General features: G+C 40.7%; 4 protein-coding genes, 4 long non-coding RNA genes and 9 other non-coding genes across 18 annotated transcripts; 2 read left to right on the top strand and 15 right to left on the bottom strand.

The window, feature by feature from the left end:
• Positions 1-32,388: 32,388 nt before the first annotated feature.
• LOC142388745 (uncharacterized) lies at positions 32,389-40,072 on the bottom strand. 2 transcript variants are annotated; one of them, XR_012770323.1, is made up of 4 exons: positions 40,018-40,072; positions 38,484-38,576; positions 35,584-35,644; positions 32,389-32,864 (listed from the first exon to the last, which is right to left on the bottom strand). It is a non-coding gene; the product is annotated as an uncharacterized LOC142388745 (long non-coding RNA). The 2 variants fall into 2 exon arrangements; XR_012770322.1 differs by having other exon boundaries at positions 39,977-40,051.
• LOC142389069 (U1 spliceosomal RNA) lies at positions 33,948-34,112 on the bottom strand. Its single transcript, XR_012770377.1, has one exon. It is a non-coding gene; the product is annotated as a U1 spliceosomal RNA (small nuclear RNA).
• LOC142389067 (U1 spliceosomal RNA) lies at positions 37,284-37,448 on the bottom strand. The gene has a single exon (XR_012770375.1). It is a non-coding gene; the product is annotated as a U1 spliceosomal RNA (small nuclear RNA).
• On the bottom strand, positions 38,854-39,044 carry LOC142389083 (U2 spliceosomal RNA). Its single transcript, XR_012770390.1, has one exon. It is a non-coding gene; the product is annotated as a U2 spliceosomal RNA (small nuclear RNA).
• Positions 40,073-40,985: 913 nt separating the features above from the next.
• Positions 40,986-44,773, bottom strand: LOC142388746 (uncharacterized). Its single transcript, XM_075474297.1, has 7 exons — positions 44,655-44,773; positions 44,129-44,205; positions 43,855-44,041; positions 43,615-43,736; positions 42,781-43,009; positions 42,445-42,591; positions 40,986-41,554 (listed from the first exon to the last, which is right to left on the bottom strand). The coding sequence occupies exons 1-7, from the start codon at positions 44,728-44,730 to the stop codon at positions 41,373-41,375; spliced, it is 1,020 nt and encodes a 339-aa protein (XP_075330412.1). The 5' UTR covers positions 44,731-44,773; the 3' UTR covers positions 40,986-41,372.
• An 885-nt stretch (positions 44,774-45,658) lies between these two features.
• LOC142388747 (uncharacterized) lies at positions 45,659-53,047 on the bottom strand. Its single transcript, XR_012770324.1, has 3 exons — positions 52,974-53,047; positions 50,755-50,847; positions 45,659-45,741 (listed from the first exon to the last, which is right to left on the bottom strand). It is a non-coding gene; the product is annotated as an uncharacterized LOC142388747 (long non-coding RNA).
• Positions 49,545-49,709, bottom strand: LOC142389065 (U1 spliceosomal RNA). Its single transcript, XR_012770373.1, has one exon. It is a non-coding gene; the product is annotated as a U1 spliceosomal RNA (small nuclear RNA).
• Positions 51,116-51,306, bottom strand: LOC142389073 (U2 spliceosomal RNA). The gene has a single exon (XR_012770381.1). It is a non-coding gene; the product is annotated as a U2 spliceosomal RNA (small nuclear RNA).
• Positions 53,048-58,245: 5,198 nt separating the features above from the next.
• LOC142388748 (uncharacterized) lies at positions 58,246-62,530 on the bottom strand. The gene is made up of 9 exons (XM_075474298.1): positions 62,465-62,530; positions 62,294-62,362; positions 61,592-62,195; positions 61,066-61,142; positions 60,792-60,978; positions 60,552-60,673; positions 59,751-59,979; positions 59,415-59,561; positions 58,246-58,520 (listed from the first exon to the last, which is right to left on the bottom strand). Exons 1-9 carry the CDS (start codon positions 62,501-62,503, stop codon positions 58,339-58,341), a joined length of 1,656 nt encoding a protein of 551 aa, XP_075330413.1. The 5' UTR covers positions 62,504-62,530; the 3' UTR covers positions 58,246-58,338.
• Positions 62,531-68,095: 5,565 nt separating this feature from the next.
• LOC142389066 (U1 spliceosomal RNA) lies at positions 68,096-68,260 on the bottom strand. The gene has a single exon (XR_012770374.1). It is a non-coding gene; the product is annotated as a U1 spliceosomal RNA (small nuclear RNA).
• Positions 68,261-69,661: 1,401 nt separating this feature from the next.
• Positions 69,662-69,852, bottom strand: LOC142389075 (U2 spliceosomal RNA). The gene has a single exon (XR_012770382.1). It is a non-coding gene; the product is annotated as a U2 spliceosomal RNA (small nuclear RNA).
• A 2,095-nt stretch (positions 69,853-71,947) lies between these two features.
• LOC142388749 (GTPase IMAP family member 4-like) lies at positions 71,948-74,929 on the bottom strand. Its single transcript, XM_075474299.1, has 4 exons — positions 74,869-74,929; positions 74,050-74,091; positions 73,657-73,761; positions 71,948-73,362 (listed from the first exon to the last, which is right to left on the bottom strand). The coding sequence occupies exons 1-4, from the start codon at positions 74,888-74,890 to the stop codon at positions 72,593-72,595; spliced, it is 939 nt and encodes a 312-aa protein (XP_075330414.1). The 5' UTR covers positions 74,891-74,929; the 3' UTR covers positions 71,948-72,592.
• Positions 74,930-75,213: 284 nt separating this feature from the next.
• LOC142388751 (uncharacterized) lies at positions 75,214-83,142 on the top strand. The gene is made up of 3 exons (XR_012770325.1): positions 75,214-75,272; positions 80,280-80,882; positions 83,127-83,142. It is a non-coding gene; the product is annotated as an uncharacterized LOC142388751 (long non-coding RNA).
• A 1-nt stretch (position 83,143) lies between these two features.
• LOC142388750 (GTPase IMAP family member 7-like) lies at positions 83,144-84,209 on the top strand. Its single transcript, XM_075474300.1, has one exon. It carries the CDS (start codon positions 83,144-83,146, stop codon positions 83,843-83,845), a length of 702 nt encoding a protein of 233 aa, XP_075330415.1. The 3' UTR covers positions 83,846-84,209.
• Positions 84,210-100,326: 16,117 nt separating this feature from the next.
• On the bottom strand, positions 100,327-101,260 carry LOC142388752 (uncharacterized). The gene is made up of 3 exons (XR_012770326.1): positions 101,056-101,260; positions 100,885-100,953; positions 100,327-100,786 (listed from the first exon to the last, which is right to left on the bottom strand). It is a non-coding gene; the product is annotated as an uncharacterized LOC142388752 (long non-coding RNA).
• A 3,886-nt stretch (positions 101,261-105,146) lies between these two features.
• Positions 105,147-105,311, bottom strand: LOC142389070 (U1 spliceosomal RNA). Its single transcript, XR_012770378.1, has one exon. It is a non-coding gene; the product is annotated as a U1 spliceosomal RNA (small nuclear RNA).
• Positions 105,312-106,648: 1,337 nt separating this feature from the next.
• LOC142389076 (U2 spliceosomal RNA) lies at positions 106,649-106,839 on the bottom strand. The gene has a single exon (XR_012770383.1). It is a non-coding gene; the product is annotated as a U2 spliceosomal RNA (small nuclear RNA).
• Between the last annotated feature and the right edge of the window lie 37,340 nt (positions 106,840-144,179).

Raw genomic sequence — 144,179 nt, forward strand, 5'->3', positions numbered from 1 at the left:
CTGTGTTTGACGAGACAGAACATTCCACAATGAGAAATGACATTAAACTGAGAGTATCAGGAATTCAGCAGATACTGCGCATCTTACAGAATTTTTTTTTTTTTCAAGGGTTCATGTGCTGGTTAGTTGAACAAGATTAGAAATGTAGCATTCTGCTTGTGTGGTGAGAAACAATAGTTAAATATATATGAATATATACATACACACACACACACATACATAATATGGCAGGCCGTTCAGGAAATTAATCTTTGAATATATTGAATGAATCCTGAATTTATTGAATGAACCTTTAATATATTGTATGAACCTTGAATTTGAGCAACTGAAATTTAACGTTTTAACGCACAATAATACGTAAATGTACTTTATTTCTACAGCCCTTTACAGACAATCCTTACGATGTACCAAAGTGATTTACAGCAGGTAATAAATAAAGAGAAGAAGAAGTAAAAACAAATAAAAACAATAAAAGAATAGTGAAAGAAATAAAATACAACAAAATTGTATAAGTTCAAATAAGATAAAAGTGTCATCATACTACTGGGAATTAAAAGCAATCCTAAATAAGCATGACATGCTGTCATGTCAATATGGAGCAAAATCTCTGAGGAATGTTTCCAACACCTTGTTGAAAGTATGAAGAATTAAGGCAGCTCTGAAGGCCAAAGGGGGTCCAACCTTTAAAAAAAAATAATAATTAAATGTGGCTATTAGAAATCAGAAATATGTGGCTGGAGGATCCTCCAGAAGCTATCTAACCAGCTCAGATAGAGAACAAAACTGATTTACTTTACTTTTAAAACTGTTTCCGTTGCCATAAAGTATGTTTGAGTTGTATTGACTTAAGGTTAATAACCAAAGGCCATGCTGCTTACATTTATATTAAGATATATTTAATACAGAATTGCCATTTTCTTGGCTGATATATTTTAATTCTGATGCTGAGAGGGAAATTCTCTCATATAAGCTGATAGAAACCCCAGAAAAAGTAACAAAATCTCTGTCTAATTTAGACTTGAAGAGCACAAAACATCAAAATCGCACGTTCAAAATGAGCTCTTTTCGATGTGGAAAGAAAGGCTGAGAGGAAGTTTTTAACACCACACAGATGTAAAAATGCCCCTCTGGGATTTGCATTTCATTCTGCCGGATTTGCTCAGCTTAATTTGTGTGAAAACAAGTTTATTTTGGGCAAAACTCACTGTGAGCTTTTACTAAAAAAAGCAACTCTGATACCAGAGTCCTGGAAGCGACACATCCTGGTAGGATGACGGGTTTGAGGTGTTTGTTTCAGAACCAACTACTGCCTTCCACAGCATGAGGATACTGATAACAGTAGTGAGGCCATTAAATTTACATTTAGGGGGCAGAAACTTTAACTGGAAACTGCCACATTGCCTTCGTGTGCGAATACGGAGATCCAGCATCAAAACACTGAGCTGCCTGATAACATTGAACATTAAATTAATTTCTGTTGTAAGGACAAAACACTATGTCAGAGATATTTTCCTCTTACTTGTTCATATAAAACATGTTAAAAAGAAAGAAAAAAATAGGAGACTAAGGCTGTGTTCGAAACCGCATACTTCTCCTACTTCTCCTACTAACTTTTTGAGTTAGTATGCGAGTTTGAGTATGCGAGAACGAATTCGTGGGAACAAAATTGTAAACAGCCGGTATTTTGTCAGGTTTTCAACACGTTGGGGATCTAAACGACTACTTTCTCGCCAGAAAATGTTTCAAATGTTGCTAAAGTTTACAAAGTTTAGAGATTAGGTGAAATCAGCTTCAGGCCGGCTGATTTCGGCTCGGGCAGGAGTGAAATGCATTGTGGGTAAACGCTCTGCATACTGTCTGATCGATGAGTATGTAGTATGTAATATGTAGTATGTAGTTTCGAACACAGCCTAACTTTAAAATTCCTGAGCGTGATCATCAATAAGGAGGGTTGGGTCGTATTGGTCTCATGTGTCACTCGTGAAATGACTGTAGTTCATTAGCCGGCTTTTCTTACTGATTTCACCAGAAGCCCAATTCATTTTAACCCGTCATTCTAAATCTGTGGAAGCCCAGAGCGGACGTGTTACATATAAACTTTTTTCTGATGGTTATCTCGAGATAACGAGTTAATTTACCGATGGTTTTCGAGGCCACGAGATGGCTCTCTTTTCTTGAATGCTCATGATCAGTTTCTCGTGTTCTTAAAGCCTTTCAAAGGACTCAAGCTGAAAATGTCAGATTTTGGAGAACTCGACAGATCAACGCATCAGATTTTTACTTCTGTCGAGGTCTAACAGCTGAAACGGCAGTTTGTTTGTCTTGTAGAGATAACTTTCATATCGGCCCGCATCCTTTAAGGAGATAGTTTGTCTCTTTTGACATGAAGCCCTTACTAGCAACATCAGAGTGTGTTTGACCTTCTGGAGGAGCTGTGGACTTCTTGATTCATACAGAATTCGTAAGCTACATTTATCTTGTGTACCATTTTGCTTTTTGCTAGATTTTTGCTAGAGCTTTGCTAGATTTTTGCTGTCTAGGTACCTGACTGATCGCACTTACTCTAGCACTAGTTCTGCTCTTAGCTGTTTGGTTTTGGAAGGAAATGCACTTATGATTTCTTGTGACCTGAAGTTCTTTTGCCTACCGATGTTGAGCGCACTTATTGTAAGTCGCTTTGGTTAAAAGCGTCTGCAGAATGACCGTAATGTTATGTAACGTACTAGCAACATCATTTATGAACATCTTCTTACCCCCTGCTGCGTTCTGTGAGCAGAGTTCCAGCCTCGTTTTGGTGTTGATGAAGGTAGTCCGGCTAGTTGGCTGGGGCTTAAAAAATAAAGCGTTTTGCTTCTCAAAACAATATGCGTTCAAAAGAGTGATACATTTGCATCACAAAATCATTCAACAGAAGAAGTAAGACCTCACAATCGCTTGGCGCTAGTCAAATTTAATAAATGATATTGCTAATATGGGATGTCATACAGCTTCATGTCAAAATAGGCGAACTGTCCCTTTAAGGAGACGGCCGGCTCGACTGCAGCTCAGCAGGCGTTTACACCTCAGGGATCCTGCTGATACAGTCGACTTCATCAGTGACCGGCTGAGGGGACCAGGCCGTCTCCATGGTTACCGAATGATGCACGAGAGAGATAACGAGATAAATAACTCGTTATCTCGAGAAAACGATAACGGCATGATTGGTGAGTGTTAAACCTGATTCCATTCTTCAGATGCTCGTCACACCAGCGGGATTTGCAGAATTGTTACACAAACATTCCATGTTTGATTCATAGGCTACTTCATTAGTTTTCAATGAAAGGGTAAAAACCTTTGCCAGAAATACATATAAATACATATAAACACATATAAACAGGGGCGGACTGGGGAGAAAAAGTGGCCTTGAAAACCATCGGTAAACTAACTCGTTATCTCGAGTACGGAAGCCCAGAGCGGACGTGGTACGTATAAACTTTTTTCTGATGGTTTTCTCGAGATAACGAGTTATTTATCTCGTTATCTCTCTCGTGCATCATTTGGTAACCATGGAGACGGCCTGGTCCCCTCAGCTGGTCGCTGATGAAGTCGACTGTATCAGCAGGATCCCTGAGGTGTAAACGCCTGCTGAGCTGCAGTCGAGCCGGCCGTCTGCTTAAAGGACGCGGGTCGATATGAAAGTTATCTCTACAAGACAAACAAACTGCAGTTTCAGTAAAAATCTGATGCGTTGATCTGTCGAGTTCTCCAAAATCTGACATTTTCATCTCGAGTCCGTTCTTGGAAAGGCTTTAAGAACGCCGAGAAACTGATCATGAGCATTCAAGAATAGAGAGTCATCTCGAAAACCATCAGAAAAAAGTTTATACGTACCACGTCCGCTCTGGGCTTCCGTAAGATTCTGTTCAGGGCTATAGTTAGCTTTTATACTTTATATACTTTCACCAAATGGAGACATTTTTAAATCCAGGTTAAAGACATTTCTGTTCTCATGTGTCTATGCATGAAATATCTTTGAACTTATCTAGACTGTTGCTTGTTTTTAAATTCATTTAAATGATTTTATTTGTTTCTCTTTATATTCTTTTATGTATTTTAATGCTTCTTCCACTCCCTGCTGCAATGCTTTTATTTTATGTAAAGCACTTTGAACTGTTTGTACATGAAATGTGCTATATAAATAAATTTGATTTGATTTGATTTATAGCTCGACGGACTGCTGAGCCAAATCTGTGAGAGTGCAAGATAAACATATTTCAGAAGTTTCAGTACACTGGAAAAAAGTCTTACCAAGTATATTTGTCTAATTTCTTGTCAAAATATCTCATTGCACTTAATATAAGACACAACTGCCTAACAAGTGCTATTTCAGACAGATATAGGGACTTGTTTGAAGACGATACATCTGGAATATCTTGTTAAATGAAAAAGTCTTGAAAACAAATTGTTTTGAGTCGGATTTCATATGAAACAAGCTTCTTTTGACATTTGAAGAGGTTTTTAAACTAATTTCAAGATCACTTTTATCTCAAAAGTCCTAAATATCACATCTTATTTCAAGAAATCTGGACAAGCCGATTTTCACTAGTTCCATTGGCAGATTTTTTGCTTATTTCAAGCAAAAACGTCTTGTATTTGTTGTTTTTTCACTTATTTTTGGAGGGGCATTTTTTCCAGTGTGCACAAACAGGCAGATCTGTGAAACGAGCACCTTGTTTAGAAGATGAGCAGGTAAGTGGAAACATCGGATTAAGAACACGGAGCAGGTGAGATGAGTAACAAGCTGCGGAACCTGCTTTGCTGTTTTCTGCCTGAAACAGTAAGACCATTACAGCGGAGCAGAAGTTAAAGGAGGTTACGAAGTGGTTTGTTTGTTCAGCAACATGCAGCAGAAATAAAGAGCCGACTCACTCACTTTAAGCCGTCCAGCTGGAGGATGAGCAGCAGCTAAATGTAATGAGATTTACATCCTGACCCCGAAAGGGAAAGTGATTAAAACTATAATTGGGTTAGACTGTTGTTTTTGTGCCTGAAGAGTGTGTGTGTTGCATGTGGAAGATGCCTTCCAGCACGCTGACGTGCAAATGTTGGACAGAGATGTGCCACGTGACAACGTTTCTGCCAGCTTTCTCTGGCATCAGTCTGTGTTTAACACACACTGAAGAGATGTGCAGTCTGGTTTCCTCTCAGTCTGCACACATCCAGTTGTTCATTTCATAAAAACAAGACATGCAGAGTACGATCTTTACTGTTGGCAGTCTTCCAGATGTTATAAACACAGCTCAAATCAACGAGGTTTATTTAAAACTTGGTTTGATCCATAACAGGATATAAAAAGGCAGCCGCACGCCGTCTCACACACGAGTGATGGGAAGTTCGGCTCTTTATTTAGGATCTTTTGTAGCCTATATTTTACCTTCACTTTGCAAAAAAAATCATGGAGGAGCTTTTTGTTTGTGTGAAGACGGGAGGTTTTGGTAAAATTATTTTTTGGCCACTTTTTGAGCTTGTAAAATCAGATTAAGCTAGCTTTCGTTTTTCATCTAAGTTGTAAGAGATTTTTAGTGATTGTTTTGTTCATATTTTTTGTTGGAAATAAACTACATATATTTTTTAAACAATCAAGTCGGAAGTGCGTGCAAGAATCAAACCACCTGTTGCCACCCACAGCCTTTCTTAGAAAATGTAGTTTGGAAACTTCGAAGGCCGGTTATCGATTCCCGTCCCTGGGGGGCCGTGATTGGTGAATGCAGCTGAGGATGAATGAACACGTGTGAAGGTAATGGAGCTGATGGCTGGACTGGAGAGAGACTGAGAGAGGGAGTGAGGAAAAGACACAACCTAAACAAGAAACAGAATGAAAACAAGCTTAAAATAGGGCTGGGCGGATAGATTTAAAATATCGATAGTATTGATACCAACGTTGGTATTGGGTATTGATCGATACTTGTGTGATGAGATGGATTTTTAAGTTTCAGTTTCTCTGACCGACTGGGCGTGCAACACCGCTCTTCTCTCACTTCTCTCTTGCTCAATTAAAAAAATCTTGAGTTTGTTAATTGCAAATGCAGATTAGCACCCCAAAAGGGAAATTTAAGTTTTAAGTTTTCTATAAACATTTCTGAGTTCCTTGATAAAAGTATTTTTATTTGCCTTAAAACTTTTTTTAATATCGTCATAAACATGATTAATTAAAGGAAAACTTACAAAATAATTAAATAATCATGAAAATTCAAGTTTTCATTCAAATTTGCATATTGATGATGCATTCACTTAATAAATTATGATACATTGCTCTCCCCTACACAAAAGTAGTAAAAAGTATCGCAATCTGCAAAACTGGCCGTACTGTATTTACTTGGTATTGGATCGATACCAAATTTTGCAGTATCGCACAGCCCTAGCATAAAAAACACATCAAAACAACACGGATCATAACAGACACAATATATGTAAAAGAGCCTGAGCCCATTTACTTTATCATGTTAACAGTGTGTGCCTCTTCTAATTACGTTCAACTGTAAAACTGAACGCTCCCTCACAAACAACTCCTGAAGTGATTTGACTTGCATAATGACTGTAAATGAGAAATGAATCAAAGACAAGAAGACCATTTCTAATCTGACAGGCCGATCCGCCCTTAATCCCCTCACACTGTTTATCAAGTGAACGCTTCATTCTTGCTGACACTTTGAGAAACAAAGTGCATTCATCATGTGACGGTTAATGAACTCCTTGAAAACACTTTTTATTTTAAATGTGCTGCCATATGAATGAAAGTGCCATAACATTTGTTGTGCAAACACACTTTTAACATCAGCATCTTTCTGTAGTTTCTATGTAGAAGCCTCGCTCCACTGTCTGTTTCCTTGAATGACTTGCTGCTATCAGTTGTGTGTTTTGCCTTTAAGTGATATTTTAGACTGGAACTACTACGCTGAGAAGACAATTCAACTTGGCAGTGTTTACAGATGACTTTGGTTCTGTCGACTCCGCCGTCTGGAAGAACTTTAACATGAAAATGGCCGAGTAAAAGTTCCGTACCCTTCTCCATGTTTGGTGGATCCGCCGATTACTTTCTTTTCCTGTTCCACAGCAGACAGCAACAGACTTTTACAAAATAAAATCCTGTGAGCAGCAGACTTTTACAATAATAAAATAAATAATAAAACATGCGTTAATGCGCGATAAAATATTTATCTACGTTAAAAATTAACGCGAGTTAATAACGAGTTAACTCGCCCGGCCCTCGTTCTTATTTATTGTCACACTTGCATTACCTTAGGCATCACCCCCTCTGTACTCTGTAAATAAATGAGGTTTTCTACTGTTTCATTTTGTTGTGTTTTGTTCCTTTTAATTAAAGTTTATGTAATTATTTCACACGCTTGCCTCTGGAGTTTTAGTCTCTTCTGGTCTGTTTGTACATGCCCATACTCTTTTTTTCTCATAATTACCTGATTAAGGTTTCAGGAAATAAATCACTGCCATGTTAACAACATTTGGATTATGTGAGCCCCAGAAAAAGGGTTATATTCAGAGGAAGCAATAATCCAGTTAAGAAAAGAGAAGTGTGCTGATCTTAACTGCAACAGGTGTGTACACAGCAGAGGTGGGTAGAGCAGCCAAAAATTTTACTCAAGTAAAAGTACTGTTACTTCAGAATAATATGACTCCATTAAAAGTAAAAAGTAGTCATCCAAATAATTCCTTGAGTAAGAGTAAAAAAGTGCTCGGTGAAAAAACTACTCAAGTACTGAGTAACTGTTGAGTAACGTCTGATTTATTTGTTAACACAAGCATTCAATCAGACAGACAAAAATACTAAATAATCATCTTTAGGCAAATTACAGTTCATCCAATTGATGAAATAAATTAAAATTAATTAATTAATTACAAAATAGCTTAAATTAAAATAATCCAGGTAAATTCAAGAACTTCAATAGAAAATAAAAGAGACTTAGGAAATGTTTAAAACATATGTAACCCATATGTAACCTAAAAAACAAACATTCACCTATCCATGGGGGAAAACGAGTTTAGGAAACTTAGCGCTACATGTTTCCTCAAGTTAGATGTTGAGTTTCTGCTGAAATGTGCGTTTGTTTTGGTTGACACAGAAGACACATAATGTAGCTGCTGTTTCTCACTCTTTGTAAGGTAAACATGCTTTCAGTATGAGGCCTCGTCTGCGTCTTCATTTCCCACCGTTGGTTCTGACATTTTTCATCTGTTTCTTTGTTTGTTTGCTACGACTGCTAAAGCTAAAGCTAAAGCTACTTACTCAAGTAAATGTAACTCGTTACTACCCACCTCTGGTACACAGGTGTGTTTCATTCCATCTGGACACAAACTGCTGCTGTACGGCTTTGGCACTTATTATAATCTTTTTTTTTAAGACCTGGATCAGATTGCTTGTTTCTTTGAAAATCTGGCAAAACAAGCTCCAGCAGCAGAGTCGTTTGGCAAAGAGCAGGATGTGGAACAGCATGCAAGGAGAAGACACTTTAGGAAGAAACCCAAGTAATGATTTATGTTCTGAGAGCTGTGGATAAAATGAAGGCTTTGGATAAGCCTAAACATTGCAGAGGCATAAGGGAGGTAACGTGGGCATGAATTATTAATCAGACAATGCTCGGTAAAACAGGAACATGAGTGAAATATATTATCTGCAACTCATGTAAATGTTTGATTTAGAGTACGATGAATGGTCCAAATATTGCTGTGCATGTACAGATTGAGAGAGAACAATGTTTGTTTCTTATCACAGGAATATAAAAGTGAACTCTTGCATGTTTTCACTTTGAAATAAAAAAGACCAACGCTAGCATTAAAACACACTGGGAATAAATTTGATTCCTCGGTGTAGTCGATACATACAAAGGAGTTTATTCTGGTTTATTAAAAAGTTCCACCATTTCTGTCCACAGATTTTTTATTTTAATTTCTTCAAACATCTTCGATCGAATTGAAAAGTTACAACTAAAGGATGACAACTTGTTACAGCTCTGATTTTTAAACAAATACGGCAAATAACGAGTTTTTCATGTCCGTAGGGTTTTCCCCATGTCGACCCTAACCCATGTTTAGTTAGGTTTTGCCATGTTTTAGTTTTGCCATGTTTTTCCCTCAGTCCCCATGTTCTGGTCATTAGTTTCATTCACTTCACCTGTCCATCGTTTCTCAGCTGCACTCACTTACCGATCACCCTGTTCAGGATTTAGTTTCCAGGTTTCCCCTTTCAGTTGTGAATGCCAACCCTGATTTCTCTGTTTTCACACGCCACGCCACGCCACGCCACGCCACGCCACGCCACGCCACGCCACGTTCAACCAAATTAAATCAAATCAAATCAAATCTATTTGTAGCACATTTCATGTATAAAACAGTTCAAAGTGCTTCACATAAAATAAAAGCATTGCAGCAGGGAGTGGAAGAAGCATTAAAAATACCTAAAAGAATATAAAGAGAAACAAATAAAATCATTTAAATGAATTTAAAAACAAGCAACAGTCCAGATCAATTAAAAGATATCGTGCAGATTTCATGCATAGACACATGAGAAAAGAAATGTTTTTAACCTGGATTTAAAAATGTCTCCATTTGGTGAAAGTTTAATCTCCACTGGCAGTTTGTTCCACTTGTTTGCAGCATAACAGCTAAATGCTGCTTCTCCATGTTTAGTCTGGACTCTGGACTGGACCAGCTGACCTGAGTCCTTGGATCTCAGAGCTCTGCTGGCTTTATATTCTCTGAACAGATCACAGATGCATTCTGGGCCCTAAACCGTATTAAGTATTTTCTTGTCATGCCAAGTCTTTTTGTTTTTTGTCTCAACCTTAATCATGTTTTATTTTTCCACAGTCTAGTTCTGTTATGCGCTTTTTTGTTGACTTTTGATTTGATAAATAAATCTGTTTGCTTTTTGAAAAGTCCGCATCCGTGTCCTGCCAACACCCCCTCACTGACAGTTGGCCTTCACCACATCAACTGATTCAATCTGTCAGCATCTAAAAAAGAAATCAAACAGGAATCAGACTGTCAGTCTGGAAAAAATCAAAGTCTTACCAAGTATATTTGTCTCATTTCTAGTCCAAATATCTCATTACACTTAATATAAGACACAACTGCCTAACAAGTACCATTTCAGCCAGATATAGGGACTTGTTGGAAGACAATACATCTGGAATATCTTGTTAAGTGAAAAAGTCTTGAAAACAAATTGTTTTGAGTCGGATTTCATATGAAACAAGCTTTTTTGACATTTAAACTAATTTCAAGATCACTTTTATCTCAAAAGTCCCAAATATCACATCTTATTTCAAGAAATCTTGTCAAGCCGATTTTCACTAGTTCCATTGGCAGATTTTTTTGCTTATTTCAAGCAAAAACGTCTCGTATTTGTATTTTTTTTTTACTTATTTTTTGGGGGGGGGGGGGGGGGGTTTCCAGTGAGATTAGCTGAATTTATAGTCCTGTTGGGGGAATAAACATGGAATATGTAAAGCAGGTGAAAAGTTAAAAAATAAACCAAATCACAAGGCACCTTAAAATCTTTTGTGAAACCTGAAGTGAGGAAACCGCTGGAGAAGTCTAATCGTCCACACTTCCACTCTCCCCCTGACGCTTCCTAACTGTGGCCTGATGTGTGCTGCCACACAATCCTCAATATTTAATGCATGTTGCTTCATGAAAAATGCAGGATTCTGCTCTTCTGCCGTTTTTACTTGTGTGTACCAAACCGTGATGAGACTTAATGTGAATACTTCGCCAACAGCACATAACACCTCAAACTGATTAAAACATTTATGCCATTTTATTGTGTAGATGCTTTTGTTCACTTCCGTGAGGTCGGTTTGAATTATAATTTACAGTATAGTTAAAACTCCTTTCCGTAATATGGTTTTTCACCACCTCTTGTCAAATGTGAAACTTTCTTTTATTCCTCTGTGCAGTTATTTAGCGTATTTTGTTATTTCACAGGACAACATGGTAGACACACTGGAAAAAATGCCCCTCGAAAAATAAGTAAGAAAAACAACAAATAAAAGACATTTTTGCTTGAAATAAGCAAAAAAATCTGCCAATGGAACTAGTGAAAATCGGCTTGTCAAGATTTCTTGAAATAAGATGTGATATTTAGGACTTTTGAGTTAAAAGTGATCTTGAAATTAGCTTAAAAACCTCTTCAAATAAAAAAAAAAAGCTTGTTTCATATGAAATCCGACTCAAAACAATTTGTTTTCAAGACTTTTTCACTTAACAAGATATTCCAGATTGTATTAAAACAAGTCCCTGTATCTGGCTGAAATGGTACTTGTTAGGCAGTTGTGTCTCATATCAAGTGTAATGAGATACTCAATGAGAAAAATATACTTGGTAAGATTTAGATTTTTTCCAGTGGATGTGTTACATTTATGAGCCAGTTTCAGGTTTTGCTCCAGCCTCCGATCTGACAAAGAAACATTAATTCTATCATGATTTTAAATGTGTTATTTGACTATGAAACATTTATAAAAACTTGCTACTTAACAATGCAAAACATGGGTAAATTCCTGGGTTAAACTGACAGTATAGATTACATAATGCCTTACAAACGGTCCCTGAAGAGCCACAGAAACTGAGGAGTGAAAATTCTTACAGCAGATGACATTAGCAGTGATTCCACAAAGCCACAGTGGAACCGAAAGGCTTTCCCTTTGCCAACGAGCTGCAGGGCTACTATGCTTTAACCAAACCATCTGTCACACTACAACCTCTGTGGCTAACTAGCTAGCTAACTGTTTAAAGCCATATGGAGCCTTGGCTCTCTGCTGGTAGCTGCAAGACGTTTATTAACAAACCATATGTGCTGTAAATGGCTCCATTAACTCGGAGAGCAGATTATTTTTCCGTTGCTGATGGCAGCTTTGGCTGCTGGTCAGTTTCCATTATTTTGTCTCCGAATGGACTCTCATTTCTGAGATATGTCTCACATATACAAATCAAAGTTTAACAGTTAGAAAAACAATGAATGCACCTGGATAAATGCGTTTTTAATATATAAAAATTAGAGGCTGGTCATTTAAAACCTGTATTTATGTGCATTATCTGTGGATGCCACCTCTGTTTGGTTATTATGTCATTTAAATCACTACTATTTAAAATGCTACCCTCGCAGCATCCCACTGGAGCATAATCGATCAAAGCACAACAACTTGGCCTTGGGTTAACTTTATTTGGTCTCAGTAAAATGAAGTTCATTCATCATCGAAACAACTAAGAGCTGGTGGCAATGTCAAGGTGTCAAACTGTTGAACTACCGAGAAGGTATCAGATAAAGTCGCCAGGAAAGCACTGACTCGTTGCTTCACAACACACGTAAGAATCAGGGCTGGGCAAGTTAACTCATCAAATATTTAACGCAGATAAATATTTCATCACGCATTAGCGCAGGTTTTATTATTTATTTTATTATTGTAAAAGTCTGTTGCTCACAGGCTTTTATTTTGTAAAAGTATGTTGCTCACAGGCTTTTATTTTGTAAAAGTATGTTGCTCACAGGCTTTTATTTTGTAAAAGTCTGCTGCTGTCTGCTGCGGAACAGGAAAAGAAAGTAATCGGCGGATCCACCAAACATGGAGAAGGGTACGGAACTTTTACTCGGCCATTTTCATTTTAAAGTTCTTCCAGACGGCGGAGTCGACAGAACCAAAGTCATCTGTAAACTCTGCCAAGTTGAATTGTCTTCTCAGCGTAGTAGTTCCAGTCTAAAATATCACTTAAAGGCAAAACACACAACTGATAGCAGCAAGTCATTCAAGGAAACAGACAGTGGAGCGAGGCTTCTACATAAAAACTACAGAAAGATGCTGATGTTAAAAGTGTGTTTGCACAACAAATGTTATGGCACTTTCATTCATATGGCAGCACATTTAAAATAAAGCGAAATGCTAAAAGCTATACAGTACTTGGAATTCATTTTTGGATTTTGCGTACAAATGCGATTAATCGCGATTAATCAGGGAAATCATGTGATTAATTAGATTAAACATTTTAATCGTTGCCCAGCGCTAATTTCCTCACATCATCAGAGATGCCTTTGTAACCCAGGACTTTCCCAATTCCCATTTCCTTAAATACTTAATCAAGCTAAAGTAATATTTGTATTGCCATTCTGAATTCTAATTACACTTCTCTCTGGGGTTGCAAATGTCTTAAATTTGCAGTCATGGGTTTAACATTTTTTTGTACCTTTTAAAAACCAGCAATGCAACAAATCCTGCCAAGTTTATAATTGAGTATGGGGGGGGGGGGGGGGGGGGTTTGTATAATAGATCACAGTGCAACGATCAGGGAAGCGTAATGACACAGAAGAACGTCACAACAGAATTAGCCTCTGATTTCAGACATAGTGGGATGCTGCTATCATTCATAGGGCATCAAATACTGTAGCTAACAATACTAACAATATTAAATATAGAGAGCAAACAACACAAATGTTCTTCTGAAGTGTTAACTGATGAATAAGTTATAAGGTCCTCATAAAGTGGAAGACCACTCATTAGACTTGAGTTTTTTCCACCCCTTTATTTTCATTCATTCTCAGTTAACTCACTCACTGCTAACGTTAAAAGAGGCAAAAGAAAGAGAAGAAAAGGGCATTTACTGAAAGATCCAAAAAAAACACTGAAATAGATACTTTCTGGAGCTTCCGTTGGTAAGAGCCAACATGAAAAAGTCGCTTGGTTGTTCACGGCCAGATTCCAGGGATCAGAGTACACTCCTCCATCATGTTCTTACTCCTGTGTGCTCCACTAAGATCCCATCTGTCACCTGAACCCAACAGACTATTTCTGGTCATGAGAACAAATCTGAAACAATCTCTTACAGTGTGCACAACAACAACAACATATTTCCACACATATGGAGACTTAAGGCTGATTCATACTCGGCGCGACCTCGCTCATACTAGCTGGTCGCAAATGGCGCAAACGGTCACGTGTCCCAAAATTCCGCCACGGCCCCCGTCGCAAGCTTGAAAATCCTCGCGCGGCGCAAGGGCGCGCACACAACTTTTTTTCTGACTACGCGCGCGCTCCACCGGAAACAGCTGACCAAGAAAAAGAAAAAATGAACACTGCAGAGACCGCGGTGACCGAGAGGATGCGCCTCTACAAACATCTGTACGACACGTCTATGAAGTTACACTGGGACAACGTTTGACAAAGTTCGTCTTGTTGCAAAGGACGAACATTCCACCTTCTCTTCTGTTTTTGCCGCAGCCGCTTAGCTCTGAGATACATATACAGTTCTACACCCAGAGTAAATTCATTCCGCATCTGCATCAGATGTGCCAGCCTCTGCTGACGTGACACCACAGGTGGCATTGTGTATGCTTTCTTCGTATGCTTTTCAGCTTGTTTCCTCAACAGTGACGCTCGCTGGTCTGGAGAGAACTGCAAATGTGACGCATACTCGGCGCAAACTGCGCTTATGAGCTGAAGGAACTGTGAAGGGGCTGGCGCTTTCGATGACGTCATTAATGGTTCTCGAGCCAGAACAGTTGCGCGTTTGCGCCGAGTATGAATCAGGCTTTATTTCTGCCCACAGCAGTATTTTCTAAACGCTTATGACTAATAAATGTTATTGATTCTTTGTGCTGCAAAAGCAAGTATTATTCAATTCAATACAACATCATTTTTTAACCTTATCACTTATAAAGTGCTTAAAAATGCATTTCTAATTCACAGATTTACACAAACATGAACACAAAGCTTCAAATGATATCTTCTCACTATATTTGGCACTTTGTTTCCTCTAAAGTCACGTTCAAATGAGGATATCTGGGTCAACGTGGGGTTGATTGTGTTGCACAAAGACACTTCCACACACAAAGGAGCTGGGGTATAACCACTATTCTCTGCCCACTGACCACAGTGCTTAGAGGTGTCAGTGGGGCCTTTACCATCAATTTCCAACACACTGGCATATTGTGGCATATTGCCCCTGCAGTGCTAAGTGATACACGGCTGCACTATTCGTACATTACAACAGGGAAACATTATTCTATTTTACTGGCTCATCGACACTTTGCACAGATTGCACTAGAAGGTCGGAGGGGAAGGGGGTGATGTACATCAGGCTCCCAAAAATTAGATTCTGCTCCTTTTGTTTCTGTTCTGTCCTCCTTCGCTCTACATTAAAAGTACGTGGTTAGGGTAAGGAGAACATCATGGAACATCATTAAATGAGAAGACAAGAGCTCTAAAGCTCTAAGCTCTAAACTCTGTAAACTTTAGCAACATTTGAAACATTTTCAGGTGAGAAAGTAGTCGTTTAGATCCCCAACGTGTTGAAAATCTGACAAAATACCGGCTGTTTACAATTTTGTTCCCACGAATTCAGCGCTACTAAAGCTAGCCGCAGTGAGCAACGCACTTCCGGTTATTTTCACAAAATAAAATACCCGTTGCCTTTTATCATAGGGAAAGCCATTACGATACAATTGGTGCTTTTGTTTTGAAAACAGGAAGTGAACCTACCCTCGTTGTAGCTAGCTTGAAACTGCCGTTTTGACAGGAAATGACGATCGGCGACGTCAAGTTACGTTGCATCTTGGGTAGTTTGAGTATGAGTAGTAACCTCATGATGCATACCCAACATTTCAGAGAATCTAGTATGCATCCGGGAACTTCTCGCTTACTCAAACTCGCATACTAACTCAAAAAGTTAGTATGAGTAGTATGAGAAGTATGCGGTTTCGAACACAGCCCTGTGTTCCAGGTTAAAAACATTTATTTTCTCATGTGTCTATGCATGAAATCTGCACGCTTGTTTTTAAATTAATTTAAATTATTTTATTTGTTTCTCTTTATATTCTTTTATGTATTTTTAATGCTTCTTACACTCCCTGCTGCAATGCTTTTATTTCATGTGAATCACTTTGAATTGTTTTGTACATGAAATGTGCTACAAATAAATTTGACTTCGACTTTGGAACATACATTTTATCATGGATCGTGTTGCAGAGATTATACAACATTTCTGTTGCAACGTGCCAGATGACCAGCTCTGGAATTCCCTCTGAGGGTGCAAGCTGGGAGTGGTCAGATTCTGTTCTGTGGATGCTGTCCTGAAATATCGGTAAAAACAGCGTATTAGGTGTGTTATGGTGACCTTTCCTTTAACTACACTGATTGGCACCAGCTAAAGCATGCTGCTAACCTCTCTTCTGGCTTTCTGGACAGCATTCACAAACACTGGGCATGCATTTAAAGAAACCTCTAACTGAAACAATTTACACTAAAACATTGTGCAAAACACAATATTTCCCCATCAGCAGAAACGGGATGATAGCCTTTTACACATTTTACCATGGGAGAGAGTTGGGAGATCATGCATGAAAGCCGCTTCCAACACTGGTTTTGATTTAGAGACCTCCAGAGACATCACAAGTTACTCACAGGGTTGGTTTGATTCACCTTCTCACATTTATATATCATCCTCGGAGCTTATCTCTCATCTACAGCTGGTAAAATGTTAGCTCCTGCTGTAGCTCTGCATAGCTGCTCGTATTTCATTTACATTCAGTCATTCTCCAGATTTTAATCAAACACGGTCAAATCTGTTCTCTCTTCATCTCTTCTCTTGTTGATTTGAACCATGACTTGACATTTCCTGTTAAGTGGGCGTCACTTTATAATTAAGATTTGTTCTGTCAACCCAAGTCAAACTGATTTCAGTTAGAGGACACGTAACTCCAGAATGCTGCCGTTCCACTGAACAGAACAGGTCAAATCACAATAAAACAAGATACACATGAATGTTAAACTGTCTGTCTGGTCTTGAGTAGAAGTAAAAAATGAACCTGGTCTAACATTAATTAAAAGTACAACTTACAAAGCACCATTGCAGTTTCTGTTTGTATTCTTATTTGGGCTGGGCAACGATTAAAATGTTTAATCTAATTAATCACATGATTTCCCTGATTAATCACGATTAATCGCATTTGTACGCAGAATCCAAAAATGAATCCAAAAGTAGCGTATAGCTTTTAGCATTTAGCTTTATTTTAAATGTGCTGCCATATGAATGAAAGTGCCATAACATTTGTTGTGCAAACACACTTTTAACATCAGCATCTTTCTGTAGTTTTTATGTAGAAGCCTCGCTCCACTGTCTGTTTCCTTGAATGACTTGCTGCTATCAGTTGTGTGTTTTGCCTTTAAGTGATATTTTAGACTGGAACTACTACGCTGAGAAGACAATTCAACTCGACAGTGTTTACAGATGACTTTGGTTCTGTCGACTCCGCCGTCTGGAAGAACTTTAAAATGAAAATGGCCGAGTAAAAGTTCCGTACCCTTCTCCATGTTTGGTGGATCCGCCGATTACTTTCTTTTCCTGTTCCACAGCAGACAGCAACAGACTTTTACAAAATAAAAGCCTGTGAGCAGCAGACTTTTACAATAATAAAAATAAATAATAAAACAGGGGTGGTCCGTGGCGTAGTGGGTTGAGCAGGCGCTCCATGTACAGAGGCTATAGTCCTCGCTGCAGCTGGCCCCGGTTCGGGTCCCGCATCGGACGGCCCTGTGCTGCGTGTCGTTCCCCCTCTCTCGGCCCCCTGCTTCCTGTCTCTCATAACTTTCCTATCCATTAAAGGCACAAAAGCCCCCCAAAACGTTTTCTTGTAATTTGAAAAAAAAACAAAAAACTGCGTTAATGTGGGATAAAACATTTATCTGCGTTAAACAATTGACGCGATTTCATCTCGCCCAGCTCGAGATGAAATACATCTGTATGGAATCTTTCCTTCAACTGTATCCTCGGAGAAGATGGACAAGCAAAAAAAAAAGCTAAGCAAAGATAAAGAGAGTTTACCTCTGATCTACTGACTTATATTCTGATCTACAGAATTTGGGATAATTAATTTGGGCTGGTGAACTATTTTTGTTTTATGCTTGTTTCACCAATATTTCCTCCCGCATCAGGACACAATAAGACCTCCTCCAGCCTCCACTTCTTCAACCTTAGCCTGAGTTAAGACAAATTTCCTGCTGTTCAAGGCCTTCTGTTATTACAGTACCTTAAAAAACTACAGACCAGTTGCCCTAGCATCCCACATCATGCAAGTTACTGACTTAAGTAAGCAAGTGAATACTTTTCAGGAGTTTTCTTATTGTCCTGGGGTTGGTGTTGAAGACTGTGAGGATCATGTTCTTTGATTTCTCCGCTGCTTTTCATACAGTTCGGTCTTCAGTATTATGTAAGCGGCCCCAGTTTAACTCAGACCACAACCATGTCACTGAAGAACAAGAGGCTGGGTAAACGGACCTTTTCAATCACTTGGCGGCATGGTGTGAGAACAATCACCTCATCTAGAACACAAAACATGAAAGATTATTGGGGATTTTAGGGGGACCACGAATAAGCCAAACACTGTCTCCAGGAGGAGGTGGTTGAGGAATGCAGATACCTGGAAGTCTTTCTGGAGAGCGGACTGGACTGAAGATGCAACAGCGAGACTGTCCACAAGAAAGGAGATAACGGACTATACTTCTGAAAGAAGCTAAGATCAGAGCCAGCAACTCAAATAACCTCAAAGAAGAATGGCTGTGCTGGGGACTGCTGATGCCCCTGGACCTGACTGTTAAAAGTTAATGAACATGGAGAAAAACACTGCTTATCCTCCTCATAGTGGTTAGTGTGAGGCTTCTTCATCTCCAGCAGCAATAACTTTTCATAATGAAAGCCTATGATGATTGTTTTAAAAAAAATAAAAATAATAATGCAATATTTTAATTTCCCTTCAGGGTAAATAAAGGTTTTTATTTATTTAATTATGTTCTGTTTTTCCATAATTCACTGTGAGCTGATGGATGGATGGATGGATGGATGGATGGATGGATGGATGGATGGATGGTGGATATGTACTTGGCCCCTCTTCTTTACATGTGGCCCCTATAAGGCCTCTGACATGGAAAAAGAATACATCAGCCACTTTGTGTATTATTGAAACTGAAACACACGAACTTGCTTCTCTTTTGATGACTGATATCACCGGATCTGACCGAAGTCTCTTGCTCCTCTGACTGAAAATGCCACAGCTGGATGTGAAATACAAAATCTGTCACCAATGAAGTGTGTTTTCACACAGGCTGGAATGTCAGGGTGTCGTATCCTGCAGCTCACTTTGATGCATGTTTGACGAAAACGTGTCTTCAAATTACACATTTACAAAATGACCACTATCAGTTAGCGCTGTCCTTGTGGCCATAAGAGACCTCCTCATAACATCATGTTGAAACAACATGAGTGTGGTTAGTGTGAGGCTTCTTCGTCTCCAGCAGCAATAACTTTTCATAATGAAAGCCTATGACGATTGTTTTAGGAGAGAAAAAATCGTGCAACATTTTAATTTCCCTTTAGGATAAATAAAGTTTTTTATTCATTTAATTTCGTTCATTATGTTCTGTTTTCCCATAATTCACTGTGTGCTGTTCAAGTACGTTTCTTGTTGTGTTTTGATGATTTTGTTCTGATATTTATTATTTGTGTTGGTTTTAGGAGCGATTTTAGACACAGCCAATGTGTCATAAATAACCTTACAACTGAACTTTGTAACTGTAGAGAATCAGCAGGCGTGTGAGACTGAACCATGACTAACATTAGCTTTTCAAATTTGATGTGAGTCATAGCAGCCAGAACTCAGGGAGGCAGAAGATGAGGCAGCTTTCTGGATGAGTTGTTGTGATTGAGGTGTGTATTTGGGGACTTGAGTGGGGGAGCTTCAGCATCATGGATGGGAGCTGGACTGATTTCCCCTGGTAGGAAACAATTAGATTTTTCTGTGAGAACCCTGCAGTGGCTCAGAAAAGAGAAGAGGTTTGAGGGCTGGTGCTGTAAAATGTATCCTCTCATTAACAGGTCATGAAATGTGTGATACCAGCTCCGCCGCCCTCTTGTGAGGGTTCATCACCTGCTTCTTGCATAATGCATCCAGCAGCTCTGCCCTCCAAACGACGATAACACACACAAACAGATAACAGATCTCAGCAGAGAGATGGAGGCTCATTCTCTCCCTCTGATGTCTTGAATACCAATTTGAAAACGCAAAATGAATGTTGGTTGAGGTTTTGTGTCCCTTCATGATAGTGACATTTTGTCACTGACCTCCAGACCTTCGTGTGGTTTTAGAAGCCAATTATGTGGAAGAAAAGCAGCTCAGACTGGGATTTCTGTGCTTCCTGGTTACAGATTGAGGTCTCTCCTTTTAGTCAGTAACTTCTCCCCTCTTTCAAGATATAACTAACTTTCTCAATTTTGTTTCTGTCCTGCGCTGTCCATTGCTCCCCCGGGGCAAGATGCATTAGACTGTTTAAATTCACAGCTGAAAAGTCCGTTCAGTGGCAAACCGTGGCACTTAAAACTGTTCTTACAACCATGAGATAAAAGGCATTGACAGAGAGAACAAAATCTACTTGGATGTTGACGAAAGTATCGATGGATGGATGGACGGATGGACGGATGGACGGATGGATGGATGGAAGGTGAAACGTCCATGCGCCTCACTGAAAAAGGAAATATGGGGGATATATATTTGGCTTTATATATTTTATATATATATATATCTTCTTTACATGTGGCCCCTATAAGTTCTCTGACATGGAAAAAGAATACATCAGCCTCTTTGTGTATCGTTGAAACTGAAACTCACAAACTTGCTTCTCTTTTGATGACTGATATCATCAGATCTGACCGAAGTCTCTTTTAGGAAACCCAAATGAGAAATATCATTTCAGGAATTCAGTTGGATTAAAACATGATAAGTTTCTCCCCCCTGCTTTGCTGATTCTCTTGCTCCTCAGCTGGATGTGAAATACAAAATCTGTCACAAATGAAGTGTGTTTTCACACAGGCTGGAATGTCAGGGTGTCGTATCCTGCAGCTCACTTTGAAGAAAACATGTTTCTTTAGACATGTTCCACTGGAACAGATGAAAACGAAGACGACAGAACTTTCTTCTTTTCCTCCAGGCTTGTACCAGAAATGTGTTTATACACGATGTGTGTGAGTGCATGAACAGGTTGGATTGTCACTGAACAAACAATAATAAGCTGCAAGGAGCTTTTTGCCCGAAGGCACTTGTTGTAAAGTCAATATCTGTGAAACTGAGCGTCATCATTTTGTATCCACCGGTACCCTGAGAAATAAAATAAATTCATAACACATACGAGAGGAATGTTGAGAGGAAAATGAATTTCTGCTTTAAGAAGCAATACAGCTAAAACTGTTTGGGGCGGGTGATAAAGGCACCTGTGGAGATCCCAAACAATAAAATCAACTCAATTCCTCAGAACGTCAGAACTTGGCAGTTTTTCTTTCTGAGAAAGCGTTTATGATGCTCCTTGATGTGTTTTTTAAGCCGTTATCTAAACACACAGCTTTGTAACTTCCTGGAGTATCACCAGAGTCGAGGTTTGTGTCATAAAATAATCAGTTTATAAAGAGCCTGAGTGTGGATACACTTTAATCTTTTGTGTTGAGAAAAATAAGCAAACATAAATGCAAACCTGTCTATGAATATGTTGCTAAAAAACACCCAAATGTACAGCCTGTACAGTCGTGGTGAGATTTAGAAGCCATTGGTGGGCAGGTGGGTTTCTTCACATCTAATCTACACCCACCGGCCACTTCATCAGGAACACCTGTTCAATCACCTGTTCACACAAACAGCTGATCAGCCAATCGCATGGCCGCAGCTCAGTGCATTTATATCATGTAGAGGTCAAATCAAGTCAAAGTGAAATTTATTTGTAGCACATTTCATTTACAAAACAATTCAAAGTGCTTCACATAAAATAAAAGCATTGCAGCAAGGAGTATAAGAAGAAGTAAGAGAAACAAATAAAATAATTCAAATGAATTTAAAGACAAGCAACAGTCCAGATAATTTCAAAGATATCGTGCAGATTTCATGCATAGACACGTGAGAACAGAAATGTTTTTAACCTGGATTTAAAAATGTCTCCATTTGGTGAAAGTTTAATCTCCACTGGCAGTTTGTTCCACTTGTTTGCAGCATAACAGCTAAATGCTGCTTCTCCATGTTTAGTCTGGACTCTGGACTGGACCAGCTGACCTGAGTCCTTGGATCTAAGAGCTCTGCTAGCAGCAGCGTTCTGGATGAGCTGCAGATGTTTAATGCTCTTTGTGGGAAGTCCAGTTAAAAGAGCGTTACAGTGATGGAGTCTACTGGAGATGAATGCATGGATGAGTTTCTCCTGGTCTGTTTGGGAGAGGAAACCTTTAATTCTGTTGATGTTTCTGAGGTGGTAAAAAGCTGCCTTGGTGACAGCTTTGATGTGGCTGCTGAAAGTCAGATCTGAGTCTATCAACACTCCGAGGTTACCAACTTGGTCAGTGATTGTAAGGGCCCGAGTCTCAAGATATTTACCAACGCTGACCCTCTTCTCTTTGCTCCCAAACAGAATGATCTCAGTTTTGTCTTCATTTAATTGTAGAAAATTCTCTCTCATCCAGGTGTTTACTTCCTCCAGACACTGACACAGTACGTCTGCTGGGCTGCAGTCGTCCGGTGACAGAGACACATAAAGTTGTGTATTGTCTGCATAACTGTGATAATTGATGTTAAAGTTCTGCAATATCTGACCCAAAGGGAGCATATACAAGTTAAACAGAAGAGGTCCAAGAATTGAACCCTGGGGGACTCCACAAGTCATGGCCACTCACTCATATTCATTCAGCAGGTGGTGAAGACAACCTGCTGAAGTTCAAACCGAGCATCAGAATGGGGAAGAACGGGGATTTAAGGGACTTTGAACGTGGCATGATTGTTGGTGTCAGACGGGCTGGTCTGAATATGTCAGAAACTGCTGATCTGCTGGGATTTTCACCCACAACCATCTTTGGGGTTCACAGAGAATAGTCCGAAAAGGAGAAAATATCCAGTGAAAATGCCTTGTTGGTGTGAGAGGTCAGAGGAGAATGGGCAGACTGGTTCCAGGTGACAGGAAGGCAACAGGAACTCAAATAAGCGCTCGTTCCAACCAAGGAATGCAGAATAGCATCTCTGAACGTGCAACACGTGGAACCTTGAAGAAGATGGGCTGCAGCAGCAGGAGACCTCACCAGGTGACACTCCTGTCAGCTAACAACAGAAAACTGAGGCAATAATTCACTCAGGCTAGTGCTTAATTAGTAAATCACAAGGTTTCCTTACAGAAAACGGTGCTGAAAACAACTGACAATGATGTGGGACTTACAAGCTTTCATTTCAAATAATATCCATGGTATAAATGTTATGACAATAATTTACAATTATTTTAGGCTATACTGCACAGCACAGGCTGGCGGGCCTCCTGCCCTGCTGCTGCCGCAGTACCGGCCTCCTGCCCCGGCTTGGCTAGCTGCCGGTGAAGTTGGCTAGCTGCCGGTGAAGTTGGCTAGCTGCCGGTGAAGTTGGCTAACTGTCGGTGAAGTTGGCTAGCTGTCGGTGAAGTTGGCTAGCTGTCGGTGAAGTTGGCTAGCTGTCGGTGAAGTTGGCTAGCTGTTGGTGAAGTTGGCTAGCGGCTGCGGCGCTGCAGCCGGTTTTGCTCGTCAGCATGACCGCTGCAACTGCCCTCGTCGCCGCTTGTCGTGGCATTTCTGACTCGTTTCGAAGCGTCACGCAACTCTTCCTTCTTTTTGAAAAAAGACAGTAAACTCAACTGTCTTTTTGACATGTTTGCATTGAAAAGGTAACTCTTTGTTCCTCTCTGCTGCTTGCTCCCCAGATGCCGCAAATTTCAAAAGTTTGTCTGCGAAGCGGGGTTTGATGGCCAGTAGTTTTCAGTGCATCAACAACAGATCTCAGAATCTTTCAAATGACGTTGTTTTATCTTAATAAACAACATTAAATTCATGGGATTTGATGGGAATATTATTGTTTTATTTCATACATTTTTTTAAACTTTGTTTTAATATTAATATTTTTTTTATACGAGAGGTACCGGATCAGCCCAAATAAGTCCCGGAACACAGGCAGCCCAAAACCATCTGACGAGACTAAATTTAAGCCGAATTAGTGACGGAACGGAACGGAAAGTAACTTTCCTCAAAACGTCAGAACTTGGTGTGTTTCTTTCTGAGAAAGCATTTATGATGCTCCTTGATGTGCTTTTCATGCCGTGATCTAAACACACAGTTTTGTAACTTCCTGGAGTAAAATTCCATAAACGAGTTCATTAATAAACTAGTTAATTAGTTAATTAACTAGTTAATTCCATTAACTTAGTTAATGGAAATTTAACCTTTTTACACAAGATTAACATTCAGACAATCAGCACAACTGTCTCCAACATGGAGGAATGAGAAAAACAAAGTGAAATGATTCTCAGAAAGATGTGTCGTTGAGGCCGTTGCACATGCATAAAAGTAATAATCCTCTTTTTCTTTGCACGTGCAAGTCTTATCAGAGTCCAACCAAAGGACAGAGGTTACTCACCATCCTTGGATAAGCAAATCCTCTTTTAGTTTAATTTAGAATTATCACTCATTAGCTGAAGGGAGGTGTCATTGGTTGATACGGTGGATTAAAAAACGCCTACTCTTAGTTTTTATCTCGACTGTTTCTCTATTGTGTCGAACCGAGGAGCCGAGGATGGAAAGTGGAGACAGTAAGGCAAAGATGGAGGCCGGAGGGAGATAAAGAAACCGCACTTATCTAACTGTAATGACTGAAAATGAGACAAAAATTCAAAGGAAAGCTCATTTTTTTGTCCTCATTTCAAAGGGGGAAAAGACCAAGAGACTACTTTTTATCGCAGTTTCACAAAAGTATGAACAATGTTTATCACCATTTTAAAACTTGGGAGAAAAGAGGTAGAAGTGAAAGAGTCCTTTAAAAGAGAAGGTTTTATCACAGATTCAGATAAGTTTTTCAGTGGCTTTAAATTATTAAAAATGGAGTTTATGAGAGAAAAATCAGAATTTTCCTAATTATTATTATCTGTATTTATGCAGTATTTATTCAAAACAAAAAATCCAAATGAATGGCAGATGGATTCAAACCGGGTGCACCTGTGACATTTAATTTCAGTTCAGTTCAGCTTGAGGCACTTCAAAGACACAGTCCAATTCAAACCAATTACAATCACAATTACAAAATTAAACGGAGTAGTTTTAAATCACGAGCGGTAAGTTTCCTAAATTTGGGCTCTGAGAATAGGCCCCATGATTAAAAATATGCTGACCTTTCAACATAAGCATCTCTCAGTCTTATTATCTCCCCTGCTCCCTCCTGAAGGAACAATATTGAACGGCCTGTATTTCAATATTTGCTGCTAAAGCCCTTTTTTTCTGCTCATCTGCCCCCAACACCTACAACTTTAATTACATCGAAACCAGCAGTTTCGATGATGTAATGAAATTTTGAGAGCAGAATCGATCATTGGACCACTGTTCTACATTTTTTCCCCAGGCAGACTCAAAGCAGATCCTCAGCCACTCTGGTATTCCTTGTAAGTGTCACGTTCATGGGGTTTTCCCCATGTTTTTAGTTTCATGTGTATATCATGTGTTAGTTTTTAAGTCCATGTTTAGTTAAGTTTTGCCATGTTTTAGTTTTGCCATTGTTTTTCCCTCACTTCAGTTCATTAGTTTCACTCATGTCACCTGCATTCATTGTCCCCAGCTGCAGCCATTCACCAATCACTCCCAGATCAGTATTTAGTTTCCAGGTTTCACCATTTGTTTTGTGAAATCCTTCTCTGTTTTTCACCTGCCTAAGCTAAGCCTAAACCTAAGCCTAAGCTAAGCCTAAGCTAAGCCTAAGCTAAGCCTAAACTAAGCCTAAACCTAAGCCTAAGCTAAGCCTAAACTAAGCCTAAACCTAAGCCTAAGCTAAGCCTAAGCTAAGCCTAAGCTAAGCCTAAACTAAGCCTAAACCTAAGCCTAAGCTAAGCCTAAGCTAAGCCTAAACTAAGCCTAAGCTAAGCCTAAGCTAAGCCAAAGCTAAGCCAAAGCTAAGCCAAAGCTAAGCCAAAGCTAAGCCTAAACTAAGCCAAAGCTAAGCCAAAGCTAAGCCTAAAGCTAAGCCTAAGCTAAGCCAAAGCTAAGCCTAAGCTAAGCCTGTCTTTTCATGCCATGTCTAGTCATTTGTTTTGTTTTTGTCAGTCATGGTTGTATTCATGTTTTGTCCCACAGCTTAGTTTTCTTCAGCAGTGCTTTGTTTTGACTTTTTTAGTTTTTTTATGAATAAACCAAGTTTGCTTCTCACCTCTGAGTCCGTGTCCTGCCAGACCCCAACTCTGACAGTTAGAGATGGAAAGAACTTTTGCTGTCATTATGTTAGTGTTGCAGATGGAAACTGAGGCCATTCTCTAGCATTTATGTCAGCTCTGTTCCCAGAGTACGGCACATAGACGACTTATTTATGGGACATAGCTGTGCTTCTGAACTGCCACAATAAAAAAAATGCTTTTTCACAATCATTGTGGCGATTTTAATAGCAAGGAGCACTAAAACTAAGTCTGAAATCGATGTATGTCACTGCATTCTGTGCTGGGTTACTGGCTCATTCCCCATCACATAGGCTCATTTTATCATCAGAAAGGACTTTGATCTCAGTACAGTGTACACCAATGGAAGAATAATTGGACTCCAGAGAAGATTTTTGTCCTCTAATTTCATTATTTTCCTTTGACTGTGCGAACATGTCAGCTGGAGGGACCTGTCCTCCACCGGAGAACTGTCAGCCGATGCCTGAGAGAAGAAAGACAGAAGAAAAATTTGAACCCCTCAGACCCGATGTGACATGAGTGCTTTTACCTTTCAAGCCTGCTGCAAGGTCAAAGTCAATCATCTGTGATACAAGCTGATTTTATTTAATTTTATTTGCCGGATTTCTGCCACCGGCAGCGGCCTGAGAGTGTAAAGCGTTCTCTTCACTCTGACCTTGCAGCGTGTGAGCACTTACCGGGACTTGAGCTGACTGAGGTTATTGAAGCTTTAACCCTGATTTCTTTCAGGCTGAAGTCTTGCTCTCACATTCCCACTGTGTGCACTGCCTTGTGTCAGATGCTTTACTGCAGCAGGCATAACTAATTCAGAAATTCAATGCACAAGGCGATGCACGCTGTGAGAGTGCTACTAAAAGTCATGTTTCCTGGTGGACATTAATGTGCCTCTAAGCTTAAGTTTATCAGACTTTTTTATTTCTTGTGGTAAATTTGGGGTATTTTTTCCAGGTATCAGTTTAATTTCCCCTCCAATTTACGCATCATTGTTCTCAATCAATAACCTCTTTGTCTGATTTCTCCGAGCCAATCGGGTCGCAGCCAACATTCCTTAAAAGCATAAATAAATCCGCTGGTTGCGTGTGCTCTTGATCATGGTTACATATCCTTTTATCTTCGGGGCTGTTCAGCCGAGTGCTTCCAGGTGACAGAGGGTTGTATCACTGAGCCCTTTTTAATGATTCCCTATCCTGACCCAGCTGCAGAGCAACAAAAATAGGTTCAATGTGCCCTTTACAAAAAAAACCTTGACAAAAGTGACAGCCACGATCCTGAAAACCCACTTCACCTGCCTCCAGGAGCTCACGGTTGGCCCAGACTGAGCCTGAAGAGTCATCTCAGCGTGGGTTGTGCTCCATAACGAAGCCACCATCCAGAGGGAGAGGGCCTGTCACCCAGTAAAGCCCTGATGTTGTCAGTCCCATCACTCTGGATCATTCTGTTGGCAGGGACATGAGAGAGGCTGCCATCCAGCAAATGAACTAATTAACATACAAAAGAACATGCAGGGTTACCCTTCTTCTTGAGTTTCACTTTTTTGATTGAGTATTTTGTGTTCAATGTTCAGTTTTCAGTATTAAATAACGTGTTGGTGCAAATTTCCCATCAAGTTTTCATTAAGGTGACTGAGATCATCTAAAAGTAATTTCAGTGGGAGGAATATTTCCTTTTTCCTGTAAAATCAACATCAGTTGAGGCAACTGATTAATTTTAGCACTTGAAACATATATATTAGTCTCATATAGTCATCATACACTCACCGGTGTGAGTATGCGTAATGTGGAGTAACGTATCCACATTACGCATGATCAACCAAGCTATTTAACCATCTGAACACAACTGTTGGGCTTAGCAGCAGAGTAAAGGACGCGTTAACTCGTCCATTATCTAACGCCGCTAAATATTTTACCGCGCATTAACGCAGGTTTTTTTTTTATTTTGGGCTTTTGTGCCTTTAATGGATAGGAAAGTTTAGAGAGATAGGAAGCAGGGGGCAGAGAGAGGGGGAACAACATGCAGCACAGGGCCGTCTGATGTGGGACTCGAACCGGGGCCCGCTGCACCGAGGACTGTAGCCTCTGTACATGGGGCGCCTGCTCAGCCCACTACGCCACGGACCCCCCCTGTTTTATTATTTATTTTATTATTGTAAAAGTCTGTTGCTCACAGGCTTTTATTTTGTAAAAGTCTGCTGCTGTCTGCTGTGGAACAGGAAAAGAAAGTAATCGGCGGATCCACCAAACATGGAGAAGGGTACGGAACTTTTACTCGGCCATTTTCATTTTAAAGTTCTTCCAGACGGCGGAGTCGACAGAACTAAAGTCATCTGTAAACACTGCCAAGTTGAATTGTCTTCTCAGCGTAGTAGTTCCAGTCTAAAATATCACTTAAAGGCAAAACACACAACTGATAGCAGCAAGTCATTCAAGGAAACAGACAGTGGAGCGAGGCTTCTACATAAAAACTACAGAAAGATGCTGATGTTAAAAGTGTGTTTGCACAACAAATGTTATGGCACTTTCATTCATATGGCAGCACATTTAAAATAAAACTAAATGCTAAAAGCTATACGCTACTTTTGGATTCATTTTTGGATTTTGCGTACAAATGCGATTAATCGTGATTAATCAGGGAAATCATGAGATTAATTAGATTAAACATTTTAATCGTTGCCCAGCTCTATAAAGAACACAACGATATTACTGCTTACCTGTGCATATCTCGATTTAAAGGAGAAGACGGCGTGGCTTGGCGATTGAACGCATTTATTATTTCATCAGAAATAACGCTACGCCAGGTTGGCAGGTGCAGGTGTCGCAACGCATCGTCAGACGGCAATTTTTTGGGTGTGCCAGCTGCCTCTTTGGGTGGCACCGGCACACCCTGGTACACTCGTGGCTACGCCATTGGTCTCATCATGTGAAGTCCACTATCCAAAGTAAGTAATTAAAGATAAATAAGTTACCGTCACATATACACACTTTTACCATCTGCGTTAAAATGAGCAAATTCACATCTGGATTAAAAAAGATTTAAGTGTGCCAACAAAGCTCTCTGAGTGTACAGACATCTCATCCTCTCCTTCCACTGAAGAAACGTATAAATGCTGTCCTTTAATTGATCATCAGTAACCACAGATGTCATGCCTGTGAAATGTTTAAGTAGCAGCAGCAGCAGTCTTTCACCTTTAAGCACAACATTTCTAATTTCCTACACATTAGTCCTCATTTAGGTTTAGTCAAAGCTGTTGGTTTTTGCATAATTGTCTCATTAGAGAAGAATGCACATCCGTGAAGCTTGTTCTACTCTCGCTCTCTATAGTTGTCTTCCACACTTGGCACCTACCTGCCAAGGAGCTATTTTAATGTTCATAAAAATTTTAGTTCAATTTCATTTTCAGGTTGATCTTGGGAAACAAAACTTAATTTCCTGTTAATCATCTTCCAAGTGGTTCTCGGATGTGTTCTGCTACCAGATTATCTCTTGGTTTTGTAGATAACAGCACATTTATGACCTCAAGCTGTGACAATGAAGGATTTTACTGCACGCTATAAAACTAAGTGATGCACCAATCACACCAAAACAGGGAAAGGGGCAGAAGATGGTCCTTTAAAAACATGCAAAGGAACAAAAATAGGTAATATATCAGTGCAGGTGTAAGAGGATAAATGAAGAACATTGAAAGTGGAAGGTGAGAAAAGAGAGGAAAACAAAAAGAGTATCAAATGAACAGAAAAGTCATAAGAAAAGAGAGACATGAAGAAGTAGACTGAGGTTAGTAAGAACAGAATAAATAAGGATGACAGGGGACAGAGAGCCAAAATAAAAATGATGTTGTCAGCCAGTTCGGTCTCAGGGGAAAAGCCACAGACCCAAAGACTATGACAATGCTGACATCTAGTGGAAGGAAATCTAATAGCAGCCATTTACCTTTCCTTTCCCTCTCCGTATCATGAAACTGCCCCATTTTCATCTCCAGCTGCAGAAGCTAAAATAGACTAAAAAGTATCAGCCACAGATTTCATAATGATCACATGCTGCAGTGCAGATCATAAAGATGGAGAACCATCCCTTTTCAGGGGGGTAACTCGTTGAAAACAGTTATTTATTTCATCCTAAACAGAGTTTACAGTCTCTGTTTTTCCTTGTTATTTTTCTTTCTGCCATTACTTACAGCTTTTGGAAAGCAGGTGAGTTCTTTCCCCTCGCTCCACTACATTTGCTTTCCACAAAGCGGAGTGACTTTAGGGACAGTTCGCCTCTTTTGACATGAAGCTGTATGACATCCCATATCAGCAACATCATTTATGAACATCTTCTTACCCCCTGCTGCGTCCTGTGAGCAGAGTTCCAGCCTCGTTTTGGTGTTGATGAAGGTAGTCCGGCTAGTTTGCTAGGGTCCCAAATATAAAGCGTCTTGCTTCTCAAAACAATATGCGTTCAACAGAGTAATATATTTGCATCACAAAATCATTCTCCAGGAAAAAGTCAGACCTCATAATCGCTTGGCCCTATTTTCTCTCCCTTCGTATCACTGCCTGCTGTGCAGACCGAAGTGCAGACTGAGCAGCAAACACAGTAACAGGCGCGGCTATCGCTAGGTGGCTGAACGCATTGATAAAAAGGGAGAGAAAATAGAGCCAAGCGATTGTGAGGTCTGAAGCATAACTGGACATTATCATGACATGGCCATTTTAAAGGTTCAAAGTCCTGCAGAAGCTGTTTAATCTCTGTGATGACACTTAGTGGCACAAACATGAAACAGCAGTGTTCACCCTGTGCGATATTTGATTTATTCGGTCATCTGTGCAATATCTTATCTATTTATGGTCAGACTATGTGCATACAATGTGTAATTAACACAAGTGTTGTACAATATGGGCAATAACTCAACCATAGTGCTATAACTTATTTTATTTAACTCTCTTTACTTTGTATAGCTTGTATAGCAGGGGTGGCCAACCCGCGGCTCCTGAGCCGCATGTGGCTCTTACGTTCATATCAAAATTTGTGTTTGTGTTTTTTTTAATGTGCGTGTTCGCTTCATTTGAGTTCAATACGGCAGCGGTCTCCAACCTTTTTTGCTTCATGGACCGGTTTAATGTCAGACAATATTTTCACGGACCGGCCTTTCAGGTGTGGCGGATAAATATACGACCGACACAGATACTGTGGTATTTAGTGAATATAATAATAAACTTGAATCCACTGTGTACTTGTGTGTAACTTTATTAGCAGCGTCCTCCTGATATAACATCTTTTCTGCCTCCTAACGCTCTCTGGTCGCTATGGTAACGCTTAAACATGCCTTCAAAATGCAGCTTTCTTTTTCTTAGTGTTCACAGCCTCTTCTGTCTCCTCGCTGGGAAGAAGCTTTCCAAACACGCCTGTTTTTGACTCATTTTTGCTCGGTTCGTGGGTTTAATATCAGCGTGGATGCGTCACGTGACCGAGACGAGAGAGTCAAGAACAGGCGGATGGCACGGAGAGAATTCAGTAATTTTTCAAAAATAATGTGGCTCTTTGTGGTAACACAGTAAAAAAATGCGGCTCTTAGTCTCTGACTCGTTGGCCACCCTGTTGTATAGCCTATATTCTTTTTTACACTTTGTTGTAGATTCTTCTATATTAATTATATTTTCATTATATATTATATTAATTATTCTATATTATACTGTATTTTAGATTTATAGAGATCCTATGTGTGTGTTTGGAGCTACTGGGGACTTGAATTTCCCTGAGGGAGTCATCCCAAGGGATAAATAAAGTTGAGTCATGGGGCAAATAAACGTGAAATATTTACGTTTTTATTTTAAAAAATAAATATGGACTTCGTCTGTAGTGTGATAATTAGCTTACTACTTTGATGTTTATAATAACCTAAACGTTTGAGAATTAAGCAAGTTATGTCTTGAATGTTTCACCATCAACACAATGTTGTCAGCGAGAGAGCTTTCTGTGGTAAGATGCACACCTCAGAGGGGGTGCAGGGCTCATTTAAATATGATTTTGCACGTTGGGCAGCATGTGGCTTTGAGCGTACGCCATGTTTCAGTAGGAAATGTTTCAGTAGGAAATCCACACAAGTCTTTGTACACGAGGCCCCAGATCTTCTCTACTTTTGACGTTGTGCTAAAAATCGATTCTACCAAAAGAGAATGTAAGTAGCTGAAAATATTGCAGTGTGGTTTAGTTTTACGAACATTAACGTGCAATATTTATTGCATCGTGCAATCTTGACATGTCTCTTTAGGTAGAGAAGAAGCCGCCTGGTGAGGGTGAAGGCTCAACTGAGTGGTTCAGTTTTGGAAAGACCTTTGTGCTGAATCCATGAAGAAGCAGGAGGGGTGATGGCAAGGTTTTGGACCGTGGCTTGTAAGGGACTCAACAGCTGGAGACTTTGTTCCAGTCTTGGGTGGACAGTTGGGACAGCTATCCACACATTCCTGGAGCTCCTCGTTAAGGGGCAAGGACCCGACGGGATGTTGTCCCTTTAAATCACGTGCAGACGCTCAGGGACACTTTGAGGCTCATCCACCTGGCCATGGAGGATCTGAAAGGTCCTGCTGGGCTGGATGAAGACACCTGACACACAAAGAGTCAATACGACATGAATGCTAATCATGTGAAATACTAACTGAACATTAATGTTTGTCATGTGTAATTACAGCAACCACACATTCTTCCACTCGGACACACAAGTTAAATTAATATCTGATACCATAAAGATAAAATTTTACAAACTGTCACATTTAACGAGGTGCTGGCCAGACGTCAAACAACGGTCACCAGGTCAGATAAGACAGAAAGTCTGATCACTGCCCCCGACAGAGTGGCTCACAAACCAGGCAACAAACTGGCTCTTTGGGCTCCTCTCCACACTAAGAAATGAAGGCGTTGCTGCCCAGTCGGTGTCTTCAGACCGTCGCTCCAAACTAACTGCTTTTTTCAAAGTTAAGTTCAAATAGCTGGTGGCAAAGTCAGAACAGGACGGTTATAGATGCTTTTATTTCAACACTTTACTTTTTATCTTTAACTGGAACTGACAGACGATCACACAAGACTCTGAATTTATCATCTCTTAGTATCAAATATGGTAAAGCTCCTCGATATATTTCTGATTTGTTCAAACTGGACTCTACTATGTTGCCTTCAACTTTAGGATGCACTTCCCTTGTTTTTACTTTTGTTTTGTTATCTGAGAAAGATGCTTTATAAATAAACTTTACTTACTGACATGAATAAGGTGGATGTGTCTCACTCTAAGACAGACTCCACAAAGCTTTACCCGACATGATCCCAGGTACACCATCGTGGTGTGGATATTTGTGAAATGTCAAACATGTGACATTATCATTAATGTTTCTTTTTAGTTGTTTAAGCTCATTCTTTCCATTAAGTGATAAAGGCTGATGACTGTGAGACATTAAGAACTGCTGACATGGAAATGTACAAAATTCTGAGGAAAATGGTACAATTAAAGTCAATTATGTGGACAGTTGTTGTGATTTGGTGTATTTTTTGTATTATTGTATTTGACACAATATAACCAAATTCATGGGGTGAAAAAAGCAAAGATACAAACTTATTTGACCCATCTCAGAAAAAATACAATACTTCACTTGCACCATTAAGTTAGAACTCATATTTATCTTTGAACAAGTTGATCAGGGGAGAGCGCGAACGCAGTCCCCCACTACCAGAAATTATGCAGTCAAGATTCCCACATTTGGGGAATTCGCAAAGGTCAGCACAGCCGAGTGTGCAATGGCTGAGCCTCGCCCTGGGTGAACCACCTTCCTGATCATGGTGTCTCCCCTGCCAGGTAAGTATGAGTTGTACAGCTCACTGAGGGGGGAGTCACTCACACACATACTGAGCACACTGATGGTGCTAACAGTCTGTAAGCTAACTAACCCAGAGGCTACAGAGGCTGGGAGGACTCTACAAGATCTGAATACAGAGGAAACTCATCTGTGGACACACACAGATTATTAACATTTTATTCCTACAAAAGACGCCTCCTGTTTCCCATAATGCATTGCTGTATTTGCTCACAAAAAGCTAACTGAACATCACATCATCTTGTATAAATCAGCCTGTCTGTAAATGACCAACAGCCCAACAGGGAGTTCAAGGGAAACTAAGTGAATCAAACTACAATCAGAAACTGTTTTGTTCACATCTCACATCCAGATAAAGTATAAAAACACACAGATAACATGTTCTGTCTGCTAACTGTGCAACCACTTCCTGTTTCTTTGTTCACTGGTGGGGGGATACTGACAGCCCTCCTGCTGCTGCTGAGTGTGAACAAGGCTGGATGGTTATGAATGGGATCTCACCAAAATACACATCAAAACCACAAGAATTCTTAAAAAATGATGTGGCATCAGATTTTATGTCTTCATGTATGAAGAAACATAAAGAAAAAGTAACTTAGATGTTTCTTCAGGCTGTAAAACCACACCAGCTTACAGAGCTCTATCGGTCTCTGGTGGAGAACAGAGGTAACTGCAGGATATAAACATGAAATAAACTTCTGATCCATTCATTACAGATGGTCCTAATGTTAACTTTAAATACACAATGATTTCACATACGCTGCAGTTTAATGTTCATAGTAAACTGGCCACATGACTGTTAATCTAATTTATGAAAAAATACTGAAGTATTTCAACAAAAGTAAAGACTTTAATATATATATTTAAGATATTTAACTGATGTTGAAAGATAGGAAAAAAAAATTGTACCAGTGAAGCAATACAGAAAATGATAATTTTTTTATAAAAAGCCTCAAAACATTCTTTTTGAATTTCCCCCATTGGGGGATAAATAAAGTATTTTTCTATTCTATTCTTCATAAATCTGTTATTAAATAAAAAAAATATTTCAACGCACCAAACAGTGACTTAAAGTGATGTGGGAGGAGACAGAAGTGACTATAGGTGCTCCAATAAGACGACTGTGGAGGTGAACAGCAGAATTTTGATGGAGAAATGATGTCATATGTAGCCTAAATATGTACATAAATAGTATTTACTACCTGAGAAACGCTGCATACATGCTATTCATTTCATACAGATTGTGCACTCTGTCAGGGTGTAACTACATTAGAGGAAACGACTGAATGAATTCTGACATTTGTTGAACCCAACCAACAGGCTGTTTACACTCTGTATAAACATGTATCCTATGTAATCTTATCACAAGTGGATACACCTTCTGTGGTATTCTGGCACACGTGGACACTTTCATATCACAGAAAATGTCTCCTGGACTCACTGAGCGACCACCTGCTCACCTTGTGTACGTCCACATGAGATTCCTGTGAGGATTTTCACTCTTCGCATCTGTTTCAGTGTCTGAAAAAAAGGAAAAAGGTACTCTGAGTAAAACAGAAGTGTAACAATTAGTCAATGATGTAATCAGAATAATTGGACATAAATGTAATCATGTTTGCATCATCATATCCACTTACATGTATGAAAACAGCAGAAGGGGACTCAGCAGAAATATCCCATTTCCACAGTATGACAGGTGACAGACTGACAGGTTACAATCTTTTAACCCATTTAGGCCTAAGACGCCTGGAAAAGAATGCCTGTAAAACCTGTGGGCGATTTCAGAAAGACCTAAAACCTGAAGTTTTTCTGGAAATTCAGCAATTGTGTCAACGCCTACTAAATGATTGATTTCTCAGCCTCTGTAGCAGATAGAAACAAAATTCAAAAAGTATTTGAGAGCTTACACCTGTGGCTTTCTTTGGAAATTGAGTTTATTTACATGCACCTTCACGAAAATAGAAAATGTAAAAAGTAAAGTGCAGGAACAGCACTATTTTCAATAAAAAAAAAAAAACAGTGATGAAATAAAATTTCATATTTAAATTATTTATTTATTTTATCGCCAGTAATCTCTTCGTACTGGCAGCACAAGGAGCCCATACACATTCCAATAAACGTTTTCATCTCCGGCACAGTTACGTGTGACCACCTTGCCATCTTTGCTCGAGCTGGAGTCTGGAGTACCTGCTCACTGTATCTATTCGTCTCGGAAACGAGATGCGCCCAAAGCTCCTCAGTAAAAATATGATTAAATGCCTGCAACGGTGTGGCATCTGCAGGTAAATCGACTTTCACCCCTGGTGTGCGGTTGAAATCTCTCCGTCGATTACGGTGGTAATTGTCAGTTTTCCACTCACATTCAAACCCTTCAAAATCATCTTCTAACATATGTGCTCGCCATAAATCTCGATCAGTTGGTTCAGCACGTTCATCAGCATCAAAGCCAAGAAACTCCTCACAATCGCTCCCGTCTGAACTGTCTTCCCACTGAAAGTCCTCCATGCTTGTTCGATATAACTTAACTTCAAAACAATGACACATCTGTCCTCCTGTGTGGTCTTTGTTTAGAGAGCCTAAAAGTAACACACACATTTATTTTCCATTTACATTTCTGCATTTACCTTCATTAAACAGCTGTTATTCTTTATAGAATAAGTTCAGATAAATTATGAAATCTTTAACTGCAGTTATTTCAATGACAATTATCTGAATACGAGTTAATGTTTTTTTAACTCTGCATTACACTCGGGCTGTGAAGCCGAGTTTAAACAGAGGACTCTTTCACAGAAGACCTTCCACTCATCTGTGTTGATTTCTGCAGAAACAGTGAACTACTGAGCTGTGAGCTCATTGTTAAAGCTTCAGAGTTGGGGGTGTTGTTGCATTTTAACTCAGCATCTTACAGAAATATTAGTGGCTTTGTAAGATTAGAGCAGACTACACCAGAAGGAGCAGTCTCATATCGCAGTCTTTCAAGTACAGAGATGTTGTACTTGTGTATAAATGTGTCTGAATAGTTATCTGGAAAATAAAATAACTTAAATAAAGACAAACCAATATATAAAGCACCTCAGTGACTGGATACTTTTATTTTGAATGTGTATGTGTGACAAACTACCAATAGAAGGGCCAGATATTTATCTTTGAACAAGTTGATCAGGGGAGAGCGCGAACGCAGTCCCCCACTACCAGAAATTATGCAGTCGAGATTCCCACATTTGGGGAATTCGCAAAGGTCAGCACAGCCGAATGTGCAATGGCTGAGCCTCGCCCTGGGTGAACCACCTTCCTGATTATGGTGTCTCCCCTGCCAGGTAAGTATGAGTTGTACAGCTCACTGAGGGGGGAGTCACTCACACACATACTGAGCACACTGATGGTGCTAACAGTCTGTAAGCTAACTAACCCAGAGGCTACAGAGGCTGGGAGGACTCTACAAGATCTGAATACAGAGGAAACTCATCTGTGGACCCACACAGATTATTAACACTTTATTTCTACTAAAAACGGCTCCTGTTTCCCATAATGCATTGCTGTATTTGCTCACAAAAAGCTAACTGAACATCACATCATCTTGTATAAATCAGCCTGTCTGTAAATGACCAACAGCCCAACAGGGAGTTCAAGGGAAACTAAGTGAATCAAACTACAATCATAAACTGTTTTGTTCACATCTCACATCCAGATAAAGTATAAAAACACACAGATAACATGTTCTGTCTGCTAACTGTGCAACCACTTCCTGTTTCTTTGTTCACTGGTGGGGGGATACTGACAGCCCTCCTGCTGCTGCTGAGTGTGAACAAGGCTGGATGGATATGAATGGGATCTTACCAAAATACACATCAAAACCACAAGAATTGTTCCAAATGATGTGGCATCAGATTTTATGTCTTCATGTATGAAGAAAAGGATATTGTATTCAGTTATTTATGTTAGCTTTATTTTATTTAAGTACTTTTCCTCTTGTACCTTAACTGCTGCACAGCAATTTCCCTTGGGATAAATAAAGCTTTTTGAATCTTGAAACAAAGAAAAAGTAACTTAGATGTTTTTTCAGGCTGTAAAACCACACCAGCTTACAGAGCTCTATCGGTCTCTGGTGGAGAACAGAGGTAACTGCAGGATATAAACATGAAATAAACTTCTGATCCATTCATTACAGATGGTCCTAATGTTAACTTTAAATACACAATGATTTTACATACACTGTGACTAATGAACCTAGAATTCTACCAATTAAATATTCTATTTAGTTAAATTAAAACCAGTTTAAAAAAAAATAAATAAATAAACAAGTTGAAACAACAAAAAAGTGGCATTTCTATGCTGATCTATTCTGACTTTTCACATTTACCTTTAAAATGTGTGCTCCGCCAACGAGTAAAAATCACATCACGCACTCCCTGTTGATCACATGCTTGTTCCAGGCACGGGAACAAGAAGTTTCCTGGATGGAGTTTGAAAGAGTAGCAACATAAGGACAGATACAACAACAGAGCATCAAAATAAAAATTAAGCAGAGGGCAAAGAGCTTAGTTGGACATACTTTAGATTTAGAGCAAATATTGTTAAACAAGACTAAATCAGATGCAAAAAGTTCAGTAGAGTCAGAGTAGAACTGGAGTAGAACTCATTAATTTAATCATATGAAACATGTCAACATGCATAAATAATTATCTCATGTCCATCTCTCTAACTGAAGCTTTATTTTTCACACTGTGAGGGGGGTGTGCACCGTTCCTGGAGATACTGCAATACCAGGTCGATGCGTGGAGTGGACGGAGCAAGCCCCTATTCCATCTCCCTGTTCCAAAAATCAATTTAATATATGGTCCCCGGGTAGGGGACGTATCAGATATTAAACTGATAAGAACAGATACTACACTTGATCTTAGCCAAAAGGCCGAGAAGCGATAACACAAATATGTCGGAGGAAACTATCTGATTCTCCGCAACGTTATTCTAACTCACGGTTTGAAAAATCAAATACAACAAGATTTATGTCACAATTAAAACAGTAACTATGAATAACGCAGCGCCTGTAACGCCGATGTTGTTCCTAAAGAGTTATTTGAATTAACTAATGTCAACAAATGCGGCTTCGCGTCGCTTCCTGGTCACGTGGTACGCTTTAGTCCAATAGGAAGCATCGAAACTTAAATATAGAAAACAACATTTTCCTCACAAACAAGTTACAATATGTGCATTACGTTAATATTTACGTGTAAATCGTCTTTCAGTTGAGCTTAATAATGTCGAACGGATGTGTGCAGTTGAGGGAAAATAATGTTTTTTCGATTCAGACTGAACAGACAACGCTCCTGCGGTGGCCTCTAATGGAGAACAGAGCTAACAGCTTCATGCTCGGCTCCCTAATTAATTACTCAGCGAATACCCAAACGCTGTAGGTGGTCAAACTGAAAACTATTATTTTTAAAAAGTAACCGTAAAATAATTTTTAAGGAGCTCCACAACTATGACCCAAACACCAACGATAACTTACATACATGCACTGTTAACGGCAGTTAGCTAAAACCTTAATACCACCAGTCCAACAGTTAAAACCAACCGACACTCTCAGAGAGCAAACTTAATGAGGCTGTTCAGACAATAAGTTAACATTCAATTTAATTAGACGAAAATTCAGCCAGTGGTAAACAGTAAGAAACATGGACCTGACCTGTTGAAAATGTCCTTCAAACCGTTGAGGTTAATTAAACCGCTGCTAGCTTAATTAGCTAACTTCAACCGCCCTGCTGCGTCAAACATTCACAACGCGCGACGAAAAATTAAACAAACTCACCGATATTTTGCTATCTAAAATGTTAACACAATAGTCGTTCTTACCTAAAAGAACAATAGAACATATTAAGTACACATCAACTCACTAAAGGCCTCCACTCATCACCAACGTGTTTCAATTTGCGCATGCGCAAACATCTCAAATTGAACACATCTTGTAGCCAATCATCAAACAGAAGTTTTATCTCCAATTTAACTAAAAAAAAATCTATTTGAAACCCCTCATGTTAACTTTGCTTGTTAACCTCTAAATAAAATTGATTGAAGTTGTTTTTTATGTTATTTTTATGTTGTTATTTATTTATTTAATGATTTTATTGCCTTCTTGTGATTTTATGTAGCTGTGAAGCACTTTGAATTGCCTTGTGTACAAGTTGTGCTCTATAAATAAAATTGCCTTGCCTTTTTTTTTCTAATAATGACAGCTATCTTAAATGAGCTTTAAATGTAAAACAAAGCACATGGTCAATTAGCCTTGTTTTTTTTTAAAGAAAAAAAATATATATATTAAAGGAAATTATCACAACTAGAGTTTTTCTGGAAGAGATTTAAATAAGTTTTGAATATGCATTGAAAATAGGTTACATTTTAATCTATTTTCTTTGTACAAAACTTCAATTAAAAACCTGAAGTCTGCACACTGAAGAAATTTCCACCAAGCAGTGCAGTACCTGTTGGAGTCTGCAAAATATCTGAGATGGGGACAATGCTTTATATCTTTCAGCAAGAAACAAAGCTGTGTAAAGCTAAGGCTGTAATGAAATAGTTTTAAATAAAACATGTCCAGATGTTAGTGACAACTAAAAGAATTGAGAATCTTGAGAGATCTAAGGATAGTTGTTCACAAACGCTCACCTTCCAACCCAACTGAGACGAAGCTGTTTTAGAAAAACATAAGGAACCAAATGTTCAGTCTCTCTGCGTGTAAAACTGAAGACACATTATCTTTAAAATAATACTTCAATAATGGAAACGCATAAATTAAATTGCACACATTTTTATTTAGAGAAAAGTGAGTAACCAAATGTTGGCAAACAAAGTAAACAAATAGATTATATTGCACACAACTAGCTCACAACTTCCAAATCCAAACAAAAAGAAAATATTTACCCCGCCAAGGAGGCTATGTCTTCGTTCGCGTTGCTTTGTTTGTCTGTTTGTCAGCAGGATAACTGAAAAAGTTATGAACAAATTGAACAAAGTGATTAAATTTTGGTGGTGATGCGGCTCACGACCCAGATCCAGTAATTTCAAAAAAATATTCTTCACCGTTGGGCGAATTTTGACATTTCAGTTTCTAACTCCACAAAAACAAGACAGAAAGACTTGAAATGAAAAAAATAGGGTGTAACCCCATGGCCTTGGCGGAGGTTTGCACTCTCTGAGTGCTTCTCGTTATAAATGAAAACGGGACGGGGCTTGAGCCAGCAGATCTGTAGTATTAGGTCTTGGCACTGGAGCGATGTTGTGGAGGTTCGGAGTATATGACGGTTGGGTCATCTCTCCTCTCCAAGACACGCTGCATGAGGTCGTCACGGAATGCCTCTTGTGTCTTTTTGTTGATGGGCTTGGCAATCCAACGGTCGCTCTGCTTTGGGAAGACAAATCTGTGCCTAGGTTCCCCTAAAAGAAAGAAGAAAATCATTTTTAATGTTTTATATAATGGCCTATAGACGCCATAGACGTGGAGCAGAGCCAACTTTCAGAGAGGCCACTTCAAACACCTGCCACTGATCATCAATGGTTCTGCTGCAGAGAGAGACAAAATTACTTTCAGGGAACATCAGAGGGGGCCTCCCCTGGAACACCAACACTTCCTTCACAAAAGCTGCCAAGTGCACATTCAAACAGCGGGACCATCAACAGCATCTTCTCCATCCGCATTACTGTGTGGGGAGGAAGCAACATGTACAAGAGAGCCATGCAGTGAATGGTGAACACAGCTATGAAGATCAAACATCAATGCACCCCTCCAAGACTTACACAGCACCCACAAAGCAACTCACCCCGCACATAATCTCTTCAGCCTTCCACCCTCTGGGAAGACGTACTGGAGCCTACATTCCTTCCAAACCACTAAAGTCACCAACAGCCCCTACCCCTGACCATGAGGAAGCTATGGTCTGCAGAAACTAAAACTCACATGGGACTCAAATGATATTTATAAATTGTAACAATTGCTGCACTTATGATAGCTCATAACAACACAACATCCCTCATATGTAATTATATATTGCTGGCTTGCATTGCATGTTATTGTCCACCCTATCCCTGTCTAGACATGGGTTAGTGAGAAATGTAATTTCAATTACTTTCCATGTCCATAATATATAAAGTAACCGACAATAAACCGGACTTCGACTTTTTCTTCCTCGATACAAAATGCATTATGCTTCATGTAATGCAATATGACTGGGACAGTTGTGTTATTTACACAATCAAAAACATGTTCCCTTAGATCGCCAAGTGTGAAAAACTGTCATAGTTCAACTTGCATAAGACATCTGTCATACCCTTTTTTGTTGTTGCCTGTGGTCGGTCAACATTGCTGTTGTGATCCATGATGGCAAGTTGGGTGCGGGCCCTCATGCCGTCGTAGCCGTAATGAACTCTCTTCTCAGCATATTTCAGCATGGCTGAATGGTACACCTCCAGAGATCCTGTGTAAAAGCAGACATGCACCCAAAAACAGATATTCTAAAGACAAGCAAAGCCATTCCAATGTGCTAGGTCTTGGTGCACAGTTGTATTTTAAATACTGTAGCAGATGATGATGCAGTCAAATGTGTTGACTCCTTAGCTTAGAAGACCATTAGAGATTAAATATTTTTATGTGAGTAAATGAATACCGGTGAGCTTGAAGAGTGTCATTTGCTTCAGGTCTCTTAGAAGGTCCTTATCCATCACTACTGTCTGCAGTCCAAGGAAAGCGGGCGAGTTTTTGTCCAGCCACTTCTTGCGCTTCTGCTGTTCCTCGGTTAGTGGTGGATGAGGGCAAGTGCATTCGGCACCACCATCTTCCCATCTGTGAATACCACAGATGTGGTGGAGAAGACCCGTCCAACGACGAACACAGACCTTTGAAAGGCAGAGCCAATAACAAATCACAATCATCTTACACAAATCACAGTAAATTCAAAGGGATATGCAGACCATCAGAGGTGTCAAACGTAAAAGTGAATTCATGGTGTAAGTACAACACTAGCACATGATATTACATCACATTTACACCATTTTCTCCATTGTACCTAATGAGTTATATAGACTGTGTGTTATTGAAAAACACTAAAAACCAACAAGAACCGACCACAAACTTGAGCCAACCAGCACAGAGTCAGCTGATCGTAACACAAGTACACAAATCTACTGGTTACTCTGATAAGTTACCTATGTAGGAAGGACACTGTGTGTATTTTTTTATTTTTACTTTTGACACCTCTGCAGAACATTTCCTTTTCAAAAGAAATGAATTTGTAGACCACCTCTGTAATCGTATTGTACTATGTATGCCTCACATTTTGCTATTCACACACACCGACTAAAGGAAACCATGCAAAGCAGCCATGGGAGTCTGTATCTAACACAACTGCACTTTCAAACCCTGTGGTTGATGACACACCTATACCACATGTATTATCACCATCCCCAAGACCTAGTTTGATTACATTATTGTTCATCATTACCTCTTCATCTCCCTTGGATGAGTCGCATGAAAAGTACAAATGATTTGTAATGGATCTTATCCATGGCTGAAGGTCTTTGGTGCCCTTCTTATTGGAAATGGCAGTCAGCTTTTTCTTCACACCTACAAACAAAGCAAAGGATGTTGTGTTTTGTATTTTTCCTTGGCATACAATGGCAAGCATAAATTTACAGGTGCAATTGGCTAAACGCAGAAGTTATTGTTCTTATATTTATTTCACCTTTCGCGACGTGCCAAATATCAAATTCGTGTCGAATACTGCTGTAGTTCTCCCTCATGACTTTGCGAATTGACGGCGATCGGTCAGTTGTCACAACACCAACTTTCAGTCCCCTCTCCAGTAAATAATCAAGTCCCCTCTGGAACCCTGTCAGCTCCATTGCAACCAAACTGGTTGCCTCGGTAACCTGTAAAGTAACTCATCAACTTCCAAAAAGCCCATGCACTATTGACAAGAGATTTCTGAAATTACATTAATTTGCTAAAGGATTTACCTGGACCAACTCAACGTGCACAATTTCCTTTGTGGTGTCATCTTGAAAGCTGTAGGTGGAATACTTGCTACTGAAACCTGTTGTAATAAATTGAAAAAAGAAAAATGATTAGAGGAACTACACTGCATTTTAGCAGAAAAAAAATGCCATATGCTTGTGGCTCATGCATACACAAACAATCATAAGAACTCCTCCTCACACACACACTCTTTTGGAGCTCTGATGACACTGTACGGCCTTCCCGTGTGTGTGTGTGCATACAGTACAAGGGCAGGCCAGGCATATTGTAACACCAGAGTTCCAATGTATACATGTGTGAGGAGGTGTTCATATGATTGTGTGTTAGAGAAGGAAAGAAAGAGTGTGTGTTCGTTTGCCGTGTCTGGGAGTGTACGATGAAACTGTGTGTGTGTGCGTGCATGTCAGAGAGAGAGAGAGAGAGAGTGAATGCCCACAAGTGTACTTATAAGTGGGAAAAGTACTGGAGAACAAATAAGTACAAGTGCCTGTAAAGCATCAGACCTACCGGGGCTGTCACATCTTGCATCACCACAGAGGTCAATTGTATGGCCCGATGCACAATGTTGCAGGAGACGTTCCATGATTGTTTCATGTTGGTCTCTGTAGGCCTGTTGTATAACCGGTATGAGGACCTCTTGCATCTTGTAGAACTGTGTATTCTTGGGGATTGGTGTATGTAGAAGATTAGCCCAGTCCAGTAGGGTTGTGTGCGTAGCCCCTGTGAAAAGTATGGATGCGCTGATGAGGAGGTTATTTTCTGCCATCCCTCGCCGATCAGGGCAGGAAGCCCACGTACCGGAGTGATTATTCAGGCAGTTCCACTGAATTTTTATTTGGCTTGAATGTGTTGTGGTCCTCGTCTGTGCAACAGCTGCACCACATACTGCACAGATTTGGAAAAGTTGCAGGAGTCTTGATTCACTAACAAGCCACTTCCTTTCAGCCAACCCATCTCCATTGGCAGAAGCTGAACCAGAATCTCTATCAGGACTTGATTGAGATGATCCACTGGGAGGTAAGTAGCTGATGTCAGAGGGCTCGTCCTCCAGTGACATCTCCTGAAAGCTCACACTCATCTCCGAGGCAGCGACATCTTCTTCAGCTTCCTGTGGAATGTGATCATGTGGATGGCACGTTTACAATTACAGTTTAGGATGTTACGTTGGAAATCATGGCCAAAGTGTAGATAACTAAAATTACTCACGTGTGTATCAATCCATGTTGAGGTCTTGGGGACCATCAAACCCTGTGTTGATGTTGTGGCACTGGGATCCTTGAATATAAAATGCACACACGCTTATTTATGAGATCAATGACAATGAGTCCATTTACACATTATGGGTTTGGAAACGGGATGAAACCATGGCAGACTTACCACTGTTTGCTTGCAAGAAGGAGGTCTTGCTAGGTACATCCCAGACAGTGATGGCCTCGTCTGTGCAGTGGAATGTTCCGGACTTGTGAGAAGTAGTCAGACTGTCTTGGAAGTTGGCTATTCCTGATGTCCTGGGCCCGTGTGTAGCCTTCATTGGTGTAGACTGTGGGCATGCAGCTAATTCTGGTCCTGAAACAGTGGGAAACTCACCACTCCTCTAAAGATGAGAAACAAAAAAAGAGGATGGAGTGACAAGACAGTGGGCTACACCAGTGGGTTTCAAAGTGGGGGCCGCGGCAATTTGGAAGGAAAAGTATGGCAAAACAAAAACAAAAAAATAATTAATGTATAACAAAATAAACAAAAAAGCTAAAATATCCTCATTACAATAATATATTGCATCTGAGCATCTCTGAGCATTACTACTATTACTGTTATTTTTATATATCCCAGTGGGGCACTGACACACAGACTATGGTTGTGAAAGGGGGTGCACAACCCATGTCAGGGCAGGGGGCCGTGTCTGGAATCTACCAGTATATGGGGGGCCTTGTCATGGTAAAGTTTGGGAACCCCTGGGCTAAACAACAACCTACTGATATCTCAGTTCTCTCTACATATTTCACCCATGATAACAACTTACAGCCATTCTCAAGCCAAAATCCATACCTCCTAACATGTTCTACAAATTGGAAGGCATTGTTACTCACTTTGCTTGTGCTGAAAAATGCTATAAATAGAGCACAAAGTTTGTATGATCATCGAATAAAACCAGTCTAAGGACTTGACTAACAATCACCTACTGAACACGTCAAATAGCAAACAAAAGCACCTTGCAATCATGGCCTTCCCTAGCCTGGCGACGCCATCCTACGCACATCCGCCCAAAGATTTTGGCTCCGCACATAATCTGGCCCAATCCCCCTCCCTCGGTTCGCTCAGTGTTTTGCCAATCAGCAAACAGTTGAGAGTGGTGACGCAGAAGTCGCGCGCCGGAGTCCATTGTAGTTCAACTGCAGCGGAAATAAACATGGCGACGGAAGAAGAGACGCTAGAAGCTATCCATGAAGTTGTCTCAACTCTTGAGAGCATTACACAATTAAAACAAGAGCAAGAGGAATGCCTCGTCAATTTTGTTAGTGGGAAGGATGTCGTAGCTCTCCTTCCAACTGGCTTTGGGAAAAGTTTGATTTATCAAATGGTACCGGTATAATGAAAGCGGATGTGGGAAGCGTGATTCGCGAGCTAGAGCCTCGCGAGAGTAAGCATGAACCTCGGCGCATAACCTACGTCCTTTCTAAACATTACTGATTGGTTAAGGGAACTCCAATGAATTTAAGTTGCTGAGTAAGGTCCCACCCTCCATGGAAACGGATTCCTCTTGGGGTTTTTCCAGACTGTTTGACGGAGTCAACAGTCGGCTTTCGCCCAGGCTAGGCCTTCCCCACCCAAAGATCAATAAACAATTGACATTACCATGGCATTGTCCCCAAGGCTCTTAGCGTTTGGAATAGCGTTTCTCTTCAGGAATCTGTGATTGCCACTTGACGAGGTAAAATCGTCCTCCATGAAATGCTCGCTGCAGACGCGGTAGTCTCTGCTTCGGAGGGTGTCCAGCGAAGTTTTCATGTCGAGATGGAGCACCAGCATCCACATTCGCAGCTTCTCATTGGCTGCCTGAGAGGCAGCCGGTGAAAGCTCAGGCCTCTATTACTGCGCATTGTTGCCACAGTGTGGGAAAATGCATTCCCGCACCATTTTGTGGCTTTACCTACCCCACTTTTCTTCCGTCTTCATGAGCACTGCTATGTTTTGCTTCGCTGCCGGTGAAGTTCCTACTTCCTGCAACTAAACTCACGTGACTCCAGCGCAAGACTTGTGAGATCCACAGAAATGAAAGCATTGATCAATATCAATTATTTTGTGGTACCATAAAAATTGTAAATGTCATTAGTCAACTCAAATCCGACCATTACAGCTCTGTAACTTTATATACATTTATATTGGGAAACACTCAGAACGAGACTTGTATTTGTTTTCAAATCAGTGCAACAACAAAACCATATACTGCTAGGTTAGCATTACTTCATGTTGTTTCATGCCCTGTAATATTGTTGTAATGTTTTAAATACTTGAACGCAGTTTTTCTAGAGAAGATAATTGCTTTGGATATGGGAGTATCGTCCATTGACTGTTTTGGGCTTTCACATGCGCGCGCATACCAACAACCGGTAAGTGACATGCTGTTTATAAAGTTGTTTTGTAACGTCCCCATGCCAGTAATGTGAGAACCATGCATATGGTTTTGATGGTAAGGCTTGTGACTTTATTGTCGGATGGTTTATAAAGTGGTGTGACGTTTCTGCTGTGTGCAAGTTGTTGTTTTACGTGGAAGGGTTAGCACTTGCCCCTTAGCCACCACGTATTAGCCTCGCATGACAGGCTGCGCAAACAGCGCAATCGCCGCACAGGGAGCGCCGATTTGCACCGGTCTGTGTCCTACTGTCAGTATTTGACAACCACTAGCAATGGGATTGCGCTTCAAATTCCCCGGAGTTCCCCTTTAACAAAGCACATTGTATTTTAGCAACAGTGCAAACAGTCTGTGCATATTTACAAACATAAAGTGCATGTCAGGCAACTGCTTTCTCAATAATACAACAATACTGCTGTAAATAACATACAAACAGTGTGTAAACAAATGACAAGTCCACAAAAAAAAAAAAAAAAAAAACGGAATTAGCCCAAACAAAAGGATTTTTACTGTCGATCCGTTAGACATCTCAGGTCAGTAGCCTTCTTCTCAATGTCAGCAGGTAGCCTGCTGTCTCCGTTTAACAGATGAACAATGGTGTGATGGTGTATGTTTGTCCCATCCAGCTGCTGATGTTTCATGTTTGTGCCACTAAGTGTCATCACAGATATTAAAGAGCTTCTGCAGGACTTTGAACCTTTAAAATGGACATGCCATGATAATGTCCAGTTATTTCATTCTTAATCTTGGGCAGCTGTAGATAAGCTCTGCATCCATTCTAACAACGCATAGTTTGTAATTATTTCAGAAAGAGGAAGATTTTTTTTCTTGAGGGAAGTCTCTTACTGAAAACAGGACGATTTGGGGGAGAGAGTGTCTTCTAATTGGTCGAATTCCTCTAAGTTATACTGGTTAGAAAGCTACAACTCATTAACAAAGAAGAAACTTTGAAAAACACACTATGTTTGTGGGAAGTGTGGATAAATGGCAGCTGAAGCAGAAAACATGTCCTGCCAAGATCAAAAGGTGATGATGCTTACGGACTCTCCCATTGTCAACCGAGGCTAAGTTGGTAAGGGCTTTTCTTTCAACACAATATGTGAAGTGACTATGTTTGCTTATGTGAGCGCCTTCATGTTTCTGAGTGATGGCAGAAGCAACAAATGGATACTTTCGCAATCAAAAACACATTTTCTTGAGGAGGTCTACAGAACAAAAACTAAGTCCTGTCCTTTCAGAGGTAGTGGTGGTTCATTTGTCCCAAAAACGTTCCTTTTACAGGATGGATAACGCACACGCCTCTAACTCAGGCACACTACCTGGAGAATTTAACCATATAAGGAAAGCCAGGAAGTAAAGCGGCCAGGTTGCTAAAAAAACGTCTTGCGGTCGAGAGTTCAAGACGACTCGATGTGATAACTGCGTTAAACCTGCAGCCAGAAAACATAGAAAAAACACATCAAGGGCCCTTCATTCTTTATGGAATACTTTTGTCTTTTTAAGACCAACTGGTTAACATTTTAATTTTGGTTGGATTTTATTGAGTTTGATTATCACAACTTAAATGAAAATCGATTTGAACTGAACCATATCTTAAATGATATTTGTTGTGATCTGATGATATTAAAAGTAAAACCAAGTTGAATTCAGTAAAAACAAATAGAGAACTAAGATTAATTTCGTGTAGACTGATGAGATTAACCACTTTATATGAGAGTTATAGCACTAGGCTGGTAAAATTCATATTTTTATTTGAACAAGTTGATCAGGGGAGAGCGCGAACGCAGTCCCCCACTACCAGAAATTATGCAGTCGAGATTCCCACATTTGGGGAATTCGCAAAGGTCAGCACAGCCGAGTGTGCAATGGCTGAGCCTCGCCCTGGGTGAACCACCTTCCTGATCATGGTGTCTCCCCTGCCAGGTAAGTATGAGTTGTACAGCTCACTGAGGGGGGAGTCACTCACACACATACTGAGCACACTGATGGTGCTAACAGTCTGTAAGCTAACTAACCCAGAGGCTACAGAGGCTGGGAGGACTCTACAAGATCTGAATACAGAGGAAACTCATCTGTGGACACACACAGATTATTAACACTTTATTTCTACTAAAAACGGCTCCTGTTTCCCATAATGCATTGCTGTATTTGCTCACAAAAAGCTAACTGAACATCACATCATCTTGTATAAATCAGCCTGTCTGTAAATGACCAACAGCCCAACAGGGAGTTCAAGGGAAACTAAGTGAATCAAACTACAATCATAAACTGTTTTGTTCACATCTCACATCCAGATAAAGTATAAAAACACACAGATAACATGTTCTGTCTGCTAACTGTGCAACCACTTCCTGTTTCTTTGTTCACTGGTGGGGGGATACTGACAGCCCTCCTGCTGCTGCTGAGTGTGAACAAGGCTGGATGGTTATGAATGGGATCTTACCAAAATACACATCAAAACCACAAGAATTGTTCCAAATGATGTGGCATCAGATTTTATGTCTTAATGTATGAAGAAACATTAAGAAAAAGTAACTTAGATGTTTTTTCAGGCTGTAAAACCACACCAGCTTACAGAGCTCTATCGGTCTCTGGTGGAGAACAGAGGTAACTGCAGGATATAAACATGAAATAAACTTCTGATCCATTCATTACAGATGGTCCTAATGTTAAATTTAAATACACAATGATTTCACATACACTGGGGCTAATGAACCTAATATACTGCCAATGAAATATTATATTCAGTTCAATTAAAACCAGTAAAAATATAGTTTAAAAAGACGGCAAAAACAAGTTGAAACAATAAAAAAGTGGCATTTCTATGCTGATCTATTCCTCTTGTTTGAATCTGGCATCTTACATAAGCAAAACTGCAGCCCAGTGTGTAGTGGGTTGTTTGTTGGTGGTTGTGTATAGAACTGCACAATTAATCAAATTTTAATCTCAATCTTAATTCTGACTTTTCACATTTACCTTTAAAATGTGTGCTCCACCAACGGATAAAAATCTCATCACGCACTCCCTGTTGATCACATGCTTGTTCCAGGCACGGGAACAAGAAGTTTCCTGGATGAAGTTTGGTAGAGTAGCAACATAAAGACAGATATACAACAACAGAGCATCAAAACAAAAATTAAGCAGAGGGCAAAGAGCTTAGTTGGACATACTTTAGATTTAGAGCAAATATTGTTAAACAAGACTAAATCAGATGCAAAAAGTTCAGTAGAGTCAGAGTGGAACCCATTAATTTAACCATATGAAACATGTCAACATGCAAAAATAAATATTTCATGTGCATCTCTCTAACTGAAGCTTTATTTTTCACACTGTGAGGGGGGGGTGCACCGTTCCTGGAGATACTGCAATACCAGGTCGATGCGTGGAGTGGACGGAGCAAGCCCCTATTCCATCTCCCTGTTCCAAAAATCAATTTAATATATGGTCCCCGGGTAGGGGACGTATCAGATATTAAACTGATAAGAACAGATACTACACTTGATCTTAGCCAAAAGGCCGAGAAGCGATAACACAAATAGGTCGGAGGAAACTAAGTGATCCTCCGCAACTTTATTCTAACTCACGGTTTGAAAAATCAAATACAATAAGATTTATTTCACAATAAAAACAATAACTATGAATAATGTAGCGCCTGTAACGCCGATGCTGTCCCTAAAAAGTTATTTGAATTAACTAATGTCAACAAATGCGGCTTCGCGGCGCTTCCTGGTCACGTGGTACGCTTTAGTCCAATAGGAAGCATCGAAACTTAAATACAGAAAACAACATTTTCCTCACAAACAAGTTACAATATGTGCATTACGTTAATATTTGCGTGTAAATTGTCTTTCAGTTGAGCTTAATAATGTCGAACGGATGTGTGCAGTTGAGGGAAAATAATGTTTTTTCGATTCAGACTGAACAGACAACGCTCCTGCGGTGGCCTCTAATGGAGAACAGAGCTAACAGCTTCATGCTCGGCTCCCTAATTAATTACTCAGCGAATACCCAAACGCACCTGCTCGGTGCTGTAGGTGGTCAAACTGAAAACTATTCTTTTTAAAAAGTAACCGTAAAATAATTTTAAGGAGCTCCACAACTATGACCCAAACACCAACGATAACTTACATACATGCACTGTTAACGGCAGTTAGCTAAAACCTTAATACCACCAGTCCAACAGTTAAAACCAACCGACACTCTCAGAGAGCAAACTTAATGAGGCCGTTCAGACAATAAGTTAACATTCAATTTAATTAGACGAAAATTCAGCCAGTGGTAAACAGTAAGAAACATGGACCTGTTAGGGTGACCAACTGTCCCGCGTAGCGCGTGCGCGTACAGCGTTCGAGGCCAAAATAGTCCGTCCCGCAAATTCAGAGCTTGTCCCGCATAATTGATTCTTGCTGGGGTTGTCACTTTCCCCGCGCCACCCAGATAGCCAAACGAGCGTTACTTGACATTTCAGAACAGCACAGTCGCCGCAGACTGTAGAGCTACAACAGATCCACACACGCGCGCACACACACACACACACACACCCCTTGCAGTCGCATCTGACAGGCTGGCTGTTATCAAATATTTGTTGTTGCCATGACAATTGACTCAACGTTCGCAGTGATGATAAACGTCAATTCACGCGCCTCATCACTAGGCACTTCAGTCAGTCAGTTGGCGCGGCACACTTGGCTAGAACTAGTTGTGGATTGTGGTTTGTGGATAAAAAAAACACAGGGGAAAATGGCAGTGTAGATGGTAGTGTGTGTCATTGAATGTTCAAAATATTATTGTTATCATTATTATATATTACATCACCAATAACAGAAGAATCAATATGTATGTATATATATATAAATTGATATACCATGTAAGGTAGTATGTGCTAGAAATGGGTAAACCACTAAGAGTCTGGCGGCGGGGCAGCGTCCCCCCTTGTCCCCCATAAACATACCCCTTGTCCCCCCCTTGTCCCCCATAAACATACCCCTTGTCCCCCCTTTGGCTTAGGAGCAGGTGGTCACCCTAGGACCTGTTGAAAATGTCCTTCAAACCGTTGAGGTTAATTAAACCGCTGCTAGCTTAATTAGCTAACTTCAACCGCCCTGCTGCGTCAAACATTCACAACGCGCGACGAAAAATTAAACAAACTCACCGATATTTTGCTATCTAAATGTTAACACAATAGTCATTCTTACCTAAAAGAACAATAGAACATATTAAGTAAACATGAACTCGCTAAAGGCCTCCACTCATCACCAACGTGTTTCAATTTGCGCATGCGCAAACATCTCAAGTTGAACACATCTTGTAGCCAATCATCAAACAGAAGTTTTATCTCCAATTTAACTAAAAAAAAAATCTATTTGAAACCCCTCATGTTAACTTTGCTTGTTAACCTCTAAATAAAATTGATTGAAGTTGTTTTTTATGTTATTTTTATGTTGTTATTTATTTATTTATTTAATGATTTTATTGCCTTCTTGTGATTTTATGTAGCTGTGAAGCACTTTGAATTGCCTTGTGTACAAATTGTGCTCTATAAATAAATTGCCTTGCCTTTTTTTTTCTAATAATGACAGCTATCTTAAATGAGCTCTAAATGTAAAACAAAGCACATGGTCAATTAGCCTTTTTTTTTTTTAAAGAAAAAAAATATATATATTAAAGGAAATTATCACAACTAGAGTTTTTCTGGAAGAGATTTAAATAAGTTTTGAATATGCATTGAAAATAGGTTACATTTTAATCTATTTTCTTTGTCCAAAACTTCAATTAAAAACCTGAAGTCTGCACACTGAAGAAATTTCCACCAAATAACCAACTTGGGTTGGTCACCCCAGTGGAACATTATTTCTAGTATGCAGGTTTCATGTTTTCAGCTGGAGATGTCTGCTTTGTGTTCTGTATACTAACATACTTTTATGTTGATCATGTTCATTCAGAACGGTTGCATGCACAGGTGAGTCCAGCTACCGTTACAGGTGTACTCGTCCATTTAACTGGACCACCATGTTGTTCCAGAGTACATGCACTGGATACTCTGTAGAAAACATTCATGACATTCTGCTGCCTCTAACTTTCTTTTTGGGACATCATGGTGCATGCAAGTACAGCTGAAATCGCTGCCAAGATGTTGTCTTTAAGTTACTTGAAGGGTGATTTTCTCAGATGAGGCTGCGGTTACAAAAATCAGGATTTTATTAGAGCAGAGCAACAGCCTGGACATGCTTTAAGGGCGTATTCAGACCAGGAAAGTCCGATAGTTCACTTGCTTTGGTCCGAACCTTTTTTTTTTCCATTTTGGTGCGGTTCGCTTTCAGACTGTACATTTCAGTAAACGGACCAAAATATGTCAACAAAGCCACGCGCCCTGAAGTCGTTCGGCTATTGGTCAGAATCGACACGCGCAACACAAAGTGCTAAGTTCAAAAGTGACTCATTTTCGGTCCAGAAATATTATTTTCGGTCTTTCGTTAGCTTTACCACAGCCGGTTTAGTAATTAGAAGAACGACGCTCTGTTCTGTTACCTAGCAGCAGACAAACGACGGATGCTCCCGAGGTACAAAAAAGCAAAAAGTCTGGGATTAGGTCCGGTCTGCTTTCACACCTCCAAAAGATCCGCACCAGGGTTCGTTTGATCCGGACCGAGACCGAGCTTGTTTGGTCCCGACCAGAGTTCGGTGGTTTGTATTCAGACCATCCCAAAAGGTCCGAACCAACGAAAATCTGGTCCGTTTGGTCCGGACCAAACGAGGTAGGTGTGAATAAAAGTGACCACGAGTTGACACGTAGTCTTAATGGGCTGATTTTCAGTTTAGCCGTCTCACAAAAGAAACAGAAAAATATGTGAACAAGAGCAGATTTATTGGGAATTCGGCTGGAAATATACACTCATTCTTTACTGTTTTTCCTAAAATATGCAAAATTATTAAACATTGTAGCATGTGTTTATATATATAAATAAATAAACAGTATATATATATATATTTATATATTTATAAACTTCCAAATCCAAACAAAAAGAAAATATTTACCCCGCCAAGGAGGCTATGTCTTCGTTCGCGTTGCTTTGTTTGTCTGTTTGTCAGCAGGATAACTGAAAAAGTTATGAACAAATTTTGGTGAATTTTTGTGGAGTTGTTGGAAATGACAAAAGGAACAAGTGATTAAATTTTGGTGGTGATGCGGCTCACGACCCAGATCCAGGAATTTCAAAAAAATATTCTTCACCATTGGGCGAATTTTGACATTGCAGTTTCTAACTCCACAAAAACAAGACAGAAAGACTTGAAATGAAAAAAATAGGGTGTAACCCCATGGCCTTGGCGGAGGTTTGCACTCTGAGTGCTTCTAGTTATAAATGAAAACGGGACGGGGCTTGAGCCACCAGATCTGTAGTATTAGGTCTTGGCACTGGAGCGATGTTGTGGAGGTTCGGAGTATATGACGGTTGGGTCAACTCTCCTCTCCAAGACACGCTGCATGAGGTCGTCACGGAATGCCTGTTGTGTCTTTTTGTTGATGGGCTTGGCAATCCAACGGTCGCTCTGCTTTGGGAAGACAAATCTGTGCCTAGGTTCCCCTAAAAGAATTCAATATAAACACAAGAAACTTGTGCTAAAGAAAATAAAAATAAAATAAAGGACCAGACTCAGTGAATAATTCCTACACTCCGTATTATATAGATCAATGAGCAGTGCTGACCAACATATCATTGGGGTCATCAGGTGGGAACCTCCTTTCATCAGTGTTTCGTCTAGTTGGGCCCACAACACCTCCAGGAGGCTAGACAATGACCACTGGTGTCCCAGAGTCACCTCCTAATGCCAGCCAACACTGCCCCTCATACCACAACAACCATAATCTACCTCAGCCTCTCACCAACTGCACACCAGGTACAGCGGGGTGGGGATGCAAACCCTGGTTTGGGTAGGGGAAGAAATAAAAGAGGTAAGATAAGCAGGAATGGGATTCAAACCCTGGTTGGGGTAGGGGGTAATGAAAGTATAGAGGGTGCCAGAGGTGGAGGAAGGACAAGACACCCTAGCAGATTCAGCAGACAAACTCACCTAAACAATCCTATAATCACTAACAATGCCAGCAAAAACAAATCCATACAACTCACTCCAAGCCAACTCACCCAAAATGGCCGCCTGGTTTCAAAAGGATCACATGTGCCAAACCCTCCACTTAAATAGCTTGAACTTCTTCTTTGCTTTTTCAAAAGTCTGTTTACCCTAAGTGCTCCCCCTGCTGGGCCCCCAGCTGCTATTGCATCTTCTAATCCAAAGCCACTGGCTGGATTTTACTGCTTTATCTGAAACCTCCTGCACTATGTTCCTCACACTCTGTCCACTTACACCCAGCTCCCTCAACAATGAGACAACAGACTTTGCAACAAATCCTCTACATCCTACTTCCACTGGACAGATTGTAACCTTCCATCCTCGCTGCTCTGCTTCTGCCCCCAAGTCCACATATCTAAGCTTTTTCCTTTCATATGCTTCTACTACTAATTCTTCCCAAGGAACAGTCAGCTCTATTAAATAGACTCTCATTCTACTCCTAGACCACAAGACTATATCAGGCCTTAGCCTCTACAAACCTATCTCCTGGGGAACAACAGGCTTATTTCCTAAATCTGCATCTCCCAATCACAAGCATCCTCCAAGCTGCCGTGCCTCCTTATCGTCTTTTTAACTTTCTCCCCCTCTTGAACAAACTGAATTGATACTCTCTTCACCTTGGACCCTCCTAAGTTTACCTGCCTTCGTTTATCTTCAATACCTGCAGCTAAACTTCTTAATACTTGGTCATGTCGCCATGTATACCGGCCTTGTGACAGACTAACCTTACAACCTGACAAAATATGCCTTAGAGTTGCAGTACCTGAACATAACGAGCATAACGGGTCTCCATTTACCCAGAGTTTTAGGTTCTGGGGAGTTGGCAATACATCATATGTTGCCCCTATCAAAAATCTAATACTCCTTTCCTCCATACTCCACAGTTCTTTCCAACTAAGCTTTTTCTTTTCTACACCTTCCCAATTCACCCATCGTCCCTGCTTAGCCTGAGCCACTGCCTTTGCACCCCTTAACATTTCCTCCTGTCTACGAACCTGCTCAACAACTAGCTTTCTCTTCTCCTTTGGACCTGCTCTACTCCACACCGGTTTGCCTGGGCCAAGCCCCAAGCCTCCCCGGCCTATTTGCACATTACCCACAATCTCTGTATGTCTAAGAGTTGCTTCTGCCTCCTGAGCTGCCATTCTTGGTTTCCACTTCCTCCCCTTGGTTGGGTTTGGAACCACCTTACTAACTACCACATCTTTACTCCCAGCTAACAGGAGCTCTGTCCTAACTTTAGTACAGTTAAACTCCTCTACTAGACTAGATACTGGGAGCTGGAGTATGCCTTTTCCATACAGTGCCACAGTACTTAAGCATCTAGGAACACCTAGCCACTTCCTAATATAAAAGCTAACTAAACTTTCCATTTTTTCTACAACAGATAATGGAATCTCATACACAGACAGTGGCCACATCAACCTAGGAAACAATCCAAACTGCAGACACCACAGCTTCAACTTTCCTGGAAGCTCTGATTTATCTATCTTTTTTTCTTTTACATTATGTATTATTTTTAGAGTATTACGTTCAGTATAGTCAATCAATTGTTTTTGCCATTTTATTGGGCATTTAAAAAAAAATTAAACTAAGGAAGTAACAATAGCACCCCACAAGTACATACAAAAAATAAAATGGCACATCACAAGAGCAGTGCAGTACCTGTTGGAGTCTGCAAAATATCTGAGATGGGGACAATGCTTTATCTTTCAGCAAGAAACAAAGCTGTGTAAAGCTAAGGCTGTAATAAAATAGTTTTAAACAAAACATGTCCAGATGTTAGTGACAACTAAAAGAATTGAGAATCTTGAGAGATCTAAGGATAGTTGTTCACAAACGCTCACCTTCCAACCCAACTGAGACGAAGCTGTTTTAGAAAAAAATAAGGAACCAAATGTTCAGTCTCTCTGCGTGTAAAACTGAAGACACATTATCTTTAAAATAATACTTCAATAATGGAAACGCATAAATTAAATTGCACACATTTTTATTGAGAGAAAAGTAAGTAACCAAATGTTGGCAAACTAAGTAAACAAATAGATTATATTGCACACAACTAGCTCACAACTTCCAAATCCAAACAAAAAGAAAATATTTACCCCGCCAAGGAGGCTATGTCTTCGTTCGCGTTGCTTTGTTTGTCTGTTTGTCAGCAGGATAACTGAAAAAGTTATGAACAAATTGAACAAAGTGATTAAATTTTGGTGGTGATGCGGCTCACGACCCAGATCCAGGAATTTCAAAAAAATATTCTTCACCATTGGGCGAATATTGACATTGCAGTTTCTAACTCCACAAAAACAAGACAGAAAGACTTGAAATGAAAAAAATAGGGTGTAACCCCATGGCCTTGGCGGAGGTTTGCACTCTCTGAGTGCTTCTCGTTATAAATGAAAACGGGACGGGGCTTGAGCCAGCAGATCTGTAGTATTAGGTCTTGGCACTGGAGCGATGTTGTGGAGGTTCGGAGTATATGACGGTTGGGTCATCTCTCCTCTCCAAGACACGCTGCATGAGGTCGTCACGGAATGCCTGTTGTGTCTTTTTGTTGATGGGCTTGGCAATCCAACGGTCGCTCTGCTTTGGGAAGACAAATCTTTGCCTAGGTTCCCCTAAAAGAAAGAAGAAAATCATTTTTAATGTTTTATATAATGGCCTATAGACGCCATAGACGTGGAGCAGGGTCAACTTTCAGAGAGGCCACTTCAAACACCTGCCACTGATCATCAATGGTTCTGCTGCAGAGAGACAAAATTACTTTCAGGGAACATCAGAGGGGGCCTCCCCTGGAACACCAACACTTCCTTCACAAAAGCTGCCAAGCGCACATTCAAACAGAGGGACCATCAACAGCATCTTCTCCATCCGCATTACTGTGTGGGGAGGAAGCAACATGTACAAGAGAGCCATGCAGTGAATGGTGAACACAGCTATGAAGATCAAACATCAATGCACCCCTCCAAGACATACACAGCACCCACAAAGCAACTCACCCCGCACATAATCTCTTCAGCCTTCCACCCTCTGGGAAGACGTACTGGAGCCTACATTCCTTCCAAACCACTAAAGTTACCAACAGCCCCTACCCCCTGGCCATGAGGAAGCTATGGTCTGCAGAAACTAAAACTCACATGGGACTCAAATGATATTTATAAATTGTAACAATTGCTGCACTTATGATAGCTCATAACAACACAACATCCCTCATATGTAATTATATATTGCTGGCTTGCATTGCATGTTATTGTCCACCCTATCCCTGTCTAGACATGGGTTAGTGAGAAATGTAATTTCAATTACTTTCCATGTCCATAATATATAAAGTAACCGACAATAAACCGGACTTCGACTTTTTCTTCCTCGATACAAAATGCATTATGCTTCATGTAATGCAATATGACTGGGACAGTTGTGTTATTTACACAATCAAAAACATGTTCACTTAGATCGCAAAGTGTGAAAAACTGTCATAGTTCAACTTGCATAAGACATCTGTCCAATCATACCCTTTTTTGTTGTTGCCTGTGGTCGGTCAACATTGCTGTTGTGATCCATGATGGCAAGTTGGGTGCGGGCCCTCATGCCGTCGTAGCCGTAATGAACTCTCTTCTCAGCATATTTCAGCATTGCTGAATGGTACACCTCCAGAGATCCTGTGTAAAAGCAGACATGCACCCAAAAACAGATATTCTAAAGACAAGCAAAGCCATTCCAATGTGCTAGGTCTTGGTGCACAGTTGTATTTTAAATACTGTAGCAGATGATGATGCAGTCAAATGTGTTGACTCCTTAGCTTAGAAGACCATTAGAGATTAAATATTTTTATGTGAGTAAATGAATACCGGTGAGCTTGAAGAGTGTCATTTGCTTCAGGTCTCTTAGAAGGTCCTTATCCATCACTACTGTCTGCAGTCCAAGGAAAGCGGGCGAGTTTTTGTCCAGCCACTTCTTGCGCTTCTGCTGTTCCTCGGTTAGTGGTGGATGAGGGCAAGTGCATTCGGCACCACCATCTTCCCATCTGTGAATACCACAGATGTGGTGGAGAAGACCCGTCCAACGACGAACACAGACCTTTGAAAGGCAGAGCCAATAACAAATCACAATCATCTTACACAAATCACAGTAAATTCAAAGGGATATACAGACCATCAGAGGTGTCAAACGTAAAAGTGAATTCATGGTGTAAGTACAACACTAGCACATGATATTACATCACATTTACACCATTTTCTCCATTGTACCTAATGAGTTATATAGACTGTGTGTTATTGAAAAACACTAAAAACCAACAAGAACCGACCACAAACTTGAGCCAACCAGCACAGAGTCAGCTGATCGTAACACAAGTACACAAATCTACTGGTTACTCTGATAAGTTACCTATGTAAGAATGACACCTCTGCAGAACATTTCCTTTTCAAAAGAAATGAATTTGTAGACCACTCTGTAATCGTATTGTACTATGTATGCCTCACATTTTGCTATTCACACACACCGACTAAAGGAAACCATGCAAAGCAGCCATGGGAGTCTGTATCTAGCACAACTGCACTTTCAAACCCTGTGGTTGATGACACACCTATACCACATGTATTATCACCATCCCCAAGACCTAGTTTGATTACATTATTGTTCATCATTACCTCTTCATCTCCCTTGGATGAGTCGCATGAAAAGTACAAATGATTTGTAATGGATCTTATCCATGGCTGAAGGTCTTTGGTGCCCTTCTTATTGGAAATGGCAGTCAGCTTTTTCTTCACACCTACAAACAAAGCAAAGGATGTTGTGTTTTGTATTTTTCCTTGGCATACAATGGCAAGCATAAATTTACAGGTGCAATTGGCTAAATGCAGAAGTTATTGTTCTTATATTTATTTCACCTTTCGCGACGTGCCAAATATCAAATTCGTGTCGAATACTGCTGTAGTTCTCCCTCATGACTTTGCGAATTGACGGCGATCGGTCAGTTGTCACAAAACCAACTTTCAGTCCCCTCTCCAGTAAATAATCAAGTCCCCTCTGGAACCCTGTCAGCTCCATTGCAACCGAACTGGTTGCCTCGGTAACCTGTAAAGTAACTCATCATCTTCACAAAAGCCCATGCACTATTGACAAGAGATTTCTGAAATTACATTAATTTGCTAAAGGATTTACCTGGACCAACTCAACGTGCACAATTTCCTTTGTGGTGTCATCTTGAAAGCTGTAGGTGGAATACTTGCTACTGAAACCTGTTGTAATAAATTGAAAAAAGAAAAATGATTAGAGGAACTACACTGCATTTTAGCAGAAAAAAAATGCCATATGCTTGTGGCTCATGCATACACAAACAATCATAAGAACTCCTCCTCACACACACACTCTTTTGGAGCTCTGATGACACTGTACGGCCTTCCCGTGTGTGTGTGTGTGCATACAGTACAAGGGCAGTCCAGGCATATTGTAACACCAGAGTTCCAATGTATACATGTGTGAGGAGGTGTTCATATGATTGTGTGTTAGAGAAGGAAAGAAAGAGTGTGTGTTCATTTGCCGTGTCTGGGAGTGTACGATGAAACTGTGTGTGTGTGCGTGCATGTCAGAGAGAGAGAGAGAGAGTGAATGCCCACAAGTGTACTTATAAGTGGGAAAAGTACTGGAGAACAAATAAGTACAAGTGCCTGTAAAGCATCAGACCTACCGGGGCTGTCACATCTTGCATCACCACAAAGGTCAATTGTATGGCCCGATGCACAATGTTGCAGGAGACGTTCCATGATTGTTTCATGTTGGTCTCTGTAGGCCTGTTGTATAACCGGTATGAGGTAGACCTCTTGCATCTTGTAGAACTGTGTATTCTTGGGGATTGGTGTATGTAGAAGATTAGCCCAGTCCAGTAGGGTTGTGTGCGTAGCCCCTGTGAAAAGTATGGATGCGCTGATGAGGAGGTTATTTTCTGCCATCCCTCGCCGATCAGGGCAGGAAGCCCACGTACCGGAGTGATTATTCAGGCAGTTCCACTGAATTTTTATTTGGCTTGAATGTGTTGTGGTTCTCGTCTCTGCAACAGCTGCACCACATACTGCACAGATTTGGAAAAGTTGCAGGAGTCTTGATTCACTAACAAGCCACTTCCTTTCAGCCCACCCATCTCCATTGGCAGAAGCTGAACCAGAATCTCTATCAGGACTTGATTGAGATGATCCACTGGGAGGTAAGTAGCTGATGTCAGAGGGCTCGTCCTCCAGTGACATCTCCTGAAAGCTCACACTCATCTCCGAGGCAGCGACATCTTCTTCAGCTTCCTGTGGAATGTGATCATGTGGATGGCACATTTACAATTACAGTTTAGGATGTTACGTTGGAAATCATGGCCAAAGTGTAGATAACTAAAATTACTCACGTGTGTATCAATCCATGTTGAGGTCTTGGGGACCATCAAACCCTGTGTTGATGTTGTGGCACTGGGATCCTTGAATATAAAATGCACACACGCTTATTTATGAGATCAATGACAATGAGTCCATTTACACATTATGGGTTTGGAAACGGGATGAAACCATGGCAGACTTACCACTGTTTGCTTGCAAGAAGGAGGTCTTGCTAGGTACATCCCAGACAGTGATGGCCTCGTCTGTGCAGTGGAATGTTCCGGACTTGTGAGAAGTAGAGTCAGACTGTCTTGGAAGTTGGCTATTCCTGATGTCCTGGGCCCGTGTGTAGCCTTCATTGGTGTAGACTGTGAGCATGCAGCTAATTCTGGTCCTGAAACAGTGGGAAACTCACCACTCCTCTAAAGATGAGAAACAAAAAAAGAGGATGGAGTGACAAGACAGTGAGCTACACCAGTGGGTTTCAAAGTGGGGGCCGCGGCAATTTGGAAGGAAAAGTATGGCAAAACAAAAACAAAAAAATAATTAATGTATAACAAAATAAACAAAAAAGCTACAATATCCTCATTACAATAATATATTGCATCTGAGCATCTCTGAGCATTACTACTATTACTGTTATTTTTATATATCCCAGTGGGGCACTGACACACAGACTATGGTTGTGAAAGGGGGTGCACAACCCATGTCAGGGCAGGGGGCCGTGTCTGGAATCTACCAGTATATGGGGGGCCTTGTCATGGTAAAGTTTGGGAACCCCTGGGCTACACAACAACCTACTGATATCTCAGTTCTCTCTACATATTTCACCCATGATAACAACTTACAGCCAGTCTCAAGCCAAATTCCATACCTCCTAACGTGTTCTACAAATTGGAAGGCATTGTTACTCACTTTGCTTGTGCTGAAAAATGCTATAAATAGAGCACAAAGTTTGTATGATCATCGAATAAAACCAGTCTAAGGACTTGACTAACAATCACCTACTGAACACGTCAAATAGCAAACAAAAGCACCTTGCAATCATGGCCTTCCCTAGCCTGGCGACGCCATCCTACGCACATCCGCCCAAAGATTTTGGCTCCGCACATAATCTGGCCCAATACCCCTCCCTCGGTTCGCTCAGTGTTTTGCCAATCAGCAAACAGTTGAGAGTGGTGACGCAGAAGTCACGCCGGAGTCCATTGTAGTTCAACTGCAGCGGAAATAAACATGGCGACGGAAGAAGAGACGCTAGAAGCTATCCATGAAGTTGTCTCAACTCTTGAGAGCATTACACAATTAAAACAAGAGCAAGAGGAATGCCTCGTCAATTTTGTTAGTGGGAAGGATGTCGTACCTCTCCTTCCAACTGGTTTTGGGAAAAGTTTGATTTAGTGTTGCAACCCGGTATAATGAAAGCGGATGTGGGAAGCGTGATTCGCAAGCTAGAGCCTCGCGAGAGTAAGCATGAACCTCGGCGCATAACCTACATCCTTTCTAAACATTACTGATTGGTTAAGGGAACTCCAATGAATTTAAGTTAATTTAAGGTCCCACCCTCCATGGGAACGGATTCCTCTTGGGTTTTTCCAGACTGTTTGACGGAGTCAACAGTCGGCTTTCGCCCAGGCTAGGCCTTCCCCACCCAAAGATCAATAAACATTTGACATTACCATGGCGTTGTCCCCAAGGCTCTTAGCGTTTGGAATAGCGTTTCTCTTCAGGAATCTGTGATTGCCACTTGACGAGGTAAAATCGTCCTCCACGAAATGCTCGCTGCAGACGCGGTAGTCTCTGCTTCGGAGGGTGTCCAGCGAAGTATTCATGTCGAGATGGAGCACCAGCATCCACATTCGCAGCTTCTCATTGTCACCGTGCCTGAGAGGCAGCCGGTGAAAGCTCAGGCCTCTATTACTGCGCATTGTTGCCACAGTGTGGGAAAATGCATTCCCGCACCATTTTGTGGCTTTACCAACCCCACTTTTCTTCCGTCTTCATAAGCACTGCTATGTTTTGCTTCGCTGCCGGTGAAGTTCCTACTTCCTGCAACTAAACTCACGTGACTCCAGCGCAAGACTTGTGAGATCCAAAGAAATGAAAGCATTGATCAATATCAATTATTTTGCGGTACCATAAAAATTGTAAATGTCATTAGTCAACTCAAATCCGACCATTACACCTCTGTAACTTTATATACATTTATATTGGGAAACACTCAGAACGAGACTTGTATTCGTTTTCAAATCAGTGCAACAACAAAACCATATACTGCTAGGTTAGCATTAATTCATGTTGTTTCATGCCCTGTAATATTGTTGTAATGTTTTAAATACTTGAACGCAGTTTTTCTAGAGAAGATAATTGTTTTGGATATGGGATTATCGTCCATTGACTGTTTTGGGCTTTCACATGCGTGAGCATACCAACAACAGGTGAGTTACATGCTGTTTATAAAGTTGTTTTGTAACGTCCCCATGCCAGTAATGTGAGAACCATGCATATGGTTTTGATGGTAAGGCTTGTGACTTTATTGTCGGATGGTTTATATAGTGGTGTGACGTTTCTGCAAATGTGCAAGTTGTTGTTTTACGTGGAAGGTTTAGAATTTGCCCCTAGCCACCACGTATTTGGCTAGCATGACAGGCTGCGCAAACAGCACGATCTCCACACAGGGAGCGCCGATTTGCACCTGTCTGTGTCCTACTGTCAGTATTTGACAACCTCTAGCAATGGGATTGCGCTTCAAATTCCCCGGAGTTCCCCTTTAACAAAGCACATTGTATTTTAGCAACAGTGCAAACAGTCAGTGCATATTTACAAACATAAAGTGCATGTCAGGCAACTGCTTTCTCAATAATACAACAATACTGCTGTAAATAACATACAAACAGTGTGTAAACAAATGACAAGTCCACAGTAGCCTTCTTTTCAATGTCAGCAGGTAGCCTGCCATCTCCGTTTAACAGATGAACAATGGTGTGATGGTGTATGTTTGTCCCATCCAGCTGCTGATGTTTCATGTTTGTGCCACTAAGTGTCATCACAGAGATTAAAGAGCTTCTGCAGGACTTTGAACCTTTAAAATGGACATGCCATGATAATGTCCAGTTATTTCATTCTTAATCTTGGGCAGCTGTAGATAAGCTCTGCATCCATTCTAACAACGCATAGTTTGTAATTATTTCAGAAAGAGGAAGATTTTTGTTTCTTGAGGGAAGTCTCTTACTGAAAACAAGACGATTTGGGGGAGAGAGTGTCTTCTAATTGGTCGAATTCCTCTAAGTTATACTGGTTAGAAAGCTACAACTCATTAACAAAGAAGAAACTTTGAAAAACACACTATGTTTGTGGGAAGTGTGGATAAATGGCAGCTGAAGCAGAAAACATGTCCTGCCAAGATCAAAAGGTGATGATGCTTACGGACTCTCCCAGTCAACCGAGGCTAAGTTGCTAAGGGCTTTTCTTTCAACACAGTGGCCCTCATTTATCAAGCCGTCGTAGAAAGCATCGTAGATATGAGCGGAGAACTCGTCGTACGCAGAGGCTCAAGTGAGATTTACAGAACATGCGTACCACACCAATCCCATCGTAAGACCGAGCGGCTGTTGATAAATCCGGTGGCTGAAATCCATCGTAATGATCCTAACCACGCCTTCTACAAAAGGCCGCACCTCTAGAATTTGCGACATGGATAGACGAAAGGCGGCAAAGAAACGCTGCCAACAGCGTTGACAGCTGGGACGGCTGTCAACAGCGTTGGCGATGTAAATCGCAGACCGGACGAGTTATGTATTTTCCCCTACTGTGATGGTCAATAAAATGTGATAAACTCCAGATTAAATTAAATCTAAAATTGAACGATGTTTTACTTTTTCTCCAATAAGATCAGGAAGAAGTGGTCCGATATGAAAAAGAAGGTCGCAGCTCTCCGACGCAGCATGTCACAAACGGGGGGGGGATCCAGGTTTGGATTTGAGTGCCTTGGAGGAGAGGGTGGCTGGCCTGATCGGAGCTACGTCCTCATCAGGCATGCCAGGGAAACTTGACACTGATGCGCCCATGCTAGAGCTCGAGAATGGTAAGAATGACTGCACACCCAAGACGTTTAAATAAAACAGTTGCTTTCATTTTCAACACAAATGAGGTTCCTAATCAAACTAATATTTTTCATTCACAGATGAATCCGAAGTGGCATCCGGGCAACCTGACCCGCGCAACGAATACGCGGCCCCGTCAACATCCGAAGCCTCTGCCTCTGCCCCCCGGTCTGCAGCGTCACACCGGCCAGCCGTGTTGACCACAGGGGTCCTAGAAAGACAAACAGAGATCGTGAAGTGGATGATGGCTTTAACACACACCATGCAATCTATCAACAGTACATTGAAAGACATAAATGAAACACTGAAGTCACAGAATAAATGCTGAAAGAAATCGTTGTTCTCCTTTCTTTTTTCCTTGAATAACAGAATGCTTACCAAAAGTCAGAATGGCTGAATAAGTTCCTCTCTCCTCCTGAGCGCTCTTGGCTGTGCAGGCTGGTGGAAGGATCTCTGGGTGCGGGGTCCTCTGGATGTACATCTGGAAATGGCACTCCATTTTTTTGGGCAATGTTATGGAGATCCCCGCATGCAATAATAATATTGCATACCTTTTCGGGCGTATAGGGTTCCCCCCGCAGCCGAGAGACAGATCCAGCTTTAGGAGCCCTGTACACCTCTCCACAGTGGCACGCGTGCGCGTATGCGCAGTGTTAAAGCGCCTCTCCTGTTCGGTGTGAGGGTGCACGGTTGAATAATGAGCCATCACTCTTCCAATTACGGAGTTGTACTTGTTTAATTTATTTAATTTGCGTTTATGTTTCTATTTATGTTGAAGTCAAATAAAACATGGGCCTTCTTTAAAGTGATAAGTCTGTAATTTTAACCAAGGGATTTGTTGCGACTCCTGAGCACGCACTAGTGACGCTGCTGTATTGCAGTCACCGCAAGTCAAAATGGAAAAGTGCGTACACGGCCTCAGACCTGTCGTGGCGATTTCATCTTTCCTGCGCTCACGATGGATTTGATAAATGCCAACCTTTGCGCAGAAAAGAACGTACACACGACCTACGCACGTTTTTCGTCTTACGCAAGTTTGATAAATGAGGGCCAATATGTGAAGTGACTATGTTTGCTTATGTGAGCGCCTTCATGTTTCTGAGTGATGGCAGAAGCAACAAATGGATACTTTCACAATCAAAAACACATTTTCTTGAAGAGGTCTACAGAACAAAAACTAAGTCCTGTCCTTTCAGAGGTAGTGGTGGTTCATTTGTCCCTTGTGGAGCAAAAACGTTCCTTTTACAGGATGGATAACGCACACGCCTCTAACTCAGGCACACTACCTGGAGAATATAACCATATAAGGAAAGCCAGGAAGTAAAGCGGCCAGGTTGCTTAAAAAAACGTCTTGCGGTCGAGAGTTCAAGACGACTCGATGTGATAACTGCGTTAAACCTGCAGCCAGAAAACATAGAAAAAACACATCAAGGGCCCTTTATTCTTTATGGAATACTTTTGTCTTTTTAAGACCAACTGGTTAACATTTTAATTTTGGTTGGATTTTATTGAGTTTGATTATCACAACTTAAATGATAATCGATTTGAACTGAACCATATCTTAAATGATATTTGTTGTGATCTGATGATATTAAAAGTAAAACCAAGTTGAATTCAGTAAAAACAAATAGAGAACTAAGATTAATTTCGTGTAGACTGATGTGATTAACCACTCTATATGAGAGTTAATGCACTAGGCTGGTAAGATTCATATTCTTTTTTTAACAAGTTGATCAGGGGAGAGCGCGAACGCAGTCCCCCACTACCAGAAATTATGCAGTCGAGATTCCCACATTTGGGGAATTCGCAAAGGTCAGCACAGCCGAGTGTGCAATGGCTGAGCCTCGCCCTGGGTGAACCACCTTCCTGATCATGGTGTCTCCCCTGCCAGGTAAGTATGAGTTGTACAGCTCACTGAGGGGGGAGTCACTCACACACATACTGAGCACACTGATGGTGCTAACAGTCTGTAAGCTAACTAACCCAGAGGCTACAGAGGCTGGGAGGACTCTACAAGATCTGAATACAGAGGAAACTCATCTGTGGACACACACAGATTATTAACACTTTATTTCTACTAAAGACGGCTCCTGTTTCCCATAATGCATTGCTGTATTTGCTCACAAAAAGCTAACTGAACATCACATCATCTTGTATAAATCAGCCTGTCTGTAAATGACCAACAGCCCAACAGGGAGTTCAAGGGAAACTAAGTGAATCAAACTACAATCAGAAACTGTTTTGTTCACATCTCACATCCAGATAAAGTATAAAAACACACAGATAACATGTTCTGTCTGCTAACTGTGCAACCACTTCCTGTTTCTTTGTTCACTGGTGGGGGGATACTGACAGCCCTCCTGCTGCTGCTGAGTGTGAACAAGGCTGGATGGTTATGAATGGGATCTTACCAAAATACACATCAAAACCACAAGAATTCTTAAAAAATGATGTGGCATCAGATTTTATGTCTTAATGTATGAAGAAACAAAGAAAAAGTAACTTAGATGTTTTTTCAGGCTGTAAAACCACACCAGCTTACAGAGCTCTATCGGTCTCTGGTGGAGAACAGAGGTAACTGCAGGATATAAACATGAAATAAACTTCTGATCCATTCATTACAGATGGTCCTAATGTTAAATTTAAATACACAATGATTTCACATACACTGGGGCTAATGAACCTAATATACTGCCAATGAAATATTATATTCAGTTCAATTAAAACCAGTAAAAATATAGTTTAAAAAGACGGCAAAAACAAGTTGAAACAATAAAAAAGTGGCATTTCTATGCTGATCTATTCCTCTTGTTTGAATCTGGCATCTTACATAAGCAAAACTGCAGCCCAGTGTGTAGTGGGTTGTTTGTTGGTGGTTGTGTATAGAACTGCACAATTAATCAAATTTTAATCTCAATCTTAATTCTGACTTTTCACATTTACCTTTAAAATGTGTGCTCCACCAACGGATAAAAATCTCCTCACGCACACCCTGTTGATCACATGCTTGTTCCAGGCACGGGAACAAGAAGTTTCCTGGATGAAGTTTGGAAGAGTAGCAACATAAGGACAGATACAACAACAGAGCATCAAAATAAAAATTAAGCAGAGGGCAAAGAGCTTAGTTGGACATACTTTAGATTTAGAGCAAATATTGTTAAACAAGACTAAATCAGATATAAAAAGTTCAGTAGAGTCAGAGTGGAACTCATTAATTTAACCATATGAAACATGTCAACATGCAAAAATAAATATTTCTTGTCCATCTCTCTAACTGAAGCTTTATTTTTCACACTGTGAGGGGGGTGCACCGTTCCTGGAGATACTGCAATACCAGGTCGATGCGTGGAGTGGACGGAGCAAGCCCCTATTCCATCTCCCTGTTCCAAAAATCAATTTAATATATGGTCCCCGGGTAGGGGACGTATCAGATATTAAACTGATAAGAACAGATACTACACTTGATCTTAGCCAAAAGGCCGAGAAGCGATAACACAAATAGGTCGGAGGAAACTATGTGATCCTCCGCAACGTTATTCTAACTCACGGTTTGAAAAATCAAATACAATAAGATTTATTTCACATTAAAAACAATAACTATGAATAACGTAGCGCCTGTAACGCCGATGTTGTCCCTAAAGAGTTATTTGAATTAACTAATGTCAACAAATGCGGCTTCACGGCGCTTCCTGGTCACGTGGTACGCTTTAGACCAATAGGAAGCATCGAAACTTAAATACAGAAAACAACATTTCCTCACAAACAAGTTACAATATGTGCATTACGTTAATATTTAAGTGTAAATTGTCTTTAAATTGAGCTTCATAATGTCGAACGGACGTGTGCAGTTGAGGGAAAATAATGTTTTTTCGATTCAGACTGAACAGACAACGCTCCTGCGGTGGCCTCTAATGGAGAACAGAGCTAACACGCTTCATGCTCGGCTCCCTAATTAATTACTCAGCGAATACCCAAACGCTGTAGGTGGTCAAACTGAAAACTATTCTTTTTAAAAAGTAACCGTAAAATAATTTTTAAGGAGCTCCACAACTATGACCCAAACACCAACGATAACTTACATACATGCACTGTTAACGGCAGTTAGCTAAAACCTTAATACCACCAGTCCAACAGTTAAAACTAACAGACACTCTCAGAGAGCAAACTTAAGAGGCCGTTCAGACAATAAGTTAACATTCAATTTAATTAGACGAAAATTCAGCCAGTGGTAAACAGTTCTGAAACATGGACCTGTTGAAAATGTCCTTCAAACCGTTGAGGTTAATTAAACCGCTGCTAGCTTAATTAGCTTAATTAGCTAACTTCAACCGCCCTGCTGCGTCAAACGTTCACAACGCGCGACGATATTTTGCTATCTAAAATGTTAACACAATAGTCGTTCTTACCTAAAAGAACAATAGAACATATTAAGTAAACATGAACTCACTAAAGGCCGTCCTCCACTCATCACCGTTACTCCCGTGACAGAAAACCGCGAGCTCACGTCGTTACCAACGTGTTTCAATTTGCGCATGCGCAGACGTCTCAAATTGAACACACCTTGTAGCCAATCGTCAAACAGAAGTTTTATCTCCAATTTAACAAAAAAATCTATTTGAAACCCCTCATTATGTTAACTTTGCTTGTTTACCTCTAAATAAAATTGATTGAAGTTGTTTTTTTTTATTATTATTATTTTTTTTAATGATTTTATTGCCTTCTTGTGATTTTATGTAGCTGTGAAGCACTTTGAATTGCCTTGTGTACAAATTGTGCTCTATAAATAAAATTGCCTTGCCTTTTTTTTTCTAATAATGACAGCTATCTTAAATGAACTTTAAATGTAAAACAAAGCACATGGTCAATTAGCCTTTTTTTTTTAAGAAAAAAATATATATATATATTAAAGGAAATTATCACAACTGGAGTTTTTCTGGAAGAGATTTAAATAAGTTTTGAATATGCATTGAAAATAGGTTACATTTTAATCTATTTTCTTTGTACAAAACTTCAATTAAAAACCTGAAGTCTGCACACTGAAGAAATTTCCACCTAATAACCAACTTGGGTTGGTCACCCCAGTGGAACATTATTTCTAGTATGCAGGTTTCATGTTTTCAGCTGGAGATGTCTGCTTTGTGTTCTGTATACTAACATACTTTTATGTTGATCATGTTCATTCAGAACGGTTGCATGCACAGGTGAGTCCAGCTACCGTTACAGGTGTACTCGTCGATTTAACTGGACCACCATGTTGTTCCAGAGTACATGCACTGGATACTCTGTAGAAAACATTCATGACATTCTGCTGCCTCTAACTTTCTTTTTGGGACATCATGGTGCATGCAAGTACAGCTGAAATCGCTGCCAAGATGTTGTCTTTAAGTTACTTGAAGGGTGATTTTCTCAGATGAGGCTGCGGTTACAAAAATCAGGATTTTATTAGAGCAGAGCAACAGCCTGGACATGCTTTAAGTGACCACAAGTTGACACGTAGTCTTAATGGGCTGATTTTCAGTTTAGCCGTCTGACAAAAGAAACAGAAAAATATGTGAATGAGAGCAGATTTATTGGGAATTCTGCTGAAAATATACACTCGTTCTTTACTGTTTTTACTAAAAGATGCAAAAATATTAAACACGTGTATAAACATAGCTACTCTGTTATTGTACATTCAATACTAAGCTATTCAAATAATACACAGGTTAATATATTCATGTTTTTATTTTAAACATGTGCAAGGTACAGGGTGGCCGTGCCACTGCCATTTAGAAACAAACATCTTGCATACAACACTGAGCTATTCAAATAATCCACAGATTTTAACTTTAAACATGCATGTAGATGGGACAATGAATCCTCAAACCATCTGTGGAAGGCACACGTTTGCACACAATTTGTGAGAAAAAACTGTTTGAAAAAAAAAAAAAAAAGTTAGAAATCGTCTAATCAACCAAAGATTTCGCGACCCCCCCTGCAGTACCTCCGCGGACCCCCTGTTGAAGACCTCTGATATAAGGAAAGCCAGGAAGTAAAGCGGCCAGGTTGCTAAAAAAAACGTCTTGCGGTCGAGAGTTCAAGACTACTCGATGTGATAACTGTGTTAAACCTGCAGCCGGAAAACATAGAAAAAACACGTCATGGGCCCTTTAACGGACTAATGTTCTCACTATGATGTCATATAAGAAGGTCGGTTTAATCTCAAAGTGTCAGAAAACATTCAGAGAGGCTTTAAGAAGTCAGGTTAAGTTTCAGGGTTTCATGAAACTTGAGTATGTTCTCCATGGAGTCAGTCGGTACAGTCTGCTCTACAACCTGACGGACTCCGCTCTCTAAAGCCTTATAGTAGTGCTTTAGTTCTTCCAGCTCAGACTGCAGTCGTTTCTCCACCTGCTGTGTCTCCTGCTGAGCTTCTTTTAGTTGTTTCTTGTACTTTGACTCCAAAGCTTCAATTGACTCCTCCAGTTTCTTCTGGTAGAGCTCTTTAAGCTTCAACTCTCTCTCATCCAACATCTGCACCACCTCCATGTAAGTGGGGTTAGTATAGCACTGTCCACCGTTGGCATCAACCATCTTCTCCACCATCTCCAGCAGGTCCAGAACCTGACCACGATCGTTGGTCTTACTGTTGTTAAGGCAGTGATATCTGCCTCCCACCTTCCTGAGGATCTCCTGCAGCTTTGATCCAGCTTTCTGCAGCTGTGTCTGGACGTCTGCCTCAGTTTGATCATGAGTGAAGAGGATGATGGTGTACCTCCAGGCGTCCTGTCCAAACATCTCCTCCACCTGCCTCACAGCATCAAGCTCCTCGTTGGTCAAGCGTCCCACCTTGATGACCAGCAGGATGGCGTGGGGACCCGGGGCCGACATGTTGATACATTTGGCGATCTCCCGCTTCACAGCATGTTCAGGTAACGATGTGTCGAAGAGGCCGGGTGTGTCGACGATGCTCACCTCTCGGCCAAACACCCTCCCTCCCCGTTTACAGCACTGCCTGGTGACTGGAAACAGAAAAACACACAGTTCACTCTGCAACACATCAACCAGGCAGTAGTTCAGAAAACAGCATCACAGCTTTGGACGCAGGGAGACTTTCAGATGTCTGACAGAACACACACATATATACTTTCATAAAGCCGGCTGTCGACAGTTAGACACATTTTAAAAACATACGTGAACAACTAACTTGCAGAATCGTCTCATCTTTCAACTCCACTTTCCTCTGGTTCATTGTATATTAACAGTTCCGAAGTTAAAAGATAAAATCACAAAGCAGAGTGGAGCTTTTATGTTACCTGAGGACTGACTGATCTCTGCAGTGAATTCATCTCTTCCCAGGATGGTGTTTCCACTGGAGCTTTTCCCTGCTCCAGTCTTCCCAACAAGAACCAGTCTGAAGGCTGACACAGAGCAAAAAAACAAAAGGGTGATAAAGAAATAAAACTCTCCAAGCTGGAATGTACACTTTCTATATCTGCTAACCCTGACAATGAGAATAACATGAAAGATCTCAGAGGGATTCATGACGAGACAGACAGATGGGCCTCCTGAAGCAGACTGAAAGTCTACACAGTTCATTCAGCACAGACATTTCCATACATAAAATAAAAATTAATCAAGTTACCGGTAAGTCACACAGATGAGTTTAATATACAGAACTTCAAAGAGGATGACAGAAAGTTTCAAACCTATTGGTCGATCCATACTGCCACTTCTTTGTCTCCGTGTTGCTGTTAACAGAGAAATAAATGTTACAGGGTTGTTCAGAAAAAACTCTAGTTGACAAAAAGTTACTAAAAGAAGAATACTTGAACAGAATCATTAAAGTAGCGATTAGATATATCACTGCAAATTTATGGAGATGTCTTGGTCTTCTTTAATAGCTTAATCCATTGTGGCCTGCAGAGACGTAAGTGTTGTTTCACAGACAAACTTTTATAATTCTTAAAAATATTGATAAAAAAGATACGGAAGAGTATAAGGGCCAGGCATAAGAAAAACTATTTATATTTTGCCTGTCGAGATTAAAGTCGAATTTTCGAGAAAAAAAGTCAACTCCTCTGGTCCATCATCTAATTACTTTATTCTCGACAGGCAAAATATAAATATCTTTTCTTATGTCTGGCCCTAATACTCTTCCGTAAAAAGGGCACAGACGGTAGTTTGCAATAAAAGCCGAAGGTTTTGCTTTATATTAAAAAAAGTTTGGTTTTGGGTTTTTTTCAGGGATCACACTACTCGGCCTCCTCAGGAAAGTTTACTCCAGGGTGTTGGAGAAGAGGCTCCGAGCGACTGTCACACCTCAGATTCAGGTGGAGCAGTGTGGTTTTTGCCGAGATAATAGTGTAGATTTTCCAAATGAAAATGGATTTCTGAGTAGTCGCTGTTATTCAAAGTGAAAGTGAAAGAGTGAATAAACATGGGTTCAGTTTTTGTTTCAACAAACAACATAAAACTAATACAGTGTTTGGCGTTAAAGTATTCAAACAGAAATAAATCAGACTTACTGTGAACTTCCCCGTCTGCCATCGTTATCTTTGTCGGGCTAAACTCTCGAAGTGAGACAAGTTAGAAGATTTTCCAAATAACATTTCCGCCCCGGACTACAAAATAAAACTCAAGTTGACAGAATATCATTCACGGACAAATTAAATTCCAGAATCAATCAGAGTTTGCAAAGATTTCCTCTTCAGAACAACTGATCACTTATGAGGACAAATTTGGTCTTTGTTTACCTGAAAAGTTGGACTGAGAACAAAGTTAAATCTTATCATTTTATTTTGAAAAACACTTTGGTAGTAGATTCAATTCGCTCTATGAAACTTGACTAAGTTTTTTTTTTTTAAGGAATAAAGAACAACTCAGAGGCTCTTTAGTTTCATTGGCCTTTGAACAGATTTCTCAGCCTCAGGTGCGTGATTGTGTGTTTCTTTGTTTTTCTTGAGTCCTTTTGATTTGACTTGACTTTAGGAGAAGTTGTTTCACCTGTCGGTGCCCTGCTTTCATATTTCATAATTCATCATTTAATATGACATAAAAGCTGATTTATGAATATCCTTAAATACACTTCTCCTGCTTTCAGTTTCAATAGCTGTAATTCACACTGATTATCTAGATAATTTTTTTAAAATAGGCTCAGTTTTCTATTTCACTGGGAATAAATTTAAAAGTTAAATGTTCTTGTGTTTCTTCACTTCAACAGAATTATATTTGTCCTTATCACATTGCGTAACCGTTTTTTTCCGTTATTATATGTTATGCAAAAAACCGCAATTTTGTTGTTGTCAGACACACACAGCTCGTTGAAACACAATTTTCAAGCACACGGTGTGCTGCACACCTGAATAAGTTTAGAGATTTTTGTTGATAACATGATATCAAGTCATGAAGTAAGGAAATAATTATTTAGGCCTGGCATCGTAAAAATAAAATTATGGAGCACAAAGTGTAATCAGTCTTTAAGAGTCAGACAGAGACGCTCACTGCAGATCTTTTTTATTTTTCAAGAATTCATTGGTCAGGAAGTGAGGCTTTTACAAGAATTGTTTCTCTCTGTCTCCGCCCTCTTTCAGCCACACACGCCATTTGATTTCCTCTTTCATTCAGTCAGCAGAGCGAGTTCTTCTACTTCTAGAAGTCCATTAGGCACAGTAGGAGGCGACTTTTTTCACCAACATGTCCTTCTGACAACGATCCCGTGGATGAAGGTGCAGCGTTACTGCGCAGAGAAATAAATATTCGTCGGGAGATGTTTATCAGACCATAGATGTTTTTGCATTTACAGATCGTTTTGAGCGGCACCATCAGAATTTTGTTGGGACAAAAGAAAAAAAAGACATAAAACACAAATCAATATTTGTATGAATAGGCTTAAAAAAGAGACATATATAGGCCTATTATATTTTATAAAGGCACTTGGGGGTGGACTCCCTCAGCCACTGGCCTCCCGTTAGAGGTGGCGGTGCTGGGCACCACCCGTTTTACGGGCATCTGCCTTCTTTCTGTTGGCTCAGTAAAAGTCTGTGTTAGTTTAAATAGGCTTAATTATTTAACAGAACATGATATAGATGTGAAGACATAGTTTATGTGTGTGAAAACAGCATTATGTTGGGGATAAAAACAACTGCACAGTCAAATAGCCACTTAATATTTATTTTACAGTGTAAAACATGATCAGAATGAGGTACCTCCATAACGAGGTCTCACCTGTTTGAACAATATTTTTATATTTCATCTTAAACTGCTGCCAAGAGCGCTTCTCCCCTGCGGGATTGCACCTAAATGAAATAAATGAATGGGCTACCATTCAAGCAGTTTCCCTGTAATATTATTGTGATTGCAAAGGACTACATTTAAACTTACACTTTTACTGCTGCAGCGGTGTTGCACTTATTTCTAAAAACGTATTGAAACTCGCCGTATGAGCGCATTAATGCTGCGTGTACACCAAGGGCGTTGAGGGGGCGGAGCTCAACGTTGAGGGGGCGGAGCTCAATGACTCCTTTGCGGGTGCCATCTGGTGGCGGTGCTCAACGTTGATGCTCAACATAGAACAACACATTGAACCACAGAAGAAGACTGTGTGGAGGAGAATAAGTAGATTTGTTTTTTAATGTGCTATTTTGCAATATTTGTGACAGACAAGGAAGAAAGTAAAAACATTTTCATTTTAAAATATGCTATGCTCTCTGTGGCGATACACTGTGTTCTTAGTCATTAGCTTAGTTATTATCTTACACCACGGAGACGACTGAGAAACTCAGCGTTAACTTTCAACAGCATGTGGTGACTTCCGGTTTTCAAAAATAAACGAGAACTGTCAATTATTTATTTAAAAGAAAGAGAGATGTGTGTCTCTTAAAACAAGTTAATAGTACCATGCCCCTACACTCGTTTTTTTAAAATAAATAACACCGAAGCTTCGAAGCATGCTTCAAACTCGCTGGAGAAATTGTCTTAAAGGGACATTATGTAATTTCTTCCCCCATCTAGTGGTGCAATTTTATTTTGCAAAGTCGAATGAATTTGCTCTCTAGCGCCTCACATTTTCAAATGTGCGCTGCAACTTCTTGAACTACGGCAAGCAGAATGTGTCAAGATTCAAGAAGCTATAGCTTCAGACTCAAGGTCCATACAAACAAAAAGAAATCAAGACACACAGTACAAAGGATTACATAACACACATACAACAACACTATGAATACAGATGACAGATAACATGTCAGATAACATAAGTTGACATAGCCTTTGGTGTGCAAGCAATGCAATTAGTCATAATCCGGGAGTTACCGGAAGTGACGTAGACGCAGCGTTAGCATTAAGCAGCATTAGCAGCGGTAAATAAACTCCCGGTAAACTTACAAACTTTCTAATGCCTCGTTTTGTGAGTTAAGAGCCTATGTGTACTACGGCAGAAGTTTGGTAACAATCAATGCATTATTAGTGGGATCATTTACGAGATAAAATCTATTTAGCATTAGCGGCTGTAATAAGCCATTCGGCGGAAATGACGTCACAATGACGTCATTTCTGCTTGTAGGCCTGGTGGGGAAATCGCGATTCGAAGTGCTTTATGTCCCTCTCGGCACTTCGTCATTTTTCATAGAGCGGAAGGACATGGCAGCCTCCATAGAGCTTACCTGCTCTATGTAGATACAGACAACTTATTCTTCACTCAGGAGGATAAGTGAGATTTTTGACAGAGATCATTTTACACCAATGAGGACTAACTTATGAATGAATATGTTGATTTGAGCTAATAAATGACTTAATTTATTACATAGTGTCCCTTTAAAAAAAAAAGAAACCGTTACTGTGCAAAAACGACTTTTCTTGAATAAAAACACGTGAAGTAACACAAGCACCCTCTTTATTACACCAAGCACACTCCCAAAGAAAATATGAATGACAAACCAAATTTTTTCACATTGTTTTTAAATTGTTGTGTTATTATATACAGAAGAGATGTATCATATTCGCTTTATTTGGTGCAACAATCGCTACTGCCAGTAGATGTAACCCAAGGGAATTGAATGATGCTTCGGGTAGTGAACCACTTTATGACACAATGGTTCAAAATTATTCAATTTCCATCACCAGCTGCAGCTTTTCGTCCCAAACAGGCAACAGTACGACAGTCTTGACTCAGATAATCAGCTGATCTCAGTCTGCAGATAGTTGGTTGGTCAAACTGTGTGCTTTTATATATATATATATATATATATATATATATATATATATATATATATATATATATATATATAATTATATATTATTATAATTGTTTTATATATATAGTTATAATTGATTCCTTATTTTAGGCAACTCGGTGCTGCTTTGTGAATGTGCTGCATGGTCTCCGCCACCAGATGGCACCCGAAAAGGAGTCATTGAGCTCCGCCCCCTCAACGTTCCGCCCCCTCAACGTTGATCTCCGCCCCGATCTGCGGTCTGCAGTCAGGGGTACTTGACCTACGCTACCTGGTAGCGGAGGTAGCTGGAGAAGCTTCGCTTGAGAATTTGCTTTGGTAGCTTTGGTAGCTCGTGACGTCACATTTAGAATGTTCAATTCTTAAAGGCCCCGCGGAAAAGAACATGAGGAAAGTGAGGGCAGGGACACGAATAAACGTGTTGTTATTTACAATTTGTTATACAAGATATACACCACGTTACAAATGATGTAAAACTACATTAGGTACACCTGAGAAGAGCAGGAATAGCAGAGGCAGCTGTGAAAATAAACTAAATTCGAAATAAAATCTGAAATAAATCCGAAATAAATCTTAATTGCAGTGAGAAAGGTATGCGTGGGGTTACTACACTATTGTATTGAAGCACTCGACACGGCAATTGCAACAGTCTCAGGATTAAACGACTATTGTTTGGATAGGAACCAAAGTTTACACGTCTGTTTCCACAAACCCCGCAGATTGTCGGACCCCTACAATCTGTGGATGGTCATTGGTTTTCGCCGAAACGCGTCATAGCTCATTACCATAAAGTTAGCTTGAATTTAATCGCTTGAATCCGCTCTGGTAGCGCAGTTCGCTCACCCTCCATAGAGAAATAATGATTTCCGGCGCTCAGGTAGCGTAGGTCGCTCTTGGTGTACACGCAGCATAAGATTTCCAATTCAAGGTTGTAGCCCCTCCTCTCCCCCGTTGCCATAGTGACTCGTCGAATCGAGGCTCCATTGATGCTGGCTTTTTAAAGTTGTGGTGAAGGCACTAAACTCACTGAAATCAGCGTTTCTGGAACTGAAAACTCAGAGTTTTCTATCTCAGAGTATCAGAGTTCAGGATTAGACTCAGAGTTTGTTGAACCTGCTTTATGAAACGAATCCCTGGTATGACACAGAAAGGAAATATGTCCTTTCTGTCTAAAACTTATGTTAATCTAAAACCAACACAGAGATCAGGATTATTGATTTTCCAGCCAAGGCTCTCAGTCTGGTTGTCCCTCTGCTTTGTGTTGGTGTTTCACAAATGGACACCAACATGTTGTGGCATTTAGAGTATGGCTGTACCATAATCATACCGTCCATAGTATTTGGCACGTGTCTTCTGTTGACCAACACTTGGATAAATTTAACGGTTTAAACTTTTTAGCAAGTGACGTGAGACAATGAACTGGCAGTTTCAGCAATCTAACCCAAGTTTCCTCAGAAATAGCTTTTTTTGTGTTGTTTATTTTTAGCGACAGTTTCTATCATTATGATGTATATATAATCAATGTCTTTAATGCAATGTTATTACTATTTGACACAATTTATATTATTGTTACAATGTTCATGTGACACAATTTAACACTGCAACATAACAAGTTCAAAGGGCGGATTAAAGATCTTCCTGTCGTTCTTTCTAAACAAAAATTAAGGATATGAACTCCAACAGTTTAATATTTTGTTTTCATTTTACAGACCTTTCCCCCGAAGCCTTCTGTTGTCTTCTGTAGGTTCTACATTCCTTAAAAATGGATCCAACCCTCAACATTATGCTTCTGGGAAACTCAGGTGTGGGTAAAAGTGCTTCAGGAAACACCCTTTTAGGAAAGGAAGCTTTTGTGTCCAAAAGTGACTTTGACCCCGTAACAACTGCAATCTCTGAGGTAACAGGACAAGTGTTTGACCATAGGATCAACGTGATTGACACTCCAGGTATATTAGGATCAGAGGAGTTAAAGAAGGAGATAAAGACCCGCTGTCAGCAGCTCATTGAAGCCGCCACTCCTCATCTGTTCCTGGTGGTGGTTAAAATCGATCGATTCACCACAGAGCAAAAAACAGCAGTAGAGGCGGCGATCAAAGTCATCGGAGAACAGGAGCTGAGAAACAACACCTACATGCTCTTCACAAATGGAGAAGCCCTCAACATGACACTGGATGAGTTCATTAACCGACAGCCAGATGGTCCACTTCTACAACTTGTTAAAAGGTTTGCAGGGACACATCAGTTCAACAATAAAAATAGGGAACATGATCAAGTCAAAGAACTGCTGAGAAAGTCAGGACACCTCAGATCAGGTGAGTAAAGATCTCATATTCAAGGTATCATGTTACACAGTAACCAGGGCTTAATTTGAGGGGGAGCAAGCCGGAGCGCGCTCCGGAACCTCTGAAGTTGGCTCCGCCAGCTATTTATAGCCGTCATCCGCGATCCGCCACCTCTCTTGACAAACAATATTTATTTTTTAAAAAAATAATCAAATAATTAAACAAATAAATTAAAGTTTGTTTAGTGTCAATGTCTGGTTTTGATATCCGTCTTGTTGGTGATTTCTGTCATGAAACGAGATACTGAAAATATCTATATTACGGAAAAGGAGGGTGTACACTTCCGTTCTATTGGACAGTTAGCCAGAGAGCTTGCGTCGGATTTGATGTGACTATCGCTATTAGGCCTACAATACATGCCCAGATTATTTTCGGTGTGGCGCACAGGGTTGCTCGAAAGCGCCCCCCGCACGCTTTTTTTTCGCACCGGAGCCACTCATCCTCTGCGCTCCGGGACCTCCCACTTTACAAATTAAGCACTGACAGTAACTCTGTAAACCACCACAATAAAAACTCTGTGAGACTGTTCACCGGACCTCTGTGTAAATTAATATTTCAAACTGTGAACGTATAAACTTACTTTTACCTCCCTCTGTTTGACTGAGATGAGAAGAGACTCTTTCTTGGTTCTTTTGATGGTGAACAACAAATCAAAGGATGGACCATTTGAGTCTCTTCAGCTCTACATGAACCAGAGCAGCTTTGGCTTTTAGGGCACCTTCAGGCATCATATTATATCAACCCTACCTGTAAAACCACACAGTAAACATGCCAACAACCCAAATAAGAAAGAACTTATTGTATTTTATTTACAGGTAATGATATGAAGTTCAGATCTCTGTTCTGTGCACGCTAGCTGAAGTCTGTGTTTGACTTTTGTAGGAAAGTCTGTAATCACGTTGTGATTGTGCATTTAAGGTGTTACTTTTGCAATCTACAAACCCTATTTTGAGAAAAGTAGGAAATGGGGATGCACACATTGATCAGCTGAATATCAGAATCAGCTCTGACCAGTGATCAGACGATTTCACATTTTTTTCCAGCACATAGCACTGAGATGTATTATTTTCTTTTATCCTGGTCTATTAACAGACCATTCAAACACTGACTGACAGCAAAAGTTAACAGTTCAGTGATTGCATTCAAACTGCATTCGTTGACAACAACCTAAAGGTATCTTGATTACTTCCTCTAATGATCTGGCACATCAGTCTTCATTTCCAAAGGTCCATATCAAGAAAATGTTTGTCTTTTTAGTTTAATATTTCAAGGCAATTAAAAAGAGAAAAAGTAACCCATAACCCTAACTGCCAACTACCATCTGCTGAGCTGCAGTCACCTGTAGAGTTTTCACTGACCAGCTTCATCATACTGAGAAAATACAAACAAATCTAGGATGTGATTTGTTTGGAGGAGAGGCAAATACTGACAGAAAAGTTTGAAGAATGCACACGTAACATTATCACAGAGGATTCTACCATCTGCAGATTAATAGGTGAGAAGTTTTAGTATTAAAAGGAGCATCTACCAAAGGTTTAGTCTTCCAGAGCAAAGATTGGAGCATCATGTAGAGGAGAATCAGACAACAAGACTGTTGAGCAGCTGAAATCTTTGCTTCAGCAAGAATGGACACAGATTCCTCTGAAAAAGGAAGCTGATGAAGCACTATGGGAAACATCATCCATTCATTATCTATACCGCTGAATCTGTCGGTCGGGTCGCCTGGAGCCTATCCCAGCAGTCAATGGGCGGGGTACTCCCTGGACAGGCTGCGAGTCCATCACAGGGCCACACAGAGACAAACCAGACACACAACCACACACACTCACAGTCACTCCTAAGGACAATTTTAGAGACACCAATTAACCTAACATGCATGTTTTTGGACAGTGGGAGGAAGCAGGAGTACCCAGAGAGAAGCCACGCATACACAGGGAGAACATGCAGACTCCACACTGAAAGGCCCCAGCCGGGAGTTGAACCTGGAACCTTCTTGCTGTAAGGCGACGGTGCTAACCACCACACCACCCTGCAGCCCTCATGCCTCTGAGCCCCAATGATCAACCTGATTGTATTTCTTAATATAATCAAGTTGATCATTGAAGACACTAAAAATCATTTATTTGTACTTGTGTCTGTTAGATTTACGTTGAACTTTTTAAAAATGAATAATGTGCCAAACAGCCGTTTCTTTTTTCCGTTTCTGTCCCTCAGGTGATCGTCCAAGGATTATGTTGCTCGGTTTGCCTGGAGATGGTAAAAGTGCATCGGGAAACACCATCCTGGGATCAGATAGTTTCGTTTCGAACTGTGGCTTTGGAGCGGTCACTACAAAGAGTGAGCCTCAATCCGCCCAAGTGGAAGATCGTGATGTCACAGTGGTCGACACTCCAGGGTTCACCCAAAAGTCTCTGACTCCCAGAGCTCTGTATACAGAGATAGTGAAGGGAATAAAAGCAGCCGATCCAGGCCCGCATGCCTTTGTTATTGTGGTTAAAATAGGCAGAATCTCTGAGGCAAATATCAAACTGTTTCAATTGCTACCAAAACTCTTTGGCAAGGATGCTACCAAATACACGGTGATCCTCTTCACACATGGAGACGAGTTGGGAGGTCAGTCAATAGAAGATTTGATCAAGGATGAACCAGCCATTACTAAACTGCTCTCCAAGTGTGGTGAGAGATACTGTGTGTTTAATAACAACCAGAGAGCAAACAGGCAGCAAGTTAGAACCCTGCTGGATAAAATAGATCACATGGTTAAAGCCAATAAAAGCCAACACTGCACTGCTGAGATGTTTTACGATGTACAGAGTTTAACCGTAAAAATTCCTATTGACTTTGAGAAATTCCTGAGATATTTCAAAAAGATGCTCCAGGAATTAGATTGCTTTCGTAGCGGAAACTACCACAGAATGAACGAAGCGCTATGAAGGTTCAGTCTCTGACTTTGCAGGTTGGTTCTGATCCTTCTGTTATGATGAGTGGTTTTTGTAATGTTTTTCAGTTTGACTCTTGTATATTTGGTTTATTTCGTCATCGACTTATGTTAGATGCCCTCGATTATCCTCTTTTTGGCCCCGAATCTTTCCACAGTACATGTAACCCTTGGCTCTCATTTATTGTCAGATTTTCTGTTTATGTTCTGTCACTAATTAAAGCGTTCTTAGTAATTGTATATCAGCTTAATGTTGTAACATAGGTCATAGTACTGCAGATTTATGTGCATTTTTACATTTTTTACAGTTTAAATTAATCACTTACAAAATGATGATTCAGATGTTCTCAAACAGAGCACTTAATTAAATTCAATTCAATTCATTTTTATTTATATAGCGCCAAATACAACAAATGTCATCTCAAGGCACTTAGATAGTAAGTCCAATTCAAGCCAATTGGAATTCAATTAATTAATAATAATCATAATTCATAAAATAATCCAATTCGTTCATATAGAGCCAATTCAAAAACAATTTCCTAGCTAAGAAAACCAACAGATTGCACTGAAAACTTTTTGTTTTTCGGTCCAATCTCCCGGCCTGAGCGTGCCTGAGGCGACTGTGGAGAGAAACGACTCCCTTTTAACAGGAAGAAACCTCTGGCAGAACCAGACTCAGGAAGGGTGGCCATCCGCCTCGACCAGCTGGGGTTTGAGAAGACAGAAAGGGGGGAGGGGGGAGGGGGGAGGGGGGGGCCACCGCGACGGCGGCACTGTAACACCATTCAAAGGATATCTGTTGGAACAGAGAAACACGAGTTAATGACCATAATAATATCACATATACATAAAGAGAGTAAAGTGAGGAAAGGTGTGTCAGATGAGGCCCCCCAGCAGTCTAGGCCTATAGCAGCTTAACTATGGGATGTTTCAGGATCACCTGAGCCATCCCTAACTATAAGCTTTATAAAAAAGGAAAGTTTTAAGCCTGGTCTTAAAAGTGGAAAGGGTGTCTGCTTCCTGGACATTTACTGGCAGCTTATTCCACAAGAGAGGGGCCTGATAACTGAAGGCTCTGCCTCCCATTCTACTTTTAGAAACTCTGGGAACCTCAAGTAAACCTGCAGTTTGGGAACAAAGTGCTCTGTTAGGAAAATATCTTACAATGAGATCTTTAAGATATGATGGAGCTCGGTCATTAAGAGCTTTATATGTAAGGAGAAGAATCTTAAATTCTATTCTGAATTTAACAGGGAGCCAATGAAGAGAAGCTAAAACTGGAGAAATATGATCTCTCCTGTTAGTTCTCATCAAAACTCTGGCTGCAGCACTTTGGATCAGCTGGAGGCTTTTCAGAGAATATGTGGGACAGCCCAATAATAAAGAATTACAGTAGTCCAATCTTGACGTAACAAATGCATGAATTAGTTTTTCTGCATCACTCTGAGACAAGATGTTCCTGATTTTAACAATATTACGAAGATGAAAGAAAGCAGTCCTAGAAACCTGTTTTATATGCGAGTCAAATGATAAGTTCTGGTCAAAAATAACTCCAAGGTTCCTCACTGTAGAACTAGAAGCCAAGGAAATACCATCTAGAGGAACTATATAGCTAGACAATTTCTCCCTGAAACGCTCAGGTCCAAAGATAACGACTTCAGTTTTGTCTGAATTTAGCAGCAGACAGTTCTGAGTCATCCAGATCTTTATGTCTTTAAGACATGCTTGTAGTCTGACCAACCTATTGGGTTCATCTGGTTTCATAGATAAGTACAGCTGAGTATCATCAGCATAGCAATGGAAATTTATGCCATGCTGTCTAATAATGTTACCTAATGGAAGCATGTATAAGTAAAAAGAATCGGTCCAAGCACAGAACCCTGGGGAACTCCATGACTTACTCTGGTGTGTGAGGAAGATTCTTCATTTACAAGAACAAACTGAAATCTATCAGATAAATATGATTTAAACCAGCCTAATGCAGTTCCTTTAATCCCAATAACATGTTCAAGTCTGTGTAATAAGATACTGTGATCGACCGTATCAAATGCAGCACTGAGATCCAACAGGACAAGCACAGACACAAGTCCGCTATCAGAGGCTAAGAGGAGATCATTGGTAACTTTCAGCAGTGCAGTTTCTGTGCTATGATGCACTCTGAATCCTGACTGAAACTCTTCAAACAGATTATTTCTGTGTAAGTGATCACAAAGCTGAGCTGCAACTATTTTTTCAAGAACTTTGGACATAAAACGGAGATTGGATATAGGTCTATAATGAGCCAACACTTCTGAATCAAGAGTAGGTTTTTTAAGTAAAGGTTTAATTACAGCAACCTTAAAAGTCTGAGGTACATATCCTGTCAACAAAGACAGATTGATCAAATCCAATATGGAAGTGTCAATTAATGGGAAAACCTCCTTGAACAGTCTGGTTGGGATTGGGTCTAAAACACAAGTTGATGGTTTAGAAGAGACTATTGCTGTCGTTAGTTCAGAGAGATCAACTGGGCAGAAGCCGTCTAAATACAAATCAGGTTCTAAAGATACTTCTAAAGCTGCTGTACTTGGTGATACATCACTGATAATAGTGGGAAGGACTCCATCAATCTTCTCTCTGATAGAAACAATTTTATTGATAAAGAAGCTCATGACATCATCACTGCTGAGAGTTAAAGGAATAACTGGCTCAGCAGAGCTCGGACTCTTAGTCAGACTGGCTACAGTGCTGAAGAGAAACCTGGGATTATTCTTATTCTCTTCTATCAATGATGAATAATAAGCAGTTCTAGCTTTACGAAGGGCTTTCTTATACATTGTTAAACTATCTTTCCAGACTAATTGAGACTCTTCTAAATTAGAGGAACGCCACTGTCTCTCCAGCTTTCTTGCAGTCTGCTTTAAAGCACGCAGCTGTGAATTATACCAAGGAGCCAGCCTCTTCTGACTGATTACCTTCCTTTTCAGAGGGGCAACATTGTCCAGTGCTGTACGCATTGAAACTATAGTGCTGTCAACAAGAGACTCAAGTGCTGCTGGAGTAAAGTTTAGGTAGTCGTCCTCTGTCATATCTGCACATGGCAGTGAAGAAAAGGATGATGGAATTAATTCTTTAAATCTGGTTACAGCATCCTCTGATAGACACCTTCTATATGTAAATTTCTTCTCAGAAACTGTATAGTCAAGTAATGTAAACTCAAAGGTTATCAGAAAATGGTCAGATAAGACAGGGTTATGAGGGAACACTGTTAACTGTTCACTCTCAATGCCATAAGTCAGCACAAGATCAAGGGTGTGATTAAGGCAGTGAGTCGGTCTGTGAACACTCTGAGAAAATCCAATAGAGTCCAATATAGAATTAAAGTTCATATTCAGGCTGTCATTTTCAACATCTACATGAATATTAAAGTCACCCACTACAATGACTTTATCTGTACTCAGCACTAACTGGGATAAAAACTCTGAGAATTCAGACAGAAACTCAGAATAAGGGCCAGGTGGACGATACACAACAACAAACACAAGAGGTTTCTGTGATTTCCACTTTGCGTGGGAAAAACTGAGAATCAGAGATTCAAAAGAGCTCAAACTAATCTTGGGTCTGGGACTGATGAGTAACCCTGATCTGAAAATAGCTGCCACTCCTCCTCCTCTGCCTGTGGTTCGAGGAACGTGAACATTTAAACAGTCCACTTAGTGGACGGGATCCTATTAAATACATATTCTGATACACATTCATTTCTGGGAGCAGTGGCGGCTCCTGACATTTTTTTTAGGTAGTGCAATTTCCAGTCTGTGAAAGCTGCATCAGAGTGTGCTGTGCGAAGCTGAACTGATTGCACTGATGCAAACCTGTTATGTTCCCACACAGGAAATAAAATGTCCAATCGTCCAGAAACTCCTTGTCTTCCTTAAATAAACACAACGCAGAGTCGAGGGGTTATTTGGTCTGCCAAATAACCAAAGTGACTGCAATTTTCCCCCGTTATGTCCATAAGTACCATAAAAGTCCACAGGACAGGTATATTTGTCTAGGTAGCATAATTTATTGTAATAATTTTAAATCATTTTTTGTTATTTTTTGCATAATTTGCCAATTAGTTAATATTACACCTTAACCATTATTTATTTATTTTCCTCATATTGTTCCAGGATTCTATGAAATAAGTAAACACATAAGCTCTTAATGATAAGATTCATTCAATTTTCATTCTACAGAATGTAATTAAAATGACAGCATATAAATCCAAGTCAAGTGTTTATTGAAGTTTTGGAAAATATGACTTAGAAAAGCATAACCAGTTGTCAAACATGGTTAAGTGCAGCTTACTTATGTGAGATTTCTCTCTTTTTTAAATATAATACTGCACCATTAACAATGAATGTGTCATTATACATTCTGCTATTATTGTCAACATTATATAAAAGATTTAAATCATTACAAGTCAATGACTGAGCACAAAAGGGTAAGTTATTTAGCTACAAAATACTACCTAGAAAAATAGCAGGGTTGGTGGAGCCCTGGGTTTCATCTTTGCCTCGCAAGGCTAGCTCGAACATCCTGCAAAATTCTTCCAAACTTCCTTCTCCGCATTAGTACGACGACTAAAGGGAACTTCTGTCAGAAACACTAACGTATGGTTGCACTCGACACTCGCCATCTTCTTCATAGAATGTTTTTTTTTTTTTTTCTTTATTGAAAACCACAATGTTACAACAACAAGTAGAAAGTTCATGGTCCCGCGCAACAGACATATGACGAAAGCACGTTGTGCGTCGTTTGTGCGAGCACATAAACCCTCATAGAAAATGCATTGGGAGCAGGATTTTTGAAAAAAACCGAGGTCCCATTCATGTCAATGGGAGCTTCCTGGTGCAAATTCGACCCTGACAGAAATCGCACAAAATGGGCGTAGCAACACCAGGCGCGACCTTAATCTGATTGGACAATGACATATAGCCTACAACCAGTTTGCCTACAGCAGATCAGTCCCACCTTAGCAACTAGATAAAAAAAAAAGAAAAAACTCTGTGTTTGGTAGTGCGTCGCACAAATCGCCCCTATGGAGGAGCCGCCGCTGTCTGGGAGACAGAGTTGGTGATGCTCAGAGAAATATCTGCGTTTTCTGATTTTTTCCAAGTGTATTCTGTAATTAATATAATAATGCAATTTGTTACTTAGATGAAAATCAATTTGTGTTTGTAAAATCAGCTACAGGTTCAGTCAGTAAAAACAATCAAATGATGAGTCTGAATGATTCTCAAGTTCCTCCCTGTACATTTAAGAGTTTCTGGACATTTTTAATTAGGATATTTTTTTGGTTTTTTTCAGGCTTTAACAGGAACTGTATTCCTGATTATCACTTATCTTATTTAATTATCATGTAGTTTAGTCCCATAAAACAATGTAAACGTTTTAAAATTTAAATTTTTTATTATTTTTGACGGTAGATAATCAATGTGATGTCATGCATCACACATTTAACTATTCTACCACTGCACACTCAAAGCTGGAATAGGGCAGCCCATACATAACCTATATCATCTACATTTTTTATCATTATATGGGGATTCAGTTACAAATTATGTTCAAATTGGAGTCATATAATATATTTTTTTGTTTATCCATATTAATATCTTAATGCCTCAACAGTGTAATAGATCAGGAAGTCCCAGGGTGGGTTGTGTGTTTGTGTGAGGGTGGGGGGTGGGTTTTGTGTTTTGCTATTTGTTGTCTGTTATATGTGGGTTATTGTTTGTGTTATCTCCTACTTAAAACAAAACTCTGAATGTATATAAATGTGTAATTTTGAAATGCTTTTCACAATAAAAAACGATTTGAAATAAACCAAATAAATTCACCTGGATAATAATAAAATAAAATTGGATTCATATATATTTTGAGCCTGTATGTCAATGTTCACAAATGATTCCAGAGGCTGAAGTTGTAGATCAAGTTAAATGTCACAAAATTTAAGTGTATGTGTGCGCATAAAAGATTTGTATTTGTTCAAATATAATAAATAAATCATATATTGTGTAAAGATACACAAAGACACCAAGAGAATAAAGTGTTTTTGTGAGCATTTGCTCACAGATATTAAGAAGAGAACTGCAAGTAAAACTGAAACTTCCTACGTTTCCTGTGAGTTACCGAAGTTTGAGTACAAATTCTGATCCTGTCTTTACTCCTCAGTGTAGCTGGACAAATGCAACTCAATCACAGATCAAACTGATCATGTTTTTTGTAGTATATAAGAGATGGTCACCATCAAACAGCAAATATCAATCTTTCTCAGGTAATTACTGCTCCTACAAGACCAAACTTAAAAGATCCTTGAAAGTCATCCCTGATCGACTGAATCTTAACAAATCGAAAGGGAGAAAAATCTGACTCCACAGTATTTGAACTTGGGGTTAGTGATCATTGCCTAACAGCCTGTACCAGAACTGCAAAAATAAAAAACTTAGGTCCACGCTTGGTATCAAGACGGAACCTGAAACATCTCAATGAGCAGGCTTTTTTTTTTTAACTGATCTGTTGAATAGTTATATTCATGACACTGTTAAAATCCCAGATGTTGATTTAGCCATCCATCCATCCATTATCTTCCGCTGGTCCGGGGATCGGGTTGCGGGGGCAGCAGCTTGAGCAGAGAGACCCAGACGTCCCTGTCCCCGGCCACTTCCTCCAGCTCTTCTGGGGGGACCCCGAGGCGTTCCCAGGCCAGCCGAGAAACATAGTCTCTCCAACGTGTCCTGGGTCTTCCCCGGGGCCTCCTCCCAGTGGGACGGGCCCGGAACACCTCACCGGGGAGGCGTCCAGGAGGCATCCTAACCAGATGCCCGAGCCACCTCATCTGACTCCTCTCGATGCGGAGGAGCAGCGGTTCTACTCCGAGCCCCTCCCGGATGACCGAGCTTCTCACCCTATCTCTAAGGGAGAGCCCAGACACCCTGCGGAGGAAACTCATTTCGGCCGCTCGTATTCGCGATCTCGTTCTTTCGGTCACTACCCACAGCTCGTGACCATAGGTGAGGGTAGGAACATAGATTGACCATAAATCGAGAGCTTCGCCTTCTGGCTCAGCTCCTTCTTCACCACGACGGGCCGGTGCAGAGCCCGCATCACTGCAGACGCTGCACCGATCCGTCTGTCAATCTCCTGCTCCATTCGTCCCTCACTCGTGAACAAGACCCCGAGATACTTGAACTCCTCCACTTGGGGAAGGATCTCATTCTCATCTCATTGATTTAGCTCTTGACCATCTTTGTAAATCTTCTAATTCCATAGTTGATACACACACCCCTTTTTAAAAAATATAGAACTCAGAACAGGTCTAGTCCCTGGTTTTCAGCCGAACTATCTTCTTTACTTAAAAAAGAAATAAATCTTGGATGCTAGCTGGGCATACGAGGGATCCAGGTCATTTGCTTGCTTTTAGGCAGCTTAGAAATTAATGAACAGCAGCAATCCAGCAGAAAGGCCAAGTCTGATCATTATCTGAATTTGATTCTACTACTACTCAATTCCAACAAACTTCTGGAGGGCGGTAAACTCTATCATTGTAAATCTTCTCCTTCACTTGCTACTACTCCTGTTTTTAATTAGACTTCTATGTTTTCGCTGTTTATCTTTGTCACTTCTGTTAAGCTTACAGTATGTTCTAAATATTGTGTTTTGATCGTGTCTTCAAAAGTTCTTTTTTTTTGTCTCGGCTATGTTGTAAATGAGGTTGTTTCCTCATATCTTCAAGTTTAAATAAAGGTTATAGCTAGTGTGGCACCTGCTTTGTCACGGGAGCAGTGGTGGTACTCTGTTCTGCATCATCTTTATTTCTGTTAATACATGCTTCATACCATAAAATTGGAAATACTATAATAAGAGTAATGAATAACGATACACAGCTGGTTCCTCTTAACCCACAAAATCCTGGAAATCTGAATGGATGCCACGGCCATGTATTCTGCTAAGGCTTCTTCTCTTTCCTCATGTCAGGTGAATGGTTTTAGCTGTGGGACTACAAATGGTCTTAAATTATCTCAAATGGAGTTAATCCTGCTCTAGTTGGAGTAATATGCATGTTTAGGACTACTAGTCTAGTGGTAAACAGTAAACCCAATTTTTCCCGTTTCTTCTATGATTTTCTTCAACCTTGACTTAATTATTCCATTGCGTCTTTCCACCCGTTCTGCTGACTGTGGGTGTTATGCACAGCGGTTTCTAAGGGATTTTCTTTTTTTTTCTTCTTTTTTTTTTACCCTTGTCCTGTCCAGCATTATGGCAGCAGAATTGTAATCTGAATACCGTTTATGCTAAACACATTTGCTATGCCAAGGGAAGCTTTATGAATGTAAAGCTCCCCATCAACTCCTCATCTTTATTTATTTATTTTTGTTACAATATTTAACATGATGTGATAATAGTGCCGAACCGGACCGGGGGACAGAGAGAGAGGGAGAGCGAAGAAGAGAAAAAAAGAACTGAAACATGAAGAGACAAACATAAAAAACAATGAAAAATCCGACAACCAGCTGCTACACCTGTAAAAACAAAACTGAAGACAATTCACGGCTTTTGTGGGGAATCCAGCCTTAGAAGCACCAGGAGCACCTGTGATGCCTTGTGTACACCAAGAGCGACCTCCGCTACCAGGTAGCGGAGGTCGCTCTTGGTGTACACGCAGCATGAGCAGACAAGCAGAGAACAAACACACAAACAAACAAACAAAAAAACACAAGCAGCAGCAATCTCATATAATACACAGGTGACCTAAAACCACAGGACAGCACAACAACTGCTTAGTGAGCATGCTACTGGGCTAATGAATGTGTGTGTGAGTGTGAGTGTGTGTGCATGAACATGCAATACACATAGATGGTCCCACATAATAACCATGCTTAAATATCAGTGTATAGGGCCACAATCCCCACCCCCCCAGTAATCAGAAGCAGCCCCCAGACCCAGGCCACCAACAGCCCCCAAGGACCACAGAACCCGGGAAGCCCACCATAGTGACAACCACACATCCCCCCAGAACACAGCAGAGGAAGCCCCCGGACAGAGCCCCCACAAGCATCGGGCAGAGCCCCGCCGGCGACCAGAGGTGGCAGCCTACCACTCAACTGAGACGGCCCTCCTAGCAGTAACTGAGTCACTCCAAACTGCTCGAGCTAACTCTCTCTCCTCTGTCCTGATTCTCCTGGACCTGTCTACAGCATTTGACACAGTGAACCACGACATCCTTCTCTCTACCCTGGAGGGAATGGGGGTTTCTGGCTCTGCACTCTCCATGTTCTCATCCTACCTGACAGATCGCTCCTACCAGGTAACACTGAGAGGGTCTGTGTCGAAGCCACGTAGGCTCACCACTGGGGTTCCCCAAGGTTCGTTCCTGGGTCTTCTTCTTTTCTCCCTCTACACATCATCTCTTGGTTCTGTCATCCACTCCCATAACTTTTCCTACCACTGCTATGCAGACGACACCCAGCTGATTCTGTCTTTTCCCCCTTCTGACACCCAAGTGGAAACACGCATTGCTGCGTGCCTGGCAGACATCTCGGGGTGGATGTCGATGCACCACCTTAAGCTCAACCTGGACAAGACTGAGCTGGTGTTTCTCCTGGCGAAGGGCTGCCCGTTCCGAGACCTGGCCATCACCATGGATGACTCTGTGGTGACATCAACCCGGACCGCAAGGAATCTGGGCGTGATCCTGGACGACCAACTGTCGTTCTCGCCAATCATCGCATCAGTGACCCGTTCCTGCCGATTCCTCCTCTACAACATCCGGAGGATTCGCCCCTTACTCACCGACAAGGCAGCACAGGTGCTCATCCAGGCTCTGGTCATCTCCCGCCTGGACTACTGTAACTCCCTCCTTGCTGGGGCCCCGGCTTCTGCCATCAGACCTCTGGAGCTGGTTCAGAAAGCTGCTGCTCGTCTGGTGTTCAACCTCCCCAAGTTCTCCCACACCACTCCCCTTCTCCGCTCTCTACACTGGCTCCCTGTAGCTGCTCGCATCCAGTTTAAGACTCTGGTGCTGGCCTACAGGACAGTGCGTACGCACAAAATAGTGTTCAAGTATTTAAAACATTACAACAATATTACTGGGCATGTATTGTTGTAATGTTTTAAATACTTGAACGCAGTTTTTCTAGAGAAGATAATTGTTTTGTATATGGGATTATCGTCCATCGACTCTTTTGGGCTTTCACATATGCGCGCATACCAACAACCGGTAAGTGACATGCTGTTTATAAAGTTGTTTTGTAACGTCCCCATGCCAGTAATGTGAGAACCATGCATATGGTTTTGATGGTAAGGCTTGTGACTTTATTGTCGGATGGTTTATAAAGTGGTGTGACGTTTCTGCAGTGTGCAAGTTGTTGTTTTACGTGGAAGGGTTAGTGCTTGCCCCTTAGCCACCACGTATTAGCCTCGCATGACAGGCTGAGCGAACAGCGCGATCTCCACACAGGGAGCGCAGATACGCACCTCTCTGTGTCCTACTGTCAGTATTTGACAACCTCTAGCAATGGGAATGCGCTTCAAATGCCCCGGAGTTTCCCTTTAATGTTACCAGCCCCGCCAGGCCCCGACACGGGCCGCGCGCCGGAAACCGGCCCCCGCGAGCCCGAGCGCCACCAAACCCCCCAGCAGGCGCCCGGCCCAACACCCGAGAGGGCCAGGCGCCCCAGACAGCCAACCGCAGTGGGCCAGCGCACGCCCCAGTGCCCCTGGGCAAGCGCCCCGGGAGTCAAGACGTGCCCACAGGTGGGTGAGGCCGCGAGCAGCGGGGAGAAGCAATGCCCCCCCCCCCATCAGGAACACCACAAGCAGGCCAGAGGACAGCAGGACCCAGACCCAGACACCCCATAAATCATATAAGACAGAAAAAAATAAATAGATAAATGAAAAAAAAATTTATTAAATTAAATATAAAAAAAAAAAAAAACACACATCCACAAACACTCGTACAGCACATGCATCCATCTTGGGGGCAAGCAACCTTGTGGAACTGGGAGCGTGGCCCTCCGGGCAGCCTACATACCCAAAGAGCCCCGCCCACCAGATACCACTCAGTGCTATCGCCCCCCCAAAACCTAATGTGTGTGTGTGTATGTGTGTGTGTCTCATGATTAGTGATGTCTAAGGTGTAATTTAAACAAGGGCGGGGGGCTGCAGAGTGCACAGAACACACCCGCCCTCAAACCCTACGTGTGTGAATGTGTGCTGTGTGCAGGAGCCAGAAGGGAGAGGGGTATGGGGATCTAGAAGACCGGGGGAGAAAGGCAAGGAATGGCTGCAATAGGCACCCCTGTTTCCTGGGATCCGCCACAGAGCAGGAGGGCTCGATGTTCAACAGGTCCGGGGCCCGCAGCGTATTCGGGGAGCCACTTGGCAACCCGAAGGCACCCACCCGCCCCACCCCAGACGGCCCCTACAAATAAAGAAAAGAACAAAACAAAAACAAACAGAACAGAACAAACAAACAAACAACAAACGAACCACAAAATCACTCCAGTCATAGCAGCCCGGGCCTGAGACCCACCATCACCCAGACCCACCCAAGCCGCCCCCAACAGGGGAGAAGCACCGCCACACCCCACCGCACGCCACCCCACCCTAACAAAGAACAGCCTGCAGGCACATCAGAGACCCCAGAGCAACCAGCCCAACACCAGGACCCGCACCGACCCACCTTCACGGCGGCGTGCCCAGGGCAACCAGACCCCCCCCCGGGCACAGGCACAGCACAGGCAGGGCACCCCCCGGGGCGCAAGGCAGCACCCAGACACCAGGGCCCAGGCCCAGCACTACACCCCATGCCAGAGCGGCGTGGCCACCCGACCCAGAGCCAGCGACCACCCCCCCATGCCCACCAAGAGACCACGCCCAACACCGCAAGACAGCTCCACCCACAAGTCCCCCAAACTGCCAACCAGGCCAGACACACAGTCCCCCCCAGCAATGATCAACCCGGCCCCCACGACCCGAGAGACCACCAGAAACCCGAAGCCACACAGCCCCCCCCAGCACACAACCACCCCCACTATGTGATAAAGCTAATCAGCGGGGACCAGAGAGAATGAAATTCAGCCAGTTGATCTTTTGAGGAGGCAGACATTGTTTCCATGCTAATATAATCAAAAAGAAAATTTCTAAACTGGTTAATACACAGATTGTTCTTTGCTTTCCAGTTCATGAGAATGGTTTTCTTTGCGATACATAGCACTGTGAGGACCATGTGTGCTGAGTTCATTTCCATGTTGGTGTTGTCCAAGTCACCCAGTATGCACAGTGTGGGGCGTGCAGGAATACTACACTTAAGCCATGTTGATAGGTCCTCACAGACCTCAAGCCAGAACTTCTGGACAGGCGCACAAAACCATAAAGCGTGTGCATAATTATCAGGTGTGTTATCTGTGCAATGTCTGCAGATGTTTGAGTGTGTTAGACCCATCCTGAACATCCTTTGTCCTGTATAACAGGGGTCCCCAACCACCAAACCTGGCCGTGAGATTGGGGGTGAATGAAAAAAATCCCCCCCCTCAATTGTCTGTTGAACGTAAAGTACAAAAACAGTAACACCCCAAAAACTGAGCGAACTCCATTAGAGTGGTAGGACACTCCTTTCCCCCCTTTTTTCTGTCTAGTACTGATGCAACTCGTGTTTGAGATCCTCAATATTTGAATCATAGCTTGAGCCAATAAAACAACAGCCTCCTCCCTCAAAAAAGTTGGACTTGACGGATTTAGTGCTTGGACACTCTGCATAATGTTACAATTTGTGTTTGAAAATCTTCCAATTTCTCCAATCATGTTATCCAGAACCGAATAGTACACAGAGACACAAAACGTGTGTTTGCTATCTGGAACTACATGTTGTCCCAAGGTGGAGTGGATGACAGTATCCTGAAGCACCTTCGTTGTCTGTCTTGGCCTCATTGTTTTTCGCTGAGTCGTGTCAATGTTACTTTGTTGACATAAATCAAGTGTTTCACTCCACATTTCCTCAAAAGAGGCTTGACTACGGTACTGGACCAGTGTCTCTTTAAGTGCTTCAATAAGTTCTACCGCCTTAGCATAGTCCACTGTTTTAGACTGGAGCATGTCTGATAAAAATGTGGAGTCACTCAGGACCTTTCTGAACAGAACAAGAGATCCAGCAAAATTCAGATCAATTTGAGGCAATATCCCTCTTGCTTCAACAGCTCTCTGTGGATGGTTCTCAGATACTATCTCTTCAAGCACCTGTACCATTGCAGGCAACCTGTCCATAACATTGCGACATGCTGTGTGCCTACAGGCCCAACGTGTATCACTTAGCCGTTGGAGTTCCCTTGGTGCACCATCAAACATCTCCTGCTGCACTTCCAGCCATTTGTTATGTACATAGGACCCAGACATGAAAACATACAGTCGTTCCAATAATGAGAAGAAGTTTCCTGCATCTGCCACACTTTTCACAGCGTCTACTATAACCAAGTTCAAGCAGTGTGTGCTACAGTGACTAAGAAGGCATGTTTGGCTACTTCTTTTATTTTTGCTTGAACACCTGCATGTGCCCCGCGCATCACAGCCGCGCCATCATAGCCCTGGCCTACAAGGTTTTTCTTGTACTCCAGCCCATGCTTCTCAAGGAAGCATATAATCCTGTCACTTAAAGCAGCAGCATCCAGGTGTTCTGCCACTTCAAACTCCAGAAAGCTCTCATGAACCACACCATTGTAAAAATATCTCAGAACAAATGACATTTGCTCTTTTTTCTGAACATCTTTAGTTTCATCAACAATAACTTGAGATAAACTGTTTGCTCGTTTTAACTTCCTGGATGATTTCCTCTTTGACCATTGCAGCCAAGCACTCAAGTATTTCATTCTGTATTGTTTTACTGGTATATTTTGCATTTTCAGCTTGTTGTTCAAGTCTTTTTTTAATGATGGGGTTATGGTTACCCAGCAAGTCTACCATAGACAGAAAAACACCCTTTTTTCCTGAGTCGAGAGACTCCCTGTGACCCCGCTGTGCTATGTTTTCTGTGGCTGTTAGAACTAAAATTTCAGCTAATGTTTTAATGTAGTATTGGTTTTCAGCCACCTGCTTCTTTTTTTGCTCATCCATTAGTCCAAACATTGAGGTATTTTTATCCATGATTTTCTTGTTCTCTGTCCATGCAAGCATTGCATTTACATGGCCTTCAGATCTGGCATGAGAACAGAAACCACTGTCTTTCATTGTAGCCTTTTTCCAGTTACAATAACCCTCGAATAAGGTGAAAACAGTCCTTAGAGCATCTGGGAGAGAAAAATGCCTACAAGCAAAACAGCAAGCTGCATCTTTGGATTGCGAGTATTCCAACCAGGGATGAGATTTGTAGCAGTCGCTGGGGAAGCTTCTCCTGGCTCCTCCCTGCAGGGTCTTAGGGAAACTCTCCCGCATTGGCTGCACTGGCACCTCATACCTGGACTTGGATATGTCTAGAAGATGGAGGGGAGGGAAGATTCAAACTGCTTTACATCTGAACTAATTATACAATATAACAACTAGTAAAAACATAATCAATTTGGAACTGTCATTGATTAGTTATAACCATCAGACTGTGTAAACATACACTAACATTTTAGCCTGGGAGAGTATTTTTAACTTAATTTGTTTAATTTTGGAATTTAATCTGATCAATAGATCTAAAACACATTGTACATAAAATATTAAAACTCTGTCCCCATCTCATCACGCTTTCAAGTTTCCCCAATTATTCATATTTAAGCAAACATGAATGTTCATATTTATCTGAAGAAGTTTAAACATTGTCTCTTCAATACACCTTATAGCAAAATGTCCGTTTTTGTTATTTGTTGTCTTAGTCATATGTAACTTAGTATACAATGCAGCAACAACTTCCATACCATGTGGACCAGCTCGACTGGAGATGGTTGGTGATGGCTCAGGCACTCTCCTTTCCCTTTCACTGTCTGAGCCCTGCACCTTATATTGTCCCTTACTTTCTCCCTCCTCATTCTTGGTGATGCTCTCTCTCCTCCATATCTTCACTGCCGTGATGTTCTCCCACCTCCTCCTGTCGCTGCATTTTAGCAGAAAAAAATGCCATATGCTTGTGGCTCATGCAAACACAAACAATCATAAGAACTCCTCCTCTCACACACACACACACACACAAACACACACACACACACACACTCTCTCTTTTGGAGCTCTGATGACACTGTACGGCCTTCCCGTGTGTGTGTGTGTGTGCATACAGTACAAGGCCAGGCCAGGCATATTGTAACACCAGAGATCATGTGTTCATAAGATCGAGGTTTGATGTGTTGTTTCACTCTGCACAAAATCTTTCAAATGTATTCAGTTTCTATGGGATTCTGGTAACTTAAGTCAACAGGAAATGCCTCATTCACACTTGTATATTAACAATAGATTAGAAAACATAACGATTAACTGAGCGATAGGACCTGGAGGTGTGACCCACTTTGTTCCTTTTCTGTGGTACGTAATCGGTGTCCTTGGGTGTCATTGAGGTGACTGTTTTAACTGTTTTAATACTTCCTTGTATCAGTACACCCAAATTTTAGATGGGTTTGTTTGCTGAAATGTTGTTACACAATATTCCAAGTACGAGAACTGAATATCTGTTCAGCTCGGTTGATGTGTGGAAAATAAACTGTGGAGCATTTGTCGTGATCGTGAATTTTTATTTGGATAAATGCAAAATGGGTGATAAACTTCCTCCTAATTATTCTATGAACACTGACCCAACCAAAATGCTCGTCTTCCTACAGCGACGGGCCGTCCTGTCGACCCGCTTCACTAAAACTGAATTGCTCTGCGTTTCTTTCTGGTCACAGTAAGTTAGGAACACACTTGAGCTCTGAATTCAGGCAAAATGCGTAAATGTGACAGAAAACTGTAGAATCTGACATCTTCGCCGAGTTTTGAGTCATTTTTAAAGGCTCGAGGTGTCATTTACATTTAATTTACCTGCATAAATCTAACAAATAGTAAGAGAGACACTCAAGTGGCAACTGACACAATATTTGGAGTTTAAAATAAGGATATTATTGTGTATACAGAGTTCCAATGTATACATGTGTGAGGAGGTGTTCATATGATTGTGTGTTAGAGAAGGAAAGAAAGAGTGTGTGTTCGTTTGCCGTGTCTGGATGTGTACGATGAAACTGTGTGTGTGTGTGTGCGTGCATGTCAGAGAGAGAGAGTGAATGAGTGAGTGAATGCCCACAAGTGTACTTATAAGTGGGAAAAGTACTGGAGAACAAATAAGTACAAGTGCCTGTAAAGCATCAGACCTACCGGGGCTGTCACATCTTGCATCACCACAGAGGTCAATTGTATGGCCCGAAGCACAATGTTGCAGGAGACGTTCCATGATTGTTTCATGTTGGTCTCTGTAGGCCTGTTGTATAACCGGTACGAGGTAGACCTCTTGCATCTTGTAGAACTGTGTATTCTTGGGGATTGGTGTATGTAGAAGATTAGCCCAGTCCAGTAGGGTTGTGTGCGTAGCCCCTGTGAAAAGTATGGATGCGCTGATGAGGAGGTTATTTTCTGCCATCCCTCGCCGATCAGGGCAGGAAGCCCACGTACCGGAGTGATTATTCAGGCAGTTCCACTGAATTTTTATTTGGCTTGAATGTGTTGTGGTTCTCGTCTCTGCAACAGCTGCACCACATACTGCACAGATTTGGAAAAGTTGCAGGAGTCTTGATTCACTAACAAGCCACTTCCTTTCAGCCCACCCATCTCCATTGGCAGAAGCTGAACCAGAATCTCTATCAGGACTTGATTGAGATGATCCACTGGGAGGTAAGTAGCTGATGTCAGAGGGCTCGTCCTCCAGTGACATCTCCTGAAAGCTCACACTCATCTCCGAGGCAGCGACATCTTCTTCAGCTTCCTGTGGAATGTGATCATGTGGATGGCACGTTTACAATTACAGTTTAGGATGTTACGTTGGAAATCATGGCCAAAGTGTAGATAACTAAAATTACTCACGTGTGTATCAATCCATGTTGAGGTCTTGGGGACCATCAAACCCTGTGTTGATGTTGTGGCACTGGGATCCTTGAATATAAAATGCACACACGCTTATTTATGAGATCAATGACAATGAGTCCATTTACACATTATGGGTTTGGAAACGGGATGAAACCATGGCAGACTTACCACTGTTTGCTTGCAAGAAGGAGGTCTTGCTATGTACATCCCAGACAGTGATGGCCTCGTCTGTGCAGTGGAATGTTCCGGACTTGTGAGAAATAGAGTCAGACTGTCTATGAAGTTGGCTATTCCTGATGTCCTGGGCCCGTGTGTAGCCTTCATTGGTGTAGACTGTGGGCATGCAGCTAATTCTGGTCCTGAAACAGTGGGAAACTCACCACTCCTCTAAAGATTCATTGGTGTAGACTGTGGGCATGCAGCTAATTCTGGTCCTGAAACAGTGGGAAACTCACCACTCCTCTAAAGATGAGAAACAAAAAAAGAGGATGGAGTGACAAGACAGTGGGCTACACCAGTGGTTTTCAAAGCGGGGGCCGTGGCAATTTGGAAGGAAAAGTATGGCAAAACAAAAACAAAAAAATAATTAATGTATAACGAAATAAACAAAAAAGCTAAAATATCCTCATTACAATAATATATTGCATCTGAGCATTACTACTATTACTGTTATTTTTATATATCCCAGAGGGGCACTGACACACAGACTATGGTTGTGAAAGGGGGTGCACAACCCATGTCAGGGCAGGGGGCCGTGTCTGGAATCTACCAGTATATGGGGGGCTTTGTCATGGTAAAGTTTGGGAACCCCTGGGCTAAACAACAACCTACTGATATCTCAGTTCTCTCTACATATTTCACCCATGATAACAACTTACAGCCATTCTCAAGCCAAAATCCATACCTCCTAACGTGTTCTACAAATTGGAAGGCATTGTTACTCACTTTGCTTGTGCTGAAAAATGCTATAAATAGAGCACAAAGTTTGGTTTTATTCGATGATCATACAGTCTAAGGACTTGACTAACAATCACCTACTGAACACGTCAAATAGCAAACAAAAGCACCTTGCAATCGTGGCCTTCCCTAGCCTGGCGACGCCATCCTACGCACATCCGCCCAAAGATTTTGGCTCCGCACATAGTCTGGCCAAATCCCCCTACCTCGGTTCGCTCAGTGTTTTGCCAATCAGCAAACAGTTGAGAGTGGTGACGCAGAAGTCACGCCGGAGTCCATTGTAGTTCAACTGCAGCGGAAATAAACATGGCGACGGAAGAAGAGACGCTAGAAGCTATCCATGAAGTTGTCTCAACTCTTGAGAGCATTACACAATTAAAACAAGAGCAAGAGGAATGCCTCGTCAATTTTGTTAGTGGCAAGGATGTCGTAGCTCTCCTTCCAACTGGTTTTGGGAAAAGTTTGATTTAGTGTTGCAACCCGGTATAATGAAAGCGGATGTGGGAAGCGTGATTCGCGAGCTAGAGCCTCGCGAGAGTAAGCATGAACCTCGGCGCATAACCTACATCCTTTCTAAACATTACTGATTGGTTAAGGGAACTCCAATGAATTTAAGTTAATTTAAGGTCCCACCCTCCATGGGAACGGATTCCTCTTGGGTTTTTCCAGACTGTTTGACGGAGTCAACAGTCGGCTTTCGCCCAGGCTAGGCCTTCCCCACCCAAAGATCAATAAACATTTGACATTACCATGGCGTTGTCCCCAAGGCTCTTAGCGTTTGGAATAGCATTTCTCTTCAGGAATCTGTGATTGCCACTTGACGAGGTAAAATCGTCCTCCATGAAATGCTCGCTGCAGATGCGGTAGTCTCTGCTTCGGAGGGTGTCCAGCGAAGTTTTCATGTCGAGATGGAGCACCAGCATCCACATTCGCAGCTTCTCATTGGCTGCCTGAGAGGCAGCCGGTGAAAGCTCAGGCCTCTATTACTGCGCATTGTTGCCACAGTGTGGGAAAATGCATTCCCGCACCATTTTGTGGCTTTACCTACCCCACTTTTCTTCCGTCTTCATAAGCACTGCTATGTTTTGCTTCGCTGCCGGTGAAGTTCCTACTTCCTGCAACTAAACTCACGTGACTCCAGCGCAAGACTTGTGAGATCCACAGAAATGAAAGCATTGATCAATATCAATTATTTTGTGGTACCATAAAAATTGTAAATGTCATTAGTCAACTCAAATCCGACCATTACAGCTCTGTAACTTTATATACATTTATATTGGGAAACACTCAGAACGAGACTTGTATTTGTTTTCAAATCAGTGCAACAACAAAACCATATACTGCTAGGTTAGCATTAATTCATGTTGTTTCATGCCCTGTAATATTGTTGTAATGTTTTAAATACTTGAACGCAGTTTTTCTAGAGAAGATAATTGCTTTGGATATGGGAGTATCGTCCATTGACTGTTTTGGGCTTTCACATGCGCGCGCATACCAACAACCGGTAAGTGACATGCTGTTTATAAAGTTGTTTTGTAACGTCCCCATGCCAGTAATGTGAGAACCATGCATATGGTTTTGATGGTAAGGCTTGTGACTTTATTGTCGGATGGTTTATAAAGTGGTGTGACGTTTCTGCAGTGTGCAAGTTGTTGTTTTACGTGGAAGGGTTAGCACTTGCCCCTTAGCCACCACGTATTAGCCTCGCATGACAGGCTGCGCAAACAGCGCAATCGCCGCACAGGGAGCGCCGATTTGCACCTGTCTGTGTCCTACTGTCAGTATTTGTCAACCTCTAGCAATGGGATTGCGCTTCAAATTCCCCGGAGTTCCCCTTTAACAAAGCACATTGTATTTTAGCAACAGTGCAAACAGTCTGTGCATATTTACAAACATAAAGTGCATGTCAGGCAACTGCTTTCTCAATAATACAACAATACTGCTGTAAATAACATACAAACAGTGTGTAAACAAATGACAAGTCCACAAAAAAAAAAAAAAAAAAACGGAATTAGCCCAAACAAAAGGATTTTTACTGTCGATCCGTTAGGCATCTCAGGTCAGTAGCCTTCTTTTCAATGTCAGCAGGTAGCCTGCTGTCTCCGTTTAACAGATGAACAATGGTATGATGGTGTATGTTTGTCCCATCCAGCTGCTGATGTTTCATGTTTGTGCCACTAAGTGTCATCACAGAGATTAAAGAGCTTCTGCAGGACTTTGAACCTTTAAAATGGACATGCCATGATAATGTCCAGTTATTTCATTCTTAATCTTGGGCAGCTGTAGATAAGCTCTGCATCCATTCTAACAACGCATAGTTTGTAATTATTTCAGAAAGAGGAAGATTTTTGTTTCTTGAGGGAAGTCTCTTACTGAAAACAGGACGATTTGGGGGAGAGAGTGTCTTCTAATTGGTCGAATTCCTCTAAGTTATACTGGTTAGAAAGCTACAACTCATTAACAAAGAAGAAACTTTGAAAAACACACTATGTTTATGGGAAGTGTGGATAAATGGCAGCTGAAGCAGAAAACAGGTCCTGCCAAGATCAAAAGGTGATGATGCTTACGGACTCTCCCATTGTCAACCGAGGCTAAGTTGCTAAGGGCTTTTCTTTCAACACAATATGTGAAGTGACTATGTTTGCTAATGTGAGCGCCTTCATGTTTCTGAGTGATGGCAGAAGCAACAAATGGATACTTTCGCAATCAAAAACACATTTTCTTGAAGAGGTCTACATAACAAAATCTAAGTCCTGTCCTTTCAGAGGTAGTGGTGGTTCATTTGTCCCTTGTGGAGCAAAAACGTTCCTTTTACAGGATGGATAACGCACACGCCTCCAACTCAGGCACACTACCTGGAGAATATAACCATATAAGGAAAGCCAGGAAGTAAAGCGGCCAGGTTGCTAAAAAAACGTCTTGCGGTCGAGAGTTCAAGACGACTCGATGTGATAACTGCGTTAAACCTGCAGCCAGAAAACATAGAAAAAACACATCAAGGGCCCTTTATTCTTTATGGAATACTTTTGTCTTTTTAAGACCAACTGGTTAACATTTTAATTTTGGTTGGATTTTATTGAGTTTGATTATCACAACTTAAATGAAAATCGATTTGAACTGAACCATATCTTAAATGATATTTGTTGTGATCTGATGATATTAAAAGTAAAACCAAGTTGAATTCAGTAAAAACAAATAGAGAACTAAGATTAATTTCGTGTAGACTGATGTGATTAACCACTCTATATGAGAGTTAATGCACTAGGCTGGTAAGATTCATATTCTTTTTTTAACAAGTTGATCAGGGGAGAGCGCGAACGCAGTCCCCCACTACCAGAAATTATGCAGTCGAGATTCCCACATTTGGGGAATTCGCAAAGGTCAGCACAGCCGAGTGTGCAATGGCTGAGCCTCGCCCTGGGTGAACCACCTTCCTGATCATCGTGTCTCCCCTGCCAGGTAAGTATGAGTTGTACAGCTCACTGAGGGGGGAGTCACTCACACACATACTGAGCACACTGATGGTGCTAACAGTCTGTAAGCTAACTAACCCAGAGGCTACAGAGGCTGGGAGGACTCTACAAGATCTGAATACAGAGGAAACTCATCTGTGGACACACACAGATTATTAACACTTTATTTCTACTAAAGACGGCTCCTGTTTCCCATAATGCATTGCTGTATTTGCTCACAAAAAGCTAACTGAACATCACATCATTTTGTATAAATCAGCCTGTCTGTAAATGACCAACAGCCCAACAGGGAGTTCAAGGGAAACTAAGTGAATCAAACTACAATCATAAACTGTTTTGTTCACATCTCACATCCAGATAAAGTATAAAAACACACAGATAACATGTTCTGTCTGCTAACTGTGCAACCACTTCCTGTTTCTTTGTTCACTGGTGGGGGGATACTGACAGCCCTGCTGCTGCTGAGTGTGAACAAGGCTGGATGGTTATGAATGGGATCTTACCAAAATACACATCAAAACCACAAGAACTCTTAAAAAATGATGTGGCATCAGATTTTATGTCTTCATGTATGAAGAAACATTAAGAAAAAGTAACTTAGATGTTTCTTCAGGCTGTAAAACCACACCAGCTTACAGAGCTCTATCGGTCTCTGGTGGAGAACAGAGGTAACTGCAGGATATGAACATGAAATAAACTTCTGATCCATTCATTACAGATTAAATATTCTATTTAGTTCAATTAAAACCAGTTTAAAAATAATAATAAATTAAAAAAAGGTAAAAACAACAAGTTGAAACAATATAAAAAAGTGGCATTTCTATGCTGATCTATTCCTCTTGTTTGAATCTGGCATCTTACATAAGCAAAACTGCAGCCCAGTGTGTAGTGGGTTGTTTGTTGGTGGCCGTGTATAGAACTGTGCAGTTAAACAAATTTTAATCTCAATCTTAATTCTGACTTTTCACATTTACCTTTAAAATGTGTGCTCCACCAACGGATAAAAATCACATCACGCACACCCTGTTGATCACATGCTTGTTCCAGGCACGGGAACAAGAAGTTTCCTGGATGAAGTTTGGAAGAGTAGCAACATAAGGACAGATACAACAACAGAGCATCAAAACAAAAATTAAGCAGAGGGCAAAGAGCTTAGATGGACATACTTTAGATTTAGAGCAAATATTGTTAAACAAGACTAAATCAGATGCAAAAAGTTCAGTAGAGTCAGAGTGGAACTCATTAATTTAACCATATGAAATAAGTCAACATGCAATAATAAATATCTCCTGTGCATCTCTCTAAATCAAAATTTATTTTTCACACTGTGAGGGGGGTGCACCGTTCCTGGAGATACTGCAATACCAGGTCGATGCGTGGAGTGGACGGAGCAAGCCCCTATTCCATCTCCCTGTTCCAAAAATCAATTTAATATATGGTCCCCGGGTAGGGGACGTATCAGATATTAAACTGATAAGAACAGATACTACACTTGATCTTAGCCAAAAGGCCGAGAAGCGATACCACAAATAGGTCGGAGGAAACTATCTGATTCTCCGCAACGTTATTCTAACTCACGGTTTGAAAAATCAAATACAACAAGATTTATGTCACAATTAAAACAATAACTATGAATAACGTAGCGCCTGTAACGTCATGTTGTTCCTAAAGAGTTATTTGAATTAACTAATGTCAACAAATGCGGCTTCGCGGCGCTTCCTGGTCACGTGGTACGCTTTAGTCCAATAGGAAGCATCGAAACTTAAATACAGAAAACAACATTTTCCTCACAAACAAGTTACAATATGTGCATTACGTTAATATTTAAGTGTAAATTGTCTTTAAATTGAGCTTCATAATGTCGAACGGACGTGTGCAGTTGAGGGAAAATAATGTTTTTTCGATTCAGACTGAACAGACAACGCTCCTGCGGTGGCCTCTAATGGAGAACAGAGCTAACACGCTTCATGCTCGGCTCCCTAATTAATTACTCAGCGAATACCCAAACGCACCTGCTCGGTGCTGTAGGTGGTCAAACTGAAAACTATTATTTTTAAAAATCCATCCATTATCTATACCGCTGAATCCGTCGATCGGGTCGCGGGCGGGCTGGAGCCTATCCCAGCAGTCAATGGGCGAGAGGCGGGGTACACCCTGGACAGGCCGCCAGTCCATCGCAGGGCCACATAGAGACAAATGAAACAAACAACCATGCACGCTCACACTCACTCCTAAGGACAATTTAGAGATGCCAATCAACCAAACATGCATGATTTTTTGGACAGTGGGAGGAAGCCGGAGTACCCGGAGAGAACCCACGCATACACAGGGAGAACATGCAAACTCCACACAGAAAGGCCCCAGCTGGGTGTTGAACCTGGAACCTTCTTGCTGTGAGGCGACAGTGCTAACCACCACACCACCGTGCAGCCCTATTTTTAAAAAGTAACCGTAAAATATTTTTTAAGGAGCTCCACAACTTTGACCCAAAACAAACCGATAACTTACATACATGCACTGTTAACGGCAGTTAGCTAAAACCTTAATACCACCAGTCCAACAGTTAAAACTAACCAACACTCACAGAAGGCAAACTTAATGAGGCCGTTCAGACAATAAGTTAACATTCAATTTAATTAGACGAAAATTCAGCCAGTGGTAAACAGTTCTGAAACATGGACCTGTTGAAAATGTCCTTCAAACCGTTGAGGTTAATTAAAGCTGCAGTCTGCAACTCTTTTTCAAGCATAATGCCTGGAACTGTCCGGGGATTCTGAAAGTAGTACATTAAATACCCCAATACAAAAAAAAAAGAGTTCTCTAGGTCCCCTATATGTCCCACTAGGTCCCTCCAAAGCCAGCAGGTTTGTTTACAAAATTGCAGACCGGACCGGTAAAAGGTAACCAATCAGGTTACGAGCTGGGCTCTGCTGCCTGTCAATCACCGATTGTGCACGCGCGATACAAGGTAGGCTCGTCCCCACGCTTATTTATCTGGACTATTGAACTTCATTACGGGCTAGTCTACTTACTGTGTCTTCCATGATCGCAAATGACAGGTGAGTTGATGAATGAGGAGTCGTGTACGCGCATCTGGCGTGCACCTAGACGTGCACGAGTTCTCATGTGTTTTGATGGGGCGGGACAGGAAGTTGAATGACTTTTTATTTTTCGGTTAAAAAATAAGTATTTCTTGCATTTTGCGACTACGGAGGTCACCGTTTTCAACTTCAAGCGTTCTGATAGATCATGTAAACTCTTAAAATGCCAAAAATTAGAACTTTACGTATGACAACAACAAATCTTGCAGACTGCAGCTTTAAACCGCTGCTAGCTTAATTAGCTAACTTCAACCGCCCAGCTGCGTCAAACATTCACAACGCGCGACGAAAAATTAAACAAACTCACCGATATTTTGCTATCTAAAATGTTAACACAATAGTCGTTCTTACCTAAAAGAACAATAGAACATATTAAGTAAACATGAACTCACTAAAGGCCGTCCTCCACTCATCACCGTTACTCCCGTGACAGAAAACCGCGAGCTCACGTCGTTACCAACGTTTCAACTTGCGCATGCGCAAACGTCTCAAGTTGAACACATCTTGTAGCCAATCATCAAACAGAAGTTTTTTCTCCAATTTAACAAAAAAAATCTATTTGAAACCCCTCGAGTTAACTTTGCTTGTTTACCTCTAAATAAAATTGATTGAAGTTGTTTTTTTATTATTTTATTTTATTTTTTTATTTATTTAATGATTTAATTGCCTTCTTGTGATTTTATGTAGCTGTGAAGCACTTTGAATTGCCTTGTGTACAAATTGTGCTCTATAAATAAAATTGCCTTGCCTTTTTTTTTCTAATAATGACAGCTATCTTAAATGAGCTTTAAATGTAAAACAAAGCACATGGTCAATTAGCCTTGTTTTTTTTAAAGAAAAAATATATATATTAAAGGAAATTATCACAACTAGAGTTTTTCTGGAAGAGATTTAAATAAGTTTTGAATATGCATTGAAAATAGGTTACATTTTAATCTATTTTCTTTGTACAAAACTTCAATTAAAAACCTGAAGTCTGCACACTGAAGAAATTTCCACCGAATAACCAACTTGGGTTGGTCACCCCAGTGGAACATTATTTCTAGTATGCAGGTTTCATGTTTTCAGCTGGAGATGTCTGCTTTGTGTTCTGTATACTAACATACTTTTATGTTGATCATGGACATTCAGAACGGTTGCATGCACAGGTGAGTCCAGCTACCGTTACAGGTGTACTCGTCCATTTAACTGGACCACCATGTTGTTCCAGTGTACATGCACTGGATACTCTGTAGAAAACATTCATGACATTCTGCTGCCTCTAACTTTCTTTTTGGGACATCATGGTGCATGCAAGTACAGCTGAAATCGCTGCCAAGATGTTGTCTTTAAGTTACTTGAAGGGTGATTTTCTCAGATCAGGCTGCGGTTACAAAAATCAGGATTTTATTAGAGCAGAGCAACAGCCTGGACATGCTTTAAGTGACCACGAGTTGACACGTAGTCTTAATGGGCTGATTTTCAGTTAAGCCGTCTGACAAAAGAAACAGAAAAATATGTGAATGAGAGCAGATTTATTGGGAATTCTGCTGGAAATATACACTCATTCTTTACTGTTTTTACTAAAAGATGCAAAAATATTAAACACTGTAGCATGTGTTTAGTGCACCAACCCGTGTCAACTTAGTTAGCATAGATAGATAGATAGATAGATAGATAGATAGATAGATAGATAGATAGATAGATAGATAGATAGATAGACAAATACTTTATTAATCCCAATTTGGTTGATGGACAATTGTGAAATAATTCACAATATATATATATATATATAGAGAGAGTTATAGGATTAGTTTATTGAATGTCCCATCTTGTAGACTCTCCTCAGTGTTTCCAGTCCAGTCTGCTGACCAGGTGAACCTTCACAGGTTGGAGTAAGTTTTCCACTGACTTGCTCTTTTCCTTTTTTCTTCACACTCCTCCTTAACTTCCCGTTTCCCTTCTTCTTTATGCTTAATGAGTTTCTTTTCAACGACTTCCAATATGCTGTGATGAGACGTGACTGTGAGAGCTGGGCACAGATTTGTGTTAACCTGCTGTCTCCGTTTAACAGATGAACAATGGTATGATGGTGTATGTTTGTCCCATCCAGCTGCTGATGTTTCATGTTTGTGCCACTAAGTGTCATCACAGAGATTAAAGAGCTTCTGCAGGACTTTGAACCTTTAAAATGGACATGCCATGATAATGTCCAGTTATTTCATTCTTAATCTTGGGCAGCTGTAGATAAGCTCTGCATCCATTCTGACAACACATAGTTTGTAATTATTTCAGAAAGAGGAAGATTTTTTTTTCTTGTTTTTTTTTGGTTGCTATGGGCCGACCTTATTGGCAGTCTTTGTAGCTCTCAATTTTTCTCATCGTTTATATGATTATTTGTCATTTGTCATTTTTTAGTTTCTATCTAAACATTTTTAGTTAGTTTTTATTGATCTGCTTTTTTGTTTTAATTAATTTTTTTGACAATGTGCACTACTACTAAAGCAGTGTACACAAGAGAAGAACTGTTGGCACTGTCAAGGATTGGACGCGGAATTAAACATCCAATTCCGACCGAGCTTAAAAAGCTGTTCCGTGGATGCAGAGCTGGAGCGAAACTAAAGGCAAAGAGGCACAACAGGAGGTGGAGGTACAAACCTTTTCTGCCCTCGGTAAGCGGAAAGGCGGGGGTGTTATACTGTTCTTTAATCAAAGATGGGTAAACCCCCGCAATGTGACCGTTAAGGAGAGGGTTTATTGTCCAGACATCGAACTGCTGTCAGTTGGTTTCCGTGCATTCTATGCGCCCAGAGAGTTCCCATACACAGTCGTCATCGTTGTTTACATTCCACCGAGGTCGGCACCTGTAACGGCGTGTGACGTCATCCATGACGCCGTTGCTAGGATACAGACCCAGCATCCTGAGGCATTCATTGCAATCACAGGGGATTTCAACCACGTCTCTCTATCCTCCTGCCTGACTGGCTTTGTACAGTATGTGTACGGTCCAACATGTGGAGAAAGGACATTAGATCTGTTCTATGCTAACGTGAAGGAGGCTTACAGGGCAGTGTCTCTTCCACCACTGGGTAGATCTGATCACAGCATGGTCTATCTACAACCCACATATAGACCTTGTGTACAAAAGACTTCCTGTTACTACCAGATCTTTCAGGAAGTGGTCACCAGAGGCGAGTGATGCATTGAGAGACTGCTTTGATGTCACAGACTGGGCTGTACTGCTGGAGGAAGAAGAAATGGACATTGACATGGACAGGAGGGTCAACAACATCACTGACTACATTAACTTCTGTAGGGACACTGTGATTCCAGTCAGGACTGTAAGGTGCTATCCAAATAACAAACCATGGATCACCAGTGACATCAAAGACCTCCTGAACCAGAAAAAGAGGGCGTTCCAGAATGGGGATAGAGAAAGGCGGAGGAGTGTACAACAGGAGCTTAAAAAGACATTACGTCGAGTGGAGTACAAGAAAAAGGTGGAGAGACAGCTGGAGAACAATAACACCAAGGAGGTGTGGAGGGGCATGAGGACCATCACTGGGTACAGACTGAAGAACTCTCAGTCTGTAGAAGGTGATGTAGACAGAGCCAACACTTTCAACCATTATTACAACAGGTTTGACAGGTGTGGCTTTTCCCTCCTCTGCTGCTGCTCCCTCCACCCCCACCACTACAGCTGCTTCCTCTATACTGCTTCCACTGCCCTGCTGTACTTCCATCTCAATGGCAACCTGCATCGCCAAGCCTCCTCCTCCGCCTGACTGCACCTCCACCTCTGCTTTCACCAACAAGCTTCTTCTGTCCAGCTGTACCTCCATCTCTGCAGCAACTTCCACCGCCTGGTCTCCTGAGCCAAGCTGTACCTCCACCTCTGCAGCAGCTTCCACTGCCAGGCATCCAGAGCCCAGCTGCATCTCCACATCTGTGGCTGCTCCCACCGCCTGGCCTCCTCGGTCCAGCTGCACCCCCACCCCCATCTCTATGGTTGATAGCAACATCACTCCTGTCGCCATCCCTCCGCTACAACCTCTGTGTCTAACTACAGAGGAGGTTGGAGCTGAGCTCAGGAGACTTAAGCCAGGGAGGGCTTCAGGCCCAGATGAGGGACTGTGCTGGTCAACTAGCAGTCCCTCTTCAGAGGCTCTTCAATATGAGCATTCAGATGGAAAAAGTCCCGGTGCTGTGGAAAACTTCTTGTCTCATACCGGTACCCAAATTAGGGCAACCGGTGGAGCTGAATGACTACAGACCGGTGGCTTTGACATCTCATATCATGAAGACCTTGGAGAGACTCCTTGTTCGTTCTCCAGTTTATCTACCAGAAAGACGCGATTCTGTACATGTTGCATCGGGCATATGCTTATCTGGATGTGCCTGGTTCATATGTGAGAGTCATGTTCTTTGAGTTCTCCAGTGCCTTCAACACCATACGGCCTCCCATACTGAAAGACAAGCTGCTCGGTATGGGTGTGGCCCCCTCCCTGACATCATGGATTATAGACTATTTGTCTGCCAGACCACAGTATGTCAGGATGGGGAAATGTGTTTCTGGAACACTGGAATGCAGTTCTGGGGCTCCGCAGGGTACTGTTTTGGCTCCTTTTCTTTTCACCCTGTACACATCAGACTTCAGGTACAACTCAGAGTCCTGCCACATTCAGAAGTATTCTTTTTTTTTGATCAAGATCTTTTTATTGGAGATTTTCACAATATACATAATACAAACAGTATACTGTATCTAGTCTAATCCCCAGTATCCACCCATCCTACCCACCCCACCCGCCAGACCCACCAGAGACACGCAAACGAAAAAACAAAAGAGGCCATATAAAAGACAACAACAAAACAACCACACCAAAACAACAAAAAACAAAAACAGACACGGCACAAAACAAGTCTACATTCTCTGCTTCCATTCTTTCCACAAATGTCAAGAAAGGCTGCCAAACTGCATAGAATCTCTGAGCAGACCCTTGGAGAGAGTATCTGATCTTCTCCAGTTTAAGATGTTGCATAATCTCTTTGACCCAATGAGAATGCGTAGGGGGGAGAGGGTCTTTCCACCTGAACAGTATAAGTCTCCTGGCCAACAAGGTGCAAAAGGCCAACATGTTGCACTTATAATTACTGAGTACACATTGTGGTGCAACACCAAATAGGGCAACAAGGGGGAAGGATCCAACGGCTCTTCTAGCACTTTAGAGAAAGTCTTGAAAATAGATTGCCAGAAATTATATAGTCTTGGACATGTCCAGGACATATGTAATAGACTTGCAGGAGCTTGCTTGCATCTATCGCATGTAGGGTCCAACTCTGGTCTAATTCTAGACAACCTGACCTTCGACCAGTGAAGTCGGTGTACTATCTTGAATTGCACAACAGCATGCCGTTGACAAATGGATGATGAGTGAATCTTTTGGATAATTTTCTGCCAGATTACAACTGGATCTGCACATTTAAATCTTCTTCCCATTTGTTTTTGAGTTGATCTAGAGTTGTCAGATTATGTAGATTGAGAAGGTTATGTATCCTACCTATAATCTGCCTTAAATCTGTCCTTAACTTGAATATGAAATCTAACAGAGATGTGGGGGGATATAAGGGGAAACAATTGGAGTGTGAGGTTATAAAGTTCCGCAATTGTAGATATCTATAAAAATGAGGCCTGGGAATACCAAATTTGTTTACCAGTTGCTCAAAAGATGCAAAATTATTGTCTACATAAAGGTCCTGCAGTGCAACTATGGGGTTAGTGGTATAATAAGAAATGGGTTTTAACAGCGGGAGTTCCAAGCACAGTAGGGCTGGTAAGGAGGTGAGCCTACAGGACGTATTCTCCAGGAAGAAGTATTCTGATGATACGGCTGTTGTGGCATGTGTGCGCGGTGGACAGGAGAAGGAGTACAGGGACCTTGTGGAGGCCTTTACTGACTGGAGCAAAAAGAACTGTTTGCTCCTGAACACCACCAAAACCAAAGAGCTGGTGGTGGACTTCAGGAGATCTAAAACTCCATACCAGTCAGTCTGCATTGATGGAGGGGAGATAGAGACTGTTCAGACCTGCAAATACCAGGGGGTGGTGCTGGATAATAAACTGGAGTGTTCTGCCAACATAGAAGCAGTGTACAGGAGGGGCCAGAGCCGTCTCTTTTTCCTGAGACGTGTGCATGTTTTATCACACTATCATTGAGAGTGCACTGTTCTATGCTGCTGGGGGAGTTGCTCTACAGACAGAGACTGTAGGCGCCTGGACAAACTGGTGAAAAAGGCTGGTTCAGTTGTAGGCAGAAGGCTGGACCCTCTCGGTGCTGTGGTGGAGAAACGGATGAGGAGGAAGTTAGATTCTGTGATGGAGAATAATAAACATCCTCTCCACAGCATCCTGCAGGACAGAGGAGCAGCTGCAGTGAGAGGCTGCAGGACTGAGAGGTTCAGAAGGTCCTTTGTTCCCACAGACAGAAGGCTTTAAGACAGTGACTGCTGAGTTCTCCTCAAATTGATTGATTGATTTTTATTTATTTATTTGTTTATTTTGCCATTTATTCATTTATTATTATTAGTTAGTAGTAGTATTATTATTGTTGTTTTATTGTTGTTAATTCAATCATTGTAAATATTTAAAAAAAAATTTGAACTACATGACAAATTTGAATTTCCCCCATTGGGGGATAAATAAAGTATTTTTCTATTCTATTCTATTCTATTCTATTCTATTCTATTCTATTCTATTCTATTCTAATGAGATATTTTGACTAGAAATGAGACAAATATACTTGGAAAGACTTTGATTTTTTTCCAGTGTAAACCAGCTCAGAAGTCTGTCAGATGTGTACTTTTGTTCAGTATTAAAACTTTTCTGAAATGAACTGAACCCTGTTGATTATTAAACCAGTTGCTTTGTGGGCTGAGTTTTTCCAGGTTCTCCCTTCCATCATAAATCTCTCGATTGGCGTTCAAGTTAATTATTTAGGAATGAGTGCAAAGGTGCGAAGCAAAGGTGAACCTGACAACGCGTTGTATTTCATTAGCACTTTTGGGAAAAAATTCAATCTCACCTGCTAAAAATGGGGACGTTCATCGGGTTTTAAGACCCTGCATGCGTGCTCGACAAAGGTAGGTTTCTTCCTCTTTGAGTGTGATTTTAATTTTAATTAGGGCTTCATTATTGTAAAAGTCTGTTGCTTTATGGGCTCTTTGAGGTTCTGCCTTCCATCATAAATCTGCTCTCGATTTGCGTTCAAGTTAATGATTTATTGAAAGCTTGATTTTAACATATAGATCCATCATAAAGCTCAGGTGAACCTGACAACAGGTTCCTTTTTTTGAAGTCCGCATCCGTGTCCTTCCACGCCTCGCGCCACCCTTATTGACAACAACGGGCGCTCTGGTCATAATTTATTGGCACTTTTGTGGAAATAATTCAATCTCACCTGCTGAAAATGGAGACGTTCATCGGATTTTAAGACCCTGCATGCGTGCTTGACAAAGGTAGGTTTCTTCCTCATCTTTGAGTGTGATTTTAATGCTTCAGCTCATGTTTGCATGTGTGGTAAATGTAAATGTATTTTATTTATAAAATACATTTACAAACAATCCTTACGGTGTACCAAAATGCTTTAAAGTAGGTAATAAATAAAGAGAAGAATAAGTAAAAACAAACAAATAAAAACAATAAAATAACAGTGAAAGCAATAAAATACAACAAAATCGAATAAGATAGAATAAGATAATAAATTACCGCATGGTGTCATGCGGAAAGGGTTAGAAATAATGTGCCAAATAAGAAAAACCTCAATTAGTCAACACTATTCATAACTATTTCAGATAATTAAGACTTTGTTTTCCACACCCTGCTTCTGCATTTTGTCTTTTTTTTGTTACAGTTAATGGTGTAATATCCCACATGTTGTTCATCTGAGGTGTCATTTACCTCCTTTTAGGAATCTATTAAGGATTAGATCATTTTTCTTATCATATCCGGATATGTATGACCTCATAAATGTTACGTATTTTCCTAAACCTGTCCAACCTTCATCCATAAAACAGTTTAAAGCGGAATTTCAATCCAGTAATTCATGATTTAGAATTAATATTTTGATTCATCTTAAAAACTCCACATCCATGGATCGTATGTTTGTAATTCCAAAGAGGAAGTATTTTGAATTTTGCTACTGCTGAATTAGCTTCCTGTAAAACCTGCTCTTCTGAGCTCTGTGTCTGGAGCAAAAAGAAAATGTTAGTATAACTCAGTAGTTAGTAGTTAGTATAACTTAGTTTCTGCCTCCCCAGGTTTTTCTACCTGAATCCACCTGACTGTTTTTACGATGGGCCAAAATCACCACCTGCCGCTTGCACATAAGAAGTTGAGACTGTTGATGCACATCATTCTAGTCATCACTCTCCTCTCTGTCGCACTGATGTTTTGGACCTACAGGTGGGATGAATTTACTCAGTACGAGAATAATTAAAATGTCTTAAGCTGTATTTAACCGGGACAAATGCATCACTTTTATTTAATGGAATTACAACTGAGCTGTAAGAGATCACATTCTGAAGCTATTATCAAACGAAACCTAGCAATAAATATGTGAACATCCCCACTAATTTCATTTATTTAATCTATTTTATGTATTTTATTCTATTTATTTGTTTATTTAGTCATTTATTATTATTATTAGTTAGTAATAGTATTTTTACTAGAATTGGTATTATTATTATTATTATTGTTGTTAATACAATCATTGTAAATATTTAAAAAAAAAATTGAGCTACTTGACTAATTTGAATTTCCCCCATTGAGGGATGAATAAAGTATTTTTCTATTCTATTCTATTTCTATTCTAAAGAATGTGCATACCCTTGGTTCTTAATGCTGTGTATTGCCCCTTTTGTGCACATTTTCCCAGATGGCAGAGCTGCCCGTTTTTCTTTATTACGTTTTTCTTTTCTTTGCTTCCAGGTTTTTGTATGAACTGCACATATCAGACCTCTCACAGCCACTCCAAAGCCCTACTTTTTTCCAAATGAAGCTACTGGGGAGTTTACAAACCCTTGTCCTCTTTTTCCCTTCTAATATCTATATAACATGTCTTAAACCGCATTCTTAAATTCTCTTTGCCTTTTTAGTTCACACAGCTCCCCCCAAAAAATCTACGATCCACCTTTATACTTCCCAGAAGGAATAATACACTTAACCTGAAACCAGTCATTCAAACTTTGGCCTCATCATTTTATATATGTGCCTATAGTGTATGCCATCTGCACAAAGTGAGTCTCGGAGCTGATCGGGTTTATGGTAACAGCCGTTTAATTCTCACTGCGTCTGCGTCTGTTTTTACAACAAAGTGGTTATCTGTCTTGGACAAACAGCATATTCTTTTATGGAGTTGTAAACCCTTTGTCTTCGAGATAAAATACACATAACTCATGACAGGCTGACACAACGATCGTATAGTAAATGGAAATTACTGCCGACGAGAAAAATGATTAAATAAGATAATTTCTCTTTTAAATCACGAGAGGAGAAAACTATTTATATTTACAAAATTGTTTGCAGATTTCTTCCTTTGGACTATTACTTTTCTTCAAGTTATTTCAAAGAACAATAAAACAAACTGTTTATCATTATCCATAAAATACAAAGCACGGAAACAGTAGAAAGGAAGCCAAAGACATTACCAAACTCCAAATTGCTGCGTTTGCTGACAGATCTGCATTTATAACAAAAGGCTTTTGCCTTGATTGGCCGTCTGTTGTGCACAAACTGTTTCAGTTCGCTAGCTAAACAGAATAATGCACCGCGAACAGTAAAACACGTACAAAATGGAAAATAATTGAACAAAAACATGGTGGAGGTAACATCATTACTGTCCACAGACCGATTACCTCAGTCGTAAATCCTCGCTGGCGTCCATGGAGGTGAATGTTGTGCAGAGAATGTATTTGGGTCCATGTTGTTTAAAATCCTAACCAACAAGAATTCATTTCTAACCCTAAAGAAGTGATGCGCTTACCCATGGACTTGTTTTGTGCTGTGTCTGTTTTTTTTGTTTGTTTTTTTTTGTTTTCTTTTGGTTGTTTTGTTGTTGTCTTCTATGTGGTCTTTTTTGTTTTTTCGTTTGCGTGTCTCTGGTGGGTCTGGCGGGTGGGGTGGGTAAGATGGGTGGATACTGGGGATTAGACTAGATACAGTATACTGTTTGTGTTATGTATATTGTGAAAATCTTCAATAAAAAGACCTTGATCAAAAAAAAAAAAAAAAAAGATGAAGCTACGTCCCTCTACATTTGCTCTGTGATGAGCTGCTTGTTGCACAAACTCGATGCCCAACGGAGCATTCTCCATCGCGTTGTTTGTTTCTTTCTGACGGCGACAACAACAGGAATATCGTCTCCTTTGACTTCCGGGTCACGACCCCGGGAAAACATCTGGCGCATGCGCAGAACGCAAAGTCTGATTCACCACGAGCTTCAGCGTCTACAAGCAGGTTTAGAGTGACTTTCAACCCAGTTATCTCGGGGTCTGAATCCCATCCGATCCAATTCTTAGTCAGATTAAGGTGTCTACATGCACTTAATAACTCAGTCTGATTGTAATTTAGCCAATAATCCGATCCTTTCAGTGCCATGTGACCCCACTGAGTGGTGTTGTCTTTTAGCTGTAAACAAGAAAATGTGACAAATTTGATTAACGTTGCTGAAGGCAAGTCCTGAGAAGAATAGACCAGCACGAAGGAAGGAAACAAAAATCATCAAATCAGGTTGTTTTCTATGTTTCTAAATTCCCTTGATGTCACTTCCAAGTACAATGGGTAAACACTGAGAAAGGTTCTGGTTCCCAGCTGAGATTTTAAAACAGAAAAATGACATATTCTCATTGTCATTGTTTTCTTACTTATCTCCAGAACTATTAAAGATTTTAAAATGACCTACAACCTGACTGAAAATAGTTTCTTGTATACTTTGCAGACCATTTCAGGACAAGCTCTTCCAGCATGGAGCTCAGATCTACCAAAGAAATGCCGAATCACCAGCCCCACCTCAACTCCCTTTGCCAAAGAACTGTGGTCCAGGGAGCAAAGGTGAGCTACTAACAAAAGAGACTCAATTTGTTTCAAAAGATATACAAACATTTATATCCCCTTTAAGGAGTATTAACCATTCATTTGGTTTTCACTGCTTTTCTGATAGCACAGAGAAGGGTGCAGGTTTATGGCTTTTATCAGCTAACCCAGAGTTTTGTTCATAAAAAGAATTTTCTCTCGTGCAGCTTCTCGGGCAATCTCTTTTGTGGCGGTCGACAAGACGAAGACGCTGTTGATATCGGCTTATCTAGAACACCGCACGGACAAAAAGGAGGTTGGTTAAAAGTTGGGTGCTTCCAGGCCGCCCACTGATCTTTCCTTTTGAACTGTTTCAAAGTTCACTCCCCCCCCCCCCCCAGTCTGTGGGAGTGACTGGGAGCACAGACAGTTGCTTTGTGATAATATTCTTATTTTGAATGTATCTATTCGATCAATAAGTGACAAGTTTGTCCAGTGTTGAAAATCCTGTTCTATTCTTTTCAAGAGAGGACTGTAATTGAGACCAAAGAGCTCTGACAGGGAAGTATTGATGGCTTTGACTGTAGTTTGAGGGATTTGTTGGACTATTTGTCTTTGTGAGCAAATTCCAAATTCGACCGGAGATCTTTTATTTTGTTGTGTACTGTTAATCTCAATTTCTGTCATCCACGGATCACTGGGGTTGACTTTCGTTTCTCTGACTTTGGTGTATCCATCTTTTATTTGTTGTAACAGCAGTTAATGCTTCTAGGTCGGATAGCTCCTAGGTTACTAACTTAAACAATCCAATAGTAGCCTATATAATTATTGATTATCGAGAAACTTCTGTGGTTTGTTTTCAGTGACAGAACATCGCCATGATGAATGTGCAAGTTACAAGAGCCCGACTTTTCATCATTCTGTAAAAATGAGGTGAATTTAAAAGGTCACACATGTTTTTTTTTTTATTAAATACCTGCCAAACTCTTGACCACATCAGCCAACAACTCTACGTGACACTAAGGCTGGTGGATATTAAACCTGAGAAACATCAGCATGGGGCTGTTAATCTGTTCTTTATCTGTAATCGTGAAGCACTTTGTGGTTTTATCTGTGAAAAGCGCTATATAAGTAAATGAATACCAAATCAGTATGGTGGCTCACCTCAGTAAGCAAGAGAACATCTTTCAAGACTCATGAGTCTTCCTATCCTACTGGGTTTGGTGCGGAAGAGCCACCTGCTTCAGTGAGCCTATTCCCATCCGGACAAAACAGGCAGCAGGATGAGGATCATGTTCTCTGATTTTTTTCCAGTACTTTCACGACAATGTATGATTAAATGAGAAGCTGCAGAAATTACAGCTGGATGCCTTTACAACCACCTTAATTACTATCAACCTCACAAACAGACCACAAGTCAATTACTATTTCCATCTAGGGATAATAACCATAATTTGGTTAAAACAGAAATCAAGAAGAAGACTCAGGAGACCGTCAGCTGACTGAAAAGGTTTATTATAAGGTGAGAATATACTGTGAGGTGACTGGGGAAAGGAGTAAGAGACCTGGCTGACCTGGTATAGTCCCGCCTTTGCTTCTCTTCTTTGTTTTTGCTCCTCCGGAGTGAGCTTTGCACACCCAAGCTGCATAGTGCTTCTGGAGAGTGTGAATGGGATGTGCTTACACTGGAACCAGGAGAAAGAGAAAAATCAGGAGCTCAAGGTGGAGGAGCTTCGCAGCCCAAGGGCAGCTGGGACTTGTAGTTCCTCTCCTGGGAGCGCTCGCAGAGCTGATTGTCTATTCTCATAGCAAGAGAAACTAAGGCTGTGTTCGAAACCGCATACTACATACTACATACTACATACTACATACTACATACTACATACTACATACTGCATACTGCATACTGCATACTACATACTTCCATACTGTATACTCATCGATCAGACAGTATGCAGAGCGTTTACCCACAATGCATTTCGCTCCTGCCCGAGCCGAAATCAGCCGGCCTGAAGCTGATTTCTCTTAAGCTCTAAACTCTGTAAACTTTAGCAACATTTGAAATATTTTCAGGTGAGAAAGTAGTCGTTTAGATCCCCAACGTGTTGAAAACCTGACAAAATACCGACTGTTTACAATTTTGTTTTCCGATGAATTTGGCGCTACTAAAGCTAGCCGCAGTGAGCAACGCACTTCCTGTTATTTTCACAAAATAAAATACCCGTTTGCCTTTTATCATAGGGAAAGCCATTACGATACAATCGGTGCTTTTGTTTTGAAAACAGGAAGTGAACCTACCCTCGTTGTAGCTAGCTTGAAACTGCCGTTTTGACAGGAAATGACGATCGGCGACGTCACGTTACGTTGCAACTTGGGTAGTTTGAGTATGAGTAGTAACCTCATGATGCATACCCAACATTTCGGAGAATCTAGTATGCATCCGGGAAATTAAAAAAAGTTAAAGTTAGTAGGAGTAGTAGGAGTAGTAGGAGAAGTATACGGTTTCAAACTCAGCCTAAGTCTGCAGAAATCTTTGTCTCATCTCTGGAAGCTAACTTATCCTTTAGTGTTTCCCTTAAAGAGTGGCAGAAGGCTCCCCTTAGAGCCCCAAAGCCCCTGTAAGAATGGGTTGTAAATTCAAGCAGGTGGATATCCGATTTTATGCATCAGATTTTCATGCACTGTATCACAAACTCACAAAAAATATGATTCTCTAATGAAACTTATGTAAGTGAAGTATTGTATTTCTTACAGAAGCCCAGAGCGGACGTGGTACGTATAAACTTTTTTCTGATGGTTTTCGAGGCCACGAGATGACTCTCTTTTCTTGAATGCTCATGATCAGTTTCTCGGTGTTCTTAAAGCTTTTCCAAGAACGGACTCAAGCTGAAAATGTCAGATTTTGGAGAACCCGATCCTGCTGATACAGCCGGCTGAGGGGACCAGGCCGTCTCCATGGTTACCGAATGATGCACGAGAGGTGCCGTTATCGTTTTCTCGAGAAAACGAAATATTTGTCACACCAGCGGGATTTGCTTTGTGCATTTTCACACAAACGCTCCACATTCCATGTTTTATTCATAGGCTACTTTATTCAGTTTTCAATGAAAGGGGGTAAAGATGGGTACACCATTGCCAGAAATACATATAAAATATATATAATATATATATTTATATAAACAGGGGCTGATTGGGGAGAAAAAGTGGCCTCGAAAACTATCGGTAAATTAACTCGTTATCTCCAGAAAACCATCAGAAAAAAGTTTATACGTACCATGTCCGCTCTGGGCTTCCGTAATTTCTAACTGGCTCCAATCAGCCCGTAATGTACAATGCTTCATAAAGCAGTAATCACAGAGATTAGTTAAAGGGGAAGTTTTTTTCTTTAAACCTTATTTCTGGCATTAAATACCTTCATCTTCTCACCGATAACAGTTCAGGGAAAGTCGGCGTCCTTCGGAAGATATTTAGATCACTGGAGATGCATATGAGAACAGGGCAGAGACAATACAGCCTCTAAATAAGGCATTATCTGTCTTTATTTCACCAACACTTTAAGCCTGTAAGAGAGCGTGTTAACTCTTCTTTTGTCAGGTTCGTGTTTTGGCAATCGTGCTGCGGAACGAGACGGTGGCCTATCGCTGCTGCCTCTGCTGTCAGGATCAGCTTCACCTTTCTGAAGGTGTCAGCTCCACCCACAGTGATCACTTCACCTTTCCCTATGGAACAGCTGACATCATGTGTCCCCTCCCTTCAGGCTGTGAGGCGCCGTCTTATATTGCTGTGACGTCTGCAGACATACCTCAAGGTAAAGGAGCCATACAGCAGATTTTTCTTTGTTAAAACATGTCTATATATGGACAGCAATATGGCATTTTAATGGAAACGTTTTGAACATATAAGGAGGAAAAAGGGTGAATGAAAGCAGCTAGAATTAGTTTAACATAACAAAGTAAAGTCCACACTGGAGTTTTGATGCTGAGATAAAAATGGTAAATTCCCAAAGGTTACACAAGACCACTGCCTTATGATTATGAGAAATTATAGAAATATTAGTTTAGCATCTTTCATGTTTAAAGAATTCTTCCTAAATATTTTCATGCATTGTTGTAATATTTAGGATTTCTCTGCAATATGGATGCCTTTGAGAAGAAAAACTGTTCAAATTCTGAATTTAGGTTGTTACAGAAAGACCCGTTTTCATTGCCTCATAGCAGCTTCAAGCTAATCCTGTGTATCATTCAAACTTTATGATAATCAAACAGCTGAACAATGTAAAACCAACTTTTAAGGTCATTATTTATTCAAAATTTCTCATGAACACTGTTTTTTGGGGACACGGTTGAAAATATGATTCTCAAAATCCACTTTTTTGTGGCCTTCTAGACAAAAGTGATCATGTGTTTCTGGAAATCATGAACCAAAAGCCCAGGAGCGACTCCTTTCCTTACAACTTCACTGTCTGTCTCTCCACCATGTTTGATTTCACCAATGTTCTTCAGGTAACATTATGTCACACTTTCTTACCAGGATAAAGAATACAGACGTAGTATATTGAGGAATGAAAACTAAAGTTTAGCTTGTTGCCTTCCATAATATGTGATGGTTAGTCCAGAGATTTTTCCCCCCAAATGTTTGCCAACCGTAATGAGGAATCTGGTGTTGTGTTGCAGCTGGTGCAGAGTTTGGAAATGCTTCAGTTCCTGGGAGTGAACAGGGTGGTCGTCTATAAGACCAGCTGCAGCCCTGACACACAGCGTGTACTGGACTACTACACAAACAAAGGTTGAGTATGTTACTTTTTAAATGCTTTAAAAGCGTGAGCAGAGGCATTCTTGATTACTTTCTTCCACCTCCATTGTTTCTTTCAAAGAGAAAGTACTTTATGATATTATTTAAGTTATTAATGGGTTTCCCCCAATAACTCATCCCTGATTAGATTGTTAGTCGACAGTAGTGATCACCAGTTTTCTCCTCTCTAAGACATCAATCTTACAGCTCATACACTCTCAGAAATAGGGCTACAGTACGAGTCCTTTTTTGTCCCGTGAGGTACAATCTATACTAATGTACCCCCTAGGGTTAATTATTGGACCTAAAGGTGCATATATGTACCTTTTTGAGGGTCCAAAAGGTACATGTATGTACTCAGGTGGCAAAAGGTGCATATATGTACCTTTTTTTCTGAGTGCTGGGGTACAATAGACAGTTTGTGTTAGGCTACTTCAGTATAAGGGTACAAAATTGCCACCACAGGTACAAGATTGGTCTCTGTAAGGTACAAACCACAAGGGTACAAAACTATACCTTCCGAGGGTACTGCCCCAGTGACAAGCCATCGTACCCCTAAAGGTACAATTCTGTACTTTATTTTCTGAGAGTGTATACACCAGGGAGTACACAGCAAAAAGCATGTCCAACTCCAAGGGAAAATGAGTAAATCTACAATATTCTGCAAGGGAAAATGGAAGATTAAATGAAGCAGTGTTCACTTATCATCACACCATTTTGTTGTTCAGTCATCATAAGAAAAATGTTTAAGTTGAGCAAGCGAGAACTTTTTCAGAGAGTTGGCCTTTTGGTTGTGGATGAAATAGAAGGAGAAATCCCACCAGTAATATGTTTTAAAGACAACTTGGCAGAGATGGGGACTCAAGTCACTGTGACTTGGACTCGAGTCGACTTGAGTCGCTGTTTTGATGACTTGTGACTTGACTTGACAAAAAATAAAAGACTCGAGACTCGACTCGGACTTGGAAGTTAAAGACTCGGCTCTTGACTTGACTTGAGACACGATGACTTGAATGACTTGAGAGTTATTCAGTTCATGTTTTCAGTTTGAATATAAAATTAATAAATTAATTAAAAAAATAATATGGATTACCCAGTAGGAGCGCAGGCTGAGAATGGCGTCCTGATTGGATCGCTACCCTGTCAGTCAGCCATGCCCTCTCTGCATACCTTAGTGTTTATTGGAGAGACTAAACTCATATCAGATATGCATCAACATGTCAGCGGGACCGAGAGTCGTTGTCTTCGGCTTTCATAATCACCATTTTGACGGCAAAAGACGAACAGCTCAGTGCAAGACATGCGGCATCAACATCTCAGACAGCCAGACGACAACTTCCAACTTTGTTCGTCATTTAAAGATCCATTCTGACCAGTAAGTGCTTGTCAAATTAGCTAATATTATCCTGTTAGCCTAGTCGGTAGTTAGCTAACGTTAGCTTGATATGACACGGGGTGGGGGACAGTTACTTATATCTTGTCTTTTCACTTTATCAAGATCAGATTCTGCAGGTAAAATTGTAATAATGAGGGGACTTGACTTGACTTGACCAAGAAAAAATTACTTGGGACTTACTTGTGACTTGAAAGCTAAGATTTGAGACTTACTTGAGACTTGCACATGTGTGACTTGGTCCCATCTCTACAACTTGGTGTGCATCTCGTCTGACCTGCAAAGATTAGAATGACATGACATATCAGATGTTTCTGGCTCTGAACTGTCAAACAATAAACTAACGTAACTGACAGCATCTTTTCCACAGGCAAAAGTAACAGATGTCCAGCAGATTTTAAATTCACAGCTTAATTCCATACTTAAAGTAATCATATGTAACTTCTCAAAAAGCCCATTACGGAGCTCCCCCTACAGGCTTGGAGGTAATGTACGGTTAAGACACTGTCGTAAATCTCTTTCTCTTCCTTGCTTCATCAGTCAACGTCTTAATCTGTTTCTTCGGTGCCTCTGCCATGATGATCGTACTGACAATGTTGCGCTAGCTTAGCCTTATACCTGGGAGCGTGAGAGGGGTCTATTTGTTTTTGCGGTAGGTGTGCCAGAAAGCAAGTCGAAGTACTTCCGCTCAGCTCCCGGGCCGCTCCAGCAAAGTTACATCGCGCAGTTATTCCAACTCAGACCCCCGAAGGGCATAGGAGACAGGCCAATCGTAATATTAAAACTCATTCTAGCCGCACCATTTTTTTCAAACTGTTATTTTAAGGTATAAATGTTACATAGTATTGCTTTAACCTATGGAATTGAAGTCTGGGGAAATAACTATAAAAGTTCGCTTCAGTCCCTAGTAACAATACAAAAGCGAGCAGTGAGAATCATTAATAAAGTGGGTTACCTTGAACACACAAATCCATTGTTTCTGCAGTCCAAATTATTAAAACTTCAAGATTTAATTTATTTCTATACAGCACAGCTATTGTTCAAAGCAAGTAAGGAATTATTACCGACAAATATACAAAAAGTATTTTTAAAAAGAGAAGGTAACTTCAATTTGAGGGGCTGTGGCAAATTCAAAGTACCAGCAGTGAGGACCACGAGGAAAACCATGTGTGTCTCTGTATGTGGCGTCCGTCTATGGAACAGTCTATGTGCCAATATTAAACAATGCCCATCCATTCACCTTTTCAAACTAAGATACAAAAAAATTATATCATTAAAGTACAGTGCGCAAGAAGATCGCTGCGTACGACAGTAAAGGATGTTATGATCAGTTACTCACAGGACTTACCCTTGGGGTATTCTTATTGCTGTTGCTGGTATTTTTTAAGGAAGAAGAGGAGGGGGGGGGAGATGTATGCATATATATATATATATATATATATATACAAATTTGCTTTCGATGGTGTCAAGCCTGTGTGGTGGTAAAAAGTGATTTGTTCAAAGAAAAGTGCCCCATGCTTAAAGTCAAGCATAGTAGTGGGAGTGACATGGTTTGGGGCTGTATGGATGCCATCAACAGTAGGAAGCTGAATTTCACCAAAAGAAACATGCTTGTCAACATGTACTGTGACTACTGAAGCAGATCATGATACTCTCCATAGGATTTCAGTCAAATCTCACACACGTCTCTTTTAGCCTGGTGCAGACTCAAAATGTAAAATTTCAATGTAAGGCAAGGATGAAACGCACAACGATGACCTCCCTTTTAATGCCTTTTCATTTCATGACATTTCGGGCCAACACGGCCCATTCTCAGGGAGTTTAACATAGGGGTGTACTCACTTTTGCACCAGCATCATTTCACAAAAATGGACAAATATGTCATTTAAGTTATATTATTGACCTTTCTTTTCTGTTGTAAGCTCAACAGATGTTGTATTAAACTTACTCTATGCACGTTTTGGGAATAACTTGTGTGTGTATTAAAATATTGTTCAAAATGTTACTTTTCAACAGGGGTGTACTCATTTTCACTGTGCACTGTAGATATGTATGTATGTGTGTATGTGTGTGTATATGTGTATGTATTTCCTTTTCTTTTTTTTTTTACTTTATTGCAACTGCACTATGTACACACATTTGATGGAGAACCAATGATGTAAATGGCGGCGGCCTTATTATTCATTAAGAACTGAATGGGGGTGGGAATCTATAAGCTTGTCTTCGTCCCACTCCTTTCCAAGCTTATTTGAATCTAAGTTGTATAAATGTACTTCTAAAATACTACGAATAAGTTCAGTTTGTGTATTGTACAAAAATTGTAACGTACTGTAATGGAATTTTTTATCAAGGTGGATAAGAAGTTACTCAATAACCAGAGAAAATCTAGATTTTGTCTTAAGTTTATTCAAAGGCACACAGCGTTTGAATGTCCCTCCGTCACTGAGCAAAGTCAGAGATCGAGAGCCCTGAACAGAATGAGCACAGCCAATATATAGTGCGGAGGACATCTCTCCCCCTCAGGTTGGGAACAAGGAACATACAAAACAAAGATCAAAGATCAGGAACCACAAACAATAAACCCCCTCCTCTGTGCTCTCTTATACATCTGAGATAACACAGTTTATGAGGTAGCCTCTTTACGACCCCCTGAACTAACCTCTTCAAAAGGTGTCAACCATAACCATTTCCCCAATAGAGTAAACATCTGTTTTCCCTCACTAACCATTACAGAAGGGTCACAAGTTGAATAGTTCAGATGGAAAACACCAGACTTTGGATAATATGAGACAACTAAGAATTTTCCCATCACATTCCTTTCTTCTGATTACAAGATAATCACAAAACAAAATAAAATTCTACCAAACCATCGTCCTAAACCATAAGGATTAAACTGAAAACTAAAAAAAAACATAACAAATACATGTGTTGTTTTCATGTTTTGCTTTCCCGGAACTAATATCCTTCAGATTACTAACAAAATAAAGCTGAAATAATGAGGAGAACAGTAATGTTAAAGGATATTCCTAACTTCATATATATACCACAATAATTCCAAATATCAGTCTCAACTCCCCAAACAGTTTAGAGTTAGTACATCATCATTAGCATCTTCATATAATATAATCCTCATCAATGCAGTCTGTTATTTCAAATGCAGAATCATCACAAACAGAAATCAAGTTTACATCTGTATCAACTTTCAGCATGGAAACATTAATCAGTCTCACTACCATAACTTTAACCCTTGGAATAATGCAACATGAAAGAAACATCAAAATCAAAAAGAAAAAGAAAATAATCACTCCAATCCTCATTAACCAGGACCAAGGATCCCAGAGGAACCCATATTTTCTTTCTGTTGAGTTGTCAGCAACTCCTGTAATCTACCATGGATGTCAGTCATGTTATTAGACACATCAGGAACAAAGTACAACATTGTTCCCCTATTAAATGACACCTCCCTTCTCAGCTAATAAGTAGTCTAAAGCCATTCTACTTTGCAGACTCATAGTTCTTATAGCCTGCCGTTCCTTTGTCAGCAAAGTGAAACCTTCTTCAGTTATAGCAGTAAGATTTTCTAATTCAATTGACAAATCATTAATCCTATGGGCTGCATTAGCAACACCATAACTAGGAATGAGTGTATCCAAAATCCCTTTCCAGTGTGGAATCCTAGATCTCTTAGTTCTGATAGAGCATGGCCTGGATCTATTTCTGTTGATGAAAGCACATGAAGCAGGTATAATAGTTTTACAACCTTCTGTCTTTCCCAAAAAATAAGGTGTGGTTTCTTCCTGTGCTATATAAATATCTGGATCTCTTATCGGATTTCTACCACCCCGAAATCCATACAGAGTTCCAGTTATCGAGCATGTTAAATTAGTCTCAATTGAGAATCTACTAACACTTCTTTTTTGCCTTATGGTATAATTCCTCACCCAAGGAAAAATGACCTCCACCTGCGGGTTCTGTTGACGGTCTAGAAAGAAAGTAGATAAAGTATAAGCCGAATCAATAGGAACTGGTACTAACACTGGTTGATCATTAATAGCACGTGGAGTCAAACAACAAACATAGCAACTGTCATTCCTTATTTTTCTTGCCGTTTGACGCATCAGCTGCCACCAGATGTTATCCGCATGATCATGGTAGTCAGGGAAGTGATGAATCTCTCTTCGAGTCAGCTGATGAGTATTATTGGGATAATTACTCAGATTAATCACAAACTGTCTTTGCTGTACCTTTTCCCAAATAAAAACAGGGGTGATCAGAATAGTTGCAATACCAATGCAGTGTCGGAACAGACCATCTTCCGTACAACTGCATTGTAATCTCGCAGTGGAATGTCCTTTCTTCTTGTAATAAAACAGAAGAAACACTACCATAAAACAATATAATAATAAAAAAATTCCCGCTGCCTCTGTCTGAGTGGCTTCTGCGCTTCAGGCTGTTACCAGTCTGGCACAGGTGGGCGGTCGTTGGAATCCCTTTCAGATAGTGTGGTGAACACTTTGCAGTGCGTAGCATGAACCCAGGTGTCTCTTCCCTGGACCTTCATGGCAGTGTGAGTCACCAGCAGAATCTGGAACGGACCTCACCACCGTTTGTCTCTCCAGTGACGTCTCCTGGTGTCTTTGATCAGCACCCACTGTGCTGGCTGGAACTAGTGCAGAGGTCTATCAGCCCCTAGGTAGGGCAGCTTTCACTGTCTGATGAGAGAGAGAAAGAGAACGTGACAGAACCTTACAATATTCCAACATGGAATATTCAAAATGAGCAGTTGTTAGCATGCTTAAGTTAGTATTGGGTCCTCCTCCTGTGTTTGCGGGCCTTCCAAAAAGGATTTAGCTCAAATTAGCTCTGGATCTATTTCTCATCCGCATATACATGAGAAACAAAGTTATTTTTACTGGGGTTACTCTTTTTTAATTGTTTTTCATAATCTTCATCGGGCCTGGGTTATTTTTAAACCCAAGAGTAACATGCAACGCTTCTGCTGACATATAGTCTTGTAATCTGGACACTACATTCTTTCCTTCAGTTAAAAAGGCTGTGGCTGTACCAGCTGGATCTTTCTCTAGCAGATTTTATTTGTATCAATAAAGGGGTGATCCAGCTCCTTTGAGAACAAATAAGTCTCTTGCCTTTATTTCCTTTTTCCTTTTCACAAATATCTGTCCACCATAATCTCCATTCATCATCACTTTCTTCCTCCACTTGCATTCTCCGCACACAAAAACAAATCATCTTCCTTTCTGTGAAACATCACTTTGGTTTTGTGCGGTTTGACTTTTTCTTTTCTCTGCGTTTACTTTATCCAGTTCCTTCTTTCTTTTCTGCTTGAATCAACCAGAATTTCACATCGTCTATGCCTTCCTTCTCTTCCTCGTTATATCCCTGATAATATAATTTCATTTGAATAATTTCAATCAATAGTTCACTTTGCCAAATTAATTTAATTAATCTCATAGAACCATGGGCATGGACTGTATTTTAATTTATATTATTAGAGCTCCCACAAAAGTTAACATAACCAATATCAATGTTTTTAACCATATCCAGCATTCCTCCTTTGGACGCATGATCTAATCCGTGCGTCCACTTAGCAAACCAGGAAAAAAATGTTTAGGCAGGCATGGTCTACCATCAGAAAAATGCCAACCAGAACCGCTGGCAAAAGTACAGCCAGCTCTTCGCCATTTTTCTTTTTCCTGTGGGGAAGCAAATGATTGCAATTCAGGGACCGTAACAGCATGTGGATCAGTCAGAGAAAGGAAAGGTTCATTCAGAGGTCTCAGAGCAGCAACTTTAGCTGCTGAATCTACTGCCGTATTCAAAATAGGTTTTCCATCCGAATTTAAAAATGAGCGATGTTTTCCACAAAGCTCCGCAATCGTGGACCACCTCAAAAGCATATCTGGAATCTGTGTAAATAAATAGTCACAGTTTTTTCTTTCCGCTAACTTGCAAGCCTCAATTAAAACAATTAACTCAAACCCACAGCAAAACGAGAGGAGGAGCCATTAACATACAGGACAAGACCAGGGTTAGACAAAGGGGTGACCCATTATCAGGACGGGGGAACAAACAACATTCAAAACAGCTGCGCAGTCATGCCGCTCTCCATCCCCCTTAGTAAGCAGAAGTTGACTTTTAACCATCCTCCTCAGAAGTGTGGCTGGTTTTAAAGTGATACAGCGTTTAACTATAATGTTAGGCATGTCCAATAATATAATGAATATCTAAGCCACTTTGCTGCTGATAAATGAGACGTCTTTTGTTCCAGGAGGATGATAGAATGTGGAACAAAAACTGTCAGTGGATTATATCCAACAATGTCACGTGACGCTAACACTGCTTTCTCAGCTGCAGCAACAGTGCTGCGACTGCATCAAGCTTACTGGAATAATAAGCCACAGGTTGCAATTTATCACCATGGGATTGCAACAACACAGATGATATGAAACCAGCCTTTTCATCCACCATTTAGATAAATGGTTTCTCAGAATTTGGTAAGGCCAATGCAGGCGCAGAGGACAAGGCGTTTTTCAAATCAATGAAGCCAATTCTGCCTCAGCAGTCCACTGAATTGTGTCTGCCGCTGCCAAGCCCCTCCCATATATTAAGCTGGCCAATGGCTCTTCCAGCTCAAAGTAATTTGCAATGTGAGCTCTGCAATAACCTGTCATACCCAAGAATCACATCATATGTTTCTTCGAGAGAGGTTTTGGGATGTTCAGAACTGCGTCAATGCACTGAGAGGACAGTTTTCTGCTCTCATGTGAAAGAACATGACCAAGAAACGTCACTTCTTCCTTCACAAATTGCACTTTAGATTTAGAAACTTTGTGACCTTTTCCTTTGAAGATATTGAAGCAGTTTCAACATGTCTGTCCTACATTGATCCGCAGATCCTGCTGAAAGTAATAAATCATCAACATATTGGATAAGGACAGTTCCAGGAGTCAGAGTCAAATCAGCCAGAGATTCTTTCCTCCCTGCCATTTGTTTCAGTTCCGACTTTTTTTTTTTTTTTTTCTTAGGTACGGCTTCCGTAATTCATTCATTCCAACACTTTACCCATATTTATCTCTGATCTAAATCTTGTTTTTAATTTTATTCTTATTTTTTCTCCCAATCTCCATCCATAAACTCTTTTACTTTATTTAACTGGTTCACACTCAACCTTCCACCCTGTGGAAAACCAAAACTTATTTTCCCAAATTAAAGCACATTTAACACAATCATCTCCACCTTTTTTCTTCCATAATTTTATAATATGCAGAGTCTGGAGACACCCCTGATGCCTTGAGGTTCCGGAACCATTTTTTTTCCCTTTTACAGCAACGCGTCCGTCGTCTGGCCTTCCTCCTTTATTAGGTGTAGGAAGTGCAAAAACCACCCGCAAAATCCTTGTTTCGCTTGTCCTATTGTTACCAATCAGGACCCTCCCTGTATTCCTTACAGGGAAACTGGCCATCTAGCCGGTGTCCTCCTCTCTCACTCTGTAGCCGATAAACTAATTAGGAGATGATGGTTAATGTGTAAAAAATAAAATAAGAAACTTTTAAAAATATATACATTAGAGCAACTTCTCACCCAGATATATTTATAAATCTATGTTCCGGATTCGATCGGCCAGAAACCGACAGCAGGCTCTAGGACTCCCCTCTTTCAACTTAGGTGGACTGAAGACAATTTTGATTCTCCAGGCTGGCCAAGCGTCCTTATCCCCTGCTGCGTTCCTCTGGCACGTCGAATCCTGCCGACAACGCCAAGTTTGTAATGGAATTTTTTATCAAGGTGGATAAGAAGTTACTCAATAACCAGAGAAAATCTAGATTTTGTCTTAAGTTTATTCAAAGGCACACAGCGTTTGAATGTCCCTCCGTCACTGAGCAAAGTCAGAGATCGAGAGCCCTGAACAGAATGAGCACAGCCAATATATAGTGCGGAGGACATTTGTCCCCCTCAGGTTGGGAACAAGGAACATACAAAACAAAGATCAAAGATCAGGAACCACAAACAATAAACCCCCTCCTCTGTGTTCTCTTATACATCTGAGATAACACAGTTTATGAGGTAGCCTCTTTACGACCCCCTGAACTAACCTCTTCAAAAGGTGTCAACCATAACCATTTCCCCAATAGAGTAAACATCTGTTTTCCCTCACTAACCATTACAGAAGGGTCACAAGTTGAATAGTTCAGATGGAAAACACCAGACTTTGGATAATATGAGACAACTAAGAATTTTCCCATCATTAGCCGCTTTTTCTGTATATTATTTTTGCTTGGAATTAACTAAACTAAACAGCGCTGTCAGATATACATAAATGTCATTGTGGCTGATAACTTCCTTACCCTCACCCTTTTAAACTAAAACCACCCGTCACTGTCTCCTCAGGTTTAGTGGAGGTGATTCCTTGGTCTCTCTCCAGATTTCTGAGAGTATCTCGTGGTTGGTTGCCTAAGCACGGTCCTGGTGACCTCCACTACTTTGGTCAGATTCCTGCTCTCAACGACTGTGTTTACAGATACATGTACCGGTCCAGATATGTGGCCCTGCATGACATCGATGAGCTCATTCTGCCACAATCATTCAACAGGTAGACGTGCTCTTCAGAAAGCACTGTATTCAGAGTTGCTGTTAATATTAATGTCTGAAAAGTCATCTTTGGGAGGCTTGTGGGTCGCGTACATATCTGTACTTATAAGCAAAATAATGGACATTAAATATTCCAAGTTGCTAAATAATTTAGGTGAAAATATTAAGTTTGCTCCAGTATTTAGGGTTTTTCCATCTCATTTATTCCCTTTTCATCACTGGAAAAGTCTTAAAAAAGAAAAAAATAAGAGATTTGAGATGTTAACTCCTGGCTGAGTTGTCATGAAACTGTACAATTATTTAACATTTTCACGTGTAATTTATTTGTATTTCGTATAAGGAGTTTTAAAGTCTATGGCTGTGTTCGAAACCGCATACTACTCCTACTACTCCTACTAACCTTTTGAGTTAGTATGCGACTTTGAGTAAGCGAGAAGTTCCCGGATGCATACTAGATTCTCCGAAATGTTGAGTATGCATCATGAGGTTACTACTCATACTCAAACTACCCAAGATGCAACGTAACGTGACGTCGCCGATCGTCATTTCCTGTCAAAACGGCAGTTTCAAGCTAGCTACAACGAGGGTAGGTTCACTTCCTGTTTTCAAAACAAAAGCACCAATTGTATCGTAATGGCTTTCCCTATGATAAAAGGCATCGGGTATTTTATTTTGTGAAAATAACCGGAAGTGCGTTGCTCACTGCGGCTCGCTTTAGTAGCGCCGAATTCGTGGGAACAAAATTGTAAACAGCCGGTATTTTGTCAGGTTTTCAACACGTTGGGGATCTAAACGACTACTTTCTCGCCTGAAAATGTTTCAAATGTTGCTAAAGTTTACAGAGTTTAGAGCTTAAGAGAAATCAGCTTCAGGCCGACTTATTTCGGCTCGGGCAGGAGCGAAATGCATTGTGGGTAAACGCTCTGCATACTGTCTGATCGATGAGTATGCAGTATGGAAGTATGTAGTATGCAGTATGTAGTATGTAGTACGCAGTATGCAGTACGTAGTCTGCAGTGTACTGTATGCAGTATGTAGTATGTAGTATGCAGTATGCAGTATGAAGTATGTAGTATGCAGTATGCTGTATGCAGTATGAAGTATGTAGTATGCAGTATGCAGTATGCAGTATGAAGTATGCAGTATGCAGTATGAAGTATGTAGTATGAAGTATGCTGTATGCAGTATGCAGTATGCAGTATACAGTATGAAGTATGTAGTATGCAGTATGCAGTATGAAGTATGCAGTATGCAGTATGCAGTATGCAGTATGAAGTATGTAGTATGCAGTATGCTGTATGCAGTATGCAGTATGCAGTATGAAGTATGTAGTATGCAGTATGCAGTATGCTGTATGCTGTATGCAGTATGGAGTATGCAGTATGAAGTATGTAGTATACAGTATGCAGTATGCAGTATGCAGTATGCTGTATGCTGTATGTAGTATGCAGTATGCAGTATGCAGTATGCAGTATGGAGTATGCAGTATGCTGTATGCTGTATGCAGTATGCAGTATGGAGTATGCAGTATGAAGTATGTAGTATACAGTATGCAGTATGCAGTATGCTGTATGCAGTATGCTGTATGCAGTATGCAGTATGCTGTATGCTGTATGCAGTATGCAGTACGCAGTATGCAGTATGCAGTATGGAGTATGCAGTATGTAGTATGCAGTATGCAGTACGCAGTATGCAGTATGCAGTATGCAGTATGCAGTATGCAGTATGGAGTATGCAGTATGAAGTATGCAGTATGCAGTATGCAGTATGCTGTATGTAGCATGCAGTATGTAGTATGTAGTATGTAGTATGTAGTATGCAGTATGCAGTATGCAGTATGCTGTATGCTGTATGCAGTATGCAGTATGCAGTATGCTGTATGCAGTATGTAGTATGCAGTATGCAGTATGCAGTATGTAGTATGCAGTATGCAGTATGTAGTATGTAGTATGCAGTATGCAGTATGCAGTATGCTGTATGCTGTATGCAGTATGCAGTATGCAGTATGCTGTATGCAGTATGCAGTATGCAGTATGCAATATGCAGTATGCAGTATGCAGTATGCAGTATGCAGTATGCAGTATGTGGTATGCAGTATGCAGTATGCTGTATGCAGTATGCAGTATGCTGTATGCAATATGCAGTATGCTGTATGCAGTATGCAGTATGTAGTATGCAGTATGCAGTATGTGGTATGCAGTATGCAGTATGCAGTATGCTGTATGCAATATGCAGTATGCTGTATGCAGTATGCAGTATGTAGTATGCAGTATGCAGTATGCAGTATGCAGTATGTAGTATGCAGTATGCAGTATGCAGTATGCAGTATGCAGTATGTAGTATGCAGTATGCAGTATGTACTATGCAGTATGCAGTATGTAGTATGCAGTATGTAGTATGTAGTATGCAGTATGCAGTATGTAGTATGCGGTTTCGAACACAGCCTATGTCTCTTCAATTTCATAGAATATTGCTAATATAGTATCAACTTCTTTTGGGAGGCTCAGGCTGTTTTGAATGTGTTTAATTTCTCTAATTATTCTCCCACCAGCTGGCTGGAGTTGTTGCCCCTTCTGGAGATGAAATATGGCCCAAACAAGTGTTACAAGTTTCAGAGCAATCTGTTCCCCAACAACGTGGCCTTGCCTCCTCCGATCCCACATTGTCTGCCGCCAATGGGCTGCTGGGAGAAAGTACCCGGGGTGAACATCCTGGCTCACCTGTACCAGGTGCCCATCCTTCCTCAGTTCAACAACTTCAAGATCATCGTCAGCCCCCGAGCTGTGTTCTCCACCACCGTTCACGGAGTGCTGAGGTCGCAGAGCGGCTGCGTCTGGGTCGACAGGACAATCGCTCGGATGTACCACACAAGGTAGAAAAGTGATCCTGATTACATCGAGAGTGCAACCTTTTCTCTTCTCATGACACGGATGTAACGGTCCGGAGCAGAAGCCTGAAGTGAAACTTGTGTTTTCATTCTGTGCAGAGCTCAGAAAGAAACATTGCTGGCACCAGACCAACTGATATATGACAGCAGGCTGCTGAGCTACGGTGCCCGCCTCACCCCGGCTGTGAACACTGTTCTGAAAGAGACTGGATTTGTACCAAAGCACAGCACGTGCTCATTTCCATGTGGGTTTGCTACTGTTTCACAGTACTTAAAAGGTTTATATGATGGTTAAGACCTGACTTTACGGTTAACGATCCTCCTTAGAAGTTGTTCATAGGGCACACTACTAGAGAATGATTGATAAAGATGGAGATTGGACTGGACAGTTTCTCTCTGAACTGGTACGGTGACATAAAAGTTAAGGCAAGTTTATCTGTACAGCACAATTCAACAACAAGGTGATTCAAAGTGCTTTACAGATACATTAAAACAGTAGAAATAAAAAGCATGATTTAAATTTCAAACAAAAAAGAAAGAAATAAGAGCAATAGATAAAATCAGATAAAATCAGTATTTATAATGTGATTAAGTTTTGAAAGTCAAGCTTCAGACTCTAAAAGAATCCAAACATTGACAACATATCAACCCCAAAAGCTTTATTTATTTTCTTTGTAAACAATACGTTCCCCTTTAAGAAAATGGTACTCTATTAACAAATGAATTGAAGTTGATGAGAAAAAAAAAAAAACATGAAATCTCCTGGAATCATGGTGTTTGCAATGAGATAAAACCAAGTAAATATCACTCTTTTTTTTTTGTCGTTGCTTATTTGTTTCATTTGATTTGGAACGTTATAAAGGTGAGAAAAGGCAGTCCTGGGGACTTGTTTTATAGGTGAGCCGGATCCGAGTCTAACCCAGCTGCAGGGTTCCTCACACTAGTCCTGGAAACCAAAGGAATGCCATCCAGAATAACTTTAAAGCTAAACGGTGTTCCTTGAGCTCTCAGATTCAGACAACAGCTTTAGTTTGGTTTGAATTCAGAGGCAGAAAATTCAGTGTCATCCAAGTCTTAATATCAGAGAGTATTTGAAAGCTGTTAAACTGTGAGAGATGACAGTTAAAAAGTGGACAAAGGACACTCTAAAACACTTTATACAAAGGTCACCAGGGGTCAATCATGGTTCGGGACACTTGTGGAGAGTAACGGTCCCAAAAGTAAAGACTTGACGGGGTTGAATCAGTCCAGCGGACATCTAATCTAAGAGTCCAACATGCAGCGTTTTCAGATTAGCTGTGTGTGTGTGTGTGTGTGTGTGTGTGTGTGTGTGTGTGTGTGTGTGTGTGTGATCTTATCAGGGAAAAGTATGCACGGAGATTAAAAGAATCTGAAGCTTTAAATGAAATGCAGCCAGGCTTGAGGTGGTTAAAGGGTTACATTTCATCACGGTACTGAGTCACATTAAAACTCAATAAAGTGTTTAAAATAATTGGAAAAATGGTATAAAATGGACAGTAGTTCATTCAATCTAATTTGAAATACATAATACTTTTACGCTGTTGAATGTGGCAGGTGCTGACACTCGCTGGTGCATGTGTCTGTGTTGGTATTATTTATTATTATTTACTTTATTTATATAGCACCTTTCATACATAAAATGCAACACAAAGTGCTGTACAGGTTAAAAGGTTAAAACACCCGAACCTCCCCAAATCTAGATAAAATCGATAAGAATAGATAGAAGCAACAAATAAAACAAATGAATAATAAAAATAAATAGAAATGATAAAAATAACGATAATAATAATAACAGAATACAATAAATACATTTAAAAGGCATCAGATATTATTCCGAAAACATTATCCTAGAAAACATCCTAAGGCTAGGATCTAAGTTAAACACCATAAATACGTAGTTAAAAGGTATGTAAGAAGGATAAGAAGGAAATCAATTAAAAGCCAAGTTAAAAAGGTGTGTCTGGAACCTGCTTTTAAAACCATCGACAGTCTCTGCGGCCCTGAGGCTCTCCGGCAGGCCGTTCCACAGACGTGGGCCAAAGTAATGGAAGGATGCCTAGAAATAACAATGGTTTGCCCTGTCAAGATGTCAGCCTGTAAAAGTTGAGTTTACTTTAAAAAAAAATGAGGAAACTTGTTGCCTTAAATAAATTAAGTAATGATTAATGAACTTTGAAGTACATTTAAGTTAACATTTTTTTGTAATATCAACTGCTTTGCTTAGTTTTTATTACTAAATATTTTTAGTTAAGTCGACTTGGAATTTAGTGCGTTGAACGTAATCATTTAAGTGTAATAACTATGCAAAGCAGTTGATATTACAAACGGTTTTAGGTTCAAAGTACTTAAAAAGTTAATTAATTATTACTTAATTTTTTTAAGGCAACAACTTTCCTTAATTTTTTTAAGTAAACTCAACTTATCCGGGTTTACAGTGCTCACCCTGGGCTTTTGTTCTTACATTTGGAGTGGCAGCAAATTCGGATTTTTCGTTTTTGGAGTCGAGGATTTTACTTTTCTTTTTACACTTCTGACAAAGCAGAAGACTAAAACTCAAAGAAACACTGGAGAAAAGGAGATGTCAGGAGCAAATGTGTGCTCATGTTTGCACGTGTTCATCTTACTCTCTGCCCACACTGTGAAATGATCACATCTGCTGAATGTGTGGATGAGTTCTTGAGCTCTGAGATCCAAAGACTCAGGCCAGCTGGTCCAGTCCAGAGTCCAGACTAAACATGGAGAAGCAGCATTTAGCTGTTATGCTGCAAACAAGTGGAACAAACTGCCAGTGGAGATTAAACTTTCACCAAATGGAGACATTTTTAAATCCAGGTTAAAAACATTTCTGTTCTCATGTGTCTATGCATGAAATCTGCACGATATCTTTGAATTTATCTGGACTGTTGCTTGTTTTTAAATTCATTTAAATGATTTTATTTGTTTCTCTTTATATTCTTTTATGTATTTGTAATGCTTCTTCCACTCCCTGCTGCAATGCTTTTATTTTATGTAAAGCTCTTTGAATTGTTTGTACATGAAATGTGCTATATAAATAAATTTGATTTGATGAGTGATGAATGATTGCATGTGCACTTTCCGTCTGCTGCACATTCAGAGATGAGCTCTTAATGGGATGGGGTCGGCATCCACAGCCTTCAAATCCAAACTGAGGACACTTGAGGCCGACTCCACTACATGTACTTCTTTTTCATGACCTGCTTGTAAATTCAATTTAATTTCTTTCATTTGTTTGTGTTTTTATCTGTGTAATTTGTATTTGCTGCTGCCTATCTTGGCCAGGTCTCCCTTGAAAAAGAGGTTCTTAATCTCAATGGGACCTTCCTGGTTAAATAAAGGTTATAATACTACTACTACTACTACTAATAATAATAATAATAATAATAATAATAATAATAATGATAATAATAATGATACCATTTTTAACTTTCACATGCTTGGTTGTGTGTACTGTGGTTGTCTTGTCTGTCAGGATGTATTTTACGGGTCATTTTGTCCTGGGATCGCTGAATCCACCAGCTCTGCGCTACGGTACGAATAAAGAAACCTTGAACTTGTAGTTGCTCTCATGGCCAGGAGACATTTTCTTTGACCTAATTATCGGACTTCTTCTCTGCCTGAGGCACATTTGTGGAGGTGAGACGGTGTCTGATTAACGCAGGTGAAGTGTCCCTGAGTTCAGAGTAACTGCTCTGCATCCTAATTTAGAAAAACTTTATTTTGTTACCGTTGCACTGCGGACACTCTTCTGTTTTGAATACATTTTTGAGTTTGTGATTTTCTAGCCAAAGTAGAATAAAGAAAGAAAATCTTCTGGAAAAAGTTGCTTGGAGATCTGGGGACCAGCAGGGCAAACATTTTTCTGCAATGCATACTTCGGCAGACCTTTGCAGAAAAATGCATCCCCTGCTTTAAAGGGACACTATGTAATAAATGAAGTCATTTATTAGCTCAAATCAACATATTCATTCATAAGTTAGTTCTCATTGGTGTAAAATGATCTCTGTAAAAAGTCTCCCTTATCCTCCTGAGTGAAGAATAACTTGTCTGTATCTACATAGAGCAGGTAAGCTCTATGGAGGCTGCCATGTCCTTCCGGTCTATGAAAAACGACGAAGTGCCGAGAGGGACATAAAGCACTTCGAATCGCGATTTCCCCACCAGGCCTACAAGCAGAAATGACGTCATTGTGACGTCATTTCCACCAAATGGCTTACAGCCGCTAATGCTAAATAGATTTTATTCCTTGGCACATATGTCTTTGTGTTCATTAGCTTTCTTTTTGTAAGTGCATCATCTTCTTCTTTTTATTATTATTCCTATGCTCCCCCTGGATATCTTCTTTTTGGCGTTATGCTCACATTTGTAAACTGTTATTTTGTTGATTTACTAATAAAGTTAAAAAAAAAATGCTAAATAGATTTTATCTCGTAAATGATCCCACTAATAATGCATTAATTGTTACCAAACTTCTGCCGTAGTACACATAGGCTCTTAGCTCACAAAACGAGGCATTAGAAAGTTTGTAAGTTTACCGGGAGTTTATTTACCGCTGCTAATGCTCCTATTGCTAACGCGGGCTAATGCTAACGCTGCGTCGACGTAACTTCCGGTAACTCCCGGAATATGACTAATTGCATTGCTTGCACACCAAAGGAGATGTTATGTTATCTGACATGTTATCTGTCATCTGTATTCATAGTGTTGTTGTATGTGTGTTATGTAATCCTTTGTACTGTGTGTCTTGATTTCTTTTTGTTTGTATGGACCTTGAGTCTGAAGCTATAGCTTCTTGAATCTTGACACATTCCGCTTGCCGTAGTTCAAGAAGTTGCAGCGCACATTTGAAAACGTGAGGCGCTAGAGAGCAAATTCATTCGACTTTGCAAAATAAAATTGCACCACTAGATGGGGGAAGAAATTACATAGTGTCCCTTTAAAGAGAGAATGGAATGATATAACGCATTATCATTTGTTTACCTGGTTGAATTAACAGATGTCTTTAAAATTAAAATAATCAAATTTCATTGTTTTAGGTTCATTTTTAGATGATTTATTCTGGGCTATAATACTGAGTAAAGATTGATATTCACAGAAAATGTCTCCAACCGTCTTTCCGGCTTACTATAAAAGTGTTATTCACTGCCTTTACTTTGGAATATTTGCACGATAATATAATAATAGGTGAAAGAGATGCTATAAAATGTGCAATTTGTTTGGATTATCACAAGTGTACATGTATTATTAATCCACATGAAAAAATGAGAAAAAAAGATTAACACCATCGTCAGCTCAATATTATCACTGTAACTTTATTGGATAAATGTAATAATCCACCCAAAGTATCCGGCGCCAACATCCTGGCCCACCTGTACCAAGAGCCCATCGATCCGTATGAACGGTACAAAAACTACAAAATCATCGTCAACCCTCGGTCTGTATTCAGCACCAGCGTCCACGGAGTGCTGAAGTCTAAGAAAGACTGCGCCTGGGTTTACAGACGCACGGCACGGATATATCACACAAGGTAGGCTGACGCCTTTCTACTTCTTAAAGGGATAGTTCGCCTCTTTTGACATGAAGCTGTATAACATCCCATATCAGCAACATCATTTCTGAACATCTTCTTACCCCCTGCTGCGTCCTGTGAGCAGAGTTCCAGCCTCGTTTTGGTGTTGATGAAGGTAGTCCGGCTAGTTGGCTGGGGTTTAAAAAATAAAGCGTTTTGCTTCTCAAAACAATATGCGTTATAATTTGCGTTCAAAAGAGTAAAGGCCTCAGTATGCTTCTCCGTCATCAGTAGGCGGCGCTACGTTAGACGACCCAATCTTGCGACGTCTATGGTGAAAGTGGTTGATTGGTTGTTCACCTTCCGGCTCGTTCCACTCCTCACAGAGAACGATGGCGACCGAGAGAGAAAGACTGTTGTTGGAGTTGGAGCTTGTTGATGTTGAAATGCAAATAATTGTGACCAAATATTGACCGGCACACAGTAAACTCTTTCAAAAATGGCGGTGTTGTTATTCTGAGAGGAAGGAGCTAAATCGGGAAAGTGATTCCGGAAAGGACGTTGTAAAATTAGCCGACCAATCACAACTCTTGCGGTCTCCGCGAGTCTCCGTCGCCTCGACGGATAGATGGGATTTTTGGCCCGGGGAGGGTCTGTCTCTGTTGATGGAGAGGGCTCTCCGTAGGCGACCATAAATCAGCCTGGCCATAAATCGCTTGGCCCTATTTTCTCTCCCTTCGTATCACTGCCTGCTGTGCAGACCGAGCAGCAAACACCGTAACAGGTGCGGCTGTCGGCAGGCGGCAGCACGCAGTGATACGAAGGGAGAGAAAATAGGGCCAAGCAATTGTAAGGTCTGACTTTTTCTTGGAGAATGATTTTGTGATGAAAATGTGTAACACTTTTTTTTTTCAATATTTTTTGCGGCTTTTTTTATGCCTTTAAAGGACAGGACAGTTAAAGAGAGACAGGAAGCAGAGAGAGGGGGAAGACATGCACCAAAGGGCAGTCCAGCGCGGGACTCGAACCGGGGCCAGCTGCAGCGAGGACTGTAGCCTCTGTACATGGGGCGCCTGCTTAACCCACTACGCCACCGACCACCCAATGTATTACTCTTTTGAACCCATATTGTTTTGAGAATCAAAACGCTTTATTTTTTAAACCCCAGCCAACTAGCCGGACTACCTTCATCAACACCAAAACGAGGCTGGAACTCTGCTCACAGGACGCAGCAGGGGGTAAGAAGATGTTCAGAAATGATGCTGCTAATATGGGATGTCATACAGCTTCATGTCAGAAGAGGCGAACTATCCCTTTATTGAATTATGCACGGCTGCACTGAATTGCATTAGTGTGAAAACTTGGGTGTTTCCACCACATTGACGTCTCTGACAAAGAACAAAAACGAATATCATTAATCTTAACCTCTTTCGTTTCACAAAATAGCAGCTTTGAAGATCAGAAAAAGAACATTTTGGATGTTAATAC

This window comes from Odontesthes bonariensis, chromosome 9 (assembly GCF_027942865.1).
Source record: "Odontesthes bonariensis isolate fOdoBon6 chromosome 9, fOdoBon6.hap1, whole genome shotgun sequence".
In the NCBI taxonomy this organism is placed as follows: Eukaryota; Metazoa; Chordata; class Actinopteri; order Atheriniformes; family Atherinopsidae; genus Odontesthes; species Odontesthes bonariensis.

Bases quoted from the DNA above. Each gene is read 5' to 3' on its own strand.
- LOC142388748 (XM_075474298.1), bottom strand. From the start codon at position 62,503: ATGTACCTAGCAAGACCTCCTTCTTGCAAGCAAACAGTG. The intron at 59,980-60,551 runs GTAATGATGAAC...TGCCTTTCAAAG, and splicing joins CATCCAAGGGAGATGAAGAG to GTCTGTGTTCGTCGTTGGAC. The intron at 59,562-59,750 runs GTATTCATTTAC...GCTTTTACACAG, and splicing joins GACACTCTTCAAGCTCACCG to GATCTCTGGAGGTGTACCAT.
- LOC142388746 (XM_075474297.1), bottom strand. From the start codon at position 44,730: ATGGAACGTCTCCTGCAACATTGTGCATCGGGCCATACAATTGACCTC. The intron at 44,206-44,654 runs GTAGGTCTGATG...TTATTACAACAG, and splicing joins TGCAAGATGTGACAGCCCCG to GTTTCAGTAGCAAGTATTCC. The intron at 44,042-44,128 runs GTAAATCCTTTA...GTTACTTTACAG, and splicing joins TGCACGTTGAGTTGGTCCAG to GTTACCGAGGCAACCAGTTT.
- LOC142388749 (XM_075474299.1), bottom strand. From the start codon at position 74,890: ATGGCAGACGGGGAAGTTCACA. The intron at 74,092-74,868 runs GTAAGTCTGATT...CTCTGTTAACAG, and splicing joins GGCAGACGGGGAAGTTCACA to CAACACGGAGACAAAGAAGT. The intron at 73,363-73,656 runs GTAACATAAAAG...TTCTGTTTCCAG, and splicing joins AGAGATCAGTCAGTCCTCAG to TCACCAGGCAGTGCTGTAAA.
- LOC142388750 (XM_075474300.1), top strand. From the start codon at position 83,144: ATGTTGCTCGGTTTGCCTGGAGATGGTAAAAGTGCATCGGGAAACACC.